Below are 144,179 nucleotides of genomic sequence, written 5' to 3'. Positions count from 1 at the left end.
ATCTTTTTTATTAAATTATTTAACAATTTTTAATGATATAAAAGAATAGTTAACAATGTTGTCATACCTATAATTCAGATTGTCTGCTGAAGACAGCCTAGTAAATTATGAACTTTAAGACAATTATTGAAATCCTATAAGGTATTTATTTAAACCTTACAAGATTTCTATGGAAATGTGATTTACTGAAATTGTACTGTATACTGAATAAAATATAGTGATGTGTAACTAGGAAACTTGATTTCTTGTAGTCAACTTCAAATTTATTGTAAATATATTTCGTGTAAAGATTAATAATTGAAATATTCACCCATTTATGATCTTTTGTCATTTATAGGGTAAATGATAAATGCTGTCGGGTTATAAACTTGATAGTTTTGAAATGGAGCCATTTTCATACATCTTCAATTTTCATGAACTATTGCTCTTTGAAATCTGATGACATCAATTTAAATAAATGGTAATCACAAAATTAGCCAAGTCAGGAGAGTATGTGGCATACTGGACAACTTCATAGGAGAATGAGTTTCTGGTTTCTTTTTGTTGTATGTGGGCAACAATATCATTCTCTGCCTTCTTTAGTCTGTAAATTGTCATTTTCCTTCCAAAACATAACTTAATTTGCTTAATTCGGCCTGGTAATATTCAGCTTTAACAGTTTGATCAGACCCCAGAAAACTTCAGGAATGACTTCTTTTCCATTCCACCAAACACACAGTAATATTTTGGTATGAATATTTGTTTTAGCAATTGATGTTGATGACTGACCTAGAACAACCCATGCTTTCTGCATTTCAGATTGTTGTATGAAATCCACTTTTCATTACTCATAATGATTATATGCGAAAAATTCTTTCCTTTGTGCCCCCCCCCCCCAAAAAAAAGATAAATTCAGATGTCATATCTTTAATTTTTATTTTCTCCTGTCAGTTTAAGGAATCCACTTTCTTTTCTTCTATTTCCCATTGCTTACAATCTTAGTTATGATATTGCTTGATGAGTAATTTCTAACTGTTCTACAATTTCTTTTTGAGTTAGACATGAATTTTCATCCAGTAGAGCTTAATGTTCCTTGACCTCAATTTTTTTTTTCTCTCTTTACTGTACATACACATAAATCATTCTCAAGACTAAAATTTTCATCACAAAATCTCTACAAATCACTCTTTTACTGTTAAATAACTTGCAAAATGTTCATCCTAAGTTGAATTAATTAATTCCATTACTTGGACATCGTTTCTTTAATTTGAAAACAGAATAGAATGCAATGGTTTAAATGTTATTTATTGATATCCATCTCATAAAATTTGTATTTATTGCATGATAGCTGTAAATAACTGAAACTTATGTCAGAAAAATAGCAATGATTAAGCTATATATATCCAAAATGGTGGGCTAATTGGATGCATTAAAGTATGTTTTTAATTAATTAACTTCAGAACTGAGTTTCTTCTTGCACACCTATGAAATTGTAGGTAAAAGACTCATTTTAGCCTTGAACAACAATTTTTCTAATAATGATATGATTTAATGAGGTAATCATTGTTAAATAATTATGCCTGAAGTGTTTAACCTTGTAGACAATATTTAAAATTGACTATTTTACTTTTTAAAAAAATATATAATTAGACAATACCTTCCATTACAAAAACATGTAGGCACTTGAGGATTTTGTGCATTATGCATGGTTCTTAGATTGAATTAAAGCATAGCTTAGATATTTTTATAAAATGATTGATTTCAGTTTATAAATCTGAGAAGTGATATTTTGATACCTGTGTTACCTATGGGCAGACATTTAAGGGGTTAAATTGGATGGTTTTAAAATATGTTTGTTTAAAAAATTCTGACTATAAATTATGTATCCATTGAAATTTTTGTTATATGAAGAAAGTGCCTTCTTATCTCTTTTTTTTCAATTGCATTAATTTTAAACATCAGTGGATAATTCAAGTTGCCTTTATTATTGATTCCTAGAATTTTTGCTGTTTTTTCCAAAAATCTTTAATTTTGTTGACATTTAATTGCTAAATTTTGTGTATTGTATATTTTATTCAACATCACTGAATTCAGGGTTTCATTAAACATGAGCTTCTTCTAAAATATATTTTATACTTTTCTTTTATATATAATTCATTTAAATTGTTTCTTTAAAAAATATTATGTTTTAAAAAAAAGGACCTTTACTGCCCTTCTTTTAACATTTTTTTCCCCTGTTTCTAATACTTATTATTTAACAAATATTTTTGACTCATTGAAAGTGACAGACTAAAGTTACAATAAATATCTATTTTTTAATGCTCATCCGGAATTTGAGATGAAATTATCTTCTGGGCACTTCATTTGAAGTAAAATATCATATACTAACTGCCTTTGGTATACAGGTTTCTTAGATTGACTTTAAATATTAATATGAAATATATAATATAAAAATTTCACTTTTTATTTGAAATAGACCGAAAACAACTGAATTTGATCGAATAAGGCAAAATGTATTACAATGTGTGCATATTCAAAACTTTATATGCTATGAAATGAAAATGGAACTAAAAATCCTATTTTGCAATTAATGTCAAAAAAAATAATTCTTTTAACCTTTTTAATTTTGTCTAAAGCACATGATTGAATGTTTGATGAATACATTTATTAAAAATAAAACATTATACAGAATATGAAATTGATATCATTAAAGTAATTTGAGTTTTAATGTAATGCAAAGACCATTTTTGTGAAATAGTAATTTTGGAAGAAATGGTTATCAATTTTCATAAGTAAGTTACAGACACTGCCAATCTAGCAATGATTAAGCTTATTTACGCACTCAATTAAATTTTATTTGATGCTATTTCTTGGATTCCTTTATATCTTCTTTCCTCTGAGTGAATAGTTTTTCATGAGCCCCCTATGCAGAACATTTCTTGTAATATTTTGCAGCTTTTAATTTTTTTTATTCCTAAATTTTTTCATATGTTATTAACTTATAGTATACAGAGTTTTCAATCAAATTTTATGAAACTTGCAAATAAACAACAACTTATTAGTATAACATAGTAAAATATGGAGTAAGTGCTTTGAATGTCTGATTATTTGTAGTAAAATTTTTTCTAACTGTGCATGTGCAAAACATTCATTCAAAATTTCAAGGCCAAATATGTAGGTGAATTTATTTAAAAATAAAGGTTGAATACCATAAAGATTCTGAAAGATATTGGTAATGCATAGCTATAATTTCGATTTTCATTTGCTCTGTAATGAAAGTGAAATGAAAAGGTATTTTTCTCAAGTTAATATTTTTTTAAAACTTGAATCATTGAATAACTTTATTATTATTAAAAATTCAAAATATAAATACTTTTGTATAGTTATTAAAGAATTTATACATAATTTAAATTATAATAACTTAGGTATCATAATCAACAATAAAACTTATTTTATTTGCACAAACATTAGAATTATGATATTATATAATTTGTATATATTGTATAGTCATAAACACTAGAATATTTTATGTTTTGCTTGTTTTGCAAAGACATCAATTGCTAATTTTAAGTAGACTAGCTTTTTCTGCAGTGATGCCCTTACTGTACGTGGAAAGTTTTTGTAGGAATTGCAGCAATTCTTGTAAAAGAAAATTATGAATAATAAATAGTTCTATATTTGTAGTGATAATGTGAACAATATATTTTATGATGGCTGCTTTGCTACAATTTAAATTATATTTTTAATTATAAATATACAGTATTTAGTCCTATATAATTCAGTATAACTTCAAATTTTTCAAGTTTATAAAAGATCAATTTGTGGGCAATTGCTCATTTTTTCTCCTGTCTCTGACATGAGCAGTTGACTGCAAGCTGATATTTTTGTGAATCTGCATTGGCATTCAATTGGGATTCTTATATTTACTTCACAATTTAATATAATGCTCTTATGATATATTATTATTTATTTTGTAAGTTTTATATAATTTGATTCAAAATTTTTCTATTCAGTTTTTATTAATAAAAAAAATTGGAAAATTGAATTAATAAAAATTCTTAAAAATATGCACTATTTTTATGAAAAAACATGTAATTATTTTATATGGCAAACAAAGCTGTTGAATTCATCAGTATATATTTAAAAGATTATTCATCAGTTTCTGGGTAGTAAGCTAAATGTCCTTGTGGAATGTACTGAAATTTAACCTGGTAAAATAATGAATGTTTTCTGAAAAGAATGCATTATTAATAATAATAATTTGTATAAATCTAAAAATAGATACTTTTATCTTATAGTGTATTTAAAGGTGGAAGGGTTATCTTATAGTGGAAGGGTTAAGCTTAAAAAGCTGTTGCTATAATTGACTTTGCCACTTAAATAAATTTGATAAATTATTTTCAAATTAAATAGAATATTTGAATCTTAATCAAATCTATTGGTTTTAATACTTTCTCTCAATAATAAATTCTTCTCTTGGTGGGAATGGGAGAAAACATTTTGCTTCATGTCATTTACTCATAATTCTATTATGGTCTGTGTATTTTCTGTAGGTGGTTCAGAGTCGCATCTTCTACCACATTACTGGTACTAGACAACCAATAATGAGGTAGAAATATGACCTTGAACCGCCTACAGAAAATACACAGACTATAGTAGATTATAATTACTAGTAATAAAGATGAATCTGTGCATAAGTATTGGCACTTTAGAGGGCTGACCATTTGATCCACAGATACCATATTTTTCAAATATTATTTGAAAGGAGTAATTAAAAAAATTAATTAATAATTCAGTAAAATTTTGGCATTTATTCCACATCAACTTCTGAAAATGTTATTGCACAAAAATAAATTTTACACAATTTCAAAATTATTTTTTTAATGTTACAAAGTAAATAGTTATAAAAATTTCTCCTGAATTTTGGCAATTTTTTAAAGATATTTCTTTGCCTAATTTCCAACAGTAGAATACATTGTTAGCCTAGAATTCAATTTTTAAAAAAAATTTCATCCATTGTAGAAGTTTAAGGTGAAGGAAACTGTGTAGTTTATATGATAAATAAGAGAGTGAAATTACAATACCATAAAATTTATAAGAGAGATAAACTAGATATTTACATATTTAATATTGTTATGATGATATCTTGTGTGCATAAACCTATCTGTTAGACAGGTTCATGTGCACAATAAACAAAACATATCTAAGAGGAAATAACATGGCTTTTAATGTCTAAAAATTTGTTGGAATCATGAATATGAAATTATATTTAAAAGATTTAATTGAAATTGAATATAATTAATATTTCTGGTAAACCTGCTAATGGTTGCTAAAAAGCAACTAGTCTTTAATAAATTTCATTTTTCCTTTTATGTTTGGCCCTCCCATGGAGAAAATTGCTAGGGCGATCATTGGGCTAAAGCATTTGTTTTAAACTCAAACTTCTGATGTTTTGAATAATGACAATCTTACTTAGATTAAATATGTATTCCATAGATTATTTTTGAATTTTACAAGTTGTACTGAAAAAATTTTTTTTAATATTCACTCCATTTATTTGTATAATTTTTTAACAAAAATTTAGTTGTAACTTTTGCAGTTTTGGAAATATTCTATTAAGCATGGAATAAAGATTTTCGAAATCTGAATAACTTATTTTTACTTAGCCAGTTCAGTAGCTTTGTATATGGAATATTTTATTGATGAGCACACTATTTTAAGTTTAAAATCTAATTTATTTTGAAATGGAAATATTGATTTTATTATATAAAAGAAATGTAACTAATATATTTTCTTGATCCTAGTTGAAAATTTAGTTGTTTATATTTTATGGAGAATAGACTATTTAATTATTTGTTAACTAATTCTAAATAATAGTATTTTATTGTGTATTTGGTAGTTAGTTGGGTTGTTTTCCCACCACTTATAAATTTTTTACCACTCCTTTCTGGGTTAAAATATAGCAGATATCAACCAGAAGTTGGCATCTAGAAGATGCTTGATCTATTAAAGCTTTGGAAAATAAAGTAAGACTAAAATTAAAAGAAATCATTCATCCCAATTAGTTCATTGCTCATTTCTTTCAATTAGTGATAGAATACTTGCTTGATTTGAAATGTGAATTTAGAAATACTGGTTTGTAATTTCTAAATTTTTGCAAATATATTGAAATGTTTAAAAATTTCTTATGCTGATAAAATTGTTGGGATTAAGGACAAGCATTCTTTAACATAAGATGTAATTTATGTTAGTTATCCAAGCCTTTTTTCCCCCCCTTAAAAACAATGAAAAGGTTTATTATTTTAAGAGTTTAAAATATTGCATGCTTCAAATGACAAAGAATAATTTCAAGAAATTAATCTGAGCAGTAATCTGTAGAAAATTAAAAGTAAACAATGGTTTTAAGGATAAAATATAAATAATTTGAAGTTAGGGTCAAATTTCATTTATACAAATAATATATCAACTACTTATCTTTTGTAAAAATACATACTTAAAAAAAAGGTACAAAAATAATCAAAAGTAAGGTGGGTATCATGTCAAAATAAGTTTAATTTATAACTTGATTCTATTTTCAATTTTAACAACTTGGATCAGTTTCAGACGCTGTATGAATTTTCTATTGATATAGGTTAGCAAATGATGATTAATGTAGTAAACAAATGGAAGTTAAATTCCTCCACATTATGCCTCTCTATTTTTACGAATATTAAAAAAATATATATTGATAATAGAAGTTTCAAAATAGTGTTAATAGTATGAGTTAAACAATATTTTGCATAAATAGTTGTTAACCAGATAGTTATAGTATAACAGAATCCAGACATTTCATGAAAAGTTAAATCAGATTTTAAAAAATACTGTGTGTATACCAATCATATATCTAATACTGGCAATAGCTGGTGATTGGCTGAATCTGATGAAGTTTGCTTATTTGCACTTGATAAACAAGATTTAATACGAGGTGGGAGAAGGGTTGTGTGTGCTTGCTCTAGCTTTTTTATAGTTGAATGGTTTGATTGCTCATAAGATTTCTTGAAATAACATTTTATTATAGAGTTAACTAGAATTTAAAACTATTTCATTATTCAACTAAATTAAATTTCTTTTTTATTAATTAACTCAAATTGGCAAACTTATTAATAAGGCAGAATTGAGAGAAAGAAAAAGAAAAGGAAATAATTTTTTGCATTTCTAAAAGTCAATTTAAATATAATTTTAGATAGTTTAGTTTATAGTATTTATGTATTTTTCCTTTAAGTGTTTAGAATTAACAAATCTATTTTATTTAATCATGCATTACCAAATTTTTGCTAATCTTGCTTTTTTATGTATTTTATTTCTAGTCTCATTCTCTCTCTTTTTTCGTTTGTAAAACATTATGATTTCTAATTTTAAAGTTTAAAAATAGTTTATGAAGTAAAATCAGTAAAAAAGAATTTTTTTCATATGATAGAACATATTTCTTAAAATAATAAATATTTTAAAATTATTTTTTTTCATTTTTGCTTACAATGTGGAATTTCATATACCCAAAATTCTCAAAATTATCTGTATTTAGTCATGCGAGTCTTAATTAACATATTTGCTCGATTAATTTTTTTCTGTGTTCCTAATATTACTAAGGTAAAGATTGTATTTAAAGTAAAATAGGTTCTTACGTAAACAACAAAGTCTTTAAAAAAAAAACAATAAATCAAGTCAAGATTGGTTTGTGAATAAGGAAGATAATCTATTTTCAATAAAAGAATTGTTTTCTAAAAAGTAATCAAAAACCCCCTTGAAATTCAGAAAAACTTAAGCTATGAACCCGAAATTATTGGAGCAAAAATGTTTTGTCTATTTTATTTAAACCTATAGAAGGAACAAATATGCCAAGTTTCATCGAAATCTGAGATCATGGGGTTAATTTTGATAGGATCTGTTTCAGAGCTTGAGGAGTAGAATGATGAAAATAAAAGTTCAAAAATGAAAAAGGTAAGTAAATTATTTTCTACTCTAAATGTAATTTTAAAATTCTTATGTAAAAAGTTGCTTCATTTTATATATTAATTACAAATTGCATTTGATACTATAAATTATTGCAACACAATCTTGTCTCTAAGCTATCAAATTTGTTCAATATTTCTTTTCGGAATTTTTGCCCTTTTTCATATGTCAAAGTCTTCTCATCATATTGCTTTTTAGTAGAATATGTTTTGTTTGTTTTTTGATTTTATATCAATTCAGAACAATTAATAATTAATTTCAAAGGTGTCAAGAGAACAAAATCAAGCATTAATGATGTGTGTGTGTGTATGGAAGCTGAACATACATTTGGATGTACATGGTGGAACATTGTAGAAGCTGCCCCCCCGCCCCCTTTATCCCCATGTATGAATCTGTGTTTTTAAGGTGTCTGTTTGTTTATTGTACATGATTACGTGCATGGGTGTATAAAAATCCGTGAATAATACAATATGCACATCATTTCAGGATCAATAGTTTATTTTTAGAGATCATTTGCTTAATCCATACATTATGGCAACTAACAGAATTCAATAACTTATTGGATCTTCTTCAAAGGGATGTTCTCAAAATTCTTTTCTGGCAAATATTTATTGGAATCTGATAACTATTCATTTTGTTACTTAACCATAACAGCGATTTCACTATTGTTCATGCATTGTATTTGATACCATATATCTTTTTGTAAAGTTTACTTCTCTATTTTAAAAAGATTTTATGAATCTTTTAGTACTTTTACTTATTTAGTAAACTTCACATTTAGTAATTTTTAGTACTTTCCACTTATGATGGTTTTGTTTTTAAATGCCATAAACTTCGCTTCTTTTATATTTAAAACAAAAACTTATCAATATTTGATCAAAATTTTATGAATTTTTTACTGATTTCCTCATGTATTAAAATTCTGAAATTTTGACTCCTTCTGATAATAGAATATTTATATAATTTTAGAGATTCTAATTTTCAACTTATGCATTAACTAATAATTGAATTCACAGAGGTAGTGGTATTTAGAATTCAGTTTAAAAAAGATTATTTTTTAGCTTCTTTAATATTTATATTCATGAATTATTAAATGTAATAAAAACTAAAAAAATATGGCAAAAAAATCAAAGATTTTAAAAGTATTTTTATTAATTAAAAAAAAAAGCTGAATAATTTTTTAAATCTAAAATTAAGTATTATTATAAAGTAATTAAGGTACAATATAATCAAATGAAGGAAATTCTGTAATGTTTATTGTATGTTAAATATATTATACAAATAAAAAAACATTATATATTATTCATTTAGAATATTTTTAATAGAATCTCGATTTTTTTTAGCTTTGTTTTGATATCCATATTTTTGATAAAAGACATTAATTAAAGTATTAAAGTAAAAATATTATAGAAATATGAATTTAAAAAAAATATTCTCTTGGAATAGGAACATTATTTATGATAAATAGAATATTTATTATTTTTTGAAATCTAGAACTGTAATAGATGCTAATTTTCTTGATGATGAAATTTTATGACTGTTTGGTATGTGAATTTAAATTTAAAGAAAATTGTTACATTTGATGTAGTCATTTAAAACAATAGAAGTAGTTTACAAAACAGCAATAAAAATATTATAATCTGTAAATCCTAAGCATTCATTATATTAAAATTAAAATGGCTTATAAATATGATTTTGTTTCATTTTATTTGAAGGTTATTCTCACTTTTATTTTCTTTTGTTTCAACCTGTTTTTTTAATTGAATTTTTTTGATGCATTAATAAAGGTTTTTTTAAAAGTTTAATATGAGATAAAATACAGATTAGACTTATTAATTTTTTTTAAATATAAGGTGTAGAATTTTATGGCATTATGAATTTTATAAATTATTAGCAAAATCCATGTATGAAATAAAAAAAAAAAAATTAAGCGTTTTTTTTAGAGTGCTGATATGCTATATTGTTTAGAGATTGTTATAGCAAATTATTAGTGATATTCAAGGTTTTCTTTCTAAAGTACCATTGCATCTTATTCTTTTTTCTGTTATGTAGACATTGTACATTTAGATTATATTTCATTACAGCTTGATTGGAGTTTGGCAGCAAATTCAAATACTTTTGTTTTAGAAGCTTCAGCTTGTATTGTTTCATTGTGATTCCTTTAAAATAATTATAAAAGTTAAAAGATTAAAATTCAAACATTTGACTGAAAAAAAATTGTACAGTTTGTTGCAATAATGATCTAAAAATTCAAAATTAATTGGTTGAAATATAAGTTTATTCAATGTCTTTCCGATACATTTTTTTAAAAAAAGTTTTTCGTTTCGTTTAATATTATATAATTGCTAACTTTAAAAGTTTGACATATATTATATAGATTTAAGAAAGTTTGTTGGAAAGATATATATACTCAGAAACTTATTCTTTTCCTGGTGATAACTCAAGAGGATTGCTTTTTATTTTAATGAAACCTTTCTCTTGGGTTTATTTCCATGGCCAACTAAGAAGAAATTTGCTGTTTACTACAAAAAGGAAACTGAACTGAATTGCCATAAAGTTATAGCCCTATATTAGTAAATTTTTACAAGAAGTGATTTTTAATATTTTCAGAAAAATTTTATGGCTGAATATTTTAGAATGTTCATTAACTGTGGAAGCTAAATTTGATAATATATGTAGATAAATATTTTAAATTTTAATGTCAGAATTATTATTTTCAAATTTGTGATTTCTCTGATTGAAAGTATAAAAACATTATTTGATGGTTAATTTATTATGTTTTTATATTTCCAAAGTCTATTATATTTTCATAAATATTACATACTCCTTTATTATTAGTAGAAATTGTCCTGAGCATAGAGATTTTGGTTTTACTTGCTTTGCTTTATATTGGAATATTGGATGGAATTTTGAAGTGTTGCGTTGGAAAAAAAGATTAGGAATACTTTCCCCCTCTCTATCAACCAACAGACAAATCTTCTTAGTCACAAAAATATAGGGGATTGTATCTGTGTTGGTATTCACAAATTAAAAATTAAACACAAAAGGTAGATTTTATTGGGTTGGCAACTAAGTAATTGCGGATTTCACTCATAGATGGCTTCAGTTGAATTTTTAGGTTTGCAGACGTAGTACAAATGTAAAATACATTTTGTTATTTGATAGTTGGCAATTCAGCTGTCAATCAGTAAAAAAAGTTTTTTGATCGGTTGCGTAGTTTTCGTTTGGCGTTCATTGAAAAATGGAAAATCAAAAGGAACATTTTCGTCATATTTTGCTTTTTTATTTCCGCAAAGGGAGAAACTCATCGCAAGCTCATAAAAAGTTATGTGCTGTTTATGGTGACGAAGCCTTGAAAGAACGGCAGTTCCAAAATTGGTTTGCCAAATTTCGTTCTGGTGATTTTTTACTCAAAGATGAAAAACGCTCTGGTCGTCCAGTTGAAGTTGATGAGGACCTAGTCAAAGCAATAATCGATTCGGATCGTCACAGTACAACATGTGAGATTGCAGAGAAGCTTCATGTATCACATACATGCATTGAAAACAACTTGGCTATGTTCAAAAACTCGATACATGGGTTCCTCACAAACTGAAAGAAACGCATTTAAGGCAACGCATTAACAGCTGCGATTTGCTAAAGAAACGTAATGAAAATGATCCATTTTTAAAACGACTGATAACTGGCGATGAAAAATGGGTTGTTTACAACAATATCAAGCGGAAAAGATCGTGGAGCAGGCCAGGTGAACCAACTCAAACAACATCAAAAGCTGATATTCATCAAAAGAAGGTTTTGTTATAAGTTTGGTGGGATTACAAAGGAATTGTCTACTTGGAACTCTTACCACCCAACCGAACGATCAATTCTGATGTCTACATTGAACAACTAACGAAATTAAACAATGCAGTTGAAGAAAAGCGGCCCGAATTGACAAATCGAAAAGGTGGTGTATTCCATCATGACAATGCAAGGCCACGCACATCTTTGGTCACTCGGCAAAAATTATTGGAGCTTGGTTGGGATGTTTTGCCACATCCACCATATAGTCCTGACCTTGCACCATCTGATTACTTTTTGTTTCGATCTTTACAAAACTCCTTGAATGGTAAAAATTTCAATAATGATGATGATGTCAAATCGTACCTGATTCAGTTTTTTGCTAATAAAAACCAGAAGTTTTATGAACGTGGGATTATGATGCTGCCTGAAAGATGGCAAAAGGTCATTGATCAAAATGGGCAATACATTACAGAATAAAGTTATTTAGTTCCATGAAAAAATTGTCTTTGATTTTCTAAAAAAAATCCGCAATTACTTAGTTGCCAACCCAATAGTACCAAAGTGAAATGAATGGCCTAAAAAAAATTTATATAATTAACAAATCTGAAAAATGGATTTTACTGAAAAGTTAATGAAGATGCAAATCGCATGACAGGTTTAAAGTCGCATAATAGAGTACGAATAAAACACAAAAAATGTGCAAGAAAGATTTTTCAGATGATTTTTCTCTTCATATAACGATCTCTTTAGAAAATGATTCATCTGAAGAGTACACACTTAAGAATTGTGGGTAAATCAGGTCAAAGAAATTGATGATATTAGTATTATGAATTTATATTACAGAAGAAGTAGAAATTGCTGAAAATATTGTAATATAAAACAGAAATAATTCTCAATTATTGCTATCTCTACTTAATTTTATATGAATACATGTTCTGTTGAGATGCATATTATTTTTATTGAAAACATTTAAGACTTGAATTTTTCACTTATAACAAATTATTATTTTTATGGAATTTTTTTTGGAGAGAGAATTTTATTTCAGTTACTGTTCTCTTTATCTGACCGGGGTTCAAAATTACAAGGTACATTTTAAAATAAACCTCGTGTTACTTCCAACGGGAAGTTAATATAATTAAACTGAACTAATCTTCAAATTTGAGTGAAATTTTCGAAATTCTATATGCATTTTCATAGAAGGTGACAATTGGTAAAAATTTCAAATCAATAAAAATAAAATCGGTTTTTAAATAACATTCAATCAGAATTCACGTCCCCCCCCCCCAAAAAAAAACAATCCCTTTTTTTTTTTTTTAACGATCTTATTCTACAAATTCAAATGGTATCATAATGATCAGTATTCAAATATGTATGTAAATAAATAAATAACATTTTATTTCAATGATAAGCCTTCATTTATTTTTCAATAATTCTTCGCTTGTGAACATTATTATTGAATGCTTGTCACGAATGAATTGCCACAAATGAAGCCTTTGTTATCTTATTCAAATTTAATTTTCACTACTTTTTTTTTTGGTAAAAATCGCCTATTATTATAATAATTAAAATGGTAAAGTACCACATTTGGAATATGATTTTTTCTTCTAATTGAAACAAAAATACTTATTGCAATTTTGTTTTTTCGGTTTAGTTAAATTTTTCAAAAATTAAATGAGTTATTGATCTGACATTTTTACTAGTCGTTCCTTTCTGTGTAAAACAAAGTAGAATTTTGAAATTTTCTTCGAATATATCTTTAAAAAAATGTGCTTTTCACTCTATTATATTCATTCGGTAGTTCATTTTGAATGCTGTTTTAATACCAACAACTATTGATTTAAATCTTTCCTCTTAGATGAAAAGTTTTTTATTTAAATGCAAACAAATCGGCATCTCTACGTCCATCTCTTATCCGATGATAAATTTGGTTCAAACTTAAAGGCCTATTTTAGGTAGTCAACTCAATATGAATTTTATTGATTTAAATGATGTATTTTCTCTAAGGTAAAGTGTTTGACTGGACTTACATTTTTCTATTTTTATTTTTAATTCGCTTCGTTTGAAGTAGAAAAATTGAGATGAAGAGAATCTGAACAAAGTATTTATTTATTTCTGTACACGTCTATTAAGCATCCATTGGACACACATCCTGTTCGCTAAATACCTTTACTCTCGAGTTTTTTGCACAGCACAGTCAGATGACCAGCGATGATCTTTCCGGAGATAGTGCGGAAGATCCTCTCAGACTGCAGCTGTCAATCAAACTTTTGAAACCTGCAGTCTAACATTCGTCTGTAGCAGCAGAATTGTTTAATCCTCCTTGTGCTTCACAATCGTGTAGAGCACTCTCTTAAAAATATTTTTGCACAATGGAAAAAGTATTGTTCATTATATTGGTGCTAATATTTTGCACTGCAGGGGATTGTAAAATGGAAAGAGAATTAAAAAGTAAGTTCTACCTAAACACTGATATTCAATTATATGCCTATGTTAAAACGGGCACTCTATTGACTAGGATGACCAGTTTTTTTAAAATTTAGTAATAAAATTTGAAATTTATGGTTATTGAAGTTGTTTATCCGTTTATTATTACTTCGCCCAAAAAATGGATTAGCGGCAAAAATTTTAAAGAAAATACAATTGGATTTATTTCCTTCGTACTTCATAAATTATGAGAATGTATTTGAAAATATAATTTCAAATATATTGTATTTATAATTTATAATTTTACACATTTGCATGAAAATTATTAAGATAAACACCGTTTGTTTTAAAAATTTTTCTTCGTCTGTTTTTTCTCCCTCATTATTGATTTGTTTCCATCTACTAAAAAAAAAAAAAAAACATTTAAACATTTTTTTTAAAAATTATTTTAAGTGTTCGATGCTTTCAGAGTTTCAGTGGGAAAAAAAGCGATTATCTCTCAAATGCATTTTTCTGAATAAAGGAATTTCTAATCTGTAGTTCTGTATGATGATGCTGACTAAATTATACAAACTGAGGAACCAAAACCGTATTTTTATTGATTCTGTTACATCTTTATCAATTTTAAGGATTTTTTTTTTGTTAACTTTTATGTGAAAATGTATGTGTTTTAGCGATAATTTTTGTTTGTTTGTCATCGAACAAAAATTTTGTTTAACTGTTAAATGTTTGTTTTAATAATTTAGAATGTAAATTCGATTCGGTAAAAATTTAGGATTAAATTATTTGTAAATTTATTCAACTTTAAAAAAATGTTATGAAATTTAAAATTGAAACACTGTGGTTGAAATCAGTTGGAATAATAGATTATGCAATTCATTCTTTATAAATGTTTTATAATTTTATTTCAATACAAATTTCTTGTTATTAATGTTTTTTCTCCATTTCATCTTCAACTAATATAGAAAGCACCACTAATCGGGATTTGCTGATTTTATTTTTAATTAACTAAATGTGTTAAAATTTCACATAGTGTTTCTTGATATGGGATATTTCCATATAACCATGGATATTCCTGCTTTTTTATCTCTTATTCTATAGTTTAAAAATAACAATGGACGTAATTGCCAACATGATTACTATTCTGGCCTCACTAAATAAATTTGGAGTAGATGACAATTCTTAATGATATTCCTTCAATCAAGAAAAAGATATCGACCATGCTCTCTTGATCTGTTAGAAATATTTAGCTCATAAAACAAACCTATCTGACGAGCTTTTTTTAAAATCAGAAATAAATATCGTCTATTAAAATTTTTCGCTAAAAGAAAACAGTTTTTAATAGGTGCTATCTGCAAATTCTACTTCGATCATTGAAGAATTTTGACTTATTTTAAATTTGATTTCTTGGAATTATGACATAACCTTTATTTGCTAAAGATCTCAATCAGTCCATTTAAAAAAAAAAAATATTAAATATATGAGCCAAAGCGCCGCCTTTAAATTGCATTTTTCTGATATTGTTAGTATTTTAACTTTTAAAACTTAATCTCTTAAAAATGTTACTATTCACCTAGAAGCTCCATGTTTCTCCCATGGCTAATTATAAGCAGCCAGATTCTATTCAAAGAAATGTTTTACTTATGTACGTCAAGCCCTGACACGAAAATTACTTTTCATCCGGGTTCTTTGGAGTAATTAAAATCTCATAAAGATTGAATATAAAAATTCTACAACTTTGAAGTATGCGTTTCGCTTTTTCTTGCATACATATAAATGAAATAGACGAAAGTGGAGCTGTGGGTATAGTGGCCAGTCATTCAATGAAGAAGGGCGCCTCATTTAATAAAAGTTAATAACCAAAGTAGTTTGAATCATGCATTACATTTTCACATCATGCTAATAAGGATTTCAAAAATTCAGAGCTATAGTTAGAATTAAGACTGAAATCGAATCAAAAACTTTTGAATTAAACCAATTCCACTGCACTTGAAAATACTGACGAGTTCTGGTTAAAAATGGTGCTCTTATTATGAATCCTACACCCGAAGTCAAGACGATTTTCATGAGAAATGATGCAATAAATAAATATTTGTACACGAAAATGTAAAGAATAATGCAATAGATATCTAACAAAAAAAAATAAAATATTTTCTCTTTCGAAACAGAATGATTGAATTCGGCATTCTTTTTTTCTTCGATAACTTTCAAAAGAGAAGTAATGACACATTTTCATTATTGCATTTGTATTCATTTCCAAAATGTATAATGTCGATTCATTATTCTTTCTTTACAAAGTATATATTAAATTTTTACGAATGATATAATTACATGTATCTGTATTGCGTAAAATAAATAAATAAATAAATAAAATCAACAGACTAAGCAACTTTGAGAGAAAACCGTTATCTCCAAAATTCTAAAAATAGTCATTACTTCGTGTTCTTTCGAAATTTACAAGCTCTTTAAATTGTATTTTTTGAATTTATGTAAAAACAAATACCAAAAATAGAAAATTTTTCGAAAATTAAATTATATATTTATTATCAAGTCATACAGAGTTAAGAGGAGACGGATAAAAATTCTTCCAATAAGAAAGATGCCACTCGATGAGAAACGGCCAAGTTTTTGTTTTTAGTCCATTGCTACTTTAGCTGCTTTTAATAGTTACTTTTGATTTTTCGGAAGTGGGTTTAACATCTTTCTATTTAATGCTTTATTATTTATTTTCATTTACGCAGGCAAAAATATTTCGGAAGAAATTTCAGACGATGATGAGACGTGCTCGAAAGGCTCGACATCCTGGCTGGATTTTCCCGCTGCTTTCATGCAGAATTCAATGGATAGCATGTTCTCATCTTGGAGTAAAAAAAGCACCGGTCCCACATTTCTGTATTTCTCGCGTAGAAATGGACAAGAGCCTGACTACGTGACCAATGCGAATTTCACATCGTGGAACTTGAATGAATACGACTTCGATCCGAAGATTAAAACCATCTTTATCATCAGTGGATTCAAAGATAGCAACGCACCCTGGACGAGGGTAATTTAAACATTTCTCAACTTCATTCTTCTAAAATTGCTTCTGTAATCTGCTTAAGACTTATCGAAATGACATCAGTAACGAGTATTTTCATAGTTAAAAAGTATCCTGCTTCCTCCAAGAAAAGATAACCAGATAGAATTTCTGTTTTTGACGTTTTTTCTGTTTAAGTAATAATGAGACAAGATGTTTTCATCGTCATTTCAATATGAATGACAACTGATACCTTTTTCATAATTGGCAAAGGTATCTCTCATGTATTCAATATCAACGGCAATGCCTTTTTCATAATTTTATTTTTATTTCATGCTTTCATTATTTAGTAATTATTAATATCATTCATAATGCATATAATATATTTTTTTTGACATTAAAATTGGAAAAATTGTTTGTAATACTAATAACTTAGATACTGTTGCGTAGATGAACCGTGTGTTAGCGAAAGTCGAAGATCACACTCGCTCATCTCAACTCGAGACTTGATTCAGGGAACTAAACCTTGCATCTGCTTTTATCCACAAGACGAAATGACTCGGATCTTCCAGATTTAGAAGGATACAGAAACTATAAGAACATTCTAGAACAAACGAGAAATAACAGAAAGTAAATCAATCAATTTTTAGGCTACTTGCCTGAAGTCAGATACGAACTGTCGCTTTCAGTTCATAGCATTCTGCCAATGAGCCATTCAGTCCGCGCCAAGTTAGAACAAGTTTCGTTACAATATTAATAAGAAAATTTTCCCCCCTAATATGTGATCTTCTTATTTCTTCGGAATTGATTTTTACTTATATCCAAAATTATATTCTATATTTATTATTATTATTTATCTCATTACTATTAATCTTTTTTCATATTGCTATTTAATTTTAATATGATAATGTTTATAATTTGATTATTATCTGCAAGTTGTTTGATGCGTAGTGCAGAAATAATTCAATAAGTTCTGTTGGACTTAAAACTGACATTTTGTTTTCTTTTACAAATAGTTATGCTCTGAGCAGTTGAATAGGGTAAAAAAAAATAAGAAAGGATTTGTTTGCAATTTTAATTCATTCCAACGCAGATTTTTTCCTTCACAAATCGTATTTCTTCAGTCACTTCAGTTCATAACACTACTACTACTAATAAATAACTTTAATGCTTTTTAGTCACGTTTCATTATTGGTTTTTCAGAAACTAAAAGACGCCCTCATTCTTCGAGAAGACTGCAACGTGTTCATTGTAGAATACGTACAACCATCAGAAACATACAGCGATGCTTTCAAGAACAGCCCAGAAATTGGAAAACAAGTGGCTATTTTTATTCAAAACCTTAGGGTAATTTTTTATCAATTGTATTAGATAAATAATATATCCAAAATTTAAACATCCATTGCTGATTGTGATTTACATAATTATCCGAGTATTAACCAGAAAGTAAATTTTCCGTAGGTTAATCGAAAGAAAATATTTATATGAAAATATAAATTGGCTTAAATTTAGCAGTCGATGAGCTATTTTTCACTGTATTCATCTCTGGACCAGAGATGTATTTATCGTACAGTAGTATACATTGTACCACCGAATTCTGATGTTTGGAATATCAACTAATAGGTTTTGGCATCGTTGATACGACAGGTACTTCGTCACTCGTTTCCTTCAAGTAAACATACATAAGGGAACCACAACATTATAACAACCATCAAATAAAATTATCATTTATTTATCGGTAAACAATATTTTTTAACTATAATTGTATATGCATTATAAGTATGATAATAGGTTATAGATTCTTTAAATACAAATGAATGAAGTTCAATTTTCTTTTTACGCAATTTCTGTAATGTTTCTCTAATATTAAAAGAAATGGCACCCTGTTTCAGTTTCGTTATGGTTGGCTATTTGGTGGTGACTATGTAATGACATAGTGAAAAGAGGCACGTACAGTTTTCTTTTAAAAAATAAATTTTTTTCGCCTAGCGTTGTTAGATGTTTTAGCAATGGCATTGGTAGTACACATTCTCAAGATATCAGAATTAAAAAGTATTTCTTAACGGTTTCGGATAAAAAAAATAGAGAGATAACTGAAGTAAATCGGGGACACCATTGTAGTGTTTCTCTAAATCCACTCGATTGTCATTTATAGAGGGCAATCAAACATTTCTCTCTCAACGCAAAGACTCATCATTCTGAAATTTAAGAAAATTACCTGCGACCACCTGTTTACTCACGACTCCCGAGTCATTCATTAGACGCACGTAATGATAGTCCGTAATCTATGTAACAGACCTCTCTTCGTAATGGGTTGAAGATGAATTAGCAGATGATGTCGCTCCACAAATGCGGTCATTTGAGTTATTCGGAAGTGTTGTTTGTGATAACTCGGATCTCCCCGAAATGTTCAGCTTTCTTTTGCAAAGCATCTTCTTACTTTTAGGTTTAGGTTAGGGTTAGGAATAAAGCGGACTTATACCATCGGTGAAACCATTGTAACTTTATTTCTTCTCTTAATTCCCATTTTAAGACACTATTTGATTTGGGGACATGCAAATCAGTACCAAAGGGAAAGAAAAGTGAAGTATCAAAGCAATAAAATATTCAATACGTTTGACAAACGTAGATAATATTTATAAAGAACATATTCTTTGGTGAGCAAATTATAACAATAAATATCGCAGTCAACCGAATCAAAGGCTCTTTGGTCCAGCTTTTTAGAACCTGTGTCATAAAACGAAAGTCGTGAGTACAAAGACAGTCAGTACAGTCCCAGACTTCATACTATATTTGACGTCTTCTGAACTTTTTGTAAATGATGAAAGTTCATATAATTGTCTTCCATATGAACTGTTCATTATCACGTTGTTTTGGGGTTCTCGTTTTTAGTTTTCATCATCATAAGTGAATGCGAAATTATTTTAATTCTGTTTTTATTTGCTAAGAAGTGGAACTGATACTATTATTTAAAAAAAAAATCGAATAAAATGTAGAATAAAGTGAGATTATATATAAAATGCACCCTATTTTTAAAAAGCATGGAAAGATCGAGGAGAAGATACTCTCGCTTGCTCAAGTATTTATTCGCGGTGTACAAACGGTCCATTTTCGCTTTTTTATTTATTCATTTTTCAGATATTTGCCTCTAGATGTGAAGTTGTCCTCCAGACTGTTTACATAGGGATCTGCCGTGAATAATGAACAGTTATTTTAAAAATAGGCTCTAAAAGAAATGTAAAAAATCTTTTAATAAACGTTTTAAACTCTCGTTATGAGTTGGAAAACAGAGCAGCTGTCTCTCACCAAACGCAGTTGTTTGTCTTCTGGCTGTGAAATATGATATGATGAGAGCCTTGAGGTGCCTTGAATTCTATGCCAATTTGCATTTCATTTATGATAATCGTTAACTGTGTTAGATAATCCTCTTTCTGAGGAGATACTTTTGCACGTTGTGATCAGCGCCGCACCAGCGCCCCGAACGAAAGGACAAATGACCGCTTCTTAAAGATATGCTTTTTAAAAATGCATTGTTTCATTTAGCTTAAATAAAAGTCAACTCCCTTTAAATTATAATAAACACATGTATTTAGACATAAACGTGTCATATGAAATGGATAGACAGGTAATGCAAAATAGTAGAAATTAAAAGATATTTGTACCTAGTTACAAACTTTTCAAAACAATTTTTTTTTCATTTTGGACTATTAAAAAGAAATGTATTGTTGAACCATCAAACGAAGTAACATCAAATACGTTAACCCTGTATTTACCGACAGTACTTTAAAGTATCGTTTAAATCCGAATGATATCTTCACAATGTGACTGTTTTTTTTTAACAGAATTTGATAGAACACGAAGAACGCACTTCTGATAGAAAGCGGCAGATGCATACTAAAAATAAAATTAAAATTTTTTATTATTAATTAAATGATTTTAATTAATTAAAAAGTTTTTTTCTTCTGCCTGAGTTTATTCTGTACCAAATTTTTCTAATGGTTCAAAAATAAATTTGAAAAGTTGGCGGTAAAATAATTCGGTAAATAGAAGGTTAAAATAATTTTTTTTCTTACTTATAGTTCTGCAAGCTTTATTTTCAACAATATCATGATCAATCGCTAAAATGGCCAAAGCAATGAGACGATTTTGCGTAGTAGATGAACATAAGGAACTCGTAATTGATTTTCATATAGAAAAACTCCTTTCTGCAATATATATATATATATATATATATATATATATATATATATATATATATATATATAATATGATGATCAATCGATCTTTTTCCAAATATTTGCTCCAATGCCTGAACAAAGATCATATGGCCAACTGTGGCTTAAAAACTATACTCCCAGGGACCACAATTTGAATGCGAAATAAAAATGTTTTCGAACTATAACTTGAAATTTACGATAGCAGATTTCAGTTTTTATTTAGATTCATTTTGTATAAGCAGCTGAATGGAAAAAGTGAAGGATGATTTGAGGTGAAACTGTCAAAGAATCCCCCAAATAACCTCTCCGTTGGAGAGAAACGTGGAAAAATAAATCCACAGACACGCGTGATGCAGAGAAAAGAAATGAAAGTGAACATCGCCATTCGCACGAACCCTTATAATACGAGATTTCACGCTTTGATACAGGAGGTGTGTTATTCCGTTTTGTGTACTTTTCCTAAGATAAAAAAAAAACAATTTTGTCACTGATGATAAAATCACTTTTATTTTTCAATGTTTTGACAAATTTATTTATATTGATAAATAACAGAAATATTACGTATAAATGGGAACTACTTGACTATTATTTGTTAAAAAAACTTTAGGTATATCCTTCAATTTCAGAACAAAATGTATGTGAGAAAAGTAATAATTTTCTCCCATTATTAAATGAAATTCACTTTTTTGAGAATAAAAATAGTATTAACTAATCATTATCAAGTTTCATTTTATGATAAAAGATTATTCTATTGGCAATAAAAGTATTCCATTTTTCCTTTTCTCTTTTATTTGTTTAATTAACATTTGAGAATCTAAGAAATATCATTAATAGAACAAAAATGTAAAAGATTTATCTTTTTCAAAACAAATTAAAACTATAATTTAAATAACTACAAAATTATATTTCGTTGACAGATAAAAAAAAAAAATGTGGCCCGCATAGAATATTTTCTCGCACCCTATAAACCTAAAGAAAGTCAAGTCTGATAATATGTGCCTTTCATAGAAACAAATAATTATTTTCAGGAAATAAAAATGTAAATACGTAATGAATAAATTCTAATTTGATGCACTATTTTTCTCGAGATAAAATGAGCCTAAATTAATAAATTGAATCTATCTGTCAAGAAAGAGATCCACACAATGCCGATTGCTGGATAACTGGAATATTTATTGAAACATGGTTAACATCTCGTAACCAGGACATAACAGAAGGAAAAGAAAAACATATTTATCAAAGATGTACATCAACTTGTACACTAACAACAACGACAACCTTAACCAACTCTAACATAACCATATAATATATGCGGCGATAAAAGAAACTGCATCCTCTTCAATGACATGCTAATCAGAGTCAGGCGCCTAGGATTAGCATGTCGTACTAGATATTAGTTCTTGGGCAACTGCATGGAATTAGATAAAGATTCGAAAAATTTGCATCCAGTAGATGCTGCCGATAAAATGGAAGGAATGTTATGATTTATTCCCAACACATTTATTGATTGAATAAGTAGCATTTTTGGATTAATAAAATACATATTCTTTCAAAAACGTTGTGATTGCTTCGATTCTACAATCATTTTATGACAAAGCATCAGACAGAAGCATCTTAATTATAGATGTACTTAGCATCAAAAATTGAATTTAACATCTAAAATTTCTAAATATTATATATAATATGAGTTACAATTCTAACCGATGTTTTAGCAAGAATGATGCTACTGCGTAACGAAATCGTCCCTTTATATTTAGAGATAATAAACAAGGTCATCAAAGGCGCCTAGGATTTAAATAAAAGCGTAAATGCAAATATTCTTAAGATAACAAATGCGGATGTTTAATTATTATTATTATTATTTTGCTAATAACGATACCGGCTGACCAGTAGCTCGCAAATCAATGAAATATAAGGCTTAGTCTTTGGCTTAATCCAAGAATGAATTTTGTATGAATATTTTATACCGAAAACTAGCATATCTGCTGTAGATGGGCGAATCATTTTTCTCCTTCATGATACTTTGTTTTAAAAAAGTTTCAAACTTTTTTGATTTTCAGTCTTTCTGTTGAATCCATGTTTTCCCGAAGAATCGTACGTAAAGTTCCAACAAGTGCATTTCACAAAAAGATCAAAAATCTTTTAATAGATTAGATACAAATAAACAACGTGCATTTAAGGATGCGTGAAAATCTACTGCCTAAATTTTAGTAAATCTAAAATGCAGTGGAATGATTCATGCAGCCTGGTTCATCCATTCACGTTTCTTGATGTTCATGTTTACTTAAATCATGACATTAAACTAAACACAGCTTTCCCCTTTTCTTTTTACACATTGATTTTTCGCAAGATACTTTGTCTTTGGAAATGCAATAGCAAAATAACTCAATTTTACTGAGATAAGTCGTGGCATATGGAATTAAATTTCTCTGAGTGTTTGTTTTTGGAAATGGATGTTTTGATGCCCTGATCCCGACTTCTTTAGGTAAATTTTTTTTATGAAGAGCTTTGAGAATCTGTGAACTGAATAAACAACAGCAAATAAAGAACCAGACAGTGCTGCCTTCTTTATCTTGTGCACAGCCGACCACCCCGTCACCACAAATTCTCCGAACTGGCATCCTCTTCGAGGTCCTAAGCCGCAGGTGGCCTATCTCTGACCTTCCTGACCATCTTCACTTACATTTGTCATCTTGTTTTACTAGCAGCAGGTCAGCACTTTGAGAAAACCTTCGCAAAATTCTAGACGATGCTATCATTGGCATTTATATCAATTTATGTACAAAAAAGAGTTATACAAAATCAAATCACTAACTTGTTCTTGGTGTACTAGACTATGAAACTGAATTAAAAGTGTAAATAAAATAGATGAAAATGATATCTTACGACACCCTTTTGTAAAAGTTGGCACACCTCGGATCACCTGTGCGTATATTTTAGGAACCACTGCTTTATTTTTAACGAATTCCGATTTATACGGTTTCTCTTATATGGATTTTTCATCGACAGAAGTCAAAACATCTTGATCTTCAACATGTTCACATCATTGGGCATAGCTTAGGAGCTCAAATTGCTGGATTCGCAGGACAGGAAATCAAAAAGGCGGAGAAGCGGTCTCTTGGTAGAGTGACAGGTAAACCAGAAATTATTATTATCTACAAATATCAATGGTTCTTCGACAAACAGCTTATAAGACAGTTTGTCTATTATTGTCTTTGTCTAGGTCTTGATCCAGCCGGTCCAGGTTTTTACGACGCAACATCTGATCAGCGATTAGATGCGACAGACGCCTCCTTTGTGGACATAATCCACACAAATAGGGGATGCAATCGCTTAGAAGGTAAAAAGAAAATTCTCTGTAAATTAACACTAATATACCTAAGTAAATAATTACCATCTAAATTATTCGAAACATTGATTCTCAACTTATAGCACCTTCAAGGATGTTTTATTTTAAATCATAAAGACTAAAACAGATTAAGATAATTAATACAATAAAGATAGAAACAAAAAAAAGGTACTTTTCGGAAGGCGCGTAAAAAAAAAAAAAAAAAAAATCCAAACTATTGACGATTTTTTTACGATCTTTTTATTGGCGATCTGGCGAAAATAATTTAACTGTTGCCAACGGCCCTCGTAAAGAATCAGTAAAATTAATTATTGGCATTAAAATAATGATACACATGACAGAAAAGCTACGATTAACCTAAGCATGCTGATTAACTGAATGACAGGAACGCCGCAGGTAACATGGTTGCTCAGAACCAACCAAAATGGACTCTACTACGATTGTCCTGTAATTTTTAAATCAATCTAATTTAATCATCATGGATGATAGAGCCGTTACCCAGCCACAACACCATTACTGTTCAGAGGGAACCGAGAATCTGCTTCTTCACACGGCAACTTCTCGTCGTTGTACTCGAAGCGTCCTTCCGGAGGAGTGGTGTAGAGTAAATTTTTTTTCTCTTTGGATGATTTGAAACAAGATATTTATTTCCTTTTTTCATTAAGATGTGTGCCTGAAATTCTGAAAAAAAAAAAAAAAAAAAAAAGCAGCAGATGAGAGACATTTGAACTTTGTTGTCACAGCTCAAAAGAATTAAATTTGTACTCATCAAGAAGCTAAACACAAAAAATGTGTTCTAGTGCTATCAGCTTCAGAAGCACTTTTCCTTTGTTCTATTACCTGTTGACGGTCTGATGAAGTGCCACTCATTATAAGAGCTATCTCCTGTATAGCTTGATAGGCATATTTTAACACATTGCGTACGGATCACGGGATTTCTCATTTTTCGCAGGTCGAACGTTGTGACCGGGTCACGTGATACCTCGTTTCCATGTTTTTTTTTTTCGGTTAAATCGATGTATAGCCAACCAAAGGCAAATATTTGACACATTAAGGACCGCAAAGGAATCTGTAAGACTTATGCCTGGGAAAGCACGTTTTGAAGCAATCTTGTACGTTTTAAAATCTTCATAACTTAGTTATTTATGAAGCAATAACAGATGGGACACGCAGCATGAGGAAGCTCCTGAGCTGTCCGTAACAGTTGTGACGGAAAAAATGAGAAAACTCGTGTGCGGTCCTTAATATCTTAAAACAAGATACTGCTGCAAATCGGGCTGAAAGCCATAGGACAAGGGAATGTGCTTTACCAAATTTCACACTGTAAAGCATTATTCAAGTCTGTGAAATAAATAAAATATAAAAAATAAAATATAAAATATAAAGTTAAAATATAAAAAAAACTCTTGTATAATAAATACATGTATAAAATATATAGTAATATTTAAGGATACTTTATATAAATATAATACCAAATGCAAATTAAAAATGTGCATATATGCATCCTGTTGCTTGCCCAATATGCTTCTTGAGTGTTCAAAAATGTGCGAGCCCTGGAAGCGGCATACGCAATGTGTTAACATTCTTAAAAATCTTTAGTGAAACGGCAGATTAAATTATAATTACTTTCAAGCGAAATACTGATAATAAGGGAGAGTTGTTTATTGCTTGCTTTTAATGTCTCTTGTAAAAATATTTGTTTTTATTGGGGTTTCAGTATCCTTTCGTTTTTCGATAAGTTTGTGGATCTCGTTTTGAAAAAATTTAATTTTTGGGAAGATCGAAAAACAATTAGTTAATTCTTCCAAATTATATAATATCCTGTGTATTTAATTTTATTCATTGTTTGGACTTTTTGCCAGTTTCATTTTGGAAATTTCTTAGGAGGATAAGTCGTTAATCTTCTTAATTGGGGGTTTTAAAAGTCATCTCAGTATGCGTTGTGTAATCATCCTAAGATGCCAATACGGCTCATTTTATCGCAGTTGATGTATTTAGGGTCTGCTTTTAAATGTATGGGTACTTTCTGGTAATATGAAATTATTTACAATTTTCATATCTGGGATTCAAGTTTTATTTGTTAATAGTATGATAAAAGGCTGAAGATTTGAAATAGCATCTGAGAACATTTCTCACAATAAATTTTTTCATGAAGGGCTCAAGCAACAAAAGCATTTCACATTTATCATATTTTGACCATTTCCTCTAAATGTCATTCACACTTATTACCCATAGAATCTCCTGCATCCTTGCCTGCGGGGCTTCATTGATAAAAGCACACCTCTTTATCCTCCTTACCTTCAGGACCATCACGTCAGACGCATTCTTTTAGTATGGAAAATAAAATCACAACTTTAAAAATAAGTAATTTAGATTAGCAATGCAAAATGTTATTTATTCATATTAACAAAAATGATTGAAAAAGACGGGGAACTCAATAAAAGTCATTAAAAAGGGCGCATTTAAAGTTGGTATAAAACGCGAAGTAATAAGAGGTTGAAAATCGACTAGTTAAAGGTAAGTTTGAAACTAATCTTCTATTTCTTTAAAGAAATTAAAAACGTCAGATAAAAAGTTAATATATTAACTATGTGTAATAAATACCGACAGACTTTAATTTGAAAATGGGATTTTGTCTAGGCTGGACAAAATTATTCTGTTTTACATAATTCGATTTGTTAAAATCATGCCTCTTTTGCGTGCTTTTGTTTAATCTCTTTCATGATTACAGAAAATTTTGTAATCGACTTTTTTTTTTCCTCTCCTGGGGAACCGTCGCGTAAGCGGATCTGGTGCACGTTAAATCCTTCGGGGCCAAACGTTCTCCCGCTGGTTTGGTGCGGAAGTTTGGAGAGAGAAGTGCCAGCTCAGGCGTCGCCCTTCGTCATCTGACAGCGGTTCAAAATGACGAGGTTCGTCCCCAAATAGCCCTAGTGTTGTTTTAAAACGGGACGTTAGTGTAACGAAACTAAACTATTTTTCCACTCCTAATATCTTGTTGTTGTAAATATTTTATACTAGCCGCCTTTGGCGACCAGCCGGTTCACCAATCTTAATGTTCGTTAAAAGTTTAATAATTAAATATTTTATGCAATTTCTACTTTAATAGCTTCTTTATCAAAATATTTTAAAACTTCAAATTTTGATTATCATATAATTCATTCATAATATTATAAAGGCCTTCAGTCATAACGTAATATGTATCTCTCTCATTTTCTGTTAGCACCCGTAGAATTTATGCTTTAAATTAAAGTGGAAAGAATTTATCTTCAATTAATATAATAATATTTTTTACTGAAACAAAGCATTTTTTTATAATCTGATTACTGAAAATAGAGTCACTCAGCGTTTAAACTTTATGGGCACTAAAGAATATCTTTTTAAATTTATGTAATATCTCAAGAGTTGGTCAACAAAATTTTCTTAGATTCATTATGAGCAGATCGATTAATTAACAATGTTTAAATTTAAATGCATCAAACACTAAGAAAATAAAACGAATCGTTTAAAATAAACGGTTGAAAACAGGTTTTAAAAAAACTACTTAAAAAACGATGTACTTAAAACTATAAGCATATACAAAAAATATATAACTAACATAAATACAATTTACTTACAAAAGCATGCAACTAACCCAAAAATAATTTAAATCATCCATTGATAACGTTGTCATGGCAACAATCAGAACAGAATGCGCATGCGTGAATTTTCTTCGCCGGTTACGTAACGCAAATACGTGATTTTTTCTACGCCAGTTGGAGTAACGCTATGCGGATTAGAAATTTTTAATTTCCTTTATTCTGTTTTATTTTAATTCAAAAGTACTTCAGAATGAATCTGAAAGATTGATTCATTAACAATGTTTAATTTTAAATGCATCAAACATTAAGAAAATAAAAAGAATTGATTGAAATAATCCGCCGAAAAATTTTAACCCTAGCCTCATTACTGTTGGGAGAAAAAAAAACTGAAGCCTTTCTCGTTTGGCGCTGGGGATAATGGAAGATTTTTTTGGCAGAAAAGTGTGCGGTGGGGAAAATGGAAGATTTTTTTGGCGGGAAAGTTAGTTTTTAATTAATAATTAAAATTCTAATTAAAAATTCGAAAAAAGAAACCCCAGGTGCACATTCCCAACCTCCAAGGTATACATGTACCAAATTTGGTAGCTGTATGTCAAACGGTCTGGCCTGTAGAGCGCCAACACACACACACACACACATTGAGCTTTATTATAAGTATAGATTACTCATACACTTTCTAATATGCTGTTTTTCCGAATATGCTGAATTCTTGCATTTTATTTTCAGAATATTAGAATTTTTTATATTCAGAAAACATGCAATATTTTTTTATAATCAGAGCAAAACTTTATGCTCATCCTGCATTGACTATAATGATCAAGTTTTGAACAAAACCTTACGTTCCTAGATCGAGGCAGGGCGCAGTTCACGTCGATTTTAAAAATGTTACCTCATGTTTTCCAGTTTTACAGATGCTTGAAAGCACCTTTCGGTGGGAAGCAGACTCACGGAAACGACTATTTTATGAGTAATTTCTTGACTCCCCAATGCCTGTTTACTAATGTCTAAAAACTAATTTTTACAAAAATTAGGTTTCGGCTTCTCCGATACCAGCGGTCACTTTGATTTCTACCCCAACGGAGGACAGCTGCAGCCGGGCTGTTTGACGAGTTCTCAATTTCTCGGCAAGATGAACTTTTCCGTGACGAAAAGCGCATTCAAATATCTTTTCGGAAAGTTGGAGCAGATGGGTGAGTAGTGTTATTCTTTCATAGTTAAGAAGATTGTTTTATTTAAAATGGAAACCTTTTATTATGTATTTAGGTTTCTGTTGCCTCTCCTTTGAGTTCAGCATGAATATTAGAAACATGGAAATAAACATTGCCTTTAATAGAAGTAAATTCTTAATAATCATCTGTTAACATAAATTTTGGAATATATTTTATTTGAATTTTGACTAAACATGAATTTTGGAATGTTATTTTATTCGGGTTTCGATAGAAATAAATTCTCAACAATGCACTAACATGAATTTTGAAATATACTTAATATGGGTTAGACCAAAGTACACCCCTTATCCCGATTGTGCAGTTAAAAAAAATACAATATAAAGCAAATTATACGATCAAACATTATATCAAAATTTGTAATATCCAGTTATTGTCCAATAAAAGTATATCATGAAAATCACGCGAATAATCCTTCCTCGAATTCTGTTTTGTTTTTCTGAAAGTGGCAACTTTCTGTTAACTCTGTTTTTCTAACTGCCACAACTCTTTTATTGTACATTATATTGTATTATACTATACATTGTGCATTACTATATATTGTATATTAATATATCGAATGAAATGAATCATAATTAAAAGTAGGTCTCCGTTTTTTTCCCGAGCATCAACATGTCAAGCTATCTGATGCACAATAAATTCAAGGTCGTTACAGTTTTTCATTTGTTGATCATACATATTAAAAATGATATGAAATATACAATAAAAATGAAATGAATTGAAATTTACATAGGTAAGTAAAAAGAAATAGTATGAAATTTAAATACTAACATATTTAATCGCAAACTATTCCTAATCATTCTGAAATTAACTGTAATAGCCCAAAAGAAAATCAAAATAAATGAAGATTTAAGCATGAGTTTTTCTTTCATTTTTGTGCGCTCAAAATACTTTCGGAGATATTTCAGCTCATGGGCGACTTGCAGTCGATTCATTCATGCAACCGCAATAAGTAACCCATCGCAAAAGTGCTTGCATTAGTTGAATGGAACAGTTTCGTTTTGATACCAAAATTCTAAAATAATACTTCTGATCATAAAATTAAACACAACTGAAATTTTTCAAGAAAAAGTTTCAAATTTCCGCTTATTTTAAAGAAAGAGCAAATGCAACAATTTAGATGGTGTTATTTATTCTTTTATTTTGTTTTAAAAATATTTAGAAAAATTCAGCATTTTTCTTCCGTAAGTATGATATTAAAATAATTAAAATCATGAGAATGCCATGAAAATATTAGAATAATAAAGTAGAAATTATATGTTCTCCATGAAACAGCTAAAAATCAGTCGGAACTACTTATATTAAAAACCTGCGTTTTTGAAAATATGAAACTTAACTTTATTTTAAACGAATAGCGACAACTAGCGATTGAGGTTCGTTAACAACTTTTTATTCCTTCTCTTTATTTTTGAAATAATTCTTTTTAGGACAAATATCAAGAAGTTACAATATGCATTGTTACGAAAAGTTTTTATTTTTGGTATTCTCATCATTTTATAATTTTATTTAACTGCTCTTCTGCAATGAATTATTTTAAAGTAAGTTTACATTTTTTCTCATCATTTAAAATGCTATTTGATGTTTAATAATTACACATGAAAAATAATGAAATTTCTAAATTATAGTTTTTTACGTTATCATTATTTAGCTTTTTTTTCTGTAAAAAAAAAAAGAAAAAGAAAGTTGTTTTAGTTCAGTCAATTCGAGGATTGTTTTTTTTTTTTTTTTTTTTTGATAACTTGTATAAGAAGGGAGCAAATTTATTGCGGTGAATACAAAGCTATGATACCAAATTCTGAATCTGTTGACATCTTGCAATTTCTATTTGTAAAGAAAAGTCACTGAAAAAAAAATTTCCTCCGTATTTTCTTCATCAATACAATTATAGCTCGTATATTAGAACTTAAAATTATTAAACTTAGAATATCATTTTTAAGAATCATTCGCTTTTCTTAAAATTAGCAGAATAAGATTAATCTAAATTAATTTAATGTTTTGCAGAGTTTAAAATATATTTAGTCGGCAACTTAAATTATTTATTAGATTATTTTTTAGTTAATAAGTATGTGTATTATTGTGTCTGTCATCAGAGATAAATTTAAAAGAAAAGGGCCTAATGCAGATTTTGAAAATTCCTCTCTTATTTTCTTAGTTAGTGCTTTAAATAACTAAAGATTTTTTTACTGGAAACTTAAAAAAACCATTTCAGTGCGATAAGGTCTTTCATTTTATAAGAACCAAAAACCAAACAACAAAGTATTTTTATTTTTCATAAACACTTGAGAAATATGTGAATAAACTGCATGATGCTAATAGAAAACACTAAATGATGCAGATATGTAGCTAGGTAGCACACTCAGTTGTGTTTATTATAACATTTAAATTTATTTCAATACCTGAGAATAAAATAAAATATTTTCTAAGTTATCAGAAAGCGATTTTACGGACCTTTGTAGATTCCTACAATTAACCCTTTGGGTCCCACCGGAACATATATGTTCCGCTGATATTTTTAAATCATCCAAAGGGATAAGTAAGTGGGAAATTGATTGAAATGCATGTCCCAATGATTTTCTGTGATTGCATTCAATAAAGTTACACTCTGCAAAAACTGGTTTGTAATGTATCATACATAGAAATGTCATGAATAATGTTGGATATGCAGTTGGTAAGAAATAAAATTGTTTTAAAATATTATAAAAACTAGAGACTCCACTTTTCACTGTATTTCATATGGTCACCTCAACTCCAATGGGACACATTTGTCCCATTTAAAAAGATCACTGGGACACATATGACTCACCTCAAAAATTGCTCTAATAGTTAATTTATACTTTATTTGACCCATTAGAGCTCTAAATTATCTTAATTTTGGAAAAGAAAAAACTGATATTGAAAGGGTTAAAGGAATGCACCTGGTGTTTGAATGATTTGAACATGAAATGCGTCACCAATTGACCAATGAGGATTGAATACTGAAGTTCTGACTCTCCAAAGTGTTTCTTGAAGAAAGACAAATTATTATCAATTTTTAAATGCAAACAAATCATGATGTAACTCCAGATTAATAATAAACTGAATTTCTTTTTTCCAGAAAAGCGAGTTGTGGATCGTATGTTGTGTAGTCACATTAGGTCTTACGAGTTGTTCACAGCCAGTATCTTGAACGGTGGGTGCAAGTTCCACTCTGTCCAGTGCTCCGGATGGAAGCGCTATGCGTCTGGTCAGTGCCATGGCAATGATAAGGTCGCCATGGGATATTACGCTGATGAATATAAAGATGATGTGGAAAATGTAATCCCCAAGAAATTTTATCTCGAAACGACAGCTAATCTACCCTATTGCAATTAGTATATGCAGAAATGCAACAAATTTCGAAATTTTTAATAAAATGAAATTTGCCTGATTCGAATCTTTTTAACACTTTGACTACCGCTTTGAATTTCTTACAATGCAATTTATATCGGCAAGCCGGTTACCGGTGATCCCCACGATAGTCAAGGTGTTAATTCTGTAGTTTTATTTTTCCTCTAATTTCCTCGCATATTTCTGTCAACAGCATACGATATTACCTTTGGTATGGATTTATTCTGATTAATTTCAAGTCTAAGCGGCAAAATGCAAAAAATTGTGTTTGTGTTCCTGAACAGCTTTTTTGTGAAATAAGTACTTCCATGCTTTCTAGGTTATCGTAAGTGAGTAGTTTTTATGCCCTTTTTCATGGATTCATTGGTATAACTTACAGCTAGAGATATCAGAGTAGTCAAATTTGAAAGATCCTGTTCCAAATCTTTTTTTGTAGCAGCAATTGCTGTTCGATCCTGTTCATTTTGTGCCTGACTTGTGCCTAAATATTGCCAGGCCTCAACATGATCAGGATTTTTTTTTTTTTTGTACAGCAGCTTCAAAAATCAACACAGTATTATATAAATCATCATTTTTTTAAAATCATTTTTAGACGTTCTTCAAAAGGATTACTGTGATCAATAAGAGGATTTTCTTTAGCATGTGAATATTCCTTATATGTGTCACAATTTTCATAATCATTCAAGTTTCCGGCCTCTGGGTATCTCGGCATTCCCTTTTCCATTCGAGAGCACCACTGTTTTACATTATATTCCAATAATAAGAAGAAAGCTGATAATTTTTGATTTAATTTAAGTTTTATTGCATAGCTATTCTATTTCAAGTGCTGTGAGTTATTTGTACTTTAAAATGACTCAGTTACCAAAATTGCTTCGTTAAAAATTATTAGATTTTTATGAAATATAATTATTATTACTCTATTTATTAAAAATGGTCTGTTTATTTATTAATTGTATGTTTTTTTAATATCTCAGGGAAAATAAATCAAAAATAAGTTTTTATTGTCATTTTTAAATTGAACATTTTCTTTTTTTTTGTGTTCAATTTTTTTAAATTCGAGTTTTTGTATAGATTGGCTTTTTTATTATGGTCTTCGAATTTGCCCATTTCATTGTACGGGGCTATTTAAAAGGAGAAAGCAGATTTATTTCTTATAAAGGGCAATAGATAGAGACACATTATTCAATGTATATCTAGAGTGGCGTAAGTTCAAAATTTTATTCTATTTCATGCAAATGTATTTATTGAAAATATGAACAATTCTGTTTTGCATAAATATTCATTCAACCAAAATATGTTTAGTAAAGAAATTTTGATTGTGCATGTGCGAAATATAGCATATTTTTTCTTTTTATAATTTGAAAGCCAACAACATGGAACAACTCATAAAAATTCCAGTTAAAAAAGTTTTGAAATTCAAAAATATATCAACATTAAAGTACGTAAACTGAATTTAAGTTGTTCTCTAAGAAAAATTAAATGACGAAGAGTTTTCCTCGAATTGAAATTTTTATTTGAATATTCGAATAGCCACATTGAAATTCTATGAAAGGCTAGAAAAATATGTTTAAAATATCTTAAATATTTGTTAAATATCTTTTCATACTTCTAAATTAAGTGCGTAACATAAATTTTAATAAATTGGACCTCATATATAATCAAGATTATTATATTATTTGCATAAGCATTGCACTTTTAGAATGATGTAATTTGATTCACAATTTCGCAATAATGAAGTCGGGAATATTCTTTCACGCTTTATCTACTCCGTAGAAATGCCAATTACGAATGTGAGATGTGGAACCTTTTGATTGAGTGTCGGCTACTACTCTATATGTAAGGTTGTCCATTCAATTTTGGAACATTTCTGCCAGATTTATATGGCATATGTAAGGAAAGTAAATGGATAATCATCATTATTGGTATGGGACATGATGTTGTAGGTCAAATACTACATTTCAGGCGATTCAGTACCCCAAGGGATTTTTCTCCAATTTCCAACCAATTTTTCAAATTTTGTGATAAATAGATGTAAACTATGAAGAAATATGTTAATTTCTAAAACATTTTTCAGTTTTAAAAGTTACAAGTTTAAATCTTTTAACTTTAAAAAATATTAACACTTTTTTAAAATGTTTCTTTTCGTACAATTTTCAATACATTTTCTCCAATTTTTTTAAGGGACCTCACACTGTATTTAACAGAATTAGGGATCCAATTTTCGATAACCTATATTAGTTTATGAAGAAAAAAAAAGTTGATCGAAATTTCGTGAATTTTTTGGAAAATATGAGTTTTTTTTAAAATTTGAACATTAAAAAAATCTAATTAAGATTTTTAAAAATCCATCCCTAATTCTATGAAACAGGCATTTAAGAGTGAGCAGAAAAAATTTCATGCAATTACAATAAATTGTGATTAACATTTTGTAGTAAACAGAAATTTGGAAAAAAGTAAAACGAGATAACCGGTTTTAAAATTTTCAACATACACACAAAAATGTAATGAAAACAGCTTATATCAAGCCGGTTTTTTTCTCAGAGCAATAATGTCACATTTGCAAGTCCTAAGATATCCATTTTATTAAGATCGTATTACTATCGTATTTATTAATGACCATTATCAAATATAGAGATTATAAGAAAAAAATAAGAAAAATTCCCTTTTTTGCCGATAATTTTTTTCCATCAAAATATTTACTAAATGCTCTACAATTTTGCTTATCATGTATCTATTAATACACAGCAAAAATTCTAGATCATTTCATTGAAATCCAAATGAAATGAGTCATTCTGAAGATGATTATAATAACCATTGAGAAATTCAATCGAAAAGAAAAGCGAAAGCGATAAAACTATAAACAAACAAAGATTTAATCGTTACAGTATCAAACAGATGCCTGCTTTTGGTTTCGTGAAAAAAATGAAGCGGATTGGCTACTTGCACATGAAATATATTTGACTGGAAGTGGGCGTGGTACTTGATAATGAGTTGGAAAAAATAATTCCATATATCACTAAATACTTGTCCAATTGCTTTGAAACTTTCAGGTTAATAAGTCAAAAGTTCAAGGATCGTTTTTCACTCAAAATTGGAAAATCGGTATATTCGTCGATTTTCCGAATTTCTCATGGTACAGAGTCTCCCTTCAATTCATTTTTGAAGTATTGAGGGATTGAACTGGATCTACTCCATATTTCGCATCTCAATCCCATAATGTTTTGCGGGATGAATTAGAAACGGCGAATGCGAGATGGACGACAAATATCCACATAAATGCTAGAGTTTCTTAGCTTCCTTTTGCAAAAATGATTCCTCCAGAAATGTTCTAAAATTCAATAGACAACAACACAGAATAGCATCCGCTATTGAATCAAAAAGTGCCTCCACTTTATATTAATAATTCTCAAACATGCAAAATAGACAAAGCATAAAGGTATCGGGATGTTTTTAATTGCCTTCGATCAGTTAGCTTCTCTTAGAGAGCAACTGAAATTCATTTCACCGAAAGACTGATATATATCTAGATCTTAAAGGTTTATAACGAGTTTTTATACGTTACTTTCTTCATTCTATTGTAATCAGTCTCATATTTTGAATCCAAATCACTACGAGGCATCTAGAAATTTAATCGCTCTAGTATGATATTGTCGCGTAGTTAAACCGTGAGTTTAATAAATACACAGGTAATACTCGCTAATCTCGAGACTTTATTCCAGAAACTAAACCTTGCATCTGTTTTCATCCACAATGCAAAATGATTAGAATCTTACAGATTTAGAAAGATACCGAAATTATAAGAGAATTCTAGAACAAACGAGAAATAATAGAAAGTAAACCACTAACAATTTTTAGGCAACTTGCCTGCAATCCGATACAAACTTGCAAACTATCGCTTTCAATTTATCGTATTCTACCACTAAGCCATTCAGTCCGCGCCAAATTGGAACAAGTTTTGTTACTGTATGTTTCCCCACAAATTTTGTCGTTGAGATGTTTCAAAGAAACACCCATCTCTCAACCAAAATTAATAAAGGTGGCGACATGAAATTATTCTACATTCAGTCCAGTGCAGGCTTAAGGAATAGAAGATTCTGAAATAAACACTAAGTAGTTCCGGAAAAAAAAAAAAAACTTATACAAAGCCAAAGAAAACGGAAGAAAAATGAATGAAATCACCTAAAAGATATCACTTTCCGTCGTTGTCCAATGCACTCAGTGTATATTAATTCTTTAAGTTTTCCTTTAAAATTATTGTTTTAAAGTTAATTATTAATTTTTATTATTTTTGGTATACAAACTGCATTCTTTGTCTTAGCGGGGTGGCGAATGTTATGATGACAGTAATTGCTGATTTTTAGTAATTTTCGTCTGCATCAAGTTAAGATGTACGCATGAATATTAAGCAAAGAGCTCAATGATTCAACTAAATCATTAGCTACGGAGAAGTTCCTTCAAATAAAGATATTAAATTACAGTTTGTTAATACACTGCTAGATATAAAATATCTCCTTTCAAAATCCTTTTACAGTCGGAAATATATTCTTTAATTTAAAATTAGAATATCAGTTGTTGAAGACGATTTTATAAATCAGAAAATAGTTGATTTTCTCCATTGGTTTAGAAGATATGTTATATTAGTCTGCAAATTTTGCTCACAATTGCTGAAGTATAAGAAAAGCTTAAATGACATTTTGAGACAGTACATTCAATAATTAGTTTTTCATCAATAAAAAAAAAGGATAAGAATAAATGAGTTCTTATACGTATTCTTTATATGTATTTTCTTGATACTTTTTGCTAATTATCTGCTTTTAAAGTTTTATTTTAAAATTTTGCTCATGTCTTCTAGCAGTAGCTCTTTGTATGTATTGTTGTGCATCAAAATTAAAATATATTTCATTTGCTCCCGAAGAATTTACTTTCTCAGCTTTCGTGTGAATTTTAGCAGTGTCTTTATATATTTTCTTAATCTCATCGTTAAAAATCAGTACTTTATAAAACTATTTTTTTTAAAATTTTTTAAAGAGCAAATAGAAAGCATTGAACAGATATTCCAGAGGGGGCCATAGCGCTCATCGAGGACCTAATCCACGCTGTTAATGCATTATTCTGCTTGATGTTTCGGTTACTTAAGTCCATTTTATCGGTGTTTGCAGATGTTCATAAAATAGTGGCGATGCAGATAAGTTCTAAAATAAAAGAGAAAATTTTAAAAATGTGGTAGAGTTAGTCACAGTCTTAGTGTTGCCGAAAAAAGTCGTATCTATATATTTCCTTTTCTCAATATCGTCGCATTAATTTTTTTGAAAAAAAAAAATAACTATTGAAAATAAATTGCACAGAATATGGTACCATTGAAAAAGAAATAATTTGAATATTCATATGATGTAAACATATATTTCCTGAAATTTTTTTCTCGAAGCTATTATAAAAAAACTGTAAAATCTTGGTTAATTTCTAATAAATTGAATATTTAATTGCATTTTTGTACTTTAAAGAATTGACAGTATTTTGTCTCAAATAGTGCAAAATTTGGTTATTTTGTTCCAAATTGTTTAGAAGTGGGGAATTTACATTCAATGCTTTTCCCAAAAATGCTCGTACACTTGTGAGTGAGTCATAGAAAAATGCTGTAGCTTGTCATCGAATTCGAATATGAAGTCCAGTAATTTTTCATGCCAACACCACTTGATTTTTTTTTCAAATTTGTGGAAATTTTTTTTATTTTTATTTATTTATTTATACGAGATGAATACACAAGAAGGCAGAGATAAAGTGAGTCACAAAAGTACTCCTACCTTGAAAAATGTTAGATAAATGTAAATAACTAAAACGATTTCCTGCTACTTATTTTTGTATTTTGATAACATTTAAAAGGTTTGTATTTTGATATTTGTCTGCTTACCTCTCAATGTTCTATTTATTATTTTAAAATAATATGTAGTGGTAAGAAAACAAAAAGCAGCATTCGGAAAATGATTATTTTTCATCATAGTAGTTGCGAATCCATTCAGAATATCGCTGCATTTGTAACTTTTGCCCATTCTATATGTGACAAAACGTTAAAACGTTTGAAGAAGGAAATTGAATTGAAAGCAGGTACGAAAAATGCATTAAGTAAAGCTAATTCAACGTAATGTTAAAATATTTGTGAAAAATATGCATGGAAGATAATACGTTATAAAGACTTCTGAAGGGTTTATTTAAAAGTTTTATATTTCAATTTCACTTAAAACTATTCAACGAATGCTCAGATTCTTTGGATTGCATAAATGCACAGCCTCCCCCCCCCCCATTTTTTTAAAAAAATTTTTTTTTACTGAAAAAGAAAAAGCATAGCCATTTTTTTTCTCGAAATCAATGATAAATAAGTCTCAAGTATGTTGAAACCATGTCTCCTTTCCGATTGAAAGCAAATTTAATATTACTTTTTGTTTGGATACATAATTCTATATAAATAATGTAGATAATAATTGTAAAAAAATAATGAACTTATTCCGAAGATTTTAATTGGAACAGAAAAACGTGGAAGCGGGGGTGTTCTTGTGTGAGAGGGCATGTCAACATCAGGACATAGTAATTTGATGCAATAATGAATCTTGCTCTTTATTTAAATATTTCAAAAGACAATTTAAAAGCATTAGCCCAACATTTAGGTTTTGGAAACAACTTTGATTTTATCAAGGTAACGAAACTAACCAAACTTCCGCCTCTATTATCTATGTAATTGTCCTTAAAATGTTTAAAAAAAACAGCTCAGGTCCCTGATTTTAACCTTATAAAATATATCTGGAGAGAACTGATACGAAGACACAATTAAACTCGAGCTAAAAATAGTCATGACTTGAGAATGGACATTGATAGAGAAATAACAATAAAAAAAAGCTGGTGTATTCTATGCTTAAATGTTTCAGAGCTGTTATAGATCTTGTCGCATATATTATTAAGCACCGATTGATTGAAATATCACAGTACTTATTACTACGCATAGATTTATTTAAAATATTAGAACATTTCTGTTAGATAACTTTTTTATTTCTTTTTCATTATTGTTTTTAAAAAGTTTTTGCATATTCTTAAAATATTTAATGAAGTTTTAAAGAAACACGTGTAGATATTATAAAAAAACTCTCATTCTAAAATATTAATTTTTATTAATGAATAAAATAGTATTTCACAAAAATTTGAAAGTGTACGAACTCTTTCACTGAGCATAGCAAATATAGCCATAATAACTTTCATTTATATTATTACAAGATTATAATTTACAAAGCCCTTTTAATATCTAAAATTTTTTATCGTCTGCGTTTTTTTTTTTTAAAGAATATAAGTTAAACTGAACGATTTTTAAAAACCACCGAGAACTAATTTTCTCTTTAAAATATCAAAATTTTTTTTATATTAAAATTTCAAATTTTGTCCACAAGTGCCGAAGTATAAAAATGATTGTCTTCATTTGAGCGTATGGATTAAAATAAGTTTTAAACATGGTTAAATCACTACTTTAATATCAGTAAAAGTATTGTCAAGAAATGTATTAAAACAAAAGAAAAATTTCAAAATGTAATAAAAGGCGAAATTTCTGCTGATTTCTAATTAATTGAATATTTAATTAGTTTTTATGATTTGAAAAGTTTGCAGTATCCTTTCTCTTATCTTATGTAATCAGTATGCAAAATTTGTTTGATTTCGACCCAATTTAGAAGAAATGTGAAATGTACAAACATACCCTGACTTTATGAACTTTTATTCGTATTAGTAATTACAGACATTGGTTTCAATTTTTTTCATCTTAAGGAATATTTTTTTCTTATCTTTTACAATGAATCATTAAGAAATTAAAATATATTGCATTGTAATAAAAAAAAATGTATTGTAAAGATACGTGCAGGGATTTTTTCAAAACCATGTGTGGAGTTTAAATTGTTTTTTTCTCTCAAGAACAATCTAACGACAATTCTTATGATGACATGGACTATTTTTTCTTTAATTTTATTGGCGCTTGAATAAATAAGAGGTTTTGCTAGAAAGTGACCGAATTGTTCATGCTACAATCGGGCGACAACTGAGTCGAGGCCTAATGCATAAAAGTGTCACATGTACTCTCCTCTATCGTATGCTCAAATTTAAACCCCACACATCCGTAATGGATTTCTTAATCACATAAATTTATGTTAAGGTATTTATGAAAGTATGAATTTGTCGGTAAGCTCTGGAAAATGAATACAGTATACCATCCTTCCCACATTGAGAATAAAAAATGAATCAATAAAATATCTTAAAATGTTAAATGATTAAAAGAAAGAAAAGAAAATACTCGTATCCAAGAGCATTACTCGAATAAGAGATGTATCGTTATTATTAATCATGCTGCGAATACAATTGGTCATTCCGGCACAAGCTTCTTTTGATCTTCGATAAATTCTCCACTTCTCAGTCATATGCTTGATAAAAAAAATAAAGCAAAAATGAATTACTCTTAATCGGTCAGGACTGCCTTCGATCAGGCTTTTCAGGGCGAACGGTCGAATTGACATGATTAGAAGAAGACATTCGCAGAACTGAGTCTTCTTGCCGAGATAAACACCACATTTAATAAATGTTTTGATGTAGAAAAGAGTCGTTATTCATCACCTGCTCTCGGCATCACATAGTATCCAACATCGATCGTATTTAGTCGAGTTTACACGTGACGCTTGGAAAGCTTATAAAAATCAATATTCCAATATGTACAGCAGTAAGTCTTGCTATGAAAAACCGAATGCACTGTTATTAAGTGCTTGCATGTATTCACTTTAAAAGGCATTTATTGAGAAAAATTGCTACCATGTATACCAATCAAAATATTTTCTATCATTTTCTACAACTTTTTTCCCATTTTCGTCCAATTAGTTTTGCAATGGATTGTCTTCAAATTGTTTTTGGCCCTCCAGGCTATTCTTTGTCTTTGACATCGAAATCACCACTCTAAAATCGTTGAAAACAAAACCGGCTATTGGGATATGACGGAGCAGCATCTCCGTAAGTTTCTAAAAGTGTGTGATGGGTTTCGGCAGCAGATTTCTTCAACTCAAACAAAAAAAGCAATGAACGTCGGAAATGCAATTTGATGCGTTCCGCAATTGGGGTCTTCATACACTGAATATTCAATAATTCTAAATGGAAAACTTTCAAAGTGATAACAATAAATTAATAGCAAATTGGTAATTCCCAAAACCATTGTCGGTTATTTAGATACTTCGAATGTTTACCAATAGATGTCGCCGACTAAAATATATATAAGCACCTAATATATTCCCTCACATTAAAAAAGATTAGTTCCATCGCATAAAATATTTATTTACTTTATTAAAAGTATATTGGTTATATTGAAAAATTAGGCTTCAATTTTACAAAATTAATAAATATTTTCTGTTTCATCTGTTCTGATTGTCTTTCTGATGTAAAGACATAAAGCAAGAATAAAGTCATTGCACTTTTAGTTTTATTTGTGTTTTCTTTGATGGCAGATTCGGTCAATCAAATGGTGACGAAGAGCCATTACATTTTTGTGATTGGATGACGGCTTCATAAAATGAGTGACGGAACGTAACATGATGGATTAAGAACTAGTGGAGTTGGGATTCGAATAGTTTATTTTTGTTGTGGCTGTTTAAGGTAAAAAATCATTCATCATTGTTTTCTCTTTTCAATTACTAACAAAAAAAAAAAAAAGCGCGGTAGAATTTTTTTGAAAGCTGCGGCTTAATTTAGATTGGAAAAATGTTTTTTTTGTTGATCTTTTTAAATGAAATCACTCACGTCCTAATTTATTTTGTCTCCGATGTATCACGATGAATCGTGTTTTGAAAGATCGTTATTTTTTAAACATTTTTGACGTTTGTAAATTATTTTACGTGCTCAAAATATCATAGATACCTTTTTATCTTTGTTACGCTTCGGCAACCTACAGATTTGTAATTTCTTTAATAATTTAATTTCAAGTTTTGGGTCATTTATGAATGAATTTTGTTCCAATAAAAGACTTTAAGAACTCAAATAAAAGTTCGGTTTAAAATGATTTACCAATTTTAAAAAGAGCAAACACGAGACTGAAATACGCCTGCCTAAATCTTTATATTGTAAAAATACATGAGCTTCAACTGTAATATATATATATGGGTTTGTGTGTGTATGTAACATTACTTTGGTTGAAGCAGAGTGCAGGTTTGAAGACATAGATGAGACGTTGATTTTTAATTCTTTTTAATATCCATCTCGGGAAAACAATTTATTTACACGCAGACACAGTGCGGCACAAAAGCAAAAGTAAGAAAGAAGCGCGAAACAAATGATCATAGTCTTATATAACATAGAATTTATGGCCACGCGCCAATGGAATACATGTTTTGACCTCTGATAAGGGCAAATAAAGTATCACTTTCATTTGATGCATAGTATTGATGGCGCATTAGTTTTACAGAGTAATTAATTAAACCGAAAGTGGAATTGGATCACGAAATAAGATAATATTTTTAGAATGAAGTTACTATGGGCTAAATTAAGATAAAATCTTGGAAATTAACTAAACTGAAATTAGAATTAAAATATCATTACACACACACACACACACACACTCACGTGTGTGTGTGTGTGTGTGTAATGCTATTTTAAACTCTTAACTTAATCCGAATTATTTTCCAAAACTTTATCTTAGTTTAGCCCATCGTAACTTCATTCTAAAATATTCTCTTATTTCGTGATCCAATTCCACTTTCGGTTTAATTAATCCCGTTGTGAAAATAGTGCAATAAAATCAAATAATCAAATAATCGTGATACTTTTACCCTTATCAGAGGTCAAAATATGTATTTCATCTGCACGTGACCGTTAATCCTATTTTATATAAGACTAGTGATCAGTTGTTCGTCCCTTTTTGCCTTCTTTCTTACTTCTGCTTTTGTGCCACACTGCAGGTTCTTGTAAAATTATCATGTTTGTCTCCAGGGAGAGAAGAGAGAGAATAAAACGAAATTAAAAATACCAAGTCTCTTCACTGCTTCGAATTTGCATTCTACTTAAACCAAAAAATGTTACATATTATTTAGCCGACAGGATTCGAAAAATATTACATATATATATATATATATATATATATATATATATATATATATATATATATATATATATATATAAACGTCAGTCTATGTATGTTTTTATGTACTTTAATCCTTAGACACCGTAAACAGAAAATATTTATAATAAATATAATCTCAAAATTCTTTCTTTCTTTTATATACTTAAGATAATTCTATCTCAGTTGGATTCTATAATACTCAACCAAACTAAGCTTTGAAAAAACCCCGCGGTTATGGTCAAATCTTTTGTTCTGTCAGATTTGGAATTTATGAATAATAAATCAGCGCGTAGGTTTAACATAATAGTGTTTAGCTTTAAAATAATTGCTGAAAATGCACTTTAAACGTTTTTTTTGAAAACCCGATTTTATTTCCGGATTCTTGCGTGCTATCGCTATCAAAATGTGTTTTCCATGTTTATTTAAAAAATATTCGCCATTTTCGCCATCATTTATACCTGACGTTTAAAGTGGGATAGAAAAAAAAATGCCAAGACCTACTTCTTACTTTTTATTTAACTACGTTGAAATAATTAGAAGGGCGGGAAAATGCGACCGTTTCGAGAAACGTTAATTAATTCTCTCCATTGTGAGATGAGAGATGAAAAGAGGGCAAACACATTTCAGTAGTTTTTATTTTTCGCAGCTTATTTAGTTAGTGGAAGCCGAATAGTTTGGCTGTAATCCCAGAATTTAACTTGATTTCCTGCTTGATAAGAGAGTATCATTAAGTCAAGTGCAGTGTACGAACCGTCAATTACAAACTTTAACAGTGAGCCAGACATACTGGAACAAGTCATTTTACAAATCAACATGGGGTAGAAAATACAAAGATGACTGCCACTGAAGATTTTTTCCTCCCCTCTAGTAATAAATAAGTGAAAATATATACATCAGATAAAATGTACATGTAAAGTGTTGTGGAATATGAATTTACAACAGCACAATTGCATAAGATCATTATAAATCACACACATAACGAAACAATGTCAAACGGGCCGCACGGGCCTGATGGTAATGACTTGGATTCGTAACCGGAGAGTTTCAGGTTCGAAACCCGATTCCACCAAAGGATCTTCGTGTAACCGGCCCTGGTGTACGCTAAATCCGTCGGGAACAAATGTGCTTCCGCTGGTGTGGAGTTGAAGTTTGGAGAGAGAGGTGCCAGTTCAGGTGCCAACCTCGTCATTTGTTCGCGGTTCAAAATGACGAGGTTCCATCTCAAAATAACTCAAGTGTTGCTTTCAAAACGGGTTGTTAATATAACTAAACTAATGAAATAGGGTGCGGTATCACCGATAAGCTTTTGGAGTGATTTAAAGTAAGTGCTCAAAGGACTTGCTACCCGAAGTTCTGCAAGCTTCCTGTATTAATTTTTAAGTAACTGTAGTGCTATATCCTCGTAAACTTTTATTTCATTATAATTATTATATTCATTTTATCAGGTGTATCTCCTCCACTTATTTAATTCACTAATAAAGAGTCCTCTGCAGCGGTCGCTCTTTGCTCTTGAGACTACATATTCTATTGTAAAAAGGATTTTTTTCATTACTCCCACATCTTTTAAAGTTTGTAAACACCATTTTGAGATTCCCTGTATATGACTTCTAATATTAATTTAAAATGAAATTTTGCTTCGAAATTAGAGACGTGTATTGTCTTTTTTTTATTTTTTGAAAACCAAATAAATAGATATTTTTACATGATTTTAATAAAAGTTTGCCATTATAATAAAATGTTCCTCAAAGGGTACTTCCATGGACATTAATTTGTTATAGTTTCACAAATTTCCTATTTTTGAGGAACTCCACGAGGACTATTTTGGGACAAACTCATGATTTGAAACTTTGGTTAAATGACGAGAATGACAATTGAACCGAATCTTTCTCCAAACTTTTGTAGGGTCGCGGTGGCCTGATTGTAAGGTCCTATCTTCGGAATCTGAAGGCTTCGGGTTTGAGGCTCGATTCTGCCGAAGGACTGTCGTGTAAACGAGTCTGATGCACGCTAAATCCGTGGGGGCCACACGCCTTCCGGCTGGTATGGTGTGGAAATTTGCTGAAGTGTGGTGTCAGCTCAGGTGTTGTCCTCGTCATCTGGACCGTGGTCCAAAATTATGAGATCTGTCCGTCCAAAATAGTGCCAGTGTTGCTGAACAGGACGTTAATATAATTAAACTTAACCAACCTTTTTCTATGATATTCGTGGTATTTGAAATTACCGAAAGGATAAAACAAATTTGGAGAATCTTATTTTTTTCTATCAGCAGTTATATCTGACTTGACAACCACCTGGTAAAGGCAAAATACATGCAGAATAAAATATTTTTTTAACATATATATGAAAATAGTGAGTAACAGAAGGAAATATCATACTTTAGAAAAGTTTATACTTATAATTCATATAATTTCAAAATATAAGTAAGGAAAAGTTGAAGATTTCTCTCTTTTGGATTTCTTAAATGAAAGAACTTTAGCGGTGATTTTTAGCCTAAAATTAAAGAGTAATACAAGGATAAGCAATTTTAGAGACATTTCTAAGCTATTAATTATTAAGAAGGAAAGCAATGCAATATCTAATTAAAAAAGTTTTAAACTTTTAAATTGTGGAAGTGAAATTTGTTACAAGTCTTCAAATTTTTACATAAATGTTTTTCAATTCAATTGCTTTTTAAAAACATGAGAGTTTTCCCTTTAAACTAAAATCTTTTTAATGTATAATAGATCATTTACTAAAAAATTTCATTCAATCCTTCAACGCAATAAATCAGGTTTTTCAACCTATTTTATGTTTTCTGCTTTTTAAATAATCTCAGCCTTAAAAAATTCAATCGCATCTTTATTTCGAAGAGAGATCGGCCGTTTAAGCACTTAGTACAACATCTGATTTTTAGACTAAATGGTATAGATTTGCCTGGAAAATGTCATGAAATAAAGAAAAAAAACTTATACAGTACACTCCCGAGTATCCGGTTCGCGACTATCCGGCTTCTGTACTATCCGAACTAGTTTTCTTTCATCGTAATTAAATGAGGAAGACAAGGCGTTGCATTGGCAGCATTATTTATGTTTCCTGCATTTAGGTTAGGCATTACAGAATTTATGTTAAAATGTGAACAGTTTATATCCTTTAACATACTTTTTTTCTAATTAATTCTTGAAGCGTGCAGTGCAGTATATAAATTACCAGTATAGAGCCTTCTATTTTAACTAGGCATGGCAACTGCTTCTATTATTTACCAAGCCTGGCCACGTTCACATTCTACGTGATTTGAGATAAACGGAGGGTTTAGTACTCAATAAGAACTGAGAAAATGCGTATTATAACAGAGAGCTTTAGAATAAAAACTTTGTCTTTTAAACCTTTGTGGGCAAAGAAATGAGTTCGCAGAACTCCGTCTTACCCGGGTTTTTTGTTATCCGGCCTGCCCTTCCGCCACATTAGGTCTGATACACGGAAGTTACTGTATTTCAAACCATGCTTCTGTGAGAGATTCTGTCCTTCCATTTCTTTAGAAAATGCCCTGAAAAATAAAAATATACTGATTCCAGCCTTGACTTCATAGCGAATGGAATATGAAATAAACGAACTCGAAAGTCTCTTTGAAATGCGTGATCAACACATGAGCAATCAGACGAAGCATAAAGGTCCTCTCACCTAAATGGTTATGAAACATATTCCACACAGAAGAATTCTTTTTTTTTTTTTTTTTTTTTGTGGCATGTTGTATGTACTCAGTGGAAGCAAGCATTGATTTAAATATTCATGAAGCGTGGGTGGGGTGGATTCAGGCATTCACCGTGCAGGTTCACTTATTTGTGCGAGCTCATTAAATCAGTTTGCGCACGTTCAAAAGGATAATGTAATTGAGAATATGGATTTAGAAGCAAATTAGTTAATTACCTATAAATAATAAACATGACGGTATTTGATGCACATAAAATATTCCAGATTAATGATAGAATGGAAGAGGGTCTCTACTTTAGTAAAGTGTGGTATACAGAATACGAGCAGGAAGGATACAAGAAACTGTTTCTCAAATTGCATGGATTCTCGCCAGACGATAACTTAATATTTGCGCAATCAAACTAACTTACAATGAATATTTGCTGTTCAAAGCAAAAGACAGTGTTCTCCACTGTATCAGCTGATAAGTGATTAAAACGTTTCCAGTAAATTCCTTATACGATATCCAGAAATATATTTACAGCAAATGGCAATATTTCATTTGGTTCTCTCCCGACGATATATATGGAAACTAACATTTTAACAATATAACTTTCACGCCGTCTTAACCCTTTATAGTTCTCCGGTATATATTCTTATTAACCTGTTAAAGATTTTTTATGAGGGCTCAAAAATATTTTAAAATGATAAATAAAGTAATCAGATGTTTAAAATTCAATTAAGCTATCTGAATAGCTCTGAAATGTATCAAGTCTATAGTTAAATGTCATTTAAATTCAAAAGTGGTAAATTTGCTTGCCGCTGCCCTTTCACGATGTAAGGATTTTCGTAGTGACATTAAGTTCCAGCGTTTATCATTAAATTTTAACTCCTGAAAAACTTTCCAGAGATGAAACTCCACTGTTTTTTGTTCCTTATATCTGAGATATTCGTATAATTAGTTATCATTATTTGATATTGAATTTATCTAATTTAAATTCAACTATAAAATGAACAAAAACCGTTGCTACAGTTGGAATTTCCTGAAATTCGGAATCTTCCTGTTAAAGATTTTATACATATTTTGACTTCATTTTTGGTACATTGATTATTTGAATGCCGTAATTTATGACATTTTAATTTATTTCTTAAAGCAAAACGTGGCTAAGATGTTATTAATAAAATTGCATCAGATTGCAACAGTTTTATTTTTATGCAATGTAACACTCCGCCCAAACAGTCTAATGAATGCAAAATGAGCTTCAAACTTTAAAGTTAGTTATTGATGAATTTGAATTTCAAGATTTCTAAATAAAAAATAAAAACTATATAAAGTTGTTTTAAATTACATAACTGTACTGTATACTTACCAATAAATATTTGATGATATTTTTTATCTTTAACGCTCAGTGTTAAGCATGCCTACCACTTTTCCACTACCAGCTTTTCCTGAACGATCTCTGGTAAGTATATTTACCATCCCTGATTTCATAAATTAATTGCAAATCAACGAACTTCTGACGATTTAGTATTTACATCATCAGTTTATAATGATATAACCCTAAAAAATTTTATTTGTCAGAATCCCTATAAAGTGTTAATAGTTAAAAAAAAGGAAAAAAAAGCGTATATTCAGTGAAACTAGTTTCATTATCCAGCTAATTTTCTGGGATAATTATAGCAGAAAATTTGTTATTGAATTCAATTATGAAGACGCGTGTTCAAATAAATGGATTTGACCATTTATGAGCTGTTATATTCAAGAAAATAAATACAATAATAAAAAACTTTTTTTGAATATTTTCTTCATACGTATGCTGACTAAAAAACGAGAAAGTAACGATTCTGGTTGATAGATATTATCCAAAACTGTACATAATTGTACAAGAGATGCGTAAAAATCAAGCTCCAAATTCTGTCTATCAATCTTATTGCGACTTTGAGTTACCCACAGCTCCGCCTTCTTCTATTTGATCAATATGTATGTAAGAAAAAGAGAAACACATATACTTCTAAGTCGCAGAATTTTTATGTTCAATCCATATAAGAATTTAATTACTACAAAGCATCCGGATGAAAAGTAATTTTAGTCAGGGTTTGATGTATATAAATAAAAATTTCTTTGAGTCCTTCATCTAGAATCTGGCTACTTATAATTAATTAGCCATGGGAGAAGCATGGAGTTTCTAGGTGCATAGTAGCGTTCTTAAGAGATAAAGTTTTAAAAGTTAAAAGACTAACAATATCAAAAGAATCTAACTTAAAGGGGATGGCCCGTCGCGCGCTCTACCAAGGGGCATTCACGGAGAAAAAATTACTGACACAATCGTTTTGTTTAAAAAATCTTAAAAATACAATATATATATATATATAAAATAAAATTAATATATAATAAAATTAAATATATAATTATATATAATTAAATTATATATTATTATTATTATATATAATTAAATTATTAATAAATAATAAAATTAAATGGTTTTTAAATAATAAATTCGTGGAATTAGAGTTTAAAAATTCGTACACAAAATGTATTATTCTAGATCTTATTAAATGTAAGCTTAACATTGGGAAAAACGATTTACTTTTTAATAAAAAAAATAATGTTTACAAAGAATTCTGTGTGATTAAATTCTTGGATATTTACTTCGAATATCTAAAATTACCCAAAATCATACATAATAATAATATATTTTTTCCTCTATCAGATAAAACAACTGTTTCAATAGCATTTAGTTACACTTCAACTTTAAAGAAAAATTTTTTTAATTATAATTACTATAGCAAAAATTTAGATAAAATAAATAAAACAGATTGTTACTTAAGAAAGAAAACTATAAAGATTTTATAGATGTTGATAAAGGTCATATTATTACAGGTAATTTAAAAATTATTGAATCCAACTCTTTAATGGGAAGAGAAACAAAATTTAGAGTAAGAGAAAAAATAAACCATAACAAAATTTTGATTTCTATTGGTGATGATTTGGATGTTTTTATTGCTAAATTATCTAGAAAATACCATTGGCCTGGGGAAGGTTTCGGAGAATGGAAAGTGAGAATTTTAAAGGAAATAAAAATAAAAATGAATACTGATTTTGACAGATCTAAAGAACGTGGGATTTATTTTAGTAAAACATTGAAAAACGAAATAAAAAATTTAAAAGAAAAATTTGTTATTACAGTAATAGATAAATCAGCAAATAATTTCTGTTTAATTTGTAAATATTATTATAAAGAAATTTTAATTAATGAGTATAACTCTAACGCAACTTATATGTTAAAGAACACCGGGAAAAAGGAATTAAATGAAAGAATGCTAGCTTTCGCAAAAAAAAAAAAAAAAAAAAAAAAAAAAACCAAAACTAAGACTTGCTCTCTTAACTATCCTTATTTATTCCCAACAGTTAAATTTCATAAAAATCCATTAAAATTCAGATTCGTGACCTGCAGCACTGGCAGTTATAATTACTATACGCAAAAAAATTTCTTTAAATACTTGAAAATTATCCTGAATAAAATTAAAAATGAAGATAACTTTATTATTTCTAGTAACAAAGAAGTATTGGATTTTCTTAAAGATAACAACATTAATAAACTTAATACTTTTGATTTCGAAAATTTATACACTAATCTATTTCATGAAAAATTAATAAAGGTCTGCACTTTTATATATGATGAATATTTAAATGAAAATATCATTCCTAAAAATAACTGGCTTGAGTTATGTAATTTTAATATTACTCAAAATTACGTTTTTAATGGTATTAATTTTTATAAACAAATTAAGGGCATTTCAATGGGAACAGCTTTCTCAAGTGCTTTAGCTAATATTTTCCTACATTACTATGAGAAAAAAATAATTCAATATAATTTAATAAACGGGTTGAGATATATTGATGACCTACTTTTGATTAACTTCGACAATACTAATTTTGTTACTAATTGCTATCCAAAAGATTTAATTCTAACGGAAACAAATAAAAATCAACTTGAGGCTACCTTTCTGGATTTAAAAATCGAAATTGCTAATGATAAAACAATAGTTGGTATATACGATAAAAGGCATGAATTCAACTTTAAAATAACAAAACTATGTAACTACCATTCCAATCTAAACTAAAATTTTTAAAAATCTTATTTTCTCACAAGTTAACAGGATCAAAAGGGTTTGCAATAATAAAAATTCCTATATTGAAGCATCAAACAACCTCATTAAAAATTTAATTAAAAATGAATTTCCTAGGAATTACTGTAATGTCAATTTTTTAATTAAACAAGGTATGGTTTGGGATTAATCCTTTGGCTTAAATAAAAATAGAACTTTCCTTGCATATTAGATGATTCAATAGATGGCGCTGGGAGCCTACAATTTTTTACCTAAATTACCGTTAGCTTTGTGTTTTTAAAAAGCGGTAATCACAATCGATAGCTTAAAATTTCCTTGACTGCTGATGGTATGTGCTTGGCCTTTCTTTTTTTTCTTTTTAGTGTTATTTTATGGTATTTTGGTTTTTATTGTTATTTTTGTTATTGTATTTTTACTTAGTAGTGGTTATTTTCTTCTAATTTGTGGTTTTGTATTTTCCTTTCTGTTAAAATGGTATATCTCTTGCGCCTAATTTCAGGGGATTTTCGGGTCACGAGGAATTATTATTAGACTTTTGTCTACATTTCCTTCACAGAAAAAATCCCTTTCTTTGAATCCCTGCCTGAGGGTGACCCTTGAAAAAGTCTTCCGGCCGGATTCTTTTTTTTTATATTTTTTTATTTGGTTTTTTTGATTTTCCTCCTAAGATCGTGAAAACTTCAAAAAATCATAATAAAAAAAGTAATGCTCGAAAAAATTTGCGGTTTGCGGGAATATTCAGAGAGCCTTTGGATTTTGTTATTTCCATTTAAAAAGTGCATTTAGAAAATGAATGATAGATGGCGCTCACAAGTCATACTGAGACGGTTTATGCAAATCAGCATAGCTATAAAACACAAGGCTGGAAATGGATCTGTCATTCGACGCCAGTAGCATGCTATCGCTACCAGATCGAGCATTAGTGGTTAAACTATTCTATAAGAATGGTGAATCCGCGACTAAAGCATTGCGACAGTAACGGACGGTGAAAGGAATTAAGGTGAAGAAAAACCCAATTTCATTGAATGGGATATTGAATTCAGTTCGTCGTTTTGAGGAAACGGGAAGATTAGAGGATCGTCCACGAAGTGGCAGACCATCCGTCAGCGCTGACTGCGTCCCTGTTATCCAAAGGGTCATAAGAAATGTGGCAGCCGAGACTTCAACGGGGAATTGCAGTGCACGTGAAGCAGGTAAAGTAACAGGAATTCCGGAAAGGTCGATCCGACGCATTCTGCACGAAATCTTGAAACAGCATCCGTACAAGATAGAGGCATTTCACCAGTTGTTGCCAGCAGATTACGAGAAAAGGCAAGCCTTTGCAACATGGGTGCTTGCACAAATGGAACGTGACCCAAAATGGTTACTGAACATCATGTGGACAGATGAATCCCACTTTTCATTGCATGGTGACGTCAATACGCAAAACAGTCGCATCTGTTCGACATCAAACCCTCGTGCGTACACGACCAAAACACTACATTCTCCAAATGTGACTGTTTCGTGCGGTTTGACTGCGTCCTTCATTCTAGGCCCTTTCTTTTTTGAAGAGCGTTATCCTGTATCCGGTTGGAAAACCCATTCCGTCACTGCAGAACGCTATCTTAGGCTTTTGCGTGACCACGTTATGCCTGCTTTGTAGCAAAGACGTGCATTATCTTCCGTCACCTTCATGCAGGATGGTGCCCCACCCCACGTTGCTAGTTCGGTTAAGACGTTCCTCCTAGACACATTCACTGAGGACAGAGTGATAAGCTGAGGATGTAAGAATGAGTGACCCTCACGATTGCCAGATCTTGCTCCAGCGGACTTTTGGTTGTGGGGATACCTAAAGTCTCGTGTCTACCGGAGCTCTCCTGCCACTTTGATGGAACTGAAAGATGCCATTCAATGGGTCGTTGGTGGCATCGATGCCGACATCTTACAAGCCTCATTTGCTTAATACCTTGTGGTGGGGGTCATGTTGAGCATCTTTTGCTTTAAAATAAAATGTACTATAATGTTACTGTGCTCTGTTTTCCTGATTTGCATAAACCGTCTCGGTATGACGTGTGAGCGCCATCTATTGGTTATTTTCTAAATGCGTTTTTTTAATGAAAATAACAAAATCCAAAGGTTCTCTAAACATATTCCCGCAAACCGCAATTTTTTTCGAGCATTACTTTTTTTATTATGATTTTTTGAAGTTTGTACGAATTTATACCGCACCCGGTATATATATATATATATATATATATATATATATATATATATATATATATATATATATATATATATATATATATATATTTGATAAAATAAATCTTTTATGTCTGAAAATGCTTCGTGGCTTTGTCCTGTGAGTTAAATATTTCAAACAGTTCAAGAGAATATCCTTTTCTTGATTGCATGATTATCAGTAAGAGTTGCCATCTACTCCAAATCTATTTAGTGAGGCCAGAATAGTAACCATGTTGAAAATTTTACTTTATCGTTATTACGTCATTCTCTTATTTTTAAGCTATAGAGCGAGGGATATAACGAAAAAAAATATATCCCATGGAATTTCTAGATACTTACTATTTTAATATGTTTAGTACATATGTGGAAGCGAGATTTTTTGGTGATAGGTGATAATATCTTCAACTGCAATCCTTGCAAAATAAGGATTAGACTCTGTCACTGTTTTTAGAGAGAATAATCCATGGCTAGACATAAGATTAATGTATGGTTCCTAAAGATGAATTATTGAATGCAATTTTTATTACAACCCCAAGCGCCGGTTGTGATCATTTTTGTTATCCATCTAAGATGGCTGACTTTTGAAGAGAGTTTCAGCTGTTGTCTAGATTTTGACATACTTGGCGACAAATCGCACATTCATTTTAAATCTTACCATCGCCGTCTCATTCTTAAAAAAATATTGCATTCTTAGGAATTAAAGCCAGTACGATGCTTTTATTTAGTTGTGTTCTAATTAAAATGTATTAGCTATTGTAGAAATAATTGTCAGTTATTAGTAAGGAAATCTTTTCAAGGTTTGGAAAATAGAGAAACTGCCTGACAGTCTTTTTTTTTCTGGCGATAAGAGTTTATAAATGACTTGATGAATCGCTAGTTTCTGTCGTAAAGAGGAATTGTAGCAAAAAAGCACTTTATTATAATAATTGTACATTTTAATATCAACTCCTACTAAAACAGAATTTCCCAGCAACTGGAAAATTTTGATAATCCGAAATTAAATAATTTACGCGAAGCAAGATGCAACCAAAAGCTTAGAATGCCAATGTACATATCACAAACATATATTTTGAAAATATTTTAATTTTTTTTTCTCTTTTTAAATAGAATTTTATTTAATAAACTCAGGCTAAAAAAATGAACGAATTTATGATATTATAATTGAGCGCATTAATTTTTTTTAATTTCTAAAGTATGAGACAAAATGAGGTCAAATAACCAAAGAAATTTTAAAAATTTTAAAACAGCGCTTTTAAAACTCGCATCAAAATACATTACACAACAAATTCAACTGAAACTCAAAAAAGCTGCGTATCAAAAACAAAAGCAAAATTTCTGAAGAAAATAGCTTCGACATTAGCAAAGGACAGCAGTAATATATATAGTTTAACAATGAAATAGGCTAGATATTTCAATAACAACAACAACAAAAAAAAAAACATTGTTATGAAATGGGTTTGAATTAAGTTTGAAAAAATGTTTAAAATTGGAGATATAATCATTTAGAAAAATGAAATTTATGTCTCTAAAATGCCAAATTTTTATGTAAATTACCACTTTAATGTAATTAATTTAAATAAATAATTAAATTAGTTTTTTATGTAATTTAATTTAATAAAGTGGTGGCCAATTTTTTTAAGTTGATATAAAAACAATATTTGTGGAATGATTTGTTCAGAAGCTATGGTGGATCCCTTTACGCCCTTTAGAACCTTTTTAATAGCCTAGTAAATCCTTCTAGATGTTAAAGAACGTGTATATCAAATGTATTTCGAATTTGTCCAAGGGTGTGGAATTATATAAGGTTCAAACATGCAATGAAAAAAAAAAGCTATTTAAAAATGGCGTGTATGATTAAAAAATGAGAATATGATTAAATATAACACTTTATATTTAATCTAAATGTAACGTCTCTAAACTGTTGAAGAACTTGATTACGAGGTACGAGATTTAAAAAAAAGGCTAATTCTTATTAAATGCCGTTAAATTTGAAAAAACTTGATACTACCCCTATATCTGACGGCCTTGCCGGGTTCATTAAAAGAATTTTCAAAAATATGCAATTTACGGCCGGTTATATTATGACCTTGAAGTAACTGTCACAAGAATAAACCATTTTATTTCTGAGTCAATTTCATTGCAATATTTTGAATAATCGCTGTATTGAACTGTCAAATATTAGGAGGAAGCTTGAGGTATGAATACAATTCGTTTATGCACAAAAAAAAAAAAAAAAAAAAAAAAAAAAGGAATAAAGTCATGCATATTCACGTGTGAAATCAAGTATGTGGCGTCAACTTATTTAGGAATCCCCTGCATATAGTGTAAGAGAAAAAAAAGTATGCTTCTAGTCAACTCAGCGTAAGACAAGATGCTTGCAGTTGTTAGATGCCAGATAATATACATTATTTTAGTTGAATTGTTTGTGAATTGATCCCATCTTAGCTTTTAGAAATGAAATCAGGAAGTTAACATAGAAAAAATCTTATTTAAAAGCTTTCTTTCAACATGCCCGTCCGAATTTGTATTTTTATAATTCTAGAAAATGCTTAGAATTCCTTTTCACGATATTTTCAAACATAATGTTTTATATAATTCTTTTATTTTTAAATAATATTCATTTAGGCTCAGGGACTGAAAATGTGAATGTGTTAAAAAACGAGGTCAAAATGCAATGCATCCGGAAGAAAATAAATTCTTCTTTCGAAAATAATCAAAAAATTTACTCAACTATCCATTTATATCTTTTAAATAACTTTCTTGGATCTCTAAAACAAAAACGAAAAGGCAAAGAAAAAAAATGCAAATGGTTGCGGATTTTTTAATTTTATTACTTATTTATCTTTTTCCAGTTTTCAGTTCATTATCTTTTTGTAAACCATCATAACACATTTTTAGTATGAATATTTTACCTGCGAGAACTGTCAAAATTTTTCTCGATTTTCTGTAGGAAAAAAAAAAAAAAAAAAGAATTTTTAGACATCTAGAAGAACTGCTTTCAACTGCTTCAACATTTAAGATTAGAATTCCGTTGGTCAGCAGTTATTAGGTTTTGACAACTATCTGTCAGTTTCGAAGCAAAAGGGGAATATAATTTATTTAAAAGTAATTACATTTTTTTAAGAGGTCGTAATTTCAATCTAAAATAGGCCAGGAAAGAGCAACTTAGCAAAGCATTTAGAACAGTTCCTTTTTTCTGCTAAGTAAATACATCTATCATGCAGACTGTTTTATTTGATATATAATTTTATAATGGTAAGAAAAATTATCCTAAGTTTATTTCAAAACGTTATAAGGGTTATTTCATGGTTAGTATATCTTAATTTAAAAAATGTCAAAAGTTTTTATTTTAAAACAATATGAAACAAGTAATGTATAAAAGATGCTTTAGCTACATATACATTTCTTCTTTATATATGTTCTATAAAATTTTAAAAAAAAGTCTGAAAATCTTGCAATTTTAAATGTTTTTTAATATTTTTAAAATGAAGGGTTTTCAACTTTTAAATTCTTTGTTTAATTGGCTACTCAATTTACGTCACGCAATATTATGATTGGAGTTTTTGTGACGTGCATCTCTTTAAATAGGTAAATACGTGAAAGGGCAGAATAAAGGTAAAGAAAAAGACTCCAAACAGCTTTTCGTATCAAATATATGAATATATATATGAAGAAATTTCTATATATTTATATATGATTGGAAACAAAACTTTAAACCTTGATACAGTGACAGAATCACTTTAAATGATTTCAACCTCCCCACTGTAAATATTTTTTCAATTTTTAATAAACATTTAGAAAATTTGTTTCTTATATTGTTTATAGTGGCTTGATTTCCTTGTCGTATTGTTTCATCTTTCCATTTTTCTACAATTGTATTATATTCCCTTTTTTATAAAAGAATTTTTCTACTTAGTAAACCGATAAAACTTTGCATTAGAAACTTATTCATTTAAATTATTATTTTTAACTTTTCATTTTACTATATTTCATAATTTATTTATTATAAATATTATAGGATATCGTTATCAATTTTTTTTCCAAATAAGTTGTCTCTACTCTATGTTGAATAAAAAATTTGATTTATTAATTAATGAACTAATAATTAATTTAATAATTGATTAAATAATAACTCATTTTCAAATCTTTAAAAGCATTTTTGAGACCACATAGCTGTTCAAAATTGCAGAACTTTAGTAAAAAGCAAGGTGTTTGTGAATTATTAAAGCATGCAATAAAGTTGAATTAAATTAGAAGCTGAAAGGCATATCAAACAGCCGCACAGGATTTTCTACCAATTTGTCATTCAAACTCTTTTTTTTTTTTACTTTCGTTCTAGTGAAAGAACGAATGTATGTATGCATGTGTATGTACATATATATATATATATGAAAAGAATATAATTATCGCATTTCTACACAACCAAATTTTTTAATTCCAAAAACAATTTTGGAAAATTTTTATCTTTTTAAAAACATTTTTTAATGTTTCAAGTTGCATTTAAAATCCTTATCGAGGTCATATTGCATTTCATGCTCTATGAGAATAATTGCTGTAATCCTAAATGCATACACATTTTACTGCAATATCTGGGGGGGGGGAATAGACATTTTTTCGATCTTTATTCCGCTGTTCTATCAGCTACATGTTTAAATAAAAAAAATTCAATTTATTTTGAGAAAAAATTTCTTCTATGTCCTATACCATGTCTTTTTTTTTTTATTCATGGCTTGATAATAATAAAATTTAAAACAAAAAATTTTCAGCGAGCTTCCTCACGCAAAAACTGATACAATAAATGTCTGTTATATTTATAAAATGTGTTCCACATGCATTCAATTCGTCAGATTTTTGTCAGAAGAATCCATGATAATCTGATTGGAAAAGTTTAATTATCCCAACTCTACGTTTATTGGCTTTACTCTCTGTTTTTGGTTATTATTTTTACTGATATGACAATTTTTATGCTGAAAGTGAACGTTATACTAGTAAAAAGTTCATAATTAAAATTTAAATAGCCTGTCAAAAAACTAGCCATTCAGAAAAGAAAAATTTAAATTTAAATAGCTGTCAAAGGATTACACAGTCAGCAAACTTCCATTCGCATATGTACTGGGATTATGTAAAGCTAAATAAAACTATTTAGAATGAATGAACGAAGTAAATTTTAATGAGCTTTAAAACACATTAACAGATTGTGAATGCACAAATGTAGACCAAATAATACATTAAATGGAATTAAAATTAAAATTAAATTAATTATTTTACACAATAATTGTCTCGACATCTTTCATTGAATAAAATAAATTTAATTTGTTACATTTGAATTATTACTATAAGTCACAAGTTGTAAGAAAAATTGAGTTGTTTATAATTATGAAATTATAAACAAATTCCGTCAAATTTTAATAGAACCATTTGGCCACCTTTTCTTGATAAAATTGGCAAATAGGTTTTTGGAAAAAAATTCAATAATATTATATACATAGAAACATGCAAAATGAAAGCCAGGTTTCGTATTACCCAACTCATTAAACATACTGGTGGTGCTTTTTTACGTTTAATACTAAGTCCAGATCATAAAAGACCGCTGGATGGAATGAATGTTTTTTTAAAAACTGTCTGCTCCATAGCCATCCATTTTTATTACATTTTACGTTACTTGAACAAGTATCATTACCGAAATTTAAGTAACTGTAAACATACTTGTTCTAGATTTAAAAAAAAGGGGGGAGGGAAGGAAAATGCTGAACTCATTTGTCATTTTCCATTGAGAAGCAAGATAGTTTCCCTTGAAGATGCTGAAAAATCAGCTGGTCAGCAGTCATAACCGAGATGACCCCCATTTCATTTTATCCCTTTCTGAGAGGAAAATGCATTTCAGACAGCTCATGTTGGACATAGGGAATGTTGTTTCGGTACGAATGAGAAAATGTGCGAAATAATTCGCGATTGAAAGACAATTGTCTGTTTTCATGGATTTTACAGATATTGTAAGAACGCTCTAAAAATCAAAAAGTAAATTCTGAATGGAAAAATATCAGAAGTCCTGTTTCGAAAGGATCTGATCGTTACTTTTTACAATGTACAACTAGTCACTTCTATGTACGACATTCTTTATTATCTGCGAAGGTTGTGTCAGAATGTGAGAGCCAAAAGTCTCGACCAGCATCATTACTATTATTTCGCAACTCCGTTGTAAAAACTGGCATTTCAATGCGAATGAGATTTTAGAATGATTCCGTTTCTATTGTGTTTTTAAAGTATCACTTCATATGCAATTCTTTAAATTCGAGGATAGCAAATCTTCCAATTAAATGCCTATAACAGATTTCAGATAAGCGAAGATTATGACAGATAATCCTTTGTCTAAAGTAACACATTGTTCATGCTTGTTGCATATGCAAAATGAAAGGAAAAAACGCAAAGCAATCAAACTGGTAAGATAATTTCTTTCTTTTTTTTAATTTCACAATACACCCTTCTCGGGGTTTGTTTTGTAACGTAGAAAACAAACTTCTCTTACGAAAGATAACTTCTCTTAAAAATGAATAGAAAAGTCAATTTTTGAAAACTGTCATAAAGACTCATAAAATGTTTAACACCTTTCATAAATTATTCATAATAAATATCTGTAAGATATTTCTAAAAAGAATTTAATAATAATTAAAATTTAAAAAATGATACTTTTAATTTATAAGTAAATATTTTAATAAACAAATATGACACACCTCTTCTAAAAATAGCAATGATAAAAAAAATTCAAAATCAGCAAAGCAATTCACTTCTAAGTCTTCAAATTCTTATGGAAAGATACACTCTTCAATGTGTGTTTGATTGAAGTGAATTCAGGGCAAAATCAGGGCTTTAAAATATTATTCTGCTAGTTTTAATTTTGATTTTGAATCCATTAAAATAAATCGAAATGTGTAAAATATTTTTACCATTATATTATTTGCAAATTGAAGGAAAGAGTAAAACATTTCTGTCATTTAGGAATCCCAGTGGCCGATTTTCATTGAATTTCCATCCCCCCAATCCCCCTCTTTTTGTAAATGATGAGTCGGCCAGTATGGGAAATGAATCCTCTTTATTGTTTACTTTGTGGCATAAACAAGTGTACTTCAGCACATAATCTTGACGTTGTTCAAATATGTACGTGGCTCTTCATCCTTAGATTTAAACGGCTCCATGTTTGAACATCTTTTACAGATTTAATCCTTTCTGTACTTTTCACCGGTTGTATCTCAATAATCTTTTTTTTTTAAAAAAAAAAATAAGTCAAGAGTCTGTTCTGTTAAATTTCAAGTTCCTGCTCACATCCATTATCAGTAAATGAAAGATGATTTCGGAATTGGGTACAAAGAAGCGGCTAAGAGTCAGCATCTTACTTTAATGCTGACTCTGCATTAGCTGTCATTTATGAAGTAGGATATCATATTTTTTGTAGGCTCAATCAATAACCAATTCTAATGAGTTTCCTTTTAACTGTGAAAAAGCAATATCCTTTCATTAACTTCTGTCATGCATTTTTGTTTCAAATAAAATCTTATTTCTGATCTTTTATCCTTCTTTGAGCTGCCTTTTTTCAATGAAGCTTAGATTTATTTATCCCTGGATGCTTAGAATGAAGCGAAAAATATTTCCCTGTTAGAATGTTTTGCAATTTACTAAGATTTAGTCTAAGGTACGTTGAAAGATAGTTGTAGAAAAGATACTTTCACACATTCCTTTAGCTTCAAATAAAGTAAAGCGTTGATCAGTGGTAAAAAATTCTTGTAACCATATTAAATTTTTTAAAAAATGATCGTTATTCATTAAAGAAAAATCTTTTTCACTTCATTTATTTAATTGATGTTATTTTTTATGATTTTTTTTAACTAAATGATAACTTTATATTCAATATAAAACCACCGAAATAAACCCTAAAATAGTTCTTTGCTCCTGTTGTCACATATCGTTAAAATAAGTTAAAAACTCCAAAACTCCATTGACATACGATATAAATAATATAAATACGATTTTATAAGTACAATAATTAGCGTACTTATAAAATCATCTGGCTTATAAAGTCCATAACCATTTATATAAATCATTTCTCTTCTCATACATTTATTGTTAAATGTTTTATAAATCAAATCATTTAAAATATGGCAACTTCAAACTGTTCAGCATTATCTGCATTTAGTTTCTTTTCTTCCTTAAAAAGAAAAAAAGAAAGAAAGAAAAGAAAAGAAGGAAGGAAAAAAATTCTGAGAATGGGTGTGTGCTTGAAATCTTCCCTCCCCCCCCCCCCCCAAATTTCGTCTCCATGGATATTTAAGCTTTTGAAGATAGGACTTCGGGCAACATTCCCTGCTATTTTTTGATAATATAACGAGTGTTTTACTTCGATTCCATTTCATTCATGAACGAATGTTTCGGTCAAATAATTATCATCTCTTATTATCTGATATAAGTTACATTTAAAAATCTTGTTTCTCAACAACAACAACAAAAAAAAATGTTTTGTTTTGTCCCAAGGGAATTTCGTTTTTTATAACATGCATCTATAATTAAAGCTTTGTCATTTCATTATTACAACTTATTGCAATGAATAGCAATAAGAAACAATGAACAATCCATGTCAAAGAAAAGTATGATAATTTTCCAAAATGAAAAATGGAATATTAAAAATGGTTGCAACTAAAGGAATGTGATCTAAAATAATGACAAATCAACATGTTTAAAATGAATTCTCGTTGAGAACGATTGAAATATCAACTATTCAAAGCCTCCTATTTCCCTGCGCATTCCAAGTTATAGATGAGATTTGCTTGCATAGAAACCATCTCAAAGTTATCTTTCTTTGTGGAGAGCTTCTGTTACTTCCATGTAATCATAAAATGAAGAAAAAATTATTGTAAAAATGAAGAAAAATGATATGCATTTATATCGTTATATTTTAGCTGTAACTCACAGAAAATATTTCTTTATATATATATATATATATATATATATATATATATATATATATATATATATATATATATATATATATATATATAAATGAAACTTCAAAGATGCTTGATTACAGAAACACTCAATGATTGATGCGCATGAAAAATAGTATTTTTACATTAAGAATCCATACAAAGGTCCCATGTTTTATTGACATGGATTTGTTTCAAGTTTATAAAAATAGAATTTTGCGATTGATTTATGATTGATGTTCGAATATTAAAATTCTTGGGCAATTATGTGTTCCCGACGACTGCGAACTATTTTATTACATTCAGAACTGAATTTCGTTTCATTATAATCATTTTTAAACCAATATGGAAGGTGCCTTCTGGTTATGTATTCGAGAATACTTGATTATGAGATCATTATAATAATTGAAAGGATGAATTGCAAAATAAATCAGAATTAAAGAGCTGAAAATAAACACTTTTTTAAAATGCACTTTTATTAATATACCAAAATGTAGAAATAATTTTTTTTAAATCAAAAATTTATAAATCAAAGCATTAAAGATTATATGATTGAAACAGTAAGAAAATTAAGCTACAATGAAAATCTGTTGAAAGATATTTCTTTAACGGTAATTCAAAATGAAAATATATTATGAATGTAATCAAAATTCCAATTTATTTACAGCTTATATGTCTATATTATGTAGTTTTTAATTTAATGCTCCAAACTGTTCCTTTCTGAGCATTGCAGAAACTAAGTCAATCGGCAAACATCTTTTCATCGAAAGCGTTCCATTTTAGAGAGCCTTTCACTGCAATGTAAAATAAATAAACAATTCCCAGCTTGTTGCCACTCCTGTTCCAAAAATAAGGATAATTCAAAATCGTTTGGTCCCCGGAACACTTCCGTAATCTGAAACACCGCAACATAAACCTACGCTGTAATATTCTGTTCCTCTTGACCGCTTCAAAGAACAAATAAAGCCCAAAAATTAGCTACACTTCAATAGAATTATTCTGACAGCTCTAAGAATGTCCTTTTTAAGTGTCAGGTGGCATCATTTCTATCCCGCTCCTTTTGAGAAATAAGTTAATAATAATCTCCTTGTTTCGTACAGCATGCCGAGAAAGTGATTGAAAAAGTTCCACTTAAACATTTTTCAAACACAGTCGGCGGTCAATCAGTCATTCATTCGAACACTTGATGGATGGACGGATTTTATTTCCGGTTTGTGGCGTGCAGTAGAAGAAAAGTGACAAAAAAAAAATATATGTTTGGTTCATTAACAGGTGTGTATGTTCTCTTTAGAAGTTTTACTTTCTTAGATTTGGCTTCGTTTAATGTCAGCAATGAAAATATTTATGGAGGGAAGTAAGGCCCGACTTCTCATAACGATAAAATAGGATCCTGGATGTTCTGACAGTATTTCTTGTATCTGCATGTTCATGAAATGAATCTCGGCTGATAGCTTAAACGAACATTTACACACAAAGCACCTACTTAACAAGACATGGCATAAATTTCAAAGACCTAAAGTGACGTTTCCGGAGGCATCTAAAATAGATATTAGATCACTTTGGTGTCAGTTGAACAGATCTTTTAAATTAAAATACACGAGAAACAGATTTCGAAACGTATTTTTCACACCTTAAATATCGTACTATTTCTCAGGTCGTCCAGGGGATAATTGATATAATTTAATTGTAATAATTTTATTCGATAGAATAGATCTTTAAGATAGAAGAACAGTACTTTCATTTGGCGTAATAAGATGTAATTATTTTATGCCTTCACGATAAACATAGAGCACTTTGATTGGTTTGCTGAATACACAAAGCGGCGAATAAAATTTTCGTAAATAGTCCAACTGTTGAGATTGCAAATTTTGTTAATGCTTTATTTTGATATATATCTCTAAAGAATGGGCATTTCACTATAGATAATGGATCACAGGTTTTCATTTGAATTTAAAAAAAAATGGGCAAATTCGAACAAATGGCTGGGACTAAAATTAGTACAAAAATTCACCGTCATGTGGCGTTGTAATACACATAAAACCATTTAATCTGGTTTATAATTGTTAAATAAAGTAAATTTAAAATTGCTCAATATGTCCTCCTTTATTTTCAACAATATTCTGTAGTCGGGGAACCATATTTTCTGTAGATGACCGGAGTGTGTCTGACGGAATATTTAGAATATGACGCCGAATTTTGTCCTTCAGATCTGGTAGATATGATAGTCTTTGACGGTATATATTATCCTTCAAATAATCCCACAACAAAAGTCACAAGGGGTGATGTCCGGCGAGCGAGGAGGCCATGCTATTGGGAAATGACGGCTGATAACTCGTGCTTCTGTGAAATATTGTGTTAACAATTGATTTACACGACGATCAATATGAAGTGGTGCACTATCCTGCATGAAAATTATGTCTTGAAGGCATCTGCGCTGTAGAAGAGTTGGGATTACAAAATTCCTCAGCATATCACGATACCGTTGTTCTGTGACGGATTCCATTTGAAGTTATCTCATCAAAGAAATACGGTCCAATGATAAAGATAGCTGTAAAACCACACCATACTGTCACTTTTTCAGGATGCAAGGATTGTTCCTGGATAATGTGAGGGATTTTTTTCTCTGCCCAAATTCGACAGTTGTGGGTGATAACTTTCCCATTAAGGCAAAAATGGACCTCATCACTCCACAGAATGTTCCATGGCCAAGATGTGTCAACCACTATTAGAGCAAGGAACTGAAGTGCAAAAGTTTTACAGACCTCTAAGTCCCCGTTCTACAACAGGTGCGCAAACTTGATTTTGTATGGATAAAAATGCAAAATCTGCCGTACGATTTTTCGTACAGTTGAATACGGCCTTTCCAGAACACGGGAAACAAACGGTAAACTCACGCTATTATGCGGCTACTGACTGCTGGTTTCAACGAGCGCGGTCGCAACATTTTCGACGCTTGAAGACGGGATTTTTTTCGTCCTCTATCTGGAAGAATGCCAAGTTGCCCAGTTTTTTTAAATTTCTGCATCATCTTGCGTAGGGCACCTGGAGACATTGGACCTCTTCGTATCTGCTTCATACGACGAAATTCCTTTAGAGCTGCGACGGAGTTTTGTTGGTTCTGGTAGAACAATTTCACTAGTAGCGCTTTTTCTTGCAATGTAGGCATTGCAAACAAAGAAGAAATTAATGTTCGTGTAGAATCCGTTCTCTTTTTATCTAAAGAAAAATGGTAATAGCCATGCACAGTAACGCAAATTATGTTTCACATTTTCAATATATGCAAATAAATGCCATGTGTTATAGCGCCCTCTATTGGTGAATTTTTGTATTTTTTTAAATTAATAAATGTAAAGTGCATCATCTGAATAATCTATAGCTCAAACTTTATCTCATTTGGACCATTAGAATGTATTTTAGAGCCCTCTGAAAAACTTATTTCTTGCTAACCCTGTATATATATGTATATGATAATTTATCCATATCTGAACAGTAATATTTAATGTAATATTGCTGTTCATATAAGTAATAATAATTTAATATGTATCTGATTTAAAATAATAAGGAAAAACCAAAAAAAATCAATCTCCTAGTCCCAGTCATTTGTCCGATTTCGCCAAATTTTTTTCCATTCAAATGAGAACTTATAACCCATTATCAATAGTGAAATGCCCCTTCCTTAGAGATATATATCAATATAAAGTCTTAGAAAAACTTGCAACCTTAACAGTTGCACTATTTTTGAAAATTTTACTCACCGCTTTATGTATTCAGCTAACCAATCAGAGTGCTCTATGTTTATCGTGAAGGCATAAAATAATTACATCTTATTACACCAAATAAAAGTACTGTTCTTCTATTTAAAATTTTCCATTTTAATTTCACAGTCCATTAGACCTCTTTTAAGGAGAAGAATGTGACCTCACAGGCAGTGTGAAATCGACTTAAATATGATATGTTCAGTTAAAAAAATCGCACTCATTCGAACATTTTTCAATTCGAATTTCTTTCATGGTCTTTTGAATGTTATATTTGCATAATGTCAAAAATCATCTGCGCCTCGAATTTATTTCGGTAGATTTAGAATTGAAATGAAAAGCCGATGACATCATCGGACTTCTTGTCCTCCTGAATCACTTCCTATGATCAAACACGCCTGCATCTTGCGTCCTGAAAGTGAATATGTTTTTATACGATGTGTATAGGACTGCGGTACCTTAGGTGTAAGATCTCGGTTTTGGAGTCTATTCATTACTATCATAATGCTGTTACTGATATTATTACTATTAATACTGTGTTTATCAAAAACAATAATATATGATCTCGCACTCTTTTTTTTAAAAGCTTTTCACATATTAGATGTAAATGTAATCTATTTTAAAGTGTTTTTGCATGATGGCTGCTTTCTATATGTTTTTTAAAATGACTCATATACTTAGTCAAATAATCAAATAAAATTATTAAATTATTACTACCTTTTATTTATTAAAACTACCAACTATTTATAAAAATTGCCAAAAAAAACCCCCCGCTTTTTCTCTTATTTTTAGCTTAAAAATGATGAACTTATTGCGTGTATTTTAAACTATGATTTTCTTAATCTGAATTTTTGAATAAATTAATAAATAGTTCATTGTTAACAAATGACGGTGAATGGATGGGGATCGATTGGTTTCGAACTTCACTCTAATCACAATCATAAACCTTCTATTTTTAGAATCGCATCTTGCTGGCGTTGCTGGTGCATACCGATCTCTTTATCTGAAAGAATCGTTGCATTTCAGGTGTGATGAAAGCATCTTTAAGTGTCGCTAAAGAAAGTTTATTTTAAACAATTCCATCGGAAAAAAAAAATCTATCGTCATCGAATTCGGATAAGTTTTCTTCCAAAACAAGAGCCGTATACTCTCCGGGGCATTTTGAAGAAGCGAAGGGCATGTCTATACTATCATGTCCTTGTCTTCGAACTTGACCTCATTTTCTTGCAATTATGATCATTTAAGCATCGAAGATCTTCTTCCGCGTTTTCATCCAGCGCCTCATTATTCCACCCCCTGTTGTTGTATTAAACGCTGTTTGTTGAAAACAAAGAAATCGGTGTTTCCATCGGTGTCGCACCATTCATCTTATTCGTACATCTCTGAACGCACTTCTCTTGCTGAGCACACCCGATGGAAAGGGACCGTCTTGAAATTGCGGGATGTAGAGTGAAGGGAGTTGACAAAAATCCTTTTTCTCTTTCTAGCCATCGTGATGCTTCGCAGAAATGGACCGGCCGTTTTAGTATCAAACCGCTGCCCATTTGTAAAAACTGTCATTCGGCCTATGAACATTTATTCCGTACTAGCCGTCCCTAGTTTGTTTGAGAAGCTCGAATTCGCTTATTTCTACGTGCTGCGCTGGTAGATCTACTGAGAGACGAACGTTTGGGAGGCATGTTTTTGACGAAGCAATAAACACGATATACACTTGTATAAACGGAATATCGTTTGTCGATTCACTGAATAAATAGAAAAATGTCTGTTTACACTGTCACTTTTCCACAATATATAACTAAACTTGATCGATATCGATGCTAATAATTTTAACGATACATTCTGAAATGACTATTCATTTAACAAAAAGCAAAAAATGAGTGCTTGCACTCAATATTTTCCGATTTCATTTCACTCGAATGGATTGGCATCGATGATAATAATTTTGTTTGATACATGCGCCATTCACTCCGAATGGCAAGTGTCGTTTGTCGCTTACTCTTTTATTTTATCTATTTTAAAATAATATTAAATAGTAGAAACGTTTGAAACGACTTTTTTGAGTAAATTTTATTGTGTTCAAAATAAATGCTGATCATTGTGCTATTCCTATAACCTTCGTGCAAGTGCAAACAATAAGTTGGCAAAGTTTTATCGCCGTCGGATGAGCGGTATGGTAGCCCATAAAATACGAACAAACAAAAAACCATTTTTATATTTTAGATATACATTTAGCAAGGGACCACACAGAAGAATTCTGTGGAGAAAGAGTTTCGTGCCTTCTCTGGAAGCCCGTGACAGGAGATTCGACATCTCCGAAGAACGTGTGAAGAAAAATGGAGCCCTCATGAGACATTCTGCATTTGTAATCTTACAATATATTTAATACGACTAAAAGCAATGAGAAAAAAAAAATTTCTAGCTTTTTAAAGATTTCAAAATTTTCGGAATTCACATTTATTTTTCTAAAATTTGGCATTTCATCATTTCTTTGTTTATTTATTTCTTTATTTTACTTGAAGTTCTTTAGAGGCAATTGTAAAAACATGGCAGATAAGAAACAATGAAAGCGAACAGGACAGGTTTCATAAATCATGTCTCTCATTTATCGAAATCCATTTCAAATTTATCATCAAATGTGTTGTTTCATCATGATATTGTTTTGAGCTGTCAGTTGAAAAAATAAAAACTACATGTCATACAAGAATGACAGAATACCTTTAAACGAATGATGCATCAGAGGGACTCCTGCGGGGATGCTCAGGAAAATGTGGGGTCATTTGTTTTATAGTTAAAATTGGTATAGTGAATTAAAAAAGAGCACTATTTTCTATAGTGTTTTAGTTTAGTTTAGTCATTTTAACGCCAAGTTTTTAAAGAAACGCTAGGTTGAACGCAACTCGTCAGTCTGAACCTCTGTCAGATGACGAGTACGACACCCCCTCTCCAAACTTCCATACCACGCTATCAGGAGGACGTTTGGCCCCGATGGATTTAACGTGTACCGGGCCCGCCGACACGACGATTCTTTGGTGAAATGGGGTCTCGAACATGAAACCCTCCGCCTCCGAAGCCGAGATCTTACCACCAGGCCACCGCGGTAACCCCTTTGTATTTTAAAGAATAGAAAACAGCACAAAAAGCATCACGAAAACTATATTCTGTGAATCTCCTGCAATCAGATGTAGCTCATTAGACACTTTTCAGACAATAAATACAAAATGAGAAAAAATGAATATTTTTGATATTGGCTGATGAGTGATTATTCTCAGATATAAATTTTATTCCTATGTGCTCTATTCATTCATTTGATTTTGCTTTTAAATTCACGAGAAAGAGGAATTTTTAAAATGATGAGATTACGATTACAACATGATAATCGATTTCATATCCAGAAATAAGGACCCATTAAAATTTAAACTAATATGTGGTTGTTTGAAATTTTTCTTTTTGAAGCACGATAGCTTCAATTCGTCTTCTTAAATCGTGAGTTAGCAATCCAAATGGAAGAAATTGTGTGATAGGTAATAATTTTTAATATTTTTTCAATGATTCTCTAATGTTTAACGCATAATGATCACAAAGTGTGTCATTTCATTCATTTGAGAACAATCCCCGAGGGAGCACCCGCTCTTTTATCCGAAGGCATCTGCTCACACCTATCGCGGGAGAAAGGGAAAGTATGTCACCGGCACCTCTCCTCGCATCTATCAATGAGACATCGCTCATTAATGAGCGACCCATGTGACGTCACACCTGGGGTGGACTTTCCGCAGAAAGAAAGTAAAGGAGTTCCCATTTTCTTTTTTCATCAACACAGCTGGGATTTTTTTCTTTCTTTTTTTTCTGTACACTCTATTTTTACGAGATCGTTCCGCGTTTTGCATGGTTCGCTGAGGACGAAGCGAAGTGAAATGCCGGGTGAGTGTCAGAGTGGAAAGTGCTTCCGGTGACGATCAGAAGAGAGAGTTTCTCTTTTTTTTTCCATCCGAAGGGAGAGGAGGCTCAGACATGGTGCGGTTGGAGACAGGTGTTTTTTTCCTGCTGCTGCTGAGCACGTGCGTGCGAGGGGCATGTGTTGGAGATGCGAGGAACACCACGTGTCGGCATGTTCTGCGGAAGAGGAGTTTGCGTAAGAAAATTTCCTGTATTCTAATTTCTAAAACTTTGATACAATTCATTTAAATATATGCAAAGTAATGGAAATTTAATATATGTCTGAAATTGCAAGGGATTTCTACAATTTATGTTTAATTTTAAACGTTACAGAGTTTTAAAAGATTTAAATATAATTAAAAATGAAAAAAAAATATTACTTATATTTTAAATTTCAGAATCCTGCCAGGAGAATTCCTTCTTATTTAATTCTTAATATTTTTAGCTAATAATTCACTTTATTTTTATTCTAATTTTGAGAATTTTATTTTCATTTGAAACTGCAAACATTTGTTTATATCAAAAAAAGAAAAAGAAATTTTTTTTTCTTGATATAATATTTAAATTCAATTCATCTAAACATTTATTTTAAAAAGTCCAATTCTAATTTTTGAGGTTTGAGGTGATTATCTAAAGATTGAGATTTTTATCTAAATGCAAAAAAAATTATTTGTATTTTTTATTGAAATAATTTTACCATATAAAAAATTTTTATAGTTAAAAATGTTATGATGTTTATGTAAATATTTTTTTTTCAATCACAAAAATTTTAAGAGAGATTTTTTTATTTTTTATGTTAATCATTAATATTTGTTACTACAAAAGTAATTTTGTGTTGTAATTGTTTATGATTAAAAATATTTTTCTTTCGTTAAAGTACTTTTTTAAATAAACAGCATAAAAATTGCTTTACGGGTATTTGCTTTTTGAAAATTATAGCGTGAAGAAATATATGTGGGGAAAGTTCTAAAAATAATAATGTGCACAAAATTCTAATTCTAATTTAATTCAGGAGAACTCATATTGGGTGCTGAGGATTTGTTTTTAAATAATTTTATGCGTGTGTATTTCATGAAATACAACGAGAGTTTTTACACATCAATTCTATTTTTTTAAGTTATCACATTAAATTAGACTTAGGCCCTAGTTAAAACACACACATATATTTTTTAAAATTTATTAATCATTTTAATTATTTAAAAAACACTAGTACAAATCTACAGTAATGCTTAAATAAGTAATAATTTATAAATAGAAATATGAGAAAGCAAAAATAATACCGGGAAAATTATTTTTTTCCACTTTCAAAACTTCTTTTTTGAATGAATGGTTTTTATACGATATCTTTACTGATTCCAATAATAATCTTTTCTCATATGACTTTCCCAACTATCCCAGTATTGTTCATACATTGCTTTTATGTTCTGGGAAAATCGTTCACTATTTCTAAACTATTATTACCAATCTTTGGAAGGTTTGGAGTATCATTGGCTATAAAGGTAATGTACCATCGCGGTAAAAAGAAGTCAACAGCTTTATTCTAGCATCGTTCATCATAAAATATTTTAAAAAGTATTTTTTTTTTCAAGTAATTGATGCCCTGTTAAATATTTTTGCATTAAGAATTTCCTAAGCTACCGTCTGTATATTAAATAAGAATAAACTTCAGAATTTTCAATGGCAATCCACAATTGTTTCATTAAATTTCAAAACTACATTAGAAGCTTATCCGCACAACCACATTTCATTAGTATAGCTTTAGTCTTTTCTAAATTTAGAGAATAGAAAATTTTAACCTCCTAATGTTGAAATAAAACTTTGGATTTTCATTCATATCTTAAAAAATAATATAGTTATTTACCTATACACTTTTTGTTATGAAAGTGAAAGATATTCTATACATTTTGAGTACACATTTTTCTATTAAAAAAAAATTTTATATGCGAAACTAATTGAAAACTAGAGTTTAAAAATTTTTAAATAGCGATGCACTTAAATGTAGGCATAAATCAAAGAACAAGACCATTTTATAGGAGCATGAAAAATTTCAGCTCATTCCTGCTAAAAAATTGTCTATTACATTCATTTTTTATATTGCTTCTAAAACGATGCATTTAGAGGTAAATGCACACATTTCAAATTAACAACAACATTGTATTTGCCATTCTAATGCTACTGATCATACATTTATTGAATCAAATACCCATTTCCAATATAGTTTGATATTTTATCCCTTGCAGCAAATTAGAATGATTACTCGTCGGCTAATGTAATATCAAAGAATGGGACAAATTACTGAAAAATGGGAATTTTATTTCCTTATAAATATTTTGTACGGTAGTTAACTATTTAATTTTACAAATATACAGACCAAATTATTTTTCTTCATAATTAATGCATAACTTCTTGTTTTGTAACAAGAAAATGGCAATTTGATTAGATTTATTGACATTTATTTATATAATAGTCTCAAATTTGACCAAATGAATCTGCCGTAATTATAATTATTATCATCATAAATGGAATCAAAAACATCCAATCATCAAAAAGTCATTAGATAACGCCTTGAATATTAATTTTTTTGGATAAAAAAAAATTCCCTACAAATGCAAAAACGGAGAATTTCAAATAAGTTTAATAAGTCTCGTAATTATGATTAGTATTTCTGTTTACCACCATTTGTATCAGAATAAAATTACAGATTTTTTAATGAACCTTTTCGCTGTCCGCTCCTGTCTGTTTTTCGCCGCATTAGAACAAACAAAAATAAAAACTCAACATTTACAAAGCGTTTTAAACGTTTAAAAGCTGTAAAATGTAGAAGAATACTTGAAACACGTTACGGCCACCTGGCAGAAGTTTCGCTTGAAAGCGTTAGACGCGTTACGGACGACGAAGAGGTTAATATTTATATGAAGAAGCAAAGAAGCGAGTCAAATAAAAGTTAAAAACAATAAATTTCATTTTAAATCAAATGTCGTAATGTGTAACTTCTTAGAAAATAAACTTAGAAAATGAATTCAATTAAAGAAGAGAAATTATATAAGAAGAGAAATTAGAAAATAAAAATGCCTCATTTCTCTTGCTAAACCATTTTAAGTTATTCAATTTTTTGAAAGATCTGATACTTGCAAAGAAGAAAATAGGTTATAAATGACATTTTTAACAAAATATTTGCGATTATTTTTATTTGACTTAAATTTTATATGAACAATCGTGACTTGTCAAGTAATTCTATTTAAGCTGGTTAAACTAGAAGAACTTTGCTCTTGTATTCCGTTGAAAACTATTTTAGAAACTTTTAAATACGAACGCGAGAGTTAAGATATTTATTTATCATCAAACTTATAATTGTTTTGTTCTTGATAAATTAAATTTAGATGTATTATTTAAATTTAGATGTATTAATCATTTGTATTGATTTTACTAACCCACTTTTATATATTTTGTTAATAAAATCTGATTTAATTGAATTCATTTTGTTTTGTTTAATCAAAGAAGTTCTAATATAAATTTTGGATCGTTAGACGGAATACTTCTTAAAGACATCTTATGGGATAATTTTTATTATGCAAGAATAATGGAAATTAAAGATATGCAGAATAAATGAATGAACATTTAGAGTCATTATCTTGCTTTACAGATGTCCCGTTTTTGTAACAATTACATATCCAGTATGCGTGTCTTTATATAATAGAATCTTTCGCAATCAAAAATTATTTGCATAGAACAATAAATTGTTGATTAAACTTGGAAGAAAATTAATTTTCATTCTTCAGTGAATTAAATACACTATTCTTTTTATATGCCCGTAAAATAAAATTTCACGTCTGTTTATGATTGGTAAGCAATGATGATATGAATAGTACGTATTGATAAAGAAATGCGGGAATAAAGAGCAAAAAGAATAAAAATCAATTAATATTCTCTCTATCCATAAGGTATTAATTTTAACACAAAAATTAACATTTATCTTCAATAATAAAAAAATATTGAATTTTATTAATTTCGCTCATAAAACAAATCGTTCTGTTTAGATGCTTTCAGTATAATGACGATTCAGGCCTAAATGCCATTTAAACAAAACTTTGAATATTCTTGAATATTTCTTGCGGAAAAGAATCCAATTGGACTCGGGAAATTTTCATTGTAAATTTTTTTGTCAAACATGTAGCAGCAATCGATTTTTAACATTCACTTCAACTTTACAGATGTCTTTTAAAGAAAAAGAAATACTTTTACCAGCATTCAGGGAATAATAAATCTTGCACATCTAATTAGGGAAAAAAGACCTCAACAAAAAATGTCAAATATCTCCTGATTTAATCATGACTTATTGACCAAAATTTATACTTCAGGTCATTTTTTCCATGGGAAATCTATTTGTTACACCAAAAAAGGGATATTGCCATAAAAAATTTCAAATTTGAACCATTTTAAACAATATTCTACGGACATTTACACAAAAAATTTTTAGTATACATTATTAGATTTAAAACGGTATTTTGATCGACAGCAGAATAAAGAGGGTGATTCCGTTTTTTCTTACTGCTGTACCATATGCTCATAATACAATCGAAATGCTTGCGCTGATAAACATATTTCGAATGAATTCATGTTACATATTTTCAGTTGTATGATTTCTCACACATTTTTTGACGATAAGGGCAAAAGAAAGCCACAACTTTTGCCTTCCATTTTATTCATGGAATTAAGTAAATGGATATTTTTATGAGTTGTTTACTTAGGAAACCATAAAAAAATTCCAGCTTTAAGTTTTCTGAATTTATTCCAAGCACTTAGATTCATATCCCTTGAATCTAAGTAAATCCCGATCAAGAACCTTCATAAATTGTTTTACAAATCCTAGCTTTATATGTAGCAGAGACCAGATGATCCTGTATTATTTAGTGAAAGATTCCTCTCGTAAGTCTATCTCTTGGTTATTGTTTGCTTTTGCTATCTTAACCGCACAAAAAGGAAGAATATTTCGTGTGGCTCTTACCTGAATAACCTTATCTGCGACCACAGTTTTGATATCCTATTCTTCTGTCATACATTATATTAAGTGATTGCATGAATTTTGATCCTTTTTTCATTTTAAAATGACACTTATTAAGAGAAATGAATTCCATATATTTCAATCAAAATATTTTCCATCATTTTCTATAACCTTTTCTCACTTTCGTCCAATAAATCTTGCAATGGATAGTCTTCGAATTTTTTGGGTCCTCCAGGCCGTTCTTTGTCATTGACATCGAAATCCCCGCTCTTAAATCGTTGAAACCAAAACAGAGAATTGGGATATAACGGTGCTTAAATTAATATTTATAATTTAAGCACAACTGGTGCTTAAATTAATATTTATATATAATTTTAGATCTGAACATTTATTTTAAATGTGAAATGAAATGAAATCTGAATTAAAAGGCAGAAAAGTTTATTGACACAAAGGATTCATATTTAATGCTTGCTCTCTATATAAGCATTTTTGTTTTTTTGACTGAACCTTAGTATTTTAATTTTTTAGATCTTCATAAGTTAGAAAAGGAAATCATTTTTGCAGTTATATCTGCCAGGGAGCACGGTAACTTGAAAAGTGCTGCCAGCTTGATGGATGAAATTTATAAAAAGGTCTGAACGCCAAAAGTGTAGATTTCTTTCAAATTTTGGACTAAATTCGCAAAGAGTATGCTGTCTGTCTGTCAATCTGTACAAATGAATACCACCAAAATTTGGGATTTGTATCGAATTTCGGGCCAAATTTATCGAAGAAAATGGCTCCAAAGTGCATATTTGATGTTCTTCATAACATTATGCAGCGAACGACGCTCATTTATTATGTTAATCGAGGAAAGAACTTTACCACCAGCTGAAAAAAAAAAAAAGAATTGACGCTTCATTTTAATAAATAATTAATAAAATTCATTCGGAAACAAAACTAATAAACTTTGTCTGGATCGATAAAATAAAATAAATGATTTAAAATTCTTGCTTTGTGAATAATGAATCAGAATTCGAGGGCGAAATTAGTTCATTGATTCATTTAAAAAGACATCCTGTCCAAAGATGGATGCATTGAGGCGCCCTTCTCTTTCGCAGGGGACAAATCGAAATGAATGGGAGGCAATCACCTCTTTCTTGTAACCAGATAAAAATGACTCGCGTCCTATGGAACCTGACACACTTTTTTTCCCCTTGCATAATTAATGGAAGGATATCCGAATGTGCCTCGTATTGTTCTCACGACGAAAATACCGCATTCGTTCAAAAACCTTCCATGTGTAGTAGTGGGCTGTGTACACAAATGACGTATGAGGGAAGCTTCCGTGATTCAGGTGGTTTCTTTTGTCCTTATTGTCAGTGATCCCTTCCTCCCCTCCCTCAACCATTTAGAAAAACGTTTTGCATTGTGAATATTTGTCGAAAAGGACAGAAATGAGATGTCTTCATATCTGTAGAATAGAAGGAAGAAGCAATGAGAAAGCTGCCGATCCAATGATCTTGACCTGAATGAAGAAATAAGAATTGCGTAAGCAATATAATGCGAGATTTCAGAAAGGGAATTAAGAAATGTTCGGTTGCATATGCACACAGTATAATCAGTATTGCTTTATAAATGAATGAAATACTTATAACTGATTGCACTTGAGCAAAAATACTGAAACCAGTGTAGGACATCTGTAGTCATTTTATGCCTGCTGGCTTTCGTAGCAGACTTAAAAGATGAAAACAGACCCAAAAGCAATCATAACATTCACATTTTATTGAGCTTGGCTTACCCACAAGTTTACATCCAAATTTTTCTTCGATTCCTTGGACTTCTTGCTATCAAAATATTAAAATTTCGTCTCTCATTTGGATTTATTTTATTTCATTCGAAGGAACACTTCACGAAGACTACGGTGAGAAGAAGCCCCACAGTTCCTTCATATACATACATTTGCATTCATTAATATCAATCATAGTTTTTCTTTGTTACCATTTTCAACTGCATCCTCATCTACTGAGTCATGATAACAAGTACAATAATCATATAATTCATGTGTTTTTCATACACTTTATCTTTTTGTATATTATTATTCCCCAAAAATGTTTTTTCGTTCATTTTTCGAAGTTGAAAATCTTTGTAAACTGTCTCATTTTACTATCATTTCTTATGTGTTTGTAAATTCTGTATACTGTTATTTTTGTTTGTTTTTCTGTAAATATTTTGGTATTTAATAAAATTCCCGTAAAATGCCCACCAAACCGTTTAGGGATCAGAATGATTATGGATACGGAGGTATGAGACGGCGTTCTGTAATGTATTCTTTTAATGACTGAATCTTTACTTTAATACATCTGTACTTTATGTCCTTAGTGAACTGAAGCAAATCATTCTTTAAAAAAATCCTAAATTTTTCAAAACCTATTCAATAAACAGTGTTCACAACCAAATTATATTAAAGACTCTAAATGTGAATTGTACCGCTCATTTTAAATACTTATTAAACGATATTAATACTCTAAGGATCGTATAATAATGTCTCAAAAGGAAAATCTGCACATAGTCAGTGTGGCTCAGAGGAAACGTACGCACTTGTAAAGCCCAAGGTCGGGTGTTCTAATCTCAGCCATGTCGCATTCATTTAAAGTTTGAATTTCTTATTATTCAATTTTTAATGTTATAGAGGCTTCTAGAACTTTCTATAACCTTCTTTATAATTCTAGATTATTCTGTAAAGGTATAAATTCTGAGTTCCACAAGCAGGGGGGGGGGGTGAATTCTCCGCTTGCATGTTACGAGTTGCTTAGAGTTAATAAACTGGATATAGGGTTACTTTGTGACCTGCTATTCTTTGGATACTCGTCATTTTTCTTTATCGAAGTTCGGGCTTACTTAGTGAAGTTATTATTTTAAAATTACTAAAAAAAATTAATTATAATTGTTTGTATTTCATTTGTTAAAACTATTTACCATTCTTTATTGATTATGTAGCATTTTTAAAATAATTAAAATGGTATCTTTATTGGCATTTCAAATCAAAAGTCGTTTCTCTCTTAATGTGGAGTCAGTTAGAATAACTGGAAACGAATTTTGTAGACTTAACCAATTTTTGCAATTTGATAAAAATATGAAATTGAAAGTGGGTTTACAATTTATGTGAGTGCATAATCAGTTTCATTAAACGATGTCTTTTTTTCCCCAAATGAATTCATTATTTGTCTTTGTTACAGCGCTCTTCGTAACTATCCCCATTCCCATTTACGCCAGCGAACACTTATTTCAGTTTCTCATCACAATAATGAATTGATTTAAACACAATGTATTTGAAATGATAATGAACTGCTCCTTAGTTTCTCAGATTATATTTTACCATCTGTTCCCCACAATCCTAAATGATGGCTTTTTGACTGTTTTTCAGCAAAAAGTTATTCTATTTCATGGAATGTCATATTTAACTATCATACTTATTTAATATCATCACCCTGAAGTCATTTCATTCCCAACTTTGATAGGAAAAAGAAACAGAAATGACAAAATAGTATGAGACACGAGAAGGAACTAACTAAGGCTTAGAAAATGTAATTTAAAATGAGTAAGAATGAGCAGCTCAGTTGAGTGGTAGAAAGTACAGATCTCACTTTAAGAACAACGTTCAACCTCTCATTCAACTCATTTTTCTCTGACGTTTAATCTACCCCAAAAAGTCTACTTGAGCAATGAGATCTGATAGAGTCATTTTAATCTAACAATCGGACCATTGACTCTATCGGACTGATAGAGTCATTTTAATGTAACACTAACCACCAAAATAAATTTTGATTTCATCGAATAGATCTTTTCAACTCAGACGTACGAATGATGTGACTTCTTCATTATGGTACTTTCAACATATTATATATTTGTTGAATCATGGACGATTCAAGAACAATTACTTTGTAAACTCTATTTTTTTCACGAAAAGAATGATATTCACCATCATCTTCTTGCTCAGAATACTTTTTCGTCCTCAGTATACTTTTTCTACGCTGTTATGTTTCCCAGAAGAATGCCCAAAAATGGAAACGGAGTCCTACTCGTAACCGTTATATTTTACAGATACAAAAATTATATCATTTCGCAGCTTTCTTCGCAACTAAATAATGTAAGGAATGAATAATGAGGTTGTGAAAGTTCAGGCTTTATTTTTTATTTTTTATGTGTTTGTAACCAAAATGCAGAAACGTCAAATAATAACCCTGAAAAAAGAAGGAAAATGTTAAAGCCTTAAAGAATTTATATGCTTCTTAGCTCATTAAGGCTTCATCGGTGCAGACTGTAGTCACATCCTCACAACTCTTCTTCCTGACCCTAATCGATTTAAACCTCGTTTTCATATTTCGAATGTTTGGATAAATAGAATTTTCATTGCGGCCCCGTTGGTTTCACGCTCTGCAGCGTTGGGTAATTTTTCACGAAAACTATACTGGCAATAATCGTGATAAGGCTTAATCGAATTAAAATACAATATGCTTTATGAATTTATTAAATGGTTAAAATTGTTAAGTAGGAAGATGATAGTACTCATATTGATTTTGGCATGTGACTTCCGGTTTATTAAAATTCTTTGGCATTATTATCGGTTATTGCAATATAAAATACTTTTTAAATATTTTAACTAATCATACAAGAAAATCGACAGAATATAGTGTTCATTTAATATATACTTTCTTTTATATAATATATATTTAAACTATTTTTAACTATTTATATACGAAAATCAATAGAATATATTATTCATTTAATATATATTTTCTTTTATTAGTAATTGATTAACAGGTTTCAATGAAAACAGTTTTTAAAAATAATCCTAATATTAGCGAACCATTAACTATTCAATTATGCTCCGATTAATAAAGTTATATTCTTTGACGTCATTTTCATTGGTCTTGTTTCAGATTATGTTATTTCCCATCCCTCTAGTATGTAACTTTAGTTCCACATTTCTCTTAATTATACAACACTGGCGTCATATGAAATATATCTAGTCAATCACACACACAAAAAAAGAAAAAAATAGTTTCAAGGAATTTTTAGAAATTTCGCACGCATTTATTCGTACTTTCATATTTCAGTTTTTCTGGGGGAAAAAAATGAAGAATTTTTAATTTAACGTATAAGAATTTTTACTTAAGAAGAAATTTAATGACATCCTGAATGACTGAAAAACTTTTAAGCATTACTTTTGGGGGCATTTATTTTGTTTTTTACTATATTTATATTACTTGTATCAAAATGTATAAAGTGCTTTAATACATAAGTACACATTACCTGTGAAATTATTTCTTGTAAGAATAGGTATCCAATGAACATTTAAAGTTATTTTTACAAAAAAAATGCTTTTAATTGTAATGTTTAAAAATAACAAATAGACAATCCGATTGTGGGGTTTTGAACAAAAAAATAGTAGTTTAAGAGTATGATAATTTTCTGATATTGTTCTTGAGAAAGAAAATCATTCATTTCAAAAAAAGGTAGTAAGGGATATGTATATATATAAATTTTTATATCAAGTTAACTATCAATGATAGTAGATATAAATATTCTTTGAGTAAGTTATTTGATATTATTATCTCTTTAAATTAATAATATCCTTTCCCTTTATTCGAATTGTGATAAAATGTTAGAAATATAAATAAAAATTAATTTTTATGACATATAAAATGTCACGCCAAATAAGTCCCTCGCTAATATGATTTGAAACTCGGATTGCAAAAGAAATATCTCATTGAATTCCTGAGGAAATATCTTTCAAAAGATTATAACTCTTAAGTTAAGTTTGAGTGTTAAACATCAAATAGTTACTAGCAAATTCTACTCGGAATATGTAAGACATGCTACTCTCAGTTTCTTTTCCATTTTCTTAGTGCATACATAGAGAAAGTTTCATACCATCCAAATATTAGACCTCATTATTTTGACGAAGTAAAAGTTTCAAAATTCCCCGAATCTAAAAAAAGAAACATTTGAAATTGTTCCTGTTTGTCTATGCATACTTAAACAAAAAGGCATGAATTGAAAGCTTCCATTGTGACATGCGATCCTTGCGACAAGTACGTAAATTTGAATCAAACTTAATAAAGAGAATCACATTTTACATTTATATATATTAAATCGGTGTTACTATTCATGCTGAATGACAATACGTTTTTTGTCCATTGCATTTATTAGACCTGTGTTGCCAATCAAAGCCGAGAAAAATATTTTATTCGATTCTATTTATTTCAGTTTATTACTGGTAAGTTGCTGCGTTAACCAGTGAAATCCATTCATCAGCGTGTTCATGACCGTGACTGCAATTATAAACATCTTTTTTTAAACTATGAAAATTTTAGCAACTTATGTTTAGATCATTTAGATGATGCAATAGTCGATATAATTGGTTAAAATAACATCGATTATTGTGAAATATTAATATTAAAAGATCTACAAAATAGTATAAGAACAGATAAGACAATTTTGCATAATTTTAGAATACTTTTTTGGATACCAATTGAGAACGTTGCGCTGCATCACACTTATTTATCGTTTTTCACCAATAGAAAGGGCATCTGGATGCCAAAGTAAAATAGAAAATGGAGACCCAAATATTTCTTTGGCGTTCCTCGGATAATGAGACGGAAAGACATGCCCGAGGCTTGGTATCTCTCGACTGTCTGCGTTTAATTTTACTACGACTCAGTCATCGGTTGCGGGGCATCTCATTTCTTCTTTCCTTCTTCTTCACCTTTTTTCTTCAAAAGTTGATCATTGTTTTCTGAAATAAATTCGCATACAACGCTCTCTTTTACTAAAAAAATTATTACAGAATCTCAGTCAATAAACAGTGGAAAATAACCATCACTTTCAGCCAAAAATCCCAGTATATCAAAAGTTTTTAAAATATGACTAATATGACTGTAAAATAAATTAATTTCGTAATTTTTTGGCATTGTATTTATTGACTCAAATAACATAAAATATCACTTCTTGTATCATTGAAAACATTCTTTTTCCATTTGAAAGAATAAATCTATCTCTAAACGTTTAGAAATTAGCTACTGCATACATTTGAATGAACTTGTAAGACTAATGTCGAATTCAATGCTATGCTCGACTAGAACTTGTCCAATAGTAAGTAATGATAAAAGGGGGGAAAAAACCGCATTCTATAAAAAATGTATTTTTTTTTTTTTTTTTACTTTCGCTTTCAAGTCGGAAATTGTATTTAATATTGCATCTTACTTTCAATTTCATATTTTTATTTGCTTCAAAAAAAAAAAAAAAACTTACATAGAGAAACAAAAAGGATTTTATTGGCATTGCACTTTTCCAACTCTGATAGGCTTATTCCCTGAAAACGGTTTGATCACGTAATAACTTTTAAATGATAGAACAGAGCTCCGAATTTCTTATGTTATAATTAATTCAAAATTAGACTATGTCATATGTAAATAATAGCTATAAAACTGATCCACTCAATACTTGATCATTATTACTCATTACTTTTGATGATGTATTTTCAAAATAAGTAGAACGTAGTAAATTTTATGCATGTTGTACATATATTCTTTTTCTGTGTCAACTTCTTAAGTCATGAATGACAGCTTACTTTTTTGGGGGGAGGGGGTGGAAGAAAAGCGGAATTCCTACTTAAGTGGTTAATTTCTGAAATTCTCTAATTAATTTATTAGCAGTGCTTTCGCTCATTCATTACTGACCAGTTGAAATTTTATTAATTTTTTTACATCCGTTGCCTCTAACCTTACTTTCCGAAAGTTTTTCCTCAATTTTTTTCCCTTGCCATTAATCCTTTAGTCTACAACTGCGGGCATCAGCAGTAGTGCGGGAACGAGAAATAAATGTTATGGATTTATGGTGTATTTTAGAAATTGATAATTACTCTTTTGAATCTCTACCACACTTCTGACACCAGCTTGCAATTACCTATCAAATACCCCGCAAAATTAAACCAGCTGTGTCTTATATACAGTATTTACATTCCGTAAGGCGTGTGCGTACAACTTTGGACTGATTTGCCGAACCAGGGAGGGGCTCGAAATCAGCGCCACCTTGTTTGCGTTTTCGCTCCAAACTTTTGGAGCATAAATCGTAAGTTAAGGGGTTATAATTAAGGGTTATAATTACTAGAAGTAGGACAAAAAATTCAGACCAAGAATAGATACATATTGAGGTTAAATTATAAGCAGGTTTTCGAAATGTTTATAAAAAATTTTTATGGAAGTTTATTTGCATATTTTCAAGTAGCCAACTAATGACCTGCAGAAAAGCTTTCAAGAAGAATTTGCCTCGTAATTCTCTATTATTAACCAAGTTAAATTATCTCAAAATTTCTGCCATATAAATTTTTTCAAAAGTTTGCATTTTATTTTGTTCTTTATGAATGCAATGCACTTTAAATAGCGCGATTTACGACTTATGCTTCTGAAACTTAAAATTAGAGTTAGTTTTATTGGCGGGAAAAAAGTTCACGTGTATATGAAACTGAACAAATAAATAGAACCGAGCAAAGAATCATTGATCTTTTCACCACACTTTCTGCATTTCCTACCTTTCGAATCTCTCACTTCCTCGACGACGGAATTAATTACGCTTCGCAATCAGATCTTCCATCAACAGGTTTCATTTTCTTTTAAACAAACGAATTATTTGTTTTTGCTACGAATAATTTAGTAGTCGATGACTTATTCTGCTAGATTCGGTTACGTCATAATATTACCCAAAATGACCTCTTTGCCTACGCGATTTATTTGTGTTTGTTGTTTCGACCGTTTGTGCTGGCCAGAGGTCAGCTCCTTTAGGTTCATTCTCTGCTATTTTATAATGGGAGCTTTATAAATGAGCCGTTTATTTTGAAAATGGGGCAGTCCATTTTTTGTTATTGCGAGATATTTAAAGATTTACGTTTCAATAAATTTAAAAATATTGGTAAGTATTAATGGATATATTTTTTGTATTTTGTGGTACCACATAATGTAGGTTTATAATCCAATAGTGTTTACAGTGCTGACTAAAAAAATAAGAGTTCCATTATAACTAAATGAACTTGCCTCATTTTCAAAATTAAAGAATTATTGCAATCATTCATTTAATTGGGAAATAATATTTCAGTTGCATTAGCCTTTTTTTAAGAATAAAAACAAAATACTATTCAAATTTTTATAAATATTTATTCATTTGATAAAAAGGGATACAAAACCAAGAATATTCTAGTAGAAAATGTAACATAACAACAAACAATTCAGTTTTATTAAGAATTTCAATGAAATTATATATTTCAGTTTATACGTAGGTATAATCAATTTGAATTTTATATAAGATTTAACATTTTTAAAAATTCATGATGAACGGGAGGTATATATGGTAATAAATCCATCATATCCTTGTATTTTTCAGATGTAATAAATCTCCTTTTTTTTCTTACATAAAAGATAATTTTATATTTATGAAATTACTTGGAATCATTTATCTTCCTCTTTGTGTTGACAAATCGATAATTTTAAATTCAAAATCTCGTTCTGTCGAAGTTTTGTTGAACATTTTGTATGGTGCATCCCTTGTAAATCTGATCCAGCATATAGTTCAATTCACGGTTTCTTCATCGGTATTTTTCTTTCTTTTTAAAACCACTTTTTCCAGAGGCTGGGTTGAAAATAAATTTCCATGTTTAATTTCATGTACTAAAAATTTATTATGTTTTCGACAATTTTGTATTACTTTATAGTAATCCTGGGGAATATGCAAGGAACTGGTTTCTGGATTGAATAGCTACTGGATAGTTCCACTCCAAAATCACGATCATTCGGTGGAAATGAATGTCCTGACAATAAAAATTTGTGATCAATGATATTTGTCACTGGACTGAAGAATCGGTGATGGAAATAAACCTTATTATCGACACACAGAATTAAGATATGATTTTTATTATTTATAAAATACTGTACAACCACCGATTTTCAATATCAAAAATAGATAAATAGAAACACAATAGATTTCAGACATGATGTCAAACTGCCACATTTCCTTCGCCATAGAGCAACCGGAGCTAAATTTTGCCGTAATATGTTTGGTCAAATATAATTTCAATCTAAGATGGACTTCACCACTTTCAAAATAAACAGATTTTCAATACTGTTAAGAGCTAAAACTTCCATCCCCAAAATACTAGAATTTAAATATTTTTTTACTATAAATTTTTTACCCATAAAAAGATCATAACAAGTTTTATGTATAATTGCCATTATCTCCATTTTTTTTTTTCAAAAATGGACTTGCCCCACTTTCAAAATAAACGGCTCAAATGTAGAATATCATTAAATGCTTAATATATCATTTATCACTATGGTTCTTTTTCGATATACAACTTGGCGAGATTCAATCCGTTCGTTCGGGTTCGGCAACCTTTTTCTGTCGAATACGTCGGATTGGTTGTTAAAAATTACTTGCTCAATTCCAGATAGAGTTAACAACTCTCGATATTTAGAATCAGATGACTGAAATATTGAATCGTGCCAGATCCATGTTAAACATATGATAGATAATCGCTCATATTTAGAGACACTTTAAATACCAGAATGAAATGAATTATTATCGAAATTATATAAAAAAAGAATTAAAGACTCTCAGAGACGTTCGATTTTCCTGACATCGCAATGACATGATATGGGGCTAGTACATATATCATCTAAAATTAATTGCCCTTTGTCTTATGCTACGATATTACCTTTTTTTCTTCCATCGATAGGATGTTCAATAGATTTCACTATGGTGCTACGCAACAGAATCCTACGACCGCATTTTTACTTATATCTCCTAATTATAAATTGACTTATATTTTTCAAACAACTGAAGCTCGTACTTCAGCATTTCCCTACATTCACTAGAAACTGAAAGCGATTTCTCGAGAAATAAAAATTGTATGCCCAGTGAAGAGAGATTGAAAATATCTTGCACAACAAAATCAATGGCTTTATTGGCAACTATAACAGGGCTGCCGCTAAAAGGAATGAGATCCTCTTCATATAATAATAAAAACTGACACATGATAATTTGCTAATCTAGTGACTTCCAGGTACTCAGATAAAAATTGTAAGCGTCGACGCCAATCAAGTAACGATAGAGATACTATTTGAAATAAGGTTTCTATTATCTTTTTGAAGTAGTATCTCATAAGTTTCTTTTTATTAAAAACTTTCCTTATTCTGCGTATACCTTTCATTGTTTCTTCTAAATATCTGGATTTATACTCGTATCACTTTTCCATTCTGTATAATTTTTTTCACATCAAAATTCACAAACTGTTTGAATCCCACCAGTGGAAAGAAAGTTTCGCCAAAATTCTACAATAAGCGTCGTTTAGAGAAATGCCACATTATTCTGAACCATGGCTTTGCGGGCGATACTTCTCTCGAGACTAGCAAAACATGTTTGAATAGGATGGATTTCTTCTGCATACTTGATGGACCTCTGAATAAACAGGATCTCAAATTCGGCTTCTTTGATTCAGACTAGTGTTCAGATAAAAACCATAGTATATAAGAATTTATAATTTAAAAGTGAACATCTTAGATTTTTAGCTGCTTCAATCTTGCAAATCGACACTAAAATTATGTTGGGAAAAAGTGTAATGTAACTATGGTAAAAGCAGTTCCTGACCCCGCGTTCAATTAATATTATTCTGTTATTTCGTGGCACACGTCATCGTACACAGAAGTGATGATTCTCATTTAAAATAGGAAAATATCATATCAAAATGAGTAGAGAGTGAAAGGTAGTGGCTTATTTAAAGATTATAAAGTCTTAAATGAATTCGTTTGTGTCCGAATCTTTAATTATTTATATTTTTCTATTTTCTTGATTCAAAAAAGGGTTGAAAACTTATATTTGCTTCATTTTTCTATCATTTTAGTTCGATAAGAGTTATAGCAGAAATAACCCAGTTCGTCCAGAGTTTTTCCCCCTGAAATATACTAGTTTGAAAATGTTAGATGCTTGCGTGTATTGTGATCATTTCCTCACTTTAAAAAGGCATTTATTGAGAAAAATTGATACAATAGATATCAATCAAACATTTTCTTTCATTTTCTACAACTTTTTCCTATTTTCATAAAATAAATCTTGAAACTGATAGTCTTCGGATTTTTTGGGTCCTCCGGGCAATGCTTTTGTCATTGACATCGAAATCACCGCTCTTGGGCCGACCATTGGGATATGACGGAACAGCATCACAATAAAGTATCTTAAGTATCTATACAAAAATAAAGTATCTGATGGGCTTCGGCAGCAGATTTCTTCAACTCAAACAAACAAAAAAGCAATGAAAGTCGAAAATGCAATTCGGAGTGTTCCACGATTGGGGTCTTTATACACTGAATTATCAATAATACTAAATGGAAAACTTTCAAAATGATAACATTAAAGTAACAGTAAATTGGTAAAAGCCAAAGCCATTATAGTTTATATAGATACTTCGCATGTTTACCAATAGATGTCGCTGATTAAAATGCATAGAAGCACCTAACATATTGGTAAAACTATTCTGCTTTAGCTTTCTTTATGATTACGAAAAACTGCTTTACATCTTTATGGATATCTGCTTTTCGGATGGTAAAAAATTTAAAAATTCTAAATCGTACTCAAATTCTCATTGCTCATTTCTGAAATGTGTTTATAAATAATGAAAATTATACATTGTGCTGACGAGTTTTTTTCTTTTCAATTCAGTCAAAAACATGTCTGTAAATTCATGTTTTTTTTGTTTTTTTTTTCCTTTTCCTCTTTACTATACATTAAATTCTTATAGTCAGATTCCATGTATTATAGACCACCTTGAAATGTTTTTCTTTCAATTAAAACACACAAAATAAATCAAGAGGAATTGCTTCCAATTTTTCTTTTCTTTCCTATTTAATTTTAGTTAGTATTTTCAATTTTAATACTGGCATTTACAAATGAAATGAAGTTGTCTTACTTATTAGTGAAAAATGACTCCAATTAGCAACAGCCTTGACTCTTCAGAACTTCATCGGCTATGGCACTGCCTCGATTGTGCAAAGTGTGAATTTAAATATTTACATAAGATAGAAAGATATAAATGAAACTGAAATATGCTAATAGATAATTGATTTTGCTAGATGATACTGGATTTTTGAAAAGAGTGCATGCATTTTTTCTTGAATTTAGAATTTTGTGGAAAATTAAAGTTTAAAGAAACGAGTTCAGAACTACAAACAATGGATTGTTATTAAACGTTCTTATATCACACCATTTTTTTTCCTTTACCTTTTCGAAGTTTTTATCTTAATATAAGAATGTTTGACAAATTTAGCCATTTTTAAAGAATTCTGAACATTATCTTGTGTTGTCTTTAAGTGTAATCAATATATATACATTCGATTAATGAAATCACACATTCGTATTCTGATAAATTCTTAATGTATGCTTGAATCCGAATTCAGAGCAAAAAAAGCGAACAAAATCGAAATTTCTTATTCACTCTTATTAAATTGTCTTGATGCGTAGTATCCAATGTCAGTGTGATTAATCAGTTATTAGCAGTGATAAACACAGTTACCATTAATAATAATCGTAATTAGTATTAATAATAATTTGCTGTTATTCATTCCAATTTTTTTTATAATCGTTATATATATATATATAATATAATATAATATAATATAAAAAATTCTCATAAGATAAAAAAAACTGATATATCCGAATTTCCTTTTGTCACTCTATTATCACTAGTTTTACCATGAGTTGTCATATATCTATTTCCACTAAAGTCGTCAAAATGACCCCTTTCGGTATTTAATTAGAAAAAGTATAAATTGACTTATCTATTATGAAGTTAAAGTAAAAAAAACTTTTACATTTTCAATATATTTGGCGAGGTGTGGTACAATGAAAAAGCAGTTCCTCTATCTTTATTTACTAAGAAAAGCGCTTATTTTCTAATCTAGGTCTTCAAAACCATCTATTCTTCTGCCATCATCTTCTACCAAAACATTAACTCACACATCTTCTTACTAACAACCTACAATAGCTTCTATCTGAGTGATTTTCGCCTTCGTCTTCTTGCTTCTTATGTACACACATTTTACTAACACACACTTATTTCTATATTTATACCTACATCTCTGTGCGTCCCTACCAAGCCTTTGTATATTTAAATATAAATGTGCATATTCTCAACCGTATTTATTCGAATGGTCAAAATGACCCTTCTGTAAAAGTAGGTATACTATATGCATTTCCCCTAAAGTAAAAAAAAGAAAAGATTTTAGATTATATGCCTTATAAATGTAAGTAAAAAATAATTAAAATATTCTCATAAGATACGGCAATAATTTTCTTGAAGAAAATGAACGAAAAGTGTTCTCAGAGGGGTCAAAATGATCCCTTGGTAAATCTAGTGTTATACAATTGAATCCAAGTATGTAATGATTATGTCATATTTACGATCATTTTCACTAAAGCGCCCAAAACCCTTCCTTTTCATAGTATTCGTGGAAAAGACTGCCTGCTACCATGACCTGGGTTGCTTTTCGAACGGCCCTCCCTTCTACCACCCCGTGTACAGGCCCCTGAGCTTGCCTCCTCAGCCTCCCGAAGTCGTGCAGACCACATTCCTCCTTTACACCCGCCGCAACAAGCACCGGCCCATATTCCTGACGCGCAGGAACGTGAAGAAGTCCACTTTTGACCCCTCCTCCCTCACACGAATCATCATTCACGGGTTCAACGACAACCAGGCGCTCACCTCCTGGTTTCAGGTAAGTATCCTCTTCACGTAGCCAAAATCCTTGAGGTTCCCATTGTGATGACCGAAGGAAAAAAAATCAACTGCTAAACAACAATAAATTATGATGAAATAGACACAATTATATAATTAAAAATTAACTTCAATGCACACATTTTAAGATTCAATTATTTCCTTACAAATCCAGTGGGTGTATAGACTTAAATAACATAATATTTAACAGACATAGATTTTTTTTGAAACGTAAATGTGATAATACCGTACAAGTTAGTACCGATTTTCCTAAAGCACTTTGAAGGATCATCATTTGGGATTTCACAGAACTCTTAGGTGTTTCTAGTTGTAATTTTTTTATGCCCGGGACACAACTTAGTTCTGTAATTTCGGAACGTTTCTTTGATGTAAATAGAGAAAACTATTTAAAATAGGAGTGAATGTTGAAATACTCTCTTTTAATAATATTGCTCGACTAAAATCGTCACAAAGGAAGTATTCATATCTCTAAAGTAAAAAAAGAGTTTTTAACGTTAGATTTTCAAAAAAAATATTTAACTTAAAAACTTTTTCTTTCATTTGCAGTTCGCTTCTATTTAGATAGAAGTACATAAGGTAAGATTAAAATAAGCTAGCTCAAACGCAAGAGTAAAATAAAAATGGAGAAAACTACAGACTTTTAAACACTTTAACTACAAACTGATAACATCTCATTAAAAAAGGACTGTTTTATGGTGTTGGAGTATGGAGGATTCATTTTGATTAATAATCTAGAAGTTAAATATAAAATTTCTAAAACGATGCAACAGTTTCATGGAATTAAGGTATACCTATATTCGTACAGTTTTCAACAATTTTATAAATTAAATCAATAGCAATTTTAAGCTTTTACTCAATTTTTAAGTATAATCTTAAGTTCTGTTTCTTTCACAAATGAGTACATATAAAAAAATATAACATTTCGCACAAAAAAATGTTCCTAACTCGTGCCCTGCTGAAATGAAATCAGAGTTTTTAATTAAGAGTGCGTTGCAAAAGTAAGCTGGAAAAGAATTCGAACCCTGCACCATTAGGATGATTTTGTTCATGTACAACCATCAGCGGCGGATTTCCAGTTCGGTACGCTAGGCTGCTACCTTGAGTCGCTGAACTGAAAAGGAAGAGCGCTAAGAGATCAAAAATAAACACTGAACACACAGATAGATTTAAAAATACCGATATATATACTTAATTAATATTTTGTATAAACATTAATGTCACATAATAAAAAAAAAAATTAAAAAATGTCACATAATAAAAAATGTGGACATGTGCATTTCAAAAATTATTGAAATAAAAAATTAACCTAAAGTAAATCCTTAACACTTCTATTAAATTAAAAATGCATTATAATGTGAAACATTTATTAGCTTATTAAAAGAGAGAATTCAAAATGTACATTGCTTAGGTCCAGAAAAATTCTTAAACACGTCGCTGCACTTAATGACTTGAATTCAATTATGGTCACGTCGGAAGGATATATAATACATGAGTTTTACATTCCAAGGTTCGATTTACTTAACTGCATTACAATTTACATTACTTCGGTTTTTTTGCACCGTTATACCATTGAAGGGTATTATTATTAATACAAGTTTGTTATTTCCAGGGTTAAAAGAAGGATTCTGATGTATTTCATTATATGAAAACATTTTCCATCTTACTTCGATTATAACACTTAATACGTTGTCACTTATTTTGACTGTATCTAAAATGCAATCTATTCCATCACTTTCGCAAAAGGGAACGTGTGAAAAAGAGGATTTCATAATCAAAGCTTCGATAATTCGGGCTTTACAAAGCGCCCGTATCATAAAGAAATGACTTATGATGCAGAGTTTAATGATGCGAGTTCCAAGAAAATATGAACGTTCATAAAGTTTATTAAGGCAAATCAGAAAAAAGGAGCATGAAGACAAAACACTTATGGTATGGCGAGTTGCAATTCAATAACTGGAAAATATATCTACATTTGCTTAGCATCCACGAACACAAGATGGGAGAATGTATGTAAAAAATATGTACCTCAGTTTTTCATGGGTTTTTTTTTTTTTTTTTGTTATTCATTTTGCATCTTTTCTTTCATTCGTAATTTCTTTTTTTTTTTTTATTCAATAATTCTGAGATGATTCCCTTCTAACGCAGCGGCTGAAAGACGTTATCTTGGACAGAGCTGAAGAAAATGTTCTGATTGTGGACTGGAGCGGATCCAACAGGTTGCCTTACACCATAGCAGTGGCCAACAGCAGACTGGTCGGGGCACAGATTGCCCACTTCATTACCTATCTATACGTGAGTATAATGAGTTCAGGTTCTCATTTTATTGCTTGAAAATCAATCTATACTTATATATAAAGCTCAATGTGTGTGTGTGCTTGTTGGCGCTCTACAGAAAAGACCATTTGACCTACAGCTACCAAATTTGGTACATGTATACCTTGGAGGTCGGGAATGTGCATCTGTAGTCCCTTTTTTGAATTTTTAATTATAATTTTAATTATTAATTAAAAACTAACTTTCCCGCCAAAAAAAATCTTTTCATTTTCCCCACCGCCAAATTAAAGGTTCAGTTTTTTTTTCCCAACAGTAATGAGGCTAGGCTTAAATTTTTCGGCTGATTATTTCAAACGATTCTGTTTATTTTCTTAATATTTGATGCATTTAAAATTAAACATTGTTAATGAATCGATCTTTCAGATTCATTCTGAAGTAATTTTGAATTAAAATAAAACAGAATAAAGGAAATTAAAAATTTCTAATCTGCATAGCGTTACCCCAACTGGCGTAGAAAAACTCATGCATTTGCGTTACCGTAACTGGCATTGAAAATTCACGCATGCGCATTGTGTTCTGATTGTTGACATGACAACCATTATCAACGGATGATTTAAATTATTTTTAGATTTGTTGCATGCTTTTGTAATTAAAGTGTATTTATGTTAGTTATATATTTTTTGTATATGCTTATTGTTTTAAGCCCATCGTATTTTAAGAAGTTTTTTTTTAACCTGTTTTCAGCCGATTATTTTAAACGATTCGTTTTATTTTCTTAGTGTTTGATGCATTTAAAATTAAACATTGTTAATGAATCGATCTGGTCGCGATGAATCTGAGAAAATTTTGTTGACAAATTCTTGAAATATAACATAAATTAAGAAAGATATTCTTTAGTGCCCATAAAGTTTAAACGCTCAGTGACTGTTTTCAGTAATCATATTACAAAAAAAAAAAAAAAAAAAAAAATACTTTGTTTCAGGAAAAATATTATTATATTAATTGCAGATTAATCCTTTCCACTTTAATATAAAATATAAATTCTACGGGAGCTAACAGAAAATTAGAGAGATACATATTACGTTATGACTGAAGGCGTTTATAATATTATGATTGAATTATATGACTATCAAAATTTGAAGTTTTAAAATATTTTGATGAAGAAGCTATTAAAGTAAAAATTGCATAAAATATTTAATTATTAAAATTTTAACGAACACTAAGATTGGTGAACCGGCTGGTCGCCGAAGGCGGCTAGTGTTATAATATTATCTATGAATTCTTCAATTAATTCCATTAAATTAACGTCTTGTTTTGAAAGTTAAAAAGAATTATTTCGAGACTGAATCCTTTATATATTTCGTCGAAAATGTATCTTAATTCTTCTTATTGGGCGTAATATATGGAAGATAAGTTCAAGAAAAATGTATGATTCAAAGTGAAAGTATGTCATCTTTAAAAGTAGATAAACTTCATTCGTACAGACACTACTATATGTTTATATTTGTGAAAATATCAAATTTTTTCAATTGAAACATCCAATTTTTTTGTCTTTGTAATAATTCTGCACGATAAGAAATCTCCAAATACAAAATTTTAGACAAATTTGTACGAAAAATTCTGACAAATTCAGACTAACTAAATAAATTCAAGAAAAAAAAAAGCAGTAAAAAACAGCAAACGAACCATATAGGTTACTCTGTTAATGTTAACCTTTATGCAAGTTTCTTTTCAGTAATGAATGCTGCAGTTGTGCTCAATAAAAGATATTAATGTTTTTATTAATTTAACGTTAGAAGAGATAAAACGTAACTAAAAAAGAGTTCTTTTTTAGTTACGTGCTTTTTTTACATGTATATTTAATAACAAAAATTCATAGTTAAATATTATTTTCGAGACAAATTGTTTAAAATAATAAAGATATTCTGTATCAACAATTAATATTAAATAATAATTAAATGTATGCGAAGCTCATTTTATAGAAATATATCCTGAAAAGCGGTTAAAATTTTAATTTCTTTAAGTAATGGAAAAAAAATTATAACTTAACGCTGGCGCTTCGGTTCTTCATTTTCAAACCATTATAAGCAAACATACTAGTCATAACTACAAAAAAGTCATAATAGCAAAAGATTAAAATCGCTAGATTATAGACATCAAATTTTAAAACAATTTATATGATAAACAGTTTTTTTAAAAAATATTCTGCCTTTTCAAATAATTTAATTTTTATTCCTAATCCATCAATGAATTTACAGCTCTGTGGAATCCATAATGATTCACCGTTTCTAAATGTATGGTAATTTTATTCAAACATTCGCATTTGTTTCTAGAAAACCGTCGGCACGAGGCCAGAAAGTTTCCATTTAATCGGCCACAGTTTGGGAGCTCACATTGCCGGATACGCCGGAGAGCGACTCCATAAACTTGGCAGGATATCAGGCAAGTAAAAAGCATTTGCATAATATTTCAGCCATAGGCGCTGATGTGAAATACGTATTTCATATGGTTTTTTTTTTTATATATTATTTTTTCGCTTTTTAGTGTACAGAAAAATAGAAATAGAAAGTATTGTTATCTTCTAAATATTGAGTCTCATGATTTGGATGTGTTAATTCAAGTGTACCCAAGCTCGAAAAAGAAAATCAATTTTGAAATTTTATCTGAATGTCTATCAGTTCAATCACTAAGAATTCCAAAAATAAAATTTGGTGTTACCAATCTTAAAATCCGTAACTCATAAAACGTAACGAGCTGGAGGAATAGAATTTAACAGAGGATATTTTTCTTCAACCAATGAAATTCAGAGCTTTTGTAGCTAATTAAAAAATATTTTTTTTTTCCTGTGTGTGAACACAGGGTTTTTTCTCTATTTGAATTCATTAGCACAGAAAAGTTTAGCTTATTTATATTAGCGTCCCATTTTTTAAACAACACTAGGGCTATTTTGGGACGGACCTCGTCATTTTGAACCGCGATCAGGACGGCGCTTCAGCTGGCACCCCCCTCTCCAAGCTTCCACACCACACCAGGAGGTGGACATTTGGCCCGATGAATTTAGCGTGCACCAGACCCGCTTACAAGACGGGTCTCGCACTTGAAACCTTCCTGTTCCGAAGCCAAGACCTTAGCACCAGGCCACCGTGGTCCTTAACATAGAAGAGATATTTAATACATATTAAAAATTGACATCCATCTTTATTTCGAAAAATAGAGTGCTCATTCAAATGATTTCCAAAGATAACGCTATGGCATATTCTAAATGAGTAATAAATGATTTGTGAAGAATTTCATTCACTTTAAAAAAGGGAAACTTTCTTTAAATGTGAACTTTAATCTGAACCAAAATACTTTCTCCAAACGGTAACAAATCTCTTGCAGTGTAACAGTATTTGAACTGCCCGTTACTTTGTCTCTCAAGATAACAATATTTTACTGAGGGCATTATTAAAATGATTGTGCACAAGCACAACAGCCGTTATTCGGATAACATGACACTACTTAATTAGGAAAATCAATGCCAATAAGCTGCATGAAGTTGTGTCTAAATTGAATGTTATTTTGAATGCTAGTACTGAAGCACTTATTCTGCCAAAATGAAAGTGTTCTTTGTAAAATCCTGAGTATGAAAACCTTATTAAAATGAATCAAAAATAACCATCTAAAGAATCACTAACGGTACTGACAGTTAAGGCTCGTTTAATTTTTAAAAAAATCCCTCTGTTGTCGCCCTCTCCTCTCCTTAAAAGCGTTTGAAATTCAGAATGAATCAATATGGTTTTCTCTGTGTAAGTCAATGCATTTGTTTTCCTATAACTTGTATATGCTATATGGTAAGTTTCTTTCATCTTGGAGGAGTAACGGGTTTTGTTAAGATGTCTTCTTTTGGCCGGTAATCAATGGAAGATGAAACCAGATTGATAAATCATATCAACAAGCACTAAAATTATAGAGGAGTCTCAGTTATTTAACAGAGAAGAAATAAGTTCCGCTGCTTCTCATTTTTTCAAGGTGTTGCGGTCCACCTAGTGGTTTATGTCTACAATATTTATTATAACTTAATAATAAATACGGAATATGTTCTTACATACATAACTGTAAATATAATAATAGATGCCCAAATATAATAATAACAAATGATGCACTTAATATCAACCAATTCAAAATACATTGGAAAATAAATCATTTTCATCTAAAGTTAGTTCTTTTAGTTATAGTTAGTAGAAGATTTTCTCTGCATACTGTCCGCCAATATCTCGGTTATATAATTACTAACTGCTCATCTTGCCCTGTATTCTAAGGGGTCGTCTGTGAGACGGGAACGATATGTTGTCCTACTTATATTCATCTTTGAAAATGCAGGTTCCCACAGGTGAATGGAGTCAACGAACGATGTTAAATGATATAAAACTTTAAAAAAAAAATTAGGATAAGTCCATTAGATTCCAAAAATCATTCTTAGGTTCTGAACAATGTGCTTTTAAAATTGTGTCATTTTGAAGGAGAAAAACTTCATTTACCTCAAGAGATAAAGAGAATAACATCTTTCTTTTAATAAGCGCGTCTAAGTCAAGGCGGTCACCCAAAAATGTCCATCGGTCGATTGCGATCCCCTTATTGCCCATCTCTGATCTAGATCATATTGAAAATGTTGAGTATCTTGTTGTAGAATGTTTGAAACATAGATATGCCAGAGTCATTTTTGGATCAAATATAAGACTGAAAAAGCTTGGCTGATGAATTTTTTCTTAATTTAAATATTTAGAAAAAAAATATTTTAATATTTTGAATATTAAAATATTTAGTATCTTATTGTATATATTTGAAACATAGATATGCCAGAGTCATTTTTGGTTCAAACGTAAAACCGGAAAAAGTTGGATAGTAACGTTGTTTTCTTTAAGAATCCATTAACATGTTTCTCAAAACTGTTTTGAAAGAAGAATTTTTGCTAATGCTAAATTTAAAAAACGTAGGAAAGTAGCATATATCAAATGTAAATAAGCATTATAGTTATTGAAATCACTTTTAACAGTGAAAAAAATCCTTTGGATTAAAAAAAGAAGCTCAGTGATACGTACTGTCTTTAAATTCCTTAAATTTCTTTTTATCCAGGCTTGGATCCTGCTGGCCCTTTTTTCCGCAATGTCCCTGAAATCGTCCGGCTCGATCCCAGCGACGCTGTGTTCGTAGACGTCATTCATTCCAATCCGGCACCTTCGGTACTACGAGGTAGGTGGAGCCAAATGACTGGACATTTCATAATCCTATGCTGTTCATAGTTCATTTTTTCAAAGAAATTCTTTAAGAAGTTTAAACTTACCCTTCTTTTAATACATACATGTTTAATAAAGGATTTTTATGTGGTTATCTTAGATTTTAAAGAACACGAATAATGTGGGAGCAATCAAACTCTTAGATTCCGCAACATTTACATTATGAAAGCCGGCGTCCTGGCATAGGGGTAGCGCGTCTTCCCCGTGATCTGGGCGTCCCGGGTTCGAGTCCCGGTTTGGGCATGGTTGTTCTTCTGTTGTTCTATCTGTGAGATGTGTGAATGTGCCCTCCTGTAAAAAGGGGTTGTGCAAGCGAATGAGTGATGCATGAGTAGCAAAGTCGTACTCTTGGCCCTAGTTGGCGCTGCTATAAAAAATAAGAGACGTTCCCCTCAGACTTAAATCGCTGTCTTCGTAACAGCGGGCTTGTCAGTGGCAAGTGCCATAAGAAACAAACAACATTATGAAAAAGTAAACGTTTGGAACAATTCACATTTTAATTTAATATCTTCCATACATATTTTGTCAATGTTCTGGTGTTTATTTATTCAAAATGCCAGAAACTATTCTACCAAATATCGCCTCATATTTGGCTATATTACTTTATATCTTTTCAAATACATATTTACCTTAAAGAAATGAATAGGGTTCACAATAATAAAATAGCATCTTACTTATCATTTTTATCAAACATTGAACACTATTTAATATAATTCAATGAATAGTTTTTTTAACTCTTGAATGAATGTCTGGATTTAAAAAAAAAATCAATTTCTGATGTAAGTTAAATAAATTTAAAGAGAATCTTATCTAGTTATCATTAACTAGTAATTTTACTTATTAAAAAGCTGGCTCAAGTATAAAACCGAAGAAAAAAAAATTGTGACAAATTATCTCACACTTATAATTGTGTCCGAATTCTAAATATAAATCAGGCATATTCTAAGCAGCCTTACATATCAAATTCAGATTTGATATGTAAAAGATCACACTTGAATATCTTCTCATGTCAATTTTTTTCAATGTAATTGATTCTATAAAAATTGACCTTAAATTATAGCCGCTTTCGTATGCATATGAGAGTGTACACCGATTGTATTCAATGTTACATAAAAGATCCAAACGATTTTTTGTACAATTCCTAATGAAACAGGTTAAAAAGTAAATAATTGTGATCGATAAATTGGAGTTTTAGAAAGGTAAATACATTGCACATTCTTCAGTCTGGAGTGATCAGTTTATAGCTGCATTCCATGAAAACACATAGATTTCGAATATATATTTCGGCGCCTTCGGAATCTTTACCTTAATGACAAATGCCAACTTTTATTTGAAATATTTCTTTTAATTAATGCGGGAATATTATTTGCATGATACCTGCAAGGAAAGGAAGGTAGTTTAGTAAACAAAGAATATTCTTTGCCTACCGAGGTAAACCTATTTTGCAATTAGGGTTAGTTAACCTCAATAAATTTAAAAATCAAATGGATGAAAGCACGAACAGAAGTTTAAAACTTTTCCGGTAACTTCAACTCATTATGGACGATACATTGTAGCATTGTTACGACACGGCATTGATCCTTAACAGAGATCAGCGCATCTTTGCAAAGAATATTGGCAAACACAAAACGGCATGGAATAATCAGAGACCACGGATGAGTGATCCTCTATCTTGGTTTTGTATCATATTATGTCTTTAGTTATGCAATATTCTTATTGATTCATTCCAAGCGGAAGTAAAGGAAAGATGCCTCCAATCTCATTGTCTTACAGTTTCGTCTTCTATCCCTACGAAGAGCAGAAAAGTAAACTTTTTTTATTAATGCTATTCATGAGTGCAATCTGACTGTTATACTGAAACAATAAAAATGAGGTTGGTTAGTTAGGAAAGAGAAATGTATAATAGAAAGTTTCAAAAGGGGGGAAAAGATATTTTTCCCTATATAAAAGGAGGAAGCGACATTATAAGAGGAAACAATATAGTATAGCAATAGTTATGGAATCAGTTACAGTTACTTACTAATCAAAAAAAAATGTTTAAATCTAGCCATAGAAGGTGTTGTTTATGGTACTTGTCATAAACAAGCCCGCTGAAGAAGTGAGCGATTTTAAGCCGAGTTTTAGAATCTCTTATTTCAGTACCGCCATTTAGGGCCAAAAGTAAGTTTTTAGCTACTCATGTGTTAGAGCTTTTTTCACGGGGCGGACTTCATTCATACATTTCATTTACTCAACCACAGATCGTCATTTTGACCTGAATCAGAGAACGATCACCTCTGATCCAGTACCCCTATTGGTATTGTCTCGAATTGGAGGACCTTGTGGCCACGGCATATTTATACGTGCACCAACCACCATGGAGATTCTTCTGCCGGCAAGGTTCGAACTCACAACCCAAGAGATCCAAATGCAACGCCCAACCAGGTTGATGAATGGCAAAAAGCCTGGACAAACAATAGAAAATGTTGGATTAAAGATTAAAGATCCAGATGTCCTTAATGGTGTCTCCACCTTCAAGGTTCGCAGAAGTTTATCATCTGTAGATTTTATCAACGGAAATAAAAAAATGTCTCGCGTTTATAAATCCCATTCTATATCCTCAGATGCAGTAATGCACAAACCTCCCCTAGTCATCTTTCAAATTACATGGGATTTGTCAAGGAATATGTGTACAATACTCTGCTTCCTTCTTCTAACTATATCAAGTTAACTGGCCTCATAGACTTGGTTTAGCCCTCGTGTTGATAAGGTGGATAGAATCAAGAGAGAATAATTAGAGAAACGGTGTCAGATGTAAAAATAAATATAATTGTAAATAATTAATTTTTTTGAAAAGTGGTGGATTGTCTGATATGTGATTAAAAAGCAATATACCTTCAAAACGTGACCAGACGGGGATAAAGATTTTTGTTAATAATTGAAAATATTAAAAACATGTACTTAAAACATTTTAGAAATGAAAAGTCTTTCTTTCTATCAAATGTTAAACTTTCTGTGCCAAAAAGTGTTTATGTGAGACTCATAATAATGACATGGTCAGTATCTAATAACCAGGAAATGCTAGAAACATCAAACATGCCCATTTGATAAGCTTATAAACAATTTCAAATGACTTGAAACCTAACTCAATGGCACCGTGCCATTTTTTTTAAACGAACGCTTAGGTTCATGTACAAAGAAAATTATTCTTGCATTATACTTAATTTTGAAATTTATTAATTAAACAAACTTTCACTTTTAAGATAAAAGTAATGATTTTTCTTGTTGCATGATTTGTAGACAATAAAATAGAACTAACAATAGAAGAACTATCGTTAGAATTTCACAGTGGTCATTTTTTCCCCTATGCAATCATTGTATGTTTCAATTCATATTTCATATATACTTCAGTATATGTAAATATGAATCGATTAAGTATTTCTTCGATTACCTTATTCATTTATTGATATGTTATTTGATCTTTCACTAAACTTACTTTATATAAACAATATCTATTTTTCTTCGAATTAGCAAATATTTACTATGCAGTTAAGATTGAAAATATATTCGCATTTTTCATTAATGGAAAATTAACTATTCAATTTTATAAATGGAAAAATAACTATTTTTATAAAACCTTCCTTATACTTCACTTTTATTTTACTTTTTTTTTTACTTTATTTACACTTACTTTTTATTTGCACTTAAGCAACTTTTCTTCAGTATTTTCCAGCAAAATTGCTAATAAATATGAATAACGAACTATGAAATATCAGATCAAATATTGAAAGCTACATTGGTCTAAACGCTTTTATCGATGTAAGTAAAAATATATTTAGCGATAGCATTCGACGGATACCAAAGTAACAGCTGCTGCAAATTTATTTTAATTAAAAGGATACTATTTCTGCATCAAAGAATTTCATAATCTGGTAACTTCTCAAAAATGACAGGTGGCAGAAAAAACTGCAAAAAGCTAATATGTTAATGATTTTCAAACAACGGCCAAAAATTTAGTTAAACATTAAGAATAGTAATTAAAAGGCGTGTACACAACAAGGAATACAACAACAGCCATTTTCACAGCGAATTTCTATCTGTATCGACCGCTCAAAGCAAATTGTCAAGCTTGAATCCATTTTTAATCAAAGGAAATCAATTTTCAAGAACATTTTTTTTCACTCTCCATAAATTCTTTCCACATATGCCCACTCAACTGAAAAGAACACTAAAGGTCCCGAATTCGATACCGTAGAAAAAAATGTCAATACAGCTAATCTTAATCTTATTTGAATACATCTCTTTCTCGTGTTTTGAGAATTTTTAATATTGTTAATGAAGCATATCTTGGACGTCGCCAAGCTACTCACTGCACTTACGTTCATGTCATTTTATACATAGTTTCTAATCAATATATTTGTATCTACTTTATTGGTTGGCTCAAAAGCTACTCTAAAGTATTCCGAGTTCTTCACAACATTTGTAAGCAAAATTTGAAGAAAATCCATTGAGTTGTTTGGGTTTCGATGAATGAGAAATTGTCAAATGTCATATAACGTATTTAGATTATTTATAAACGTTTTTAGATCATTTTAAGGAAATTTTCGCGAGTAAAATTTTCATTAACGAAGAATTCCTTCAAAACATTTTAAAGGAACATTTGATTAAATGATAAGAATAATAGTTATTATTTTATTAGTGATTAATATTTTTATTGCAGTGGTTATTATTTTTACTGTAGTTATTTAAACAAGAGGTAGTTATAGAATTCTTGAGCCGAAACTAATTATATTTCAAAAGATTTCTGATTTAAATGTTCATTACTTATGCCAGTCATTGGCTTTATTCTAAGATTCCATGTTCAATTTTCAGTTTCAAATTATTTTTATTTATTTTCTGTTTCATCTATAAAAATGCATATGAATGTTTTTGGTATTATTTCTATCCTTTTTAGCGTCCACTTTAGGATTCATTTTTATTAAGTTTTGGCGTGATACGATGAAAAGCATTTTTCATTTGAAGCGGATATGTTCATCTCATTATTTGTTTCAACTCAAAACGGTGACCGAGAGAAATAAGCACTTTCTTACTTTCAGGATTCGGAAGTCCCGAAGATTCCGGGGACCTGGATTTCTTTCCCGGGGGAGGGGATCCACCTGGATGCGAGAAGACATTTGCCAGATCGCTGGCGGAGGACTTGCCCACAGAAGGTAACATTAAAAGAACAAATGACTCCGAATAATGGACATCAAAGTGATTCATAGCACATAATTATTTATATCAAGATTTGACAACTATTTTTCTTCACGATTATAATTTTTTTTAAATGAATCTTAAATATGATTTATTTTAACCCAATTCTCTATAAAATATAGAGCGGCCATAAAATGACTTTCCCCATTTGGAGGCTTCTACATTCAAACGAATGAACTAAGGATTGCAATACTGGACCAAAAGTTCAATACCGGTATTCGGTATTTTTTAAATCTTAATACCGGGATACCGGTTTTAATACCGGTATTAGAAATTTTAGAAAAAGAAAGAGAACACAGGTGTTTTATTTGCCAGTTTTGTTAGAGAGTGTAAATATCACAAAAAATAATTTGTAACTTATTAATTATAACAGTATATAATCACAAAAAAGTAAAGAAACATCTTATTTATTTCAATCACAAAAAAGTGTAAATATCACTATTCAGCCTGGGGTACTATTACAACTTTTTGAAATGTGATCTTAAAAAAACATAATGCATCAATTGTACTGTCATTAAGCCCGAAAAGTAATTTTGTGTAAAAATTACCAGATGTCGAAAACGCTCTTTCGGCATCTACGCTAGTTGATGGTACTGTTAGCAATGCGCAATATACTTTTTCCAAGTATTTACCTCTAAATCCCTCATCTTGAAATAAATCGATTTCTCGTCGGATGGTTTTGGATATAGCTGATTTCTGTATTGTGTTTTGGTTCGTTGAAATTTTTTATTTATCGCTAATTCTAATTTTTGTTCAAGAGACAATTCCTTTTAACTATCGACAGTAGTGACATCATAATCTTCGATAATTGAACCGAATTCTTCTGAATGTGGATAGGGTTGTGGGTAAAAAATTTTAAGAAAATTTACTCTAAACTTAATCAGATTTGAATTGGTTATTTTCTTTTCTTCTTTTTCATTTTCCATTTTTAAAATCATTATAATTATGTAAATACCGTAAGACATTTTCTATTTCGGTATGCCTTTCTTCTGTGCGATTTTTCAATGTAATATATAATTCTTCAGATAGTGATGTGTGCTGTTCTTTCAGTGACTGCACCATGAAATTTATTGTTACATTAGCTGTTAATAAATTAGAATCTCTTCGACGTAATGCCTGAATAGTCAGTTTTATTGGAAGTAGAGCTGATATAGTTCTGGATATTAAGACGATTTCACTATCTGAAAAATTAATTTACAGGTTTAAGTCGATTATTGCTTTTTGGATTGGACTTCTCAGTGTCAAAAATCGTTCCATCATTAGGAGTAAATTATTCCAACGTGTTTTAGAATCTAATATTAACATATATTCCGTTTTATTTTCAGTTAGTATATATTTTAGTAAAATATCCTTTTTATAGGTAAACGTTTAAATATCTTAACACTTTTTCGAACTTTATAAATTATAGGAAGCAATTCTTGATAGGTTAATATTTCATCCTCATTAAAAATATCTTTTTCAACAATTACATTGTCATTATCTTCATTGTCAATATCACTCTCACTCTTACTCTTTTCAAAGTTGGAATCCGAAATTTCTATGTCCACAGTATTTGGATTCTTCTGGTCTTTATTTTTTTGGTATAATACATCTATTACTCCTAATTGAATTCCATGTGCATAGCACAACTGCTGATTTGCACCAATACACTTTACAACTTTTTTCATAATTGTAAGCTCCATCAGTCGTTAAGGATATAATATTTTCTTTCAGGGATAATCCATGTTTCATTAATTTAGATTTAAGCAATTAATTAAACCGTTAATTAGCTAATTAATTTCTCCCATTATGGAGACATAAAAATAAAAACGCATACTGTTTTGCTATGTTCGCGGTACCTGAACATATAGTGGAGAAATTTTAAAAATTTCTAGTAAATACCGAAAAACCGGTATTTAAACTTGTGAATACCGGTATTACAAAATTGTACAAATGGCTCAAAATACCGGTATTCGGTATCCCGGTATACCGGTATTGCAATCCCTAGAATGAACTAAATGAACCCACATTTCATATACAGACAATGGAAGGCATGGGAAGATGAATGCCTCAGAAGAAAGAATTAGTACTAAAAGTTGCCAATAGGGGAAATATTGCCGCTGCTGTCACATACGAACAAAGAAATTTGGATATCGGGGTAAATTATGTAAAATTCTTAGTGCATGCTTGATAGCAGCGCCATGCAATCCTTGCAAAAAAAAAAAAAAAAAAAAGAGCAAACGACCTGTTACCAATTTGTTCTTGACTATTAATGTGTTTTTCACTGTTGTTCGTGATTGATTGTTTATGTGTGCTTAATATGGACCCTACCTTACCTCAGCACGCTTTACTCATAAAACTTTCTACACTTGATAGTGTTATGCTGTGGCTGCTCTTAAGCAAACCTGCATCTCTTTGCAACAGAACATAAGACGTGTTGTTGTGAACATCGAAACTGGCAGTTTATACGCAGCAGCGGAGTACGGCGTACACCGTATGCAATATGCTGTACGCAAAGAATGTCAGCATATTGAAAATGTTGCACGGCATCCAGGAGACCCTAATATAGATGAATAAAAAATTATTTTTTGTGAGTTCCGTGAATTCATTCATAATTGCACTCCCTCAAAGCCAATAATTCCCCTAGCAGCAACTTTTGGTACTAATTTCTTTTTCTGCTGAATTCATCTTCCCATGCCTTCCGCTGTTTGTGTATGAAATGTGCCTTCATTTCGTTCATTCGTTTCAGCTACAGATGCCGTCAAACAGGGAAAGATATTGTATAGCCACCCTGTATTTTTAATACGAAACACACACTTCCGAGGATTAACACATATTAATTGCTAAATAATTGTGATTAGCAGCAGATAAGCAGATATTGTTGAAAACGATTACAGTTGTTCCGAAAAAGTACTAAAAGCCCTTCATTTTAATCGTGAAATGACTTTTGAATCGAAGAAAGGCGATAAATGATTCGAGTAATATTTTTATATGATATATTTGTCCATGGTCATTTTAAAGCTAATAAACGCTGTACGTACTAACAATGTGAGTTAAATCTTAGGAAGAGATTCCCTGTTTATGGACTGGACTATTTATCCTCATAATTAGGAATGACATAGATAAAAAAAAAATGCTGCTTCGATATTTTAGCAACATGCATCGAAAGCCGATGATTAAGCTGAGAAATTGAAAATGATCGTAATTTCATTTTGTGGATAAAAAGAATTTATACATTTACAGTATTATAAAGGATAGTAAAAACCAAGAAGACAGTGGCCATTTGTTCTAATATTTCTACTGAGTAGCGAGATTAATTATTAATTAAATTTTGTCCGCTCTAAAGTTTCGAAATGCGAATGCACATTTATAAAACATTTTGCGAAGGATTTAATACCGAATTCAATAAAAACAACTGAATCAAAATACTTAAGCACAAAAGTTTAATATAATATTAATGAAATATCAGTTTTTATTATATTTCGGATGCAAAAACGATTCAATTCTTTTTATTTCCTCTTAAGTTTTAAGGTATTTTTACTCGAACGATCTCCTCTTCAATCTTGAGATGCTGTTACACGAACAATTTGAGAAAGATTTTAATGTTTCAGTTCTCCAAAATTATTTCATTATGAACCCTTGAGTGTGTAACGGATTGTAGAGAATTTGATTTTGGACTCAAATTACTGACTTAATGACAGCTTTCAGTAGTGGAATAAAAATTTCTTAAAATAACAACTGCTTCTTGATGGCACAATCATCCATTAATAGTAGCTACTTTATTTTCTGAAAAGGGATACTTTGAAATCATACCGCGTTAACAACTTTTAATTTTTGAATCAATAACAATGCAGAGTGAAAAGTATGACTTTATTGGGCATATAAATAATGACTTTGCAAAGTTTTTGCTTCAAATTCACTTTCGAAAATGTGTTTTTCACGGAATGATTTGCACTCATTCAAATCCAAATATCCGTAAACAATTTTAAAGATGAGAAAGGAAAAAAATATAATTGAATATTATTTTATAACAGGCGACTGAATAATGTATGTTTTGTGAAATTTTACTTGAAAGAAAAACAGGTTTTGACCTGTTGTTCACTTCCTTCATACCAAGTGACAACAAACAGAATCTTATTAACTAATACCTTGTGTAAACAATGTATAACTTTTCCTCATTTATCACTTTTATTCATTAAAACTTCCTTATTAAATGAACTGAACCCTCTTTTTATCTTGAAAGTTCAGTCTTTCACCTATATAAACTTTTGATTTTATTTTTACTAAATCTTGTTTTTTAAGACAAATGTATAATTAAATGATATAAAATGATTTTAAAATGATATAAAAGAGTTTTATTTACCTTTAATTAACATTAAGAAATATAAAACTACAATAAACAACCATAAACTGCTCAAAGTCTTGTCATTCCATTACAAATACTACTTATCCATTAGATAATTATTCATTTTTGAACTTCCAAATTTGAATTATAATATTTTTTCGGGATTATATTTTTTTAGAAATTTAACTGCATCATTTTCTGCCAACATTTTTCAGCAGTCATCAAAGCCTGCTCAATACCAAAATTCTGCAAATGCTTAGGAGATGATTATTTTTATATTAATCTTAATAATAAAGTGATAAATACAGCTACAAATGATTAAAATTAACATCGTATATTTAATTTTTAATCTTCAAAAGAACGTTATCATAAAATAATTGCCTACAAAATTTCAACGAATCATTTTCTAATGAATTATTATAAAAATCACTATGCTTATAATAGAAAAAAATAATTATATTTATAAAATCATGCCATCAGGAGGAAATCAACACAAACAACATACCTATCATTAACAAAAAAAGTTCTCATTAAATTATAAATAGATGTATTTACATACATAAAGTAATAATGTTTACTTCATAAATATTTATCATCAAAGAATGATTTTTAAAACTATGTTAAACTCAATGAAAGATAAATAAAAATCAAGTTAAAAGAAAATATAAATTTAAAATATTATAAAATTAGATTCACCCTTATTTTTTCCGTCATTTTGGTCTGAGAAATGAGTCTAACTTCTTCGAAATTAATTTGAATGAGAGTAAATCTTAAAAATCGTTTCATTTTAATCGATGATAGGGAATTAAAATCGATTACAGTGAATTAAAATCAAAGAATCAATATTTAGATTTTCCTCATTCCTTTCACTCTGAATGTTGAATTATTCACTTCCGATTGGTCATTGGTTCTCTTTATTTTGATAATATTGGTTGAATGTGGTAATCACAAAAAAAAGTATCCATTTAAAATCGATTTCAGAAAATATTACAACTATGAAACGAAACAGTACCTCAAGTAAAATGAATTTTACTTAGTCTCATTTCTTTTTAAATGTGAATGGTTTCAAATGTTTTCACTGTTCTCTTTGAGTCATGCAACAAACTTGTATATGTGGGGATCCACTTTTGTTTTCTCTGAGGCTTCGGGGCTTGTGTAAGTTTGTGAAAACGCTATCTGTACGGTTTCACGGACAAGCTCATTAAAATGAGCTGGAAATGGTAACATAAACACTATGCTTTAATTTATAATTCCATGGAAGAAACTCCAGGGAGTAACATTTGAAGGGACATTAATAAAGCAGTTAAAAATTCCTCATTTGTGAACCGAGCGACTCAAAATAAATTAAAGTTTTCTTTCTTATTACATCATAGCGCGAAGAGTTTGCATTATGGCTAACGTGGAAAAGTGAAAGAATGGGAATGCAGACTCAACACGTTCTTCTTCTTTCGAATAGCATTGAAAAGAATGAATTCCAATATCCTGTATTAGTTTAGTATTTACTGCATATTTATAAGCTCAGAATAAGTAAAATGCTGAAAAATAAGAAACATATTTTAGGAAGATTATTTTATTTTTAAGCATTTCCTTCTTTTTTTATTGCGTAAGGAAAATTACCAAGCCTCTCACTTGACCTCTTTTTATAAAGAAAGATGAATAAAATAAAAATAATTCTTCATTTAATCGCTTTTTTTAAATTTTTTTAGCGGCTTTTCCTCTATCCTCCGAAACGTTCCACATGCTGCTTCCGAAGCTTCAGTTTCTACCAAGTTTTCCCAAAACGCAGACGATAATAATTCAAAGCCAGAATTCCATTAAAATTATATTCCCTTCCTCTTCCAGCTCTAGGGAATCTCGTCGCCTGCCAGCACCTGCGGGCCTATGAATTTTTCATCTACTCCTTCAACCCTAACGGCTGCCTCTTCGTCGGAGTCGAGTGCTCCTCGTGGGCCGATTTTCTGGATGGTCACTGCAACTGCGGTCACGAAGGAGAAAAATGTGCCATCATGGGAATGTTCTCTCCGACTTACGCATTCCCATCTGGGAAGCATTACAGGGACCGAAGGATGTATTTGAAAGTGGGGCCTGAAAGGCCGTTTTGTGGTGAGGGAATTGTTCAGTTCCATACATTTCCCTATAGATAGAATGTATTCTCTAGCAAAATAACATATTTGTTTTAGTTGTATTTAGTTTTTTAGTGTATATTTATTTCCCTTTTCATCCATCCTTGGAAAGATATTGTGCACGAATGTTCGTTGTATAAATGGTTAACAAATATAAACAAATGAAAGACAATATTCACAAATGGGTGCTTGATTTAACATAGAGATCAAAGGGAATCCAATCCTTTCATTCTGAAATCCAAAAAAGGCCATTTTTATAATTTATTCTTTTAGTAAGAAAGACTAAACGAGGATATGATCTTTGTTTTCTCCTATGTTTTTTTAATAAAAACTAAAAAAGGATTTATGTTTCCATGCCCTGGACTTTTAAGGTTTGCCCAAGGATAATAGGTGACTGTTATGCCCAGAACTCGCTCGCATCTCTCGGTTCTTATTAGCTTTATTCTTTCACGTGATCACTTAAAGTGAATAGGACCATGCATCATTGTTGTTACTGTACGTATATAAGCGACATATTATTTTTTGAGCTAAGAGAAATATTTCTGATTCGAATGCCATCATCATTTAATGCTCTTCACTATTCCGATTTTATTCATCTTTCATTTCGATTCAATCCTAAAAAGATGTTCTGGTCCTTTCTGTCCTCCTATGTTCATCCCATTCTTCGAATCAAAGGCGTGGTTACTACATTTGCAATAGTAGGGATTGAATTCTTGAGTCTGTAGTAAAGAGTGTTTTGATCCGTTCTGACATAATAAATTCTTATCCGATGATAAGAATTTACTTAGTCAGGAAGGATCTCTACTTTTAAAGTCATGAATTTGTCAATAAAAATGATTTGGAAACCCTTTCTCTTTTATATCTGTAGTTGTTTCTGCGAACTGACATAACATTCAAAAGATGTTTTAAAATAAAATATTTTTCATCTATGTTCATCATTTCTAGTCCTGCGTGATTTTACATATGTAATAAAAATAATAATACATTCTCTGTACTGCATCCATTCTTTAAAGGCCTTCAACAATCTGGCAAATGACTGACCACGTAGCGAAACTACCCAGTTTAAAATACTCAAATGGAAGAGTCCAGAGTGGTCTGCTATAGATGGATAACAGGAGGAAAAAACAGTGCACCTATACGTACAAATACAAAAAAGAAACATTTTTCTGCTCATTTGGCGTTTAATCTCTATCTCAAGTGACGCTAAACAATGTCATTGCTAAAATGCGTGACACAGTGTCTCACATCAGCAATCCCAATACACATACTGAATGTCATTTCGATGCATGAAAGCCGACAAACAAATAATAATTATTTATATGTTTTAACACATCAGTAAAAGTTTCTAAATACACATTATGAGTTGCTTATGAACCAATTTTATATTTACAAATACAATTAAAATCAGAGTCAAGTTGATAGTTTTACTTCTTTATGAAAGCTTCGTTGATTATCAGAATGAGTTGAATTCTCTCATTCCTCTCCATTTTTCACATAGATGTCACTAAAAAAGATTGTTTGACCGAGACATTCCAAAAATTTTTCGAAAACTTTAAAAGTATTTTGACTTTTCGATGTTCCCGTTCAGATGAAATATTTCTCGGGAATTTCTTAAAATCTTGAATCTTATGATATTTTTTTTTCTTTATCTGAGTACATTTTGACATTTTAGCAAATTTAATTAAAAATGCAGCAAAAGGCCTCAAAAGATTTTTCAAATATCTGCTGAAGATAAATAAAAATCTTATATACTTAAAAAAATGTAAACTTTTTTCAAATAACTAGTGTTACGTACGGAATTTACTAATTTTTTTAAAAATAAATATCTTTTTAAAATGGAAAAAAAAAATCTTTTTTTTTTTTAAAGACAGGAAGAAGCTGAAAATGAACGCAAGTATTTTAAATTTTCAAAAGGTATTTTTTAATGAAATAACATCTAGTAAGTACAGATGTTCTCAATTCAATAACGATTTTAGAATGAAAGAAAGAAAACGACACTTCCAAAATACTAAAAAAAAATCTCTCATTTTTCGACATTATGCTATTTATAAATAATAAAGAAGGCACCATTTCATCATACCGTTACTAAACATAAAGGATCATATTAAAAGTTCCCATAAAAATGAAGGTAAAACATACTTTCAAAAAATTTAAAAACTCTATCATAAAGCAAACTTTAAATGAGGCTCGTGTATTTAAATTTTATACTATAACTTTAACGAAAGTGAAAAAATGAGTTACGCTAAGGAAAAGACAAATATTTTTTTGATAAGAAAAGTTTATGGATCTTTGAACTTTCAGATCATGCTCAAATGCAAAGAAAATGAACTTTTCATTCAATTGAAAAAGAAAAATCTGTATTCATAATTGAAACGATTCATTCATTATTCAGGAAAAATGTGAGTCACCTTATTTCTTGACTGCACTCTGTTTCCTATGCTGCATATAAAAAATATTTCAAATTCAGTTGCTGGTGTATAGAATTGTAAAGGAAAACTGATTCGTTTCCAATTTTAAAGAAGAAGAAAAGCCTTTCGAGTGCGCCGGAAACAATATCCAGATATTCAACAATGACATCAATTATATCCAATGATATAAAACAATGACGATATCCAGTGTTCACGTCCTTCGTTCAGCCGAGAAAAAAATGGCGCTTCATTTTGATAGGAATCCAAGCGTGTTCATTTTATACGACGATCTGTCAAGCATTTAAATATGTGTTTGCTGTTTCTTACTTCGATTGGCTTTCAAAATCATTCTAAGAAAAGAGAGGTTAATGAAACAAAAGTAAATTATGAAGAAATGGGTTTCTATAAACTTTTGAGGCAATATTTTAAATGCTTTTACTCCCTTTGAGAAAAGGATAATTCAATCAATGGATTTACTGAATTAAATCACGTGCGTACTCAGAAACAAAATGCTGCCTGAGAGATATCCTAAGGATGCGACGCTAGAAGCTCAATATTTGGAGTGGTGGCATCAGCTTTATGACAGTGCCATTTTTTTTCTTTATTATCAATACATTTTTAAAAATTGCTATCAACAGAATTTTGTAATAATGGTTATACTTTGTGCCTGCACCAAAAAGGCATTAGGGTGAATATTTTAATATTTTTCCTATCATTGAACAAAAATATTAGACTTTCCTGTGATTGAACATCCTTTAAAACATTCATTGTTTTGTTAACATGAAAATATTTTTCGACTGACTTCCTTTCTATAAAATGCGTGATGTGTTCAGCAGAGAATGCAACGGCGGATGCATCGAGTTTAAAACATTATCATGCTATGTTGTTTCAGACTAAACGTTTGAAATCTCTTTTGTGTTCGGGCCGCGGACACCTGGTGGTAAGGTCTCGGCCTCGCAGCCGGAGTTTCAGGTTCGCGACCCGATTGCATCGAAGAACCGTCGTGTAAGCGGGTCTGGTGCGAGTTAAATCTGTCGAGGCTAAGTACCCTTCCGCTGGTGTGGTGTAGAAGTTTGGAGAGGGAGGTGCCCGCTCAGGTTTTGTCCTCGTCATTTGACAACGGTTCAGAATGACGAGGTTCATCCCAAAATAGCCCTAGAATTACTTTCGAACGAGATATTAATATAATTGTATTCTTCTGTGTGTTGCTTTCGTTTTTAAACCTGTGCATTCCGTTTGCATTTTCAGTTCATCAGTACCAGCTGATCGTACACATCCACAGCTTTCCCGGCCACTACCTCACGTATGGACTGGAAAGTGCGCAAGTGGACGTCACGGTCTACGGGAAACTAGAGAAGATGAAAGGGAAATTGCACGTCAAGTAAGATCCAAGCTTATTTTTAAATTACTAGAATTTATAATTAAATCTCATCATTTACTATTCTTTATACTTGAAGGATTCTACAAATTGGGTCTTGCTTATCAATGTATTCAAATATGTAAGCTACTTTACGGGGAATTGTTTACTAAAAAATTAATTGTACCTCTAAATCGTATCAGTAAACTCATGAGAAACATTCTTCTTTACTTCCAAAAAAAAAAAAAAAAAACGGGGGCTGCTGTGGCCTGGTGCTTGCTAAGGTCACGGCTTCGAAACCGGAAGATTTCAGGTTCAAAATCCAATTCACCGAAGAACGCCTTGTAAGCTGGCCTGGCGCACGCCAAACCCGTCCAGGTCAAACGCCCTCCCGTTGGTGTGGCGCGGAAGCTTGGAGAGGGGGTGCCAGCCCAGGCATCACACTCGACATCCCACCTCGGCTCAAAATGATGCGCTTCGTCCCAAAATTGCCCTAATGTTGCTTTAAAAAAACGGGACGTTAGTATGTTATACTACATGTTTTTGATAAGCAATAGCTTTTAATGGCTTTTCAATATTTTTGTTACAAGAATTGGTTTGCCTCAACAAATTTTAACGCATATATTCTTTATCCAATTTCATTTGCAAAATCGACGAAGTTAAGATGGGTATCTCATTAAATAAAAAATTTATTTTCTGAGGATAAAATTAAATTAATTCTTCGCTATTGCTGGGTATTTGTTGAAATCGTAAAAATGTTTGATAAAAGTTTGCAGACGATATTTACTATTGATGCCTTTTAAATGAAGCATACTTTTTTTTTATAACAGTAGCATATTCTTAGCAGTAGTTTATGCCTTATTCCTGGAAGAAATTTGTTCTTCTGTCTGATTTCAGATTTTAAACTCGTGACAACAAATGTACGAGATGATATCATTTCGTCTGTTATTTAAATAGGTTGAGCAAATGCTTGATTTCAGCATATTTCATTGATTGATTAAATTTCTTTTCATTTAAATATACGACAAACAAAGCGTTTAAACTTATATATGCTATCTCTGAAGTCGATTGAAATTTCTTTCCTTCTTTCTTCGACTCTGTCGGCTTTGTATCGGTCGAAAAAAAAAAAAGAGATGCTGCCAAAAAGTTATTGAATCGTATCATCACTATTCCAATCCACCCTAAGGCACACGTAAAACTTGATTGATCTGGCCGGCACGACAGCACCACTGTGGTTGAGTCTTTAGGGCCATCACCGGTCACGGTACGACCTTTCCCTAAAGAAGTACATTCCGTCATCGAGGGTAGGTAGCCACCCGCACCTTTTCATATACCCACAAAGATGGCGAGAACCATACCGGATGCTTCTCATCCTCAATTCCAAGGTGCCCCCCCCCCCATGGGATGTTATTGAATGGTATAAAAAAAGGCAATTTTACTCAGAGTTTGTAAAAAAAAAAAATCCTCTTCGCTTAGGTGGAATGCAAATTTTAAATGCATTGTTTATCGCAACAAAGTTGAACAACGTTTAAAGTAATTTTTTTAAATATAAATAATCTTTTAAAAATCTTCTTAAAAATCATCTTTGAAATAAAGCAAATATTTATTATCATTGAAATTTCTTTGCTTTCAACTTTGATCTTTAAATCAAAAGTAAGATACGCTAATGGCCTATAGTTAAATTATTAAAAATTAACTGAACAAAAGTAAAAATTAGTAGCGATGGAAATGAAATCTGTGTTTACCATAAAGTAACAAGCAAATATTTTTTGGTCTGTTTTATTATTCTCTTAAAATCAAGAATCACTGAATAATAACTTATATAATATATGCATAATATTTTTATAAATGAACTAACTCCTTTAAATTCAGATGCCACTGATTTCACTGTTAAAAAAAGTGAAAAAATAATATTTCTCGTGTTTGTGAGAGTGAAATTTAATCAAAACCAAATGATTGCCGATACAATTTTGACATTAATATGAAACATATATATTACCATCAATATATTCAACGCTTTCCATGTAATGTGGAAGTAGTGTCATGCTTAAAGCTATTAACGTTTTGAATGGAGCGGTCCAGTGTTTTGAGAATCTCTAAAACAGTTATAAATGCCAGGAAGTGCTTTCTCATTATTTAGAATCTAATCACCATCACGGTATTTTAAATTCGGACAAAGCATGTCCTAGGCTCAGCGAGCAAAAAAATCAGTCAAGGGTTGCTAATCAAACTTTTTTTAGAGATTCTTTAAGCACTAGACCGTCCCCCTCGAAATATCAGAAGAATTGGTACTGCTTCAAATGTTCTAACATTTCCAGAAATGCACTGAATACAACGCAGGCGAACTGTATCGAAAGAGTATAAGTTTCATGCTTGCTCAATGCTGTATCAGCTATTATTATATGGAAACCATTACTAAGTTTCCAACAGCGGATTACGAGTTGAATTTTTACGCATATTTCGTTGCTCGTAAAATTTTTTACTACGAGGACTCAAAATTCAATTCCATAGGAAATATACTTGCATCAGATCTGTCGTTATTACAACAGTTGTTTTGTTCGTTTTCAGCGTCAATCTTGCTAAAACGAATCAAGTGAACAAGTTTCTCCTGTCGACGGACCGACCTCTGGGCGAACCGCTTTCGGCCGCCCTCGCCTTTGAATACGATCCGCAACGAGTCGATCAGTACAAGAAAAAGTCAAATTTCTTCATTGAAAAAATCGAAATAAACTACCTCTACCCACTGTAAGTACATTGATTGACTTCATCATTTAGATTTTACTTTAAGTGCATATCTTAAGTTAACTATTCAGTTTAACTGTAAAAAAAATGACATGTAAAAATCATGACATGAATTCATAAAATTTTCCTTCCAATTCTAAAAGGAAAAATTATTCACAAAATCGTAGGTGTAATATTTACAGCATTAGCTGATATCAGTGCCTTGAGGAATAATGTTATCTGAATTCTTCACACATCTGCTTTATTATCATCTCTCCAAGGAGGAAGTTTCTAAATATAAAAGTGAAGTGGCTCTCAAATTCTGTTAGAATTTCGCTTTGGGAAAGAAATTGTGAAAAAAATATTTAGAAAAATATTAAAATCAGATAAAAAGTATGAGTGAATAAAATGGGTATCGCTGAAAAGATTTTGTTTTTTAATTTTAAATCTGTGTAAAAATGGTTATTTGTGCTCGAAGTTATTACAGATAAACTACAAACTTCGATTCATTTTAAAATGTAATCGCAATTTTTATACGTAATACATTTTGTAATAATATTTGACAAAACAAAGCTTAGTTGGCTACGCGTGGTATGTATACAGCTTTCAGTTTATGCATATTTACTCGTGAGAATTAGGAATTTGGCATTTAGAAAAAAAGTCATAAAATCAAAGTAGCATCATTTCAGGTCCACGTCAAATCCATTATTCAGTTTAAGTACAGAATCCACAGTGCATCTTTCGTAAAGAAACCAAATGGCTGTGTAGCACAGAATAAGACAGCGTTTACGTTTGTCACGTGAATTGACTAACAAAATATTATTTAAATAATTCATTTGCCTTTTCTTTTTATGAAAAGTGCATTTGGTGATAGGTACCACAGCAGTTACATATAAAATGGGAATTCTTTCTATTACGTATTAGATATTTTACAAATACTTTTACCCATTTGGAATCGGTTTTAATTAGGAACAAAACAATTTAATTATTCTTCTATAAAAAATTCTTATAAAATTCAATATTTCTGTTCCGAACTTGATATTTATCTTTATTTATAACCTTAAATGATATTCGCATCTTATTTATGATAAAGTTTCAGCAATTAAATGATCCTCACTTCATTAAGACCATTTTCAGATAATTTAAGGGTGCTAATAATGAAATTAAAGTTAAAATTCGTTATTTGATATCTGATATTTCATTTAAAAGAAGGAATGCATAATGATTTGAGTTACATTTATTCATATTTCTTTAATTATTAATATCTTAAAGCAAAGTATTAACTTATAATGGAAGTCCATTTTGAGTTATCCGTTTGATTCTTAACAATAACTCTTGATTTTTTTTTAACTTTTTCCCACACGAAGTATAGAGTAAATATTGTAATGGTAAAAAAAAAAAAAAAAAAAAAAATCGATCTCAAGATTTTGACAAATATTTACGTTTTTAGATCTCCCTGAGTGCACAAATCGCATTTTTGGAAAATGTATGCGGTCTGTAACAAAAGTTACTCAAAACGCTTTGAGCTACACGAAAAAAATTTGGTATACGGTCTTTATTCCATATTTGCTGATTTCTGTCAAATGTTGAGTAAAATCTTTTCGTTTGAAGTTTGTCTGTTCGATTGTTAGAATATACCACGCTAACTTCAAAACGAAGAGAGTGACATGGATAAAATTCAGTACACAACTTGAACACCCATAGTATTGCCATTTATCAAATTTGACTTAAATACAACAAGGAGTTGAACGCTTTCGGGAACATGTAAATAGGGTAACTCATAAGCGCAATGACTTAAATATATAAAATTCGATATGTCATTTTGCGACTCTATGTGTAGTTCGGTGTCAAACTTCGGTTTCAATCGATCGGTAAAAATGAGTCGAAAGCACCAATTCGACTTTCGGATACTTTAAACAACATGACAGAGATGAATCGCCAAAATATTCGTTAAAGCAAATGTGGGTGTGATGGGTTTTAATGCATCAGTCCACTTGGATTTGCTTAAGCGTTTTATTCCTATTAACAAAGGATGATTATGACGATTTTTACAAGTGAGAATCTGATGATGAAGAAGGAATTTATATTACATGAAGATGGACAGTTGATGTTGTTCAAAGGATCTTTCCCACCTACACGTGGTACACTAGCATTTGCAGAAACTGAAATTCTTCAACGTAAGAATTTCAGTTTCGGCCCTTTTTCAGAGTATCACGTCTTCTCGATTTCCGGTCACACCCTTCTCGGCGGACGTCCGTTCTCTCCCCTCGTCTAGTGAACTCTGAACTCTGCCCTCCGACTGCTGGCTATCACCTGAAGAATGCAGAGCGCCCTCTCGTGGAGTTAATTTACCACATAAATACCATAGATTCAGTCAAACTACTAAATTCAGGCCAAAAGTTAATATGTCATAACTATTGAACGCCAATACCAAGCAAGGCTTTCAGTGGGATAACATCTCTATTTGAGAGTATGCGAGAAAGTTTTGGAGAGACCATTTCCACTGTTTTTGCATAACTTACGTGAAAAACAAAAAGCCTCAAAAACGTAAAGAGAATAATTTTTTGTTAATGGTTTATTTCGATAGTGTATTTATTTTATAATTACTGTTCTGTTTATGTTTTTTCTTATTTTAAGTTCCGCAACACTTTTTATTTTTTGAAATATCTGCTGTAAGATGTGTATTATAATCCATGGAATCGTAGAACTATGAACTTTAATTGCATAATAAATAGAGTAGAAAAACAAGTTTTCCAAAGTTGGAAAGACATGCTAATTTAATAAATATAAAGCTACCGAGCATTATTAAAGATGCAAGATACAAAACTTAAATATTTTGAAGCAATTTTAAATTTTATGGAAATTACCAAATATAAAAAAATAAAGTTAAACAAAACTAATACAGATGGCAAATACTGTTTTTCACCTTTACTTAAAGAATAAATTTATAGTTTTAAAATGTTGGTTAAAACGAAGTTGCTGAGCGTGAGACGTCAACATTTGACGTCTCACCAGCATAAAAAAAAAAAAAAAAAAAAAATGAAATCTTTTTAGCGCAATTATATTGTTCGAATTCCTGTTCTATGAATTCCGATAAATGTATTTTCCGATTCCTTTAAACTTCGAACTCGTCATGTGAGTTGTTCCGATAAGCGAACGAAATTCTGACAGTCAATAAATGATTGACATATCAATATGTCCATCATTCATGATCTCGAGTAACGACGACAGTTTTGATGACAAGATTTTCTTGTCCACAACAAATGCTTCTCTGTTAAGTGTACCATATCGCAATCTAAAATCAATAAAATTAATTATTTTGCTGAAGGAAAGAAAGGAAACTTGTTCTAAATTATGATTTAAAGGAAAATATGAATGAGTATCGTATTGAGAGTTAAAAATTATCACCTAATGACATACAGAACGAGGAAACGATTTTACAATTTTGATTGCGTATTTGATAAGTACTCAACAAATATTAATACCCAAATGAAATAGATGGAATTAGAAATATTAAAAGTAATGTTGTGACTGAAAATAATTTTAACCACACAATGTTTTACACCTTAAGACACTACACATCACTTTATGTTTGGCCTCTTATGTATTGAATATAAGATACAAACTATCAAAATCATTATGCCACAATAAAAATGATGAATTCGGTCTATTGTAAATAGATCATTCAATAAATTCATTGAACTGATTTTGGAGAAAAAAAGACCACGGTTGAAGATTCTTTGAAACTAAGAAATCAGAGTTTTATTGAAATTTTCTTCAAAATTTGATTTGTAAAGTCAATCCAGCACATAACTTCAACGCCAGTAATCATTGGAAACATATTTTCCATACAAAAGAATGAATGTTAATGTAACCAATAAATCACTCATCGCAAATACGGTCTCTGTGTCTTTTATAAACTGGATCCCATAATACACCATACGCCACTATGAGGATGGGTAGAAAAGGTTCCGGCCTAACAAGAAAAATAAAAAGTAATATGTTTAATTATTGCTTTATTTTTCAATGTAATTCCCTTTCAAAAATATGCACTTGCTAAAGCGTAGCGTCAATGCTTAGATATCCTTTCTGTAAGATTTTTCATCTAAGGCCTCAAAATAGGTATCTGTCACTGAGATAACTTCGGTATCAGAAAAAATTTCCTTCCAGCCAGTAATTTTTTCAGGTTGGGGAAGATATTGTAGTCCGAGGGGGCCACATCTGGAGAACAGGGTGCACGAGGAAGAGTTTCAAACTACAGTTCATGAGGTTTTTCCATCACAGTGACAGCCTTGTGGACGGGAGGATTGTCCTGGTGAAAACAGGGCTTTCTTCTTGGCCAAACCTGGTCTTTTTCCTTTGATTTTGTATCTAATTTATCCAAAAGATTAGCATAATATTCAGTATTGATGGTCCTACCATTTGCTAGATAATCAAATAAAAAAATTCTATTAACGTCCAAAAAACTGTTGCCATAACCTTACCAACAGATGGCGCACTGTTTGTTTTTTTTGTGTGTGTGTGTGTTGATTTGTCCTACGATGTCCACTATTTTGATTGCCGTTTGATCTCTGGAGTATAGTGATGCATCCACGTCTCATCCACAGTAAAGAAACGCCGTAAAAAATCAATTGGATTTGAATCTTACAGCTCCAAATATTGTTCCGATATTGTCATGCGCTGCAGTTTTTCGTCCAAGGTCAGCAAACGCGGCATCCATCTTGCAGATAACTTTCACATACTCAAAATATCGATTGAAATAGGACGTGCTTGTTCTTTGGATAGACCAACAGATTCAGCAACCTCTGTCGGTTTCAATCGGCGATTATTCATAATATTTTTTTGATCTTTTCTGACGATTTCTTCTGTAGTGGCTGATTTTGGCCTTCCAGAACGCTCCACATTCAGAGTGCTTGTACAACCCCGTATTAAGTCTGCAACCCATGTTTTAGCAGTTGTAAATAAAGGAGCAGATTCTCCCTGTGTAGTATCTAGCTCAGTTTTAATATCCTTGAAGGTAAGCCTTTTATGAAAAAAAATTTTTATCACATCTCGCTCTTCAGTTTTTTCCGTACACGGCTAAAAACAAAAGAAAAAAATTTTAAAAACGCACAGTATAAAATCAACTTGACAAAAATCTTTCAAAATATGCAGGAAGTATTAAACAAAGATGGCACTTCGAAGTGCTTTACTTAAAGTAATTCCAGGAGCGCCACCTCTAGGTAAGGCCGGAAACTTTTCATCCTTTCCTCGTAATTCATATATCATCCGGTAGTAAGGCCTCTATTCGACAGAAATTGTTGATTTTTAAAGTTGATCTGAATTTTAACTGCTGAATCGTCTTTTACTTGTGTATGCTAGTTGATAGATCATCATATGTGTTTTATATTCCCTAACTGTTACTTTGATTTGAAACAGGCCAAAGGAGCTGGTGTCTACCGCGCTCTGCCGGTCGTCGGAGAAAGTCAACGTGCATGAAGGGAAGGTCTTTGTCTTCACGCCGAACACCTGCTACTGAGAGAAATGCAGCATACCGCCTTGAGCCATTCACCTTGGGAAATGGCAGGAATCTGAGTCTGAACTGTTGCGGAACAACAAATCTCCCCCCTGTGTCTTCTTTTATTATTCACGCCTGTAATGAGTGGGCTCCTCAGGACGGATTGCAAGATAAGTTTTCGTGAATCGAACTGTTCCATATCTGTGTTTCTGGATTTTAAAGGATACTTTATTTCATTTTAAATAATGGAACAAGAGGCATAGCAAAATCTCCAAACGTTTGTGACATATTATAATTCATATGTACCTTATATCATAATCTCTTGTATATCGATATAATTTGAAAGTTGCCATAGAAACTTGCTTCCGTAATATCATGTAATTCCGTAATTCGTTTTTAATGTTATCTCAAATATATTCAAGTATACTTTTTGAACCTTTGGCAAGTATGAGGTGTCAACTGAAAATTGCATTTCTCACATTCAGGGTTCCTAAAAATGTCGTATTCAAATATCAAAGACAAATAAATAAACAAAAGCATTTTTTACAACGTAAGACAAAGGTAATCACTGTTGTGCCGTAGTTTCCGTTATAATTTGAATGATCGAGTTGCCACAGCAGGAAATAAATCGTGTGACGAGATGAATGCTAAATAATCCCATTACAGTTGCGATTCATGCGCTCACTTTAGGGATACGACTCATCATCGGATTGGAAACAACTCAACCCCACGCCAGGGAAGCGAGAACCTGCTTTCCCATAACTGAAGTACACTCCAGTGGGATGAAAAGTTTGCAAAAATAATCGTTACAGGAGACTTTTTATAAATATATCAAGCAAAAGGAAAGAATACGCCTAAAAAATTGCACAGCAGAAGTTTAATGGAATACAAATTTACTATAGCATTACAAACGAATCTCTTAAATATCGAGCGAACCCTATTTTGCTTTGTATGACAAGTCTATGAAAATTGCGTTAAATTTTAAACTATTCGTTAGTGATACGGTGTCCTACTTGAAATTAGAGTATCATTCATGCTATATGTGATTCTTAATGTTTCTATGCATCCAACTATTGTTATTGTCCCATTGAGAATCTGTGCATATCAGGTACCAGATGTTTTTTTTATTTCACTTTTAAAATGGCCCCCTTTATGTTTACAACCTATGTTCTATTGGGGGAATAAATGGCCTATTTTTTTTATGTCTGGCTTCAAGTTCGTAAACTATCTTTTGGGACATCCAGTATTAACTAAGCTACAATGATAAATAGATATAAGTCATATTTTTAATAATTTCTTAGAAAGCCCGAGACGATCAAAGCATTTTTTCTATCGGATGGTTACAATTCAGTTGTCCCTATTCAGAGCACTTCAGATACCAAAAATATTTCAATCTGAAACATTGTAGAATAATAATGTTTAAGGCTTCATTCGTGTATCTTTATATTATTCAAAATGTACTATTAGTTATATGGCAGCGATGACTTACACTCATAAAAATACATTTAATATCGTCGCAACACACTTGGTCATAAACGCAGCAATTAAAACTATAAAAAGGGTTATTTTAAAACAAATTTAAAATAGTTTTACACATTTCAATATACTTTTGAAGAGAAAAATTGCACAGAGGTAAGGTTAATATCACTGATAGGATATTATTTTTAAGTAGTGTGAAAGTGACTCTTTAGCAATAAAATGTCCTAAAGTTATTATAGTTAAACCATTAAATTCCATTAAAACTTAATTAAAATTTTAGTAACTCTTTTCTTAGTGAGCAACAGCTCTCCAAGCAATTGAAATGTAGAAGTTCTAAGTCCAGCTGTTCATCCAATCGTGCATTTAGAACAACTTTTGCATCACGTCATACCCAGCATTTTACAGATAGCATTCAGACTAAAAATGTTTTTCTGTGTTTTCTTTTTTTATTACGTCATTAAAGAATAGTTTGGTATCTTTAAAAAAAACACCTTCATTGAATTTGACTTTAACAAGACTCGGTGGCGCAAATTAAACTTTGAGTTATTATAATGTCAAAATCAAGACCATATCTTGTTCCTTTCAGTTTTCCGTTTACAAATCGAGTGCAAATGCGCAGAATGCTGTCAAAATTTAAACGCTTTTATCGGGCAATCTCTTTTCTCCTTAATGAACTTTTAAAATTTGATTACAGCCCTCCTTCGGCGACAAGTGGGTCGACGCTCACTGTTATAGTTAAATAATTCGAAAAAATTCAAAGAACCAACCAACCACAACACCTATTTTGTCAATTTTTGTGACATTTGAAAATGAATGGCAGTTTGATTATGTTTTGAATAGTTGCCTGTTCTTCATCAATACAATTTTTGAGAAAAATCTAAAAAACACTTTGTCAATGTATTCTGTATAGGTAAGAAATGACATCCGAGTCCCACAGCCTTAACCACTGCATCGATTTCAGAAATTTTTATTTCAAATGAAAGATCATGACTTTTAGATATGTTATCCAGTAGATAAAGTTCATATCTATGTCAACGCTTTTTATGCATTATTATTACCGTTTTTTATATTATCGCATAAGAAATACAGAGAAAGAAGGTTAGACTACCATTAGTACGTATCTAGGGGCCGTAAGGACTGATATAAACTAAAAATTCTAGATCAGTACATTGGTTATGTCTGGAGAATTTTGTGGATATATCACACTATAGAGAACGTACAGTGTTTTTTTTTCCCGATTTATTTGGAAAATGAAGAGTGATAGAGACTTGAGACCAGGCGATCAATGCTAATGTATGCTTCCTTAAAATCTAGCTGAGCATTCGTATGAAATAAAAACTTACAAAATTGGGACAGCTCTTTGATTGGGGAATACTGTCGCGATTTTTCCCTGTCAAGGTATACTATAAAATAGCGTTTTTTCAATTTTTCTAGGAAATATAGGATATTGGAGAACGAAAGATCTCTGATGGCGTATTTAGAGACCATAAACTTTCATATGGAAAAAAAATTCTCAAAATCGGTTCACCTAACGAACTCTGTTGTAAGTTTACATTACTAACGGTGTATACAGAAGTAACGTTTTTAAAATTTCTCTCATAAAGGGGACCATTTAGATTTCATGAGCTTTCATATGAAAATCGGACAAGGGATTGGAGTTTTACGTTTGGTTCTTAGATTTTTTTAAAATTGATATAAAATCTTTTACAGCTTTTGTTCTCATGCCATAACGTACTTGCACCGAAATTAGGCATCGGATATGTATCGAATTGCAAGATTTTCACTTCTTAAATCTATATTTAAGTAGGTATTAATTTAAAAGACAAATATCCTGCGTCAGTTCCTCAGGATCCCTCTCCAATCTCATTTGGAGGGCACTCCAAACTTAAATGCATCTGCTGAGCCTGGATTTAAATAAATTCCCTGTTCAGAAGTTAAAATATGCAATTCCCTTGTCTCCTGAATGAAAGTCACTTTCCAGTTCATCATTGTATGTGTTTTACAGCATCTGTGTATATAACGACTGTAACATAGTGTATATAAATAATAAAACACTTTTATATTGTTTCCTATCTTTATTACTGTCTATTTTATTTATAAAAAGGCCTTACTCATGGAGTTCGACACGCAAAAACAGTCAACTCATTGAAATTTTGTCTTATTTACGGAAATTGACAGTTACAACGCTATAACTTCCGAAAACATTACAGCACAAAATTGATTTTTAAATTAAGATAAAACTCAAAAAATGTATTTGAGACTCAAAAAACTCAAATGATGTATTTTATGTCTTTGGTTAGCTTCTTGTTTCTCCCTGTTGTGTCGTTTTCCGTTATGGTGAAATATATTGGTGATTGTATAGTTATTCTGTCTTTGAGAGAGGGTATTTTCTTGGTGTATATACGTTGTGTAATGACTTTATGTATCTTTCTCCGATCGAGTATTTATCTTCCTTCAAGGTTTTCACATATCATACTATAGAATTGTTTAGATTTGGTTGGTTTATTTTGATTTTTCTTTTTCCATTATGAGTGATTCATGTTCACTTGACATTAGATGCTTGTGGAATATTTTTCTTCTTCTTATCGTTGATAATTTATTTAGGATGTTTTGTTTTAAAAGATTATTGCTTGCATGTTTGTTTTTAATATGACATTTTACAGATGATAATACGATACTCATATATTTACAGCATTCGTTGCAGTTATATTGCGCTCTAGGAAATCTCCAAAAATTTAGCAGGATTGTTTCTCCTCACGCTCACTGATTCATAGGGCGAATCTGTATGAGTGGCGCGATCACTCGGATTCTTCGGTCAAAGCACGTGTCTTACTGGAAGCCAAGAAGAGTCAATGTTCATGTCTCATGATTGTCTAGAGTATTCATTGAACTGCAGCATGCATTCAATGTTGCGTACTCGTGGCAAAAGGAAATTCACGGCACTATTTCAACATTCACGGTCAAACCCATGACAGAAAATTCATTCATAGGGATGTAGTCTTGTAAATGACTTCATGCTAAAATGAAAATCCTTTCAAGGAAAAAAAAATGAGAAGAGAATCGAACCTACAAACCGAAACATTTTACCGCGATGATGCTTTAGGCATATCTTATAACTTTTTAATATTAGTTTTTGAAAATGTTCTCGCAATCACAGCAACGAGAGCTTATTGAAAAGAAATGTATTTAAAATGTCAGAAAGTTCGTAAGTATAAATACGAACTAAGACAATACAAAGCATATTTGCAAAATAAAATATTTTTGTGAAATGATCCAAGAGTTTTTTTTTTTTTTTTTCTTTCTTCTTTTTAATGACGAAGTTTTTTACATTTGCTTAGCAATAAAAAGCTTTTTTTAAAAAAAATTGTTTGAGTATGATTTTGTACAATGATATATTCTGAAGTGACTGAAAAAAATTATTATTTCAATTCATTTTGGACTAAAAGAAATCTGATTTCTAAGCCCTTTTCTACTACCTAAATGCAAACTTAGAGCCAAATTTGGTTTTACTAGGTTTCATTTTCCGGCCAGTATCGTATTCTGATATTTGCATTATACATATATATATTTGGTCATGCAAATATAATGCATGACCAAATTTGCTTTTCTTATTGTCCCTTTCTTTGGACCTAGCTGCATTATATCTTTCAATCAGCAGGCGTAATTTTGAAGTGTGTCCAACGTCTTATCTGCAATTAAAATTTCAAAAAAAGTTGCTAATTCGGGTTACTAAAAATAAATGAAGATGCCCCCCCCCCCCCGGCTCCAAATTCCCTAATGTAGGTTCTGAATCTAAAAACTTCATAAGTTGCATAATCCAATAAATTTCCAGCTCAGTTTTCTTTCATTACAAAGTGCGTATACAAATATTTACAGATAGTAACAGTACATCGGAAGAATGTTAGGCATTCTCTGAATGACTGCTATCTCGTCCGTGAGAGAATAAGTCAGCTCAACATGGTTGAAGCCACGTGAAGCGTTATCAACAGACAGTTTGTACATGCGCCTGTACTCTTGTGTCCTTTCTCCCCGAATTATCTCCGAAAATTCCAACAAAGGAAGCTGCTGTGGAGAAACCAACTTGAAGACGACCACCTTCAACTGGTTCCAGTATCAGCTGAGATAACACGAAAAGAGCGAACAGCATAAGACAACCAATGAAGTCGATTATCTTATCCGAAAAAGGCCAAGGTAGCATTGATAAGAGCTCGAATAGTGAAAACGAACTTGTTTCGTTTTCATTAAAACACATACTAAGTGAAAAGTTTTTCATCATTTTTGCTGCTACAATTATTGAGATAGAGAAATAATAAAATGGTCGATGGAGTGTGTCAGTTCTAGTGATAATTAATGAGTTGACAGTACGTGATTTTAATTTATATATTTCACATTTAAAAATGTTTACAGAAAAAAATAAAGAAATTATGTGAAAATTGAACGATGTTCAGGAAAATAACGCTTTAATCCCCCAAATCTGAAATTCCTCTATATAAGGATATTTTTCAGTTTAAAAGAAAAGGATCGTTGTTAGATGAGATGTCCAGTGACACTTATCATGTCGTGTGAATCGATGCAACAATACGCCATACCGCGTTTTGCCAGAGAAACTTCGGTAACTTTGGTGCCACATGATACCACGAAACCTATGAAGAATAATGCAGGAAAGAAAATGATTTGAAATCTCACATTTTCCTGCTATTCTGAATTTTGCCCGAAGATCGCAAAAGAGAACTGGTTTACGCTCGGGCAAGCAGAGCATAAAGTGTCCTTTAACGACCCTATTTCCATACGTTTTTGTAAAATAATATGTTCGCTTTCACTGACCAGTTGTTCGCTCCCCAAATATAAATTTAAAATAATTAGCAAGCCCAAATAAGCCACAAACACTGGTCGCCTTCGCCATTTTTTCAAAATTTCATATGAAATCTAAAGACACCTAGATACATCCTCAATGGCCTCCTGTTCCCCATCATCATTCATTCATCTTTGAGAGAAATCTTGAAAATACTCTTTCATATTCTTCAGGGTGTAAAACACTGACACAGTTCTCCAGTCACAATCACTAAATAAAATATTTAATGTACCAATTTCGCCAATTTTTATTTCATATGAAAAATGACGTATTTACGTATAAAATGACGCATATAATGACTTAATAACATATTTATATGTTATTAAGATATCTGTCCCTTCCGCCTCTGTTTTTGAGAGATGTTGCGAAATAAATCTCGGATAGAGTGCCAATCTCAAAGAGGGGTCCCATTTTTCCAACTTTCGTAACCAGTGGATCAACATTTTTCGTAGCTACCTAATCAGAATTTTTTATAATTATGACTGCCATTATTATCAATCATATTTTAAAGTACTTAAAATAGTACTAATCTGATGACTTTTTTTTTTTTTTTTTTTTTTTTTTTACTTCTCAACAATATAAAATTCAGGCATTTTTCGGTCTAAAAAACACAGAAAGAGCAATCTATTTATCGAAACAATTTTCATTCTCAGTCATTTATTTCTCAAAACAAATATAAATCGTGTCATTAGGTGCAGCAGTCTACTCTGTACACAATCCCTCACTGCGAGCCGCTTTCATGGCCCAAAGATTTAGATCTGCAGCTGTTTTCCGACCGATCTCGCGTGATTTTACGTCTCGATCTTACGATAAAGTTGGGCAAACACACTTAATAGGAAAACACCGAATACTTCACTCGCCACGAGACAAGAAAATCATTTGGCATTCTTCCTTTTATTGGATGCCGAATCGGTCGTGATCTTGGGAACGAATCCGCTGCCTTCTTGAACGGGGCTCATTTGTATGCCGATCGAGGTCAGGTAAATACACGGCACGGGAATAAGAATCAACACATTTCCAAGGTCAGTAAAGGCATAATAAATTCGATTATTATTTTTTTTATCAAATATTCATCTGAAAATAATGTAACCTAGAATATGAATTGGATACGACAGATTTAGTTTGTATTGAAATAAAAAATTTACATTCCGATTTTGTTTGAATTCTTACAAAAGATAATAAAAATTGTAATAAATTACTGATATATTCATTGGTTTATTTTTAAGAGTTGAAAACAAAGTTTAACACAATGCATCAGAATAAATTTTTAAGATTCTGCATCTGTATGCGAATTCTAACCCTTACTACTAGATTCGATTTTTCATTCTAATCCTATGGAAGTATAAAAAAATATATGATCAATTTAAAGAACGAGATTTTAATCAACTTGGTCTAATATATAATGGTCCATCTGTCAAAGATAAACGATAAAAAGGAGAGGGCCGAATGACATCTTGAAGAGATCACTTTGATGCCACCTCAAGTAGGTGGAGTAACAGTTCAATGTAGTTACAATGCATAGGGAGCTTTCTGGAGGATTTTAAAGGGAATCTGATCCACATTTGCATTTCGCTTAGAAGACCAGAAAAACTCTAGCAGCTTATTTCACCATAGTTAATATGACTACGCCACGTAATCGAGACTGCGTATGAACCGCAACGGCGAACGTACCTGAAACCTGTACATTACAAACTTTTGATGGAATCGAATTCTGAAATCGTAATCTTGCTTCTCAATGTCGATTGTGACATCAGGCCTCTATAAACATTTATATATATATATATATATATATATATCCAGGGTGTTGAAAATTCGACCGACAAACTCAGAGGGGTGATAGTAGGCATCAAGAGGATAAAGAATCACCATACAACATGGGGTCCCAAACGTCGTTTAGGGGGTGGAAATCTCAAAAATATAGGGAGTCGGAGAACTGTTGAAAACTGTAAAAAATTAATAAAAAAATAACAAATGGTGTTTCAAATATGATTTTTTTAAAGTGAAAGCACATTCTTAAAGGCTGTTTTTCATGTAAGTAACATGCCGATTTGATGAACCAGGGGGTCTTAAATTATTGAAAAAGAAAAAGTTGTTTAGAACCCTTATCTGCAAAAATATTAAAACTTTAAGAAAAATAAAAAGATTGAAAATATGAAGAATTTTATACTCTTTAATTTGATATAAATCTGTAGTATAAAAATTGTGGAGGTTTTAAGATATTCAAGAAAAATTTAAATATTTGCCGGGATACATCGCTGCAACATCAGCACCGATGTTTACAGAGAGTGTTGCCAAATTCGAAAGGTGAATTTAGAGAAGTGATAGTAGGCATTAAGGAGATGAAAAATGATCATAAAACATAGGGTCGCAGGAGACGTTTATTCTGTGAAACTCGCAAAAACAGACATCGAAGAGACATTTAGCCTGGCGAAGAGAATGGCCCTATGAATGCAAGGATTTGGAACAAGGTAGTCAAGAAGAAGAAGCTTTCAAGTATGTTAATTTTTCATGCGTTCGAGCAATATAAAAGCAGCGAGCATTGCAGAATCAATGATTTGATGAGTAGAAAAGCAGCTTGTATTCATTAAAGAGCAGTTCAGAATTGATAGTCGATAAGTTTCATTTGTAAACAACTTGTCAGATTTAACAATGGTGAATATGCGGATATGCATTTAATTTACGGCCGAGCGGACGGTAATGGATGCCTAGCACAAAGGATGTACCAAGACTTATTCGCTACTAAGATATTGATCCAAGTAGGCGTTATCCACACCACAGCACCTTTGCAAATATTGATCGTCGGTTGCTGGAGACAGGATCCTTCAAAATAACGAAACCAAATGCAGGGGAAGAACGCAATGTGCGCACACCTGAAACAGAAAACCGAGTTTAGCAGCGCTTTTCCGATACCCCATCGACAAGCACGCGATCAGTTGCAGTTGAATTGGGTTTTCGGCACACTGGATGCTTGGTGCCACACAGAAAGCTGCACTCTTTCCTGTAAGAATTTTATTCTCTGATTTTATCTCAGACCTGTTGGCCTCCACGTTCCCCGGATCTAAATCCCTTGGATTTCTTCTTCTGGACCACATTAAATCTCTTGTTTATCAGACACCTTTGGATACAGTGGAAGATCTCGTAGTACGGATTGTCATCGCTGCTGGAGAAATCGCAAGAACACTTGGTATGTTTGAGTACATTCGGCGATCCTGAAATCGTTGGTGTCGGTTGTGTAATGACATTCGCGGCGGAAACATTGAGTAATTTTTATAAAAGTTTCCCATCGTCTCCTTTCTTATATTAAAACGTCTGTGCTATAAATGTATGCTGTATCGGTATTCCTCCTAATAAATTTTCACCACCTTTTTACCTACTATCACTCCTCAGAATCCTACTATCACTCCAGTAGAATTTTGCAATATCTTCTGTAAACATCGGTACCGATGTTGCAGCGATGTTTCCTGGCAAACATTTTAGTTTTTCTTAAATATTTTAAAATCTCCTCAGTTTCACACTACAGACTTATAACAAATTAAAGAGTATAAAATTCCTTATATTTTCAAGCTTTTATTTTTCTTAAAGTTTTAATATCATTGAAGATAAGGGTTCTAAAATACTTTTTCGTTTTCAATAATTTACGTCCCCCTGGTTCATCAAATCGGCATGTTACTTACATGAAAAGTAGCCTTTAAGAATGCGCTTTTACTTAAAAAAAATCATAGTTGAAACACCATTTGTTATTTTTTTATTAATTTTTTACAGTTTCCAACAATTCTCCGACTCCCTATATTTTTGCGATTTTCCCACCTCTAAACGTCGTTTGGGGTCTCATATTCTGTGGTGAATCTTTATCCTTTTAATGCCTACTATCAACCCTCTGAGTTTGTCGGTCGAATTCGGAAACACCCTATATATATATATATCGGAACATATTGACTTCATTCGAATTCATATTTAATTAATACAACACGAGTTCTAAAATTGCTAATATTGCTGACTTAAACAAATTCTTCTAAAAAATCCCTATGAATCCCTTGTTTGTGGTCGACGCGTGTAAGAAATCCCTATTAAAATCTCACAGTGTATCTTCACAGGGATAAAATTTTCATTAGCTTTTCCTCATTTCGTTTTGTGTCGTTCTGTGTTGTGCTCGCCGCTTCTGCTTGTTCCTAAATCATGTCTTCCGGGATGTAAATAAAACGAAGTTAAAAATTCAAAGGGTCTTCTCTGTCTTCGACCACGACTCTGCTTTAAAAATTATATTTTTACATATATATATATATATATATATATATATATATATATATATATATATATATATATATATATAATTAATCCAAATTAATTTCCGAAGCTTTATCTTAATTTAGCCTATAGTAATTTCGTTTTCTTATTTCTTGATACAATTTCACTTCCGGTTTAATTAACCAACTGAAGCTGCGTAAAAATTACTGCGCAATCAATTCTACGTATCAATTGAAAGTGATACTTTCGTTGCCCTTCTCAAGCTCAACGCATGTTTTCATTTGACACGTGGCCGGAAATCCCATGTTACATAAGACTTGTGATCATTTGTTTTGCCCCTCCTTCTTTACTTCTGCTTTTGTGCTGCACTGCGTCTTCTTGTAAATAATCATGCTTGTCTTCAGGGAGAGAATAAAATGAAATTAAAAATACAACGTCTCTTCTACTTCTTCAACCTGCATTCTGCTTCAACCAAAATAATGTTGCATATTATTTAGTCGATAAGGATAGTTTCCTGTGAATAAAAAATGTTCAAATGAATTAAAAGAATTAAATCCCTCGAATGACAGGCAATTTGATGTTACGGTACGGCTCCTTGATTCGCCGTTACTCTGAAGGTGATTCCGTGCTGGGTCGGCCGCTTCCATGCCGTCTCTGAAGGGTTACCACCCGTGGCATAGCGTCTTCAGATCCGACCTCGTCGCCGAAATTCTACGAATGATGGTTCCTGCCGTAACCTGAGGTCTCATCTGACATTCCTGTTCTGCTGTTCAATACCCTTCTGTTTGTGCTGCTTATTTTCAAGAAGTTCCAACCTGTGCCATAATTCATCAAAAAGTTATTAGTGTTAAAAAAAGCCTCCATCAACTGGCTCAACGGATGAAAATCAAGATGTATATTCTGTACTTTTATTTGATTTTAAATTGAATTTTACAATTACAACATAATTCAAATAATCTTTTTATATTATTATTCAAAATATCATGAGTTTTAATTTAAAATATTGAGTTTTTAAAAATTTTAAAAATTTATTATTTAAAAATTATGCATACAGACCTTGTGAACGAAAAAAGTAACATACCAAGATTCTTATATACTTAATAATTTATGGCACATGATAATTAGACAAATGTAGTGAATACCTCAGGGGAAATTTTTGCACCCCTGACAGTTATTAAGCTACTTTCTATTATCACTGTGTCCAAATACTTGTTTTTTACAAAATACAAATCTTTTTTTTTTTTCTTCAATTACCAAATATTTTTTAATATATTTCCCAAACACTTAATCATATGAGTATTTTGAGTCTTGTGTTTGTACATTTATTTACAAGAGTTTTGTTTAAAATCTTTGAATTTTACAATTATTATTATCATTTCCAAATGGTTTATTTGAAATGCATGAATCTTACATTTATTTACATTTCCAGAAGTTTTATATGAAACCATTTAATTTTACAAGTATTATTTTCATTATCAAGTTTTTGATTAGATATTTTTGAATCTTATATTTATGGTTTCAGTTCCAAGTGTTTAATATGAAATATTTCAATCTTGCAAGTATTATTTTCATATCCAAGTTTTTTACCTGAGGTTTTGAATCTTGTGCTTTTATTTATAGCTAAAATACTTTATTTAAAATCATAACTGTACTGATATTTCTTTTGGGTAAAATCATACCAATATTGATATTTTATTTAACAATTTTATATTTTAATTTCAAATTTAATAATCTTGTTGAGTTAGACTACTTAGCATTTAAGAATTAATATTGGCAAATATACCATAAACTGTCTTCATTAATTTAAGTTAATCAATTCAGTTGCTACAGAAAATTCGTCAAAATAACTTTGTGCAATATACTGTTTAATTTATTAATATTTTGTTATTACTGTTGATTATTAAGGTTTTTATATATTATTTTCATAAATATAATTCTTAATTTTTTTGTGCTTCTAATATAAGATGATAAATGGGATTTCTGTATTAATGTTTGTATTAAACAATTATTAATTAAACTTACTCAGACACCACTGTAAGGTATGATTGTGTGTGAAAGGGCCCTGATGCACTTCCACGGGGGGGGGGGATTGTAATGATTTTTAAAAACTTAATTTAATCCAAATTCATTTCCAAAGCTTTTTCTTAATTTACCTCATAGTAATTTCATTTTCTTATTTCTTGATACAATTTCACTTCCGGTTTAATTAACCAACTGAAGCTGCGTAAAAATTACTGCACAATAAATTCTACGTATCAATTGAAAGTGATACTTTCGTTGCCCTTCTCAAGGTCAACATATGTTTTCAGTTGACACGTGGCCGGAAATACCATGTTATATAAGACTTGTGATCATTTTTTTCGCCCCTCCTTCTTTACTTCTGCTTTTGTACTCCACTGCGTCTTCTTGTAAATAATGATGCTTGTCTCCAGGGTGAGAGTAAAACGAAATTAAAAATACCACGTCTCTTCTATGTCTTCAACCTGCATTCTGCTGCCATGTAAAATAAGACAATGCCTTTCATTCCCCCCCCCCAAATGCCCATAACTTTTGTAATAATACAATGTGTGCTTGTAATGTGCTTTTCTTTGACTAGCTTGGAGAAAATGAGACGCAACATTGTCGTTAAATGAATATTTGTAGCTAATGCCTAAATAAGATGATACTTGTCAAGGTATGATGCAATAATTTTTGTAAAAATAAACTCTGTTGACTTTTTTTTTTACTTTCTCTTCTGACCAAATTTCCTCCGCAGCATTTTGATGAGACACAGAATGCAGATCCATAAATTCTTCGGTAATTCTGGTTAGGTTCTCCCTCCAGCTCATGGATGCTATTACTGTCTACTTCCATCCCCATAATGGCTACACGGACACTTTCTCAAACCTCTCGGAGTCGTTTTTCGACAACGCTATCCGGTTAAAACTCCTTTCATGTCGATATAAAAGCTCTCTTCAAACAAATTTGTAGTACAAACTAATACAAACCAATCCAGCTGGTGACGTCACAGTGTCACCTCGTCATTCGTTCTGAGAAGCTCTTTTAGCGAGTCGAGTTCGATTATAATTTTAAAAGTTCATATAGAATTTTTCATTTAATTTATTGGATTGGAATAATTTGTTTAAAATAACGGAATCCAACAAAGATCATTCAGTTTAATTTGTTCATTTAATTAATCAGGCAAAATTCAGTTTCTTTTGAAACACAAAGCACGTTTTGATGTATATAACATTGGGTGTACCTTAGTCTGATGGGGGTCTCTCTGATATCAGTCAGTATTGGGTGCAACTTAGTATTTAAAAGAATGAATGTGTTCGTTAAAGATCAAGACTCATTTCACTTCATCCTTGATAATCGTCATAAACAAATACTTTCTCAAATAACTGTTTTAAATGTTTTTATGTGTGACATGTTTCTTTTACATATGTAAATCGGCTTAGGGTACCTCGGATCCTTTGAAAGCTTCTTTCTGTTATTCGCTTACTTAGAAATCCTATATTATATCTTAAAAGACAAAAGCAAATATGCAGGAATCTGATGAGCGTTTCAAAAATGTCATACAATTCATTTTTATATGAGAGGTGCGGAATTCTTTTTTGTCTGTCGCATAGTCGTTTTACATTACGATCTACGACGCAACACACATACTTCTTCCTCGACAGTGAAACATTTTTAAAATGCTGTAATATCACTTTCTCTTTGCAAAGGACTAAATTTTCTAACATCGCTCGAAAACTCAGAACAAAATGGGAGTGGTCCCACCGATTCAAATATTTGAAAGTCAGATTTTTATATTGATGAGACATTCATAATAACACGAAGGAAAATGTTATTCAAAGTAATTGAACTGCAAAATGTCAAATTTCTTTAAGTGAATGCGTTTATATGCATGCAAAAGAAGACTGACATACCATTAACCCTTTATTGGATTCGTTCCAAAATTTGATACATATTTACATTTTAGAATGTCATTTTTGTCAAATTTTATTTATCTAGCTCTTTCCGTTTTGTGATTATCGTGTTCTCATGTTTTCCAACAGCAAGTATTTACTGTGAATGGATTTCATTCAAATTTCAATAAAATTTTGAAAATTTGATACAAAAATCATACACCAAATTTCACGCGTTCGCTTCAAGTTGTTTTGAGTGATCGTGCTCACAGATTTAAAAATAATTTCAAAAGTATTATTTTCGGATTCGGGGAGATCTGAAATGTAAAAATGTGTTTAAATCTGGAATCGTGTTTTTTTTTTTTTTTTTTTTTTTCTAAAAGTGATCACCAGAAACCACATTTTTTGAATTATTTCAATAATTTCTCACTTCTTCAAGCACAAGAAGTAAATAAATGAGTAATCGCTTTGTGGCGCGATATTCTTGAAGGAAACTTCTTCTTAAAAACCCACAGTGACATGAAATGTTCTAAAAAAATCCACAGTTTATTAAGTCTCCAGTCGCCTTTACAAACCAACTCGTTCACCGGTTGCATTTGATTTATATCTCTGATGCATTAAATCCTTTCATTTGATCTTCATGATATCCCAACAAAAAAGTTTTAAACACTCAATCGCGACATTAAAATTTTATTATTTTAACAGCCTTGCACATGTTCTATTCACTGAGTATATGAATATTGATTGTGCACTCGAGGGCAATGCGCATTTAAAAAAAGGAACTATCCAGGCAGTTATCTTTTATGTCTTTCGCAAGTCAGAAACTTCAATTTTTGTGCAGATATTACGGGAAACCTTTCTTCATCAGTTTTTAAAAATGGAGTAAAGTCGCGTGATTATGTATGTGAAAAAAAGATGAAAAATGCTGGAATTTTTCCGACGATAAAATTTATTGCTAAAAAATTTGAAATATATATATATATATATATATATATATATGTGTGTGTGTGTGTGTGTGTGTGTGTGTGTGTGTGTGTGTGTGTGTGTGTGTGTGTGTGTGTGTGTGTAGTGATATTTTAAAATCTAATTAATTATAATTAATTTCTAAAGTTTTATCTTAATTCAGCCCATATAACTTCATTCTAAAATGTTGTTTTATTTCCTGATCCAATTCCACCTTTTTTATTTAATGAATGCAACAGTAGCTCTGTAGAATGACTGATATGGACAAGTTCCCACATTCCGAGTGAAAGGATAAAAAACTGTCCAGCCATGTAAATTCTTTTAAAAGATATCTAAATTTCCATTACCTTAATCGACACGTGTAAAGAAATCCCTGTCAGAATCTCATAGAATATAAGACCGGGAATAAATATCTATGAACTCATTTCGTTCTCTTCTGTTGTTGTGTCGCTAGTGACCCGGCGTCAGTTCGGCTTCGCTTTTTGTACCTAAAAAATGCAACCCTGGATGGAATAAAACCGAGCTTAATAATTCAAAGTGTCTTCTCCCTCTCTTCGGCCACGAAAATGCTTCCAAATATTATGTTAAAAAATTATACTTGTTTTTGTTTATATATTGTTCATTTTGGGAAAATTTCTTTAACTGAAAAAAAAATTCAACGCACTACATTACAATAAGAAAACAAATTATCAAACTACAAGTACAATGTGAAAGTATTTAAACATGTGTAAACTATATATATATATATATATATATATATGAAGTAAAACAGTAGCTGTAATTTTATTTTTTATTTGATTAAATTTGACGTTATTAAAAAATTGCTTTAAATTAAAACCTATTCAATATGAAGAAATAAGCCGAATTTTCATATCTTCATCATATATAATGGACTAAAAAAACCTAAGTTGAAATATTAGTAGTAACAATGAAATAATTTGACTTTTATTTAGAACACTGAAAAGATTGTAAAATATATTTTTGAAAAACTTTAAAGTTAATTAAATCTATATTTAAAAAATTGTTACAGCAAATACAGCGGGAAATTCCAAACTCTAGTTTAATTTTTCGATTAAAATTTAAAAAATAAACACTTAGGGGGCATATTTTCACTTTCCAAAGTATATTTCTATCAAATTTGGAAGCCCTGGATCTGAAGATCTGTCCTTTAGACCGCTAATAAACGCATTCATTTTTATTATTAGAAGAGATTATCTTTCACCCGAAAAGGGTGTAATAAGTAGGTATCTCCCCGACGATTCTTGTCAAGCTTTACGCTCTCTTTTTATAGGCTGGGTCTGTGAGAGAACCAAATGAAGAGCAACGATTCCAAGTTTAAATTGGCGAGACATAGTTCACATGCATTCCGTGGGAACGAACTGAAATTCTCAAACCAAAACCAAATAACGAAACTTTTTCGCTTAAAAATACTGCCTTTGAACACTGCATTGGTTCATTGCGGAGTATTTATGATTTAATACTTTCTATGAACTGTATTTTATAGAGGGAGACTTTTCTTTTCCTAATATTACTTGAAACAAAAACAGAAAGGGCTCCTTCCAGATTGTTGTCCTGTTTTTTTTTGTTTAACTGTTACTGTTTGTTAACTGTTTTATTGATTCCGTAACCGTGTCTTTGTTCTGCGACGCTGGGCGAACGTGGTTACGTTAGATCAGATCCCAGTCTCCGATACACTGTGGCCCTTTATGCGCTGGCCACTTGCCAAAGGAAACAAAAGGAAGCTCGGGAGTTCCTTGAACTGCGCATTTAAGTCTCGCGTTTGTTTCACCGAGAATTCGGTACTCGCGGGCTGCTTTCATTGAAGAGATTACATCCATTACTCGAGCACAGAGGCTGAAATTGCGAAAGTGTAACTCTGGGAGAAAGCGAAAGAAATGTGGGTGATGAAAGATTTTGAATTTCGTTTCTTCAAGTTTGTATGAAGAATTAAAATGACGCAAGGCTCAAAATCGTACGTGATAACAGGGAAAGAAACGCACCGAATTCCGTGTTAAAGTCATAAAATATTTCATGCCTTTCACAAACACAGAATGAGGAAAGTAAGCCTTGATCTCATGGTTAACAAATATCTTATTAAATTCGACTTAGTTCTGCAATTGAATTTAATTTTATAAAACACAACTCCAAGAAATGAGCTCAAAAATTGCGTTTTCCATTCGAATAGTTTATTATCATGATTTCAAAGGGATTAATGGCTTTCACGGTAAATTATTCCGAACTTATTTGAACGCTGTTTTCATTTGTTTCGGTCTTAAAGTACTGATATTATGAAAAATGAAATAAAAACTATAGACTCGAATTATATATATATATATATATATATATATATATATATATATATATATATATATATATATATATATATATATATTCTTTTAATTCGAGTTGTTTCCTTTAAACTAAACTATGACCTTGATATTTAAAATTTTGGGAAGCAAAGAATAAGGAGATATGATAATAGGGAATACTCGGAAATAACAATAATAAAAAGACTAATCTAGAAATATAGAAAGAAATAAGGGTTGGAAATCGCCGTTTCTATATATCGTTTGATATTCTTTATATCAGACATATAAAGAGAAGGGATTAAAGATCCCAGACTAACTGAAACGAAACTGCACCAGTTATCTGCGCATTTCTCATTGTGTTGAAATAGACAAACAAAAAAATGCCTTTTGAATTTGGTCTTATTTATCAATGCTGCCAATCATCATTCCTCCGATAGTTGTCGTCTCCATCCGACATCTCACTTAAATTAGAGTCGTCGCATTTCAGGGTCCCTAAAATGTCATCCGAAATCAAATGATTCAACAGAAAAAACAAAAATAGAATCAGATAAAAAAAATTAAGAAGGAAAAATATGCAAAAGCATGAAATATAAATCTTGATTTGCAGAATTTTGCTGAAAGAATGACGAAAAGCAACTTTCAAAATTTTCGTAAAAGTTAAAATATGCCAACTCAGAACACATTAACGGAGACGAATAAATCACATCGTATCCCACGAGATACAAAAGCTTTTAACGAGTTAATATGATTTAATATGGCATAAATTATTGTAAATGAATCACTAATGCATAAGAAAGAAAAATTGTATTTTAAAATTAGCGTAATATTTGTAATTAGTAATGAGAAGTACGTCTAATAGCCATGTTGAGGCTGTTTACGAAAATGCCGTCATTAGCAAATAATGCCATGTGCTAAGTAAGAGAAAAAAGGCAGATAAGATATTTTATCATGTGTTTCTTTTGATATGATAGACTTTGGAACTGCAACTATCACCCTGCATTTAAAAAGAGAGAGAGAGAGAGAGACAGAAAAACACTTGTATTGTCTGTAATATTACAAAACTCAAGAGGATATCTATCTATACTTATATAAAGCTCAATGTGTGTGTGTGTGTGTGTGTGTATTGGTAGTCTACAGGCCAGACCGTTTGACCTACAGCTACCAAATTTGGTACATGTATACATTGGAGGTCGGGAATATGCATTTGCTGTCCCTTTTTTTGAATTTTTAATTATAATTTTAATTATTAATTAAAAATTAACTTTCCCTCCAAAAAAAATCCTCATTTCCCACCGCCAAATGAGTAAAGCTTCAGTTTTTTTCCCCACACTAATGAGGTCTGGCTTAACGTTTTTCGACCGATTATTTCAAACGATTCTGTTATTCTCTTAATGTTTGATACATTTAAAATAAAACATTGTTAATCAATCGATCTTTCAGATTCATTCTGAAGTACTTTTGAATTAAAATAAAACAGAATAAAGGAAATTAAAAATTTCTAATCTGCACAGCGTTACCCCAACTGGCGTAGAAAAATTCACTCATTTGCTTTACCATAACTGGCATTGAAAATTCGCGTATCACCACCAAATGAGTAAGACCAGTTCTTTTTCCACTCTAAAGAGGTTAGGCTTAAAAATTTTCGGCCGATTATTTCAAGCGATTCTGTTTATTTTCTTAAATATTTGATGCATTTAAAATTAAACATTGTTAATGAATCGATCTTTCAGATTCATTCTGAAGTACTTTTGAATTAAAATAAAACAGAATAAAGGAAATTAAAAATTTCTAATCTGCATAGCATTGCCCCAACTGGCGTAGAAAAATTCATGCATTTGCGTTACAACAACTGGCGTTGAAAATTCACGCATGCGCATTGTGCTCTGATTTTTTACTACTATTTTCAACGAATGCGGACTTGATTTAAATTATTTTTAGATTAGTTGTATGCTTTTGTAATTAAATTGTATTTATGTTAGTTATATATTTTTTGTATATGCTTATAGTTTTAGGTACATTGTTTTTTAAGTAGTTTTTTTTTTAACCGGTTTACGACCGATTATTTTAAACGATTCGTTTTATTTTCTTAATGTTTGATGCATTTAAAATTAAACATTGTTAATGAATCGATCTGCTCATGATGAATCTCAGAAAATATTGTTTACAAATTCTTGAAATATTACATAAATTAAGAAAGATATTCTTTAGTGCGATTAAAGTTTAAACGCTCAGTGAATGTTTTCAGTACTCATATTAAAAAAATATGCTTCGCTTCAGTAAAAAAAAAATGTTCTGATATCAATTGCACTTTAAGCATTTCCACATTAACTTAAAAAATAAATTCTACGGGAATTAACAGAAAATTAGAGAGATATATATTTCGTTACGGCTGAAAGCCTTTATAATATTATGAGTGAATTATATGACTACCAAAATGTGAGCTTTAAAATATTTTGATGAAGAAGCTATTAAAGTAGGAATTGCATAAAATATTTAATTATTAAAATTTTAACGAATATTAAGATTGGCGAACTGGCTGGTCGCTAAAGGCGGCTAGTTGTGAATAAGATTATTCAAGATTGTTTATAAACGACTAAACTTCCTTGCAAACAACGCTTGGAGAAAACAAATTGAACGTTTTATGGAATGATGATTTTATTCACATACATGATAATTGTCTCATGTGAATTCTCTTTTCCATATCCATTTCGCTATCATTCTCTCTGCGTTCCTTCGGTTCATTTCCTGCTGCATACGAAGATGATGCCAAGTCAGACTTGGGATGATTTAGATAGACACATACAGAGCATACGAGCTCATCAGTGCTACGAACGTGTTTCTCCGCTGGTGAAATACACTATTGTATGAGGTTGTCTGTATGGTCAGAGGAAGTTACATTGCTCTGTAACGAAGAAAAAAAAAGAAAGAAAGAAAGAAATCGTCATTCTATATTGTGTACGATTTATTTTATCCTATACTTGTTTAGATATCTACTTCGAGTCATTTTGAATGTTCAGTCCTTTTTAAATACACTTCTTGATTTTGATTTATTGGGTGAATGTCCTATTTTGAAACTGTTTCAAAATTGTGAGTCTTGATAAAAAGATGAAATAACGACGATTGCAGATGAAAAACGAAATTAAGATGAAAAATGAATTATTAAATTAGTACTTCTCTCTCCAAACTTCCACAATGTACCAAAGCATGGATATAATACATGCGACAGTAGATTTGCTGTACACCAAGTCCACATATAAGGCTGATCTTCGGCGATTAGAGCCTGGGACTTCGAATGTTGAAACATGGCTCTGCCATCAGGCGCTCATTTTAGCCGTAAAACCTATTAGACACGCTATTATACCTTTAGCTAGAACCTTATTAGATACGCTATTATACCTTTAGCTTAAACTTTGCATTTCATTTTGAATGAAAACTGATAAAATAATATGTTACTTACTTTTAGATACGTCTTAACAAAGATACAGAAGTTAAGCAATTACTAATTAAGTTCCATAAAATCTAAACCTCAAAATAAAAATTTCCCATTCTTTTTCTTGCGTGCTTTACGTTCATTCATTAAGAATGACGATAAATGAAAAATTTGGTAAACATACGTAGTGAAGTTACTTTTGTACTTATTAAAGAAAAAATTCGATGGCACAATATTCTTTCATTAATTTTTGCTTATCAAAAATGACTCTTCGCCTTTTTTTAAAAAATCTATTCGTATTCAGATTTAAGGCCCGCCAAAAAAAAAATCCATTAGAAAAATATTTTCAAAGAACCACTTCTGAAATCTTTGACAGCGAAAGAGATGGCGCCCTCTTTCCTCCAGAAACTTTGAAGAAGAGTGAATGAGATCTGCCACTACGCAGGCTCTGCCGAAGAAATCTGCATTCTTTATGAAGCAAGATTCTACATTTCCTCCAAATATTGAAAACATTAAAAGGAATGCTTTTAGATTTTTGATGAATTTCTATATCGCATATAAAATTGAATAAACTGGTGATTGCACACGTTATGGGTATTAAAATTCCGCAGTGTCTCTGTCCCAGCTTATATTTGCGAAACACACTTCAGCAGCAAAGGCTTTCACTATCCGGATATAATTGATGATTCGTAAATTTCAAAAATAAGCCCATTCGCTTTATCGTAACTTCACGCAATTTCCAATCGAAATTACAAAACTATAAGCTAAGAAAATAAACTTTTTCGAAAAAGATTTATGCTACACTATTTGAATGTCATATTTTGATTGCATTACTAAAGTTGCATTTACTAAATTACTAAGTTGCATCACTAAGTTACTAAATTACCTTTTATTCACTCAAATGTAATGAATTGCGAAACTTTTCATCACAATTTTGTTAAATCCTAAAAAAATCATCTCTACTTAAAAAAATATTTTGTTTTCTCTATCTTTTTGGACGAAAATATGCGAAATTCTCCCAATAAACTTGGTATATACTTCGATTATCGATATCCATTGATACAAAAATATTTTTAAAAATTCAGAAATTCATCAAATTTAAAATAAATAAAACATGAACCGGCACAGAAAATGCTAAATCTTGAAATTATATAAATAATAACATTTGACTGAAATGTGAGATACTACCATGGCTTCAGGTAACGCTGAAGCTTACGGTTATCTTATGCTCAAAAACATTACAAATGTTTATA

General features: G+C 30.6%; 2 protein-coding genes across 3 annotated transcripts; both read left to right on the top strand.

The window, feature by feature from the left end:
- Positions 1-13,992: 13,992 nt before the first annotated feature.
- On the top strand, positions 13,993-32,970 carry LOC129972231 (pancreatic lipase-related protein 3-like). The gene is made up of 7 exons (XM_056086276.1): positions 13,993-14,199; positions 16,917-17,218; positions 18,395-18,538; positions 24,418-24,541; positions 24,632-24,748; positions 29,370-29,528; positions 32,659-32,970. The coding sequence occupies exons 1-7, from the start codon at positions 14,121-14,123 to the stop codon at positions 32,913-32,915; spliced, it is 1,182 nt and encodes a 393-aa protein (XP_055942251.1). The 5' UTR covers positions 13,993-14,120; the 3' UTR covers positions 32,916-32,970.
- A 37,819-nt stretch (positions 32,971-70,789) lies between these two features.
- On the top strand, positions 70,790-125,255 carry LOC129972747 (pancreatic triacylglycerol lipase-like). Of its 2 annotated transcripts, XM_056086990.1 has the most exons (10): positions 70,790-70,922; positions 90,255-90,526; positions 92,692-92,838; positions 95,154-95,262; positions 97,936-98,052; positions 103,172-103,285; positions 109,495-109,755; positions 113,432-113,564; positions 116,109-116,285; positions 121,680-125,255. In XM_056086990.1, the coding sequence occupies exons 1-10, from the start codon at positions 70,802-70,804 to the stop codon at positions 121,777-121,779; spliced, it is 1,551 nt and encodes a 516-aa protein (XP_055942965.1). In that variant the 5' UTR covers positions 70,790-70,801; the 3' UTR covers positions 121,780-125,255. The 2 variants fall into 2 exon arrangements, with proteins under 2 accessions (XP_055942965.1, XP_055942966.1); XM_056086991.1 differs by lacking the exon at positions 90,255-90,526.
- Positions 125,256-144,179: the final 18,924 nt, after the last annotated feature.

Source organism: Argiope bruennichi, chromosome 6 (assembly GCF_947563725.1).
Source record: "Argiope bruennichi chromosome 6, qqArgBrue1.1, whole genome shotgun sequence".
In the NCBI taxonomy this organism is placed as follows: Eukaryota; Metazoa; Arthropoda; class Arachnida; order Araneae; family Araneidae; genus Argiope; species Argiope bruennichi.
This window is presented reverse-complemented; position numbering and strand designations above follow the sequence as displayed.

Excerpts from the sequence above, each read along its gene's own strand:
- LOC129972231 (XM_056086276.1), top strand. The coding sequence starts at position 14,121 with ATGGAAAAAGTATTGTTCATTATATTGGTGCTAATATTTTGCACTGCA. Across the intron at positions 14,200-16,916 it reads AATGGAAAGAGAATTAAAAA|GCAAAAATATTTCGGAAGAA; the intron begins GTAAGTTCTACC and ends TCATTTACGCAG. Across the intron at positions 24,542-24,631 it reads GTCTCTTGGTAGAGTGACAG|GTCTTGATCCAGCCGGTCCA; the intron begins GTAAACCAGAAA and ends GTCTTTGTCTAG.
- LOC129972747 (XM_056086990.1), top strand. The coding sequence starts at position 70,802 with ATGGTGCGGTTGGAGACAGGTGTTTTTTTCCTGCTGCTGCTGAGCACG. Across the intron at positions 95,263-97,935 it reads TAAACTTGGCAGGATATCAG|GCTTGGATCCTGCTGGCCCT; the intron begins GCAAGTAAAAAG and ends CTTTTTATCCAG. Across the intron at positions 113,565-116,108 it reads AAAGGGAAATTGCACGTCAA|CGTCAATCTTGCTAAAACGA; the intron begins GTAAGATCCAAG and ends GTTCGTTTTCAG.